General features: G+C 42.9%; 2 protein-coding genes across 6 annotated transcripts; one reads left to right on the top strand and one right to left on the bottom strand.

Annotated features, from left to right (window-relative positions):
* The first annotated feature begins 25542 nt into the window (after window positions 1–25542).
* Znf518a (zinc finger protein 518A) lies at window positions 25543–50137 on the top strand. 4 transcript variants are annotated; one of them, XM_041661939.1, is made up of 6 exons: window positions 25598–25645; window positions 26454–26580; window positions 27934–28014; window positions 40700–40830; window positions 43071–43153; window positions 43546–50137. In XM_041661939.1, exon 6 carries the CDS (start codon window positions 43666–43668, stop codon window positions 48121–48123), a length of 4458 nt encoding a protein of 1485 aa, XP_041517873.1. In that variant the 5' UTR covers window positions 25598–25645; window positions 26454–26580; window positions 27934–28014; window positions 40700–40830; window positions 43071–43153; window positions 43546–43665; the 3' UTR covers window positions 48124–50137. The 4 variants fall into 4 exon arrangements, with proteins under 4 accessions (XP_041517874.1, XP_041517871.1, XP_041517873.1 ...); XM_041661940.1 differs by lacking the exon at window positions 26454–26580 and having other exon boundaries at window positions 25543–25645; window positions 40727–40830; XM_041661937.1 differs by lacking the exon at window positions 26454–26580 and having other exon boundaries at window positions 25543–25645.
* A 9713-nt stretch (window positions 50138–59850) lies between these two features.
* Blnk (B cell linker) lies at window positions 59851–124321 on the bottom strand. 2 transcript variants are annotated; one of them, XM_041661243.1, is made up of 17 exons: window positions 124057–124321; window positions 103242–103307; window positions 99057–99106; window positions 92694–92734; window positions 91271–91427; window positions 88510–88673; window positions 83625–83706; window positions 82493–82564; window positions 77852–77921; window positions 75273–75300; window positions 74473–74515; window positions 71603–71687; window positions 70531–70562; window positions 68979–69055; window positions 67832–67915; window positions 65986–66141; window positions 59851–60207 (listed from the first exon to the last, which is right to left on the bottom strand). In XM_041661243.1, the coding sequence occupies exons 1-17, from the start codon at window positions 124101–124103 to the stop codon at window positions 60088–60090; spliced, it is 1374 nt and encodes a 457-aa protein (XP_041517177.1). In that variant the 5' UTR covers window positions 124104–124321; the 3' UTR covers window positions 59851–60087. The 2 variants fall into 2 exon arrangements, with proteins under 2 accessions (XP_041517177.1, XP_041517178.1); XM_041661244.1 differs by lacking the exons at window positions 103242–103307; window positions 124057–124321 and adding an exon at window positions 101044–101120.
* Window positions 124322–144179: the final 19858 nt, after the last annotated feature.

Raw genomic sequence — 144179 nt, 5'->3', positions numbered from 1 at the left:
CTCCTCTTGCCACCCACTGCATCGGGGCACAGTTCAGCTTCTCTAAATGTACTTATTCTTGTTTTATAAGAATACTTGTGTTTTTTTTTTTTAATAATTTTTTTTATTAAGAAAAGAAGAAAAAAAAACATAAACAAAAAACAAGTTTCCACCTCCTCCCAGCCTCCCATTTCCCTCCCCCTCCTCCCACCCTTCTCCCCCTCCTCCCACCCTTCTACCCCTCCCCCCACTCCTCTCCCCCTCCCTCTCCAGTCCACAGAGCAGTCCAGGTTCCCTGCCCTGTGGTAAGTCCTAGGTCCTCCCCCCTCCGTCCATATCTAGGAAGGTAAACATCCAAACTGGCTAGGCTTCCACAAAGCCAGCACATTAAGTAGGATCAAAAAAAAAAAAAAGAATACTTGTGTTTAAAATCACATCCTAGCATGATCATGATTCAACATGTGACTCTATTTATGAATTCTGAATTATAAAGCTTGTAGTATTTTGCTAATATTGGAGTTTTTTTGTTTGTTTTAGAACTCTGAAACCAATCACACTGAAATCAACACCCACCCTTGAAACTTTAAAGTTTCAGAATTTCCATCCTCTTTAGAAGTCTAGGGCAGGGCAGACTGGTTGAGTGTGGCTGGGTCAGCAAAGAAGTGCCCAACAGTGAGGACACTCTTGGCTGAAAAGACAAAGACCTGACCAGGACCCCATGGGGGGTGGAGGCGCCTGGTGGCACTGAGTGAGAGGCCGGTCCCTAGCGCCGCCGCAGAGTCCTCTTCCGCGCCCCCACCTCTTCCGCGTCCGGCACGTCTTTTCCTCCTCGTCGCCGCCGCGATGCCTGCCCAGCGCCTGGGCTGCGACGGGACCAAACGCTCGGCGCACAGAGACAGGCTTGAGACCGCCGCGCGGCCTCGCCCTGCCAAGGGGGGCAGCTTCTCTAGAAAAGCCTGACAAGTTGACAGCGCGGGGCGGGAGCGCAGCCTGGGAGCATCCTGCCTCGCGGAAGTCTCCTCTGCTGCCTCTAGATGGCAGGCTTCGAACTCCCGAACGTCAAACGCCTTTTGGGCAGCCCTTCGCTCGATGTCCACTGCGGGCGCTCGCAGACGGCAGCCATGACAGTTACATCCGGGTATGATCAGGAGCCACGTCCTGAGGCTCCCGGAAGTGACGCGACGCGGAAGGATATGCGTTGGGCCGAGGAAGACTGAGGTGAAGTGGTCTCCGGAAGTGGGTGCAATTGGTCGCTGCTGATGGGACAGTGCTGGAGGAGGAGCGTGGCCTTTAACACAAACCCCGTCATTGCCTGATTCGACCATCCGGGCGATAGCAGCTGTTATCATTTTTATTTGCTAGATATGGAGAAATTAAGTATGAGAGAGGGCAAGTCGTTTTTCTAAGACCATACCTGTAGTATTTAGCCTAAGCCTGATACTCTGTCCTCCGTGGTGATTCTCTCTTTGGAAAACTTAAATTCATATTTCTTGTCGTCATAGATTGTTGCCTCTGCAAGCATTTTTTAGCTCAGTAGCCCAAGGAGTGGTACTAAGCCACACTCCTGCTTTTAATCAAGGACCAGACTTTTAAATTCTGACTTCCTTGGGGGGTATAATGTTTTCCTGTGCTGGGAACAAACCTTGGGAAAACATAGTCTTAAGCAATTTGTTGCAGACTGGGCAAAATAAAACTTGATCTTCTGTCAACACACTGCTTTACTCTGTTATACTGACTGGTAGCATAGCCAGAAAGAACTGCTGTGATGAGATATTGGCAAAATCCAGGTTTCCAAAAGAGATTTCTTCATGTTAATCTGATTCTCCAGGCGTGGTGGGTGGGGGAAGTGAGAGTAAATGTGCAGAAAATGTGTAAAGGGAACTCCCATCACAGAAAAAGGAGGAGAATCAGTGGAGGCTCAAAGATCCATCCCCAAGTCTGAAACAGTTAAGGAGGGAAGGACAGAGGCCAGGGAGGTTGGTGAAAGTGTCCTAGACTGTTAACAGTCTAAGTAAGTTTCAACAAAATCAGTTGGGGATTCTCAATCTAAAATCAGCCATTAGAGAAGACCTCCCTGGAACCTGTCTGGCATAGCAGCTAAAGATTGGTTTCATGACTGTTGGAAACCTTACAAGCATCAATGCCTCTCTGCCCTATGGGGTCCTGTTGTTTAGTCCTGACTGACCTGGTATTCTGTAACCCACAGTGGCCTTGAACTTGCTACTATTCTTCTACCTCAGCGCCAAGTTTCAAGTCTTAAAAGAGGATTTTAGAGATGACAAGAGGAGTAGGTGTTTTTAGAGTGTTGCCACACTTTCCTGACACTGCTTCAAGTCCAGTGACACGAGACTCAATGGCATTACTCAGAGAAGTGCCGTTGTGCCACCAGGGCTTCTAGAGAGACTGTGGTATTTTGACATACGTGTGAGGAATTCCAAGGGTAGGAGCAATGGGCCAGCACTAAGTTTGGGCAGAGGTGAAGGAGAGTCACTGTTGATATTGCCTGTTTCTAGCACAGAGTGTCAAGGCAAATGATGCATCAGCTGTGGCTCACATGGGAGAGAGTTGAGTTAGAGCCTTTTGACATGCCTAAGAAGAGAGATGAGACCTTTGCAGAGAAAGTCTGTGTGGGTTGGATGAGTAGAAAATTCAACATAATGGATAGGTGGAGTATTAATGGATAGACTGAATGCTGCTTATCTAGGGGAATCTGCTTGTTCAAGTTTTCCAGTTGGTTCCTGCTTCTTTAGAGCTGAACATTCCAAGTCCCTCTTCCTAACACACAGCTTTTAATGGCCTTTCATGGTCTCATGTAACCATGTAGGATGGCCAGAATACAACAGTGACTTTCTGAATAAGCTGCCTCCAACTTTGGGAGTGCTAGGATTCCTTAGACTTTAATTTTTAACTAAATTTCTCTTTTACTTTCCTTTATGGATTCAATAAATGAACATGCATGTGTGCATGCATGCATGTGTGTGCATGCGTGTGTGTGCCTGCATGTGTGTGCATGTGTGTGTGTGTGTGTGTGTGTGTGTGTGTGTGTGAGAGAGAGAGAGAGAGAGAGAGAGAGAGAGCATGCATATGCCCATGAAGCCAAGCATCCTGTTCTCATTCTTAGCTTTACTCCACTGAGGTCTCTTGCTGAACCCAAGTTCACCTTTTTTTTGTGTGTGTGCAGAAATTTTCCTTTTCCCTCCCTCCAGTACTGGGGTCTGTGCCTGAGTTTTCAATGGATGTTCAGGATCCAAACTCAGGTCATCATGCTTGTGCAGAAAGATCTCTTACCCAGTGAACCATTTCCCTAACCTCAGCATTTTTGAGTATCAGCTTTGTGTCAATCACAGTATTTAAACCTTGAGGAACAGAATGGGGAACAAATACAATAATACCATAAGTAATAAAATATTAACAAAAAAATCAAGTGCTACAATACAGATATGTAGTAATAAAGGCGGCGGCGGGGCTGCGTACCCAACACCCCAGCCGCCTGCTCAGCTAGCTTATGCCCCGAAATAACAACACACAAACTGTATTCATTTAAACACTGCTTGGCCCATTCTCTTCTAGGCTAATTCTCACATATTAATTTAGCCCATTTCTAATCATCTGTGTATGGCACCCTAAGGTGCGCTTACCAGGAAGATTCTAGCCTATGTTCATCCTGGGTCGGAGCTTCATAGCGTGCGTCTGCCCAGGAGCCAGGAGCATGGCATCTCTCTCAGGCATCTGCTCCCGAGAGCAGAGCTGTGGTGTCTCTGACCTCACTTCCTCTTCCTCCCAGCGTTCTGTTCTGTTTACACCTCCCACCTATCTTCTAACCAATAAAATGGCCCAAGTCAGTTCCTTTATTAGCCAATGACCTTCCTCCATCACAGATACCTTATTTTTAGAAAGGATCTGACTTTGAGGAGGATAAATACCTCCCATTTTACTAATTAGATATGTGGAGCAATCCAGAAAACCAGCAACTCAGGTATGTTGTTTGGCTGGACATCTATGCCCAACCTGAACAATGGTCAAAGGAACTTAGGTTGATCAGGAAAGTAGGGATATCTGCTTGCTCTTGGGGTTGCTCTCCACCTTGCCAGGATGTTGTTTCTGTTTCAAGGGCCCTTCAATGGGATCTCTGGAAGGATACCCCAGGTAGGACCAGTGAAGGAAAGGGGAGGGAGTCTGGAAAGCAGAGAGCCCCAGAATCCTTTAAACCTGTACCCAGAACCCCATGGTGGACTCACAATTTTTGGGCTCCTTCGATGGTGATAGGGGCTGTTTTTCAGTTCTTACACAATTTGTCATTTTTCTTCTTCTTCCTCTGTGGCTGTTGTTTCCCTGTGTCCCCATGACTGTGGCCCTCTTCTTTCTGCCTGTCACTTTCACTGCATAGGCACCAGCCCCTTTCAGGTACATGACCCTGGTGCTCCCACTTGTCACTTTTGCTGTCTAAGCCCTGCGACTTTCTCGTTCTCTAAGTTTGTCTTCTCTCCCTGTTGTACAGTTACTTTGTTCCTGTCAGTAACTCTAGATGATCAGCCCTCCCTCTAAGACCCTCACAACACACCCTCTTCTTCTGGAAGCAAACAGCATCCCCTAGCAAGTTGCTTCCTTTCTTTTACCATGAAGACCTCACTGAAGACCAAAAAGGGCTCACAACTGTAAAGGCAAGTTCGTAGTTGATTTTTAGATGACCCTTAAGGACCATAAACTATGAAAAAAGGTAGCAAATGGGATTGACAATAAATCAATAACGTAGAAAATCCATGTCCCTAGCTTAAGGTCATAAACAGATTTAATATATAAGCAGGTGTAAGTTATTTTGTAAGTCAGTTATAGGTCTTGGAAATGGGAGATTTAACTGCTGAAAAGTGTAGTTGAAGATCAGTAAGGTTAAGACAGATCAAAGGGACCAAGCCATGTGGTAAGGGACACAGCATTATTAAATACTGTTTAAAACCTTAGTATTTTAGATCTTTATTGTAATCCTTAGGTCTTTAATTTTTTTTCCTCCTATGACTGAGCAAGAGTCAAGGATGGGCCATCTGGCCGCTTGCAGGAAAGCCTGGCTGCCCTAACCTTGGAGTTGCTAGTCATGTACTCATTTCCTTGGCAATAGCTGATCTTCCCAGGGAGTCCAGCCTTGTTGCACACCCCATGACATTCAGAGAACTCTATTCCAGCTGCAGGGACCACTGCAACTGTGCCTGCTGCTAGAGTCCAGCTGCTCTTTCAGGAGCACTTGCTCCAATCACAGCTCCAGGCCACTCATAGTGGAACTGGAAGACTCTAGTGTGGGCAAGGCAAGCTTCAGGAAACTCTAGATGATCCTGCCTACCCTGCAACTATTCTTATCCAGGATAGCAGGAGGAAGCACCTCCCCAAGAGCCTGTGATTGCTATGTAAGGGTTCTGGCTGATTCATAGATGAGGTGTCTGATAAGCATATATGTAAGCTATGGAGGTTAAATAGGAAGTTACTCACACATAAAGCTGTGTTTGATAGAATTGCATTCTTCTAATACTCCCAATCACCCATTTTTTGCAACACTTGGCCTTAGGAAAGGCTTCTCCCAAATGTGAGCCCTTCCCCCATAGGGATCTACCATGTAGCCCACATTAGCCTAACTCCATTTATCTCAGCCTCCAAGTTGCTGCAATTATGGGAATACAACACTGTACTTCTGAATTTTTTTTTTTTTTTTTTTTGGTTTTTCGAGACAGGGTTTGTCTGTGATTTTGGAGCCTGTCCTGGAACTAGCTCTTGTAGACCAGGCTGGTCTCGAACTCACAGAGATCCGCCTGCCTCTGCCTCCTGAGTGCTGGGATTAAAGGCGTGCGCCATCACCGCTCAGCCTGAATATTTTTTTTATTGATTACTTGCAATCTTTTTTACAGGTAGGGTAGGCTGCTGAGCTGGTTATACAAGGAAAACCAGAGCTCCTAGGGAGTTTAACCCCAAACCCACCGAGCAGCAGTGAGGAGGCTGCTGAGGAGTTCAGGGGTGCTGTGGGAAGTGAAACCTGCAAAGCTGGGAGCAAAGAGGGCAAAGAGGTTTTAGAAACTGCAGGCAAAAGCTTCCAGTCTTAGTCCCTGGAAGAATTCCTGAAAGCCAACAGTTAAGGGTCCCAGGGTCCCAATACCCACAGCTCAGGAGCTATCACGCTAGTTGCAGGGTGCTTGGCTGTTGCCTCTCAAAAGCTAGAACAACCAATAATCTCCTAAACTGAACTAGGACTGTAAGTCTTTGTCTTTCAAACCTAGCAACACTAAGCCTCTAGGTTCTCGGGGCTTAAAGCCACAGACTTTGGGTTTGAAAGCCCAGCCTGTAAGCTTCTGATGCTTGAGAGCTCAGGGATGCCAATGCTGAGGGATCTGCTCCTTGTCCATTCATGATTTCCATCTGAATGGAGCAAAGGGACCCTCGCTCAGTTATCTGTGATGGTAAATTGCTGTGTTAGCAACAGAAGGGGAGCAAGAGGAGAGATAAGAGTAACTGATGCCCGAACAGTGCTTACGATGCTAACGGTATCACTCTATGCGTATGCGTATAAAACTCATGGAATTCTCTGAGCAGGCCTGGCAGGAGTCTGCTGTCACTATTCCTTCTATTTTCCCCCTCCTCCCCTCCTCCCCATTTTTTGGGACTAGGTTTCTCTGTGTCCTCGCTGTCCTGGAATTTGCTCTGTAAACCAGGCAGGCTTTGAACCCACAGAGATCCAACTGCATCTGCCTCCAAATGCTGGGATTAAGGTATGTGACACCTTCACCCAGTTTATTCATGAGAGACTAGAAAGCAAAGAAAGAATCAACATACCAGCCAAATCCGAAATCCTATAGTCCACGAGCCTTTCAAGTCAAATGATGAAACAGTTTATTTTAAGTCATTTCAAATATTCAAAACTGTATCACTGACAGGAGGCCTCTGGAAAGGAAAAGAATGATATCTGAGCAACAGGATCGTGTGTTGTTTAAGGAAATACTGCTTATAAAAGATTTCTTCTAAATTTTTAATTTATTAAAATATTTCCACAGAATATATTTTGATCATATTTGCCCTTCTCCAGTTCCTCCCAGAAACTCCCCACCTTGCTACCCACTCAACTTCATCCTCTTTTTCTCTCTCAAAAAGAAAAGAAAGATAAAAAAAAGGACATCAAATCAAAAAAAAAATCCCAATAAGACAAAGCAAAAACAAAACACGCACAACAAAACTATGGAATCTTTGTGTTGGCCAACTCTTCCTGTGCATGGCCTGTCCTGGAGAGTGGTTGATACTCACAGTGGCACCACACTGACAAGAACTGATTTTTCCTTTTTCACCAGATACAAATCGCAAATGACTTCTTGATTCAAGGATAGAACTTTGTGATCACCCCCTCTTCTTTTTGACTTTTTGTTTGGTTTGAACTTGTGCAGGTCTTGTGAGTGCTGTCACAGGCTCTGTGAGTTCATATGTGTATCACTCCTTTTTTCTCTGGATGATGTTGTTTCTTTGGCATTACCACCACCTCTGGCTCTTACAGTGTTTCCTCTTCCTCTTCCACATAGATCCCTAACACTTCAGGGAGCAGTTTGATAAAGACATCCCATTTAGGGCTGAGTGCTCCAAAGTCCCTCATTCCGTACACATTGTCCAGTTGTAAGTCTTTGTGTTGATTGCCATCTACTGCAAGAAGCAGCTTCTCTGAAGAGAGCTGAGCAATGCTCCGATCTGAGTCCCAGTCCGAGGAAAGCAGCTGTTGACACCTGGCTTAAAGTAGCTCTGCGGATTAGCAGTCATTTCTTCCCTTTGGAGAGGGGGGTAGTTAATACCAGCTCTCTCATGACAAAGCGCACAGAAGTGGTGTCATGTGACTTCTGGGGGTTCCAAAATACTGCTTCTGTCTAACTCTTTCTCTTACTGGGAAGTTTATTCTGGGAACCAACCACCATGTTCTAAGGAAGCCCAAAATAATCTACAAACGGAAGTCACCTGGAGAGACCCTTAGGGAAAGAGAATGAATCTCCCAACCAATGTTCACCGCCAGATTTCTGAGTGATAGGATCTCAAATGAGTCCAAAATACAGGCTCTCAATCTTCCAAATAAGGATCCAAACACCACAGAGCAGAGATGAACTGTCTCTATGCTTTGTATGAATCTGACCCACACAGGATTCATAAGCATAGAATTTATTTTATAATATTGAGCTCAGTAGTAACTTTATTATAATCACAAAACCTGAAATATATTAATATGATAGATAAGTTGTACGAAGAAAATATTGGCGTACACAAGTGGACTAAATATCAATCACGAACAAGACTAGAGGAAAGAGTAAGTTTAGGAACTGCAGAGGTGACTCAGTTGATCACATGCTAGCCTCACAAATCTGAAGACCCTAGAACCCACATAAGGTTCTAGGTATGGTGACGTGTGCTTACTAACCCCAGAGATAGCAAAATGGGAAGCGAGACAACCAGTCCTGGAGCTCTTGGCCAGCTAGCCTAGCCTACTTGGCCAAGTCCCAGACCAGAGAGAGGCCTGTCTCCAGCAAAAGGAAGACACCTAAGATTGTCTTCTGACCTCCACACACACACACATGCGCACCCCACAGGCACACATACCCTCACACACACAAAAAAATATGGATAATTCTAATAATGTATCATACTCATTTAGGGATAAATATTAGGTGAAAAATTTCACATTCAGTTCTTAAAATTCACCTTTATTGTTTTTACGCTACAAGAGGTGAAGACTGAGAGACAGAATATTCCCGGAGGCCTAGTTTAGGAAAGGCACTATCGTACGGAATAGCTTCCTGGGAAATGACTAAGAGCAGCAAAAGAGGCAGTGTCGTAAAGCAATCCATCATCAAACCATGACCTTTGCTGCATGTCGCTTCATAGGCTCAGAGTACAAGTTTGTGCTCTATAGAAAAGAAAAGCTAATTGAGAAAGAACCAAGAGTATGTGTGGGTGGTGGAGACAGATGATGTGAATGAGTCTAATTAAGAGCTCTTTTATTTATCTGATATTTATCAGAATTGTGTAGACCGTGTGCTGTGCCCATTTCCACCTTGTGAAGCGAGGCATCCAGGGCAGTTCTCCTAGGCCTTCCCTACCCGGAACATACAGACAATGTATCCTGTTAGGCCACATGACTTCATATCAATAGGGACAATCCAAGGAGCTTTTTGTTTAATTTTTTTTTAATATGGGGTCTCCTATGTATCTTTGGCTATCTTGGAACTTACTCTGTAGACCAGGTTGACGTTGAACTCACAGAAATCCTCCTGCCTCTGCCTCCCAAGTGCTGGGATTGAAGGTGTGCTCCACGCTGCCTGGTCCCAGGTGCTTTCGTTACAGAGCTCACAACAAAGCCTCAGCTAGACCTGTAGTCAATTGTAGCCATCTCCTGTTAATTGAAACACTCCCTCCTGGTGTGAAGAGTCAGAAATAAATGAAATTTACAGGATTTACAAGGTCCCACCCTCGAGGTTATAAAAGCAGTAAACAGTTTCTGGGGAGAAGAGACCTTTCTGCCAGTCAAGCCATCTGCAAATTATGGGAGAACTCAGTGAGTTGTCACCACGCTGGGATAGGCTATGCGCCTGCTCTGAGTCCCCTGCACTCCTTTAAGTAACCTCTTTCCTCTGCTCCTGTGAACAATCATGGTAAATTCACTAGTTACTAATCACTTCTATGATCTGTCTTAGATGACCTCTCAGGGCACTCCCCAAGACAAGTCATAACTCATAGGTGTAAAATTGGGGGGGGGGGTTGTGCTCATACTGTGCTGATACATTTGAAAGTGACTGTATTTACCATACAAGAGGGACATGAATAATTGGGGAAGATGCACGTGGTAAAATATAGTAGGTAGCTACTGTCGTGGTGTCCAGTGATTTTTGTCATTTGATAGTAACAGACTCTGAACAGACTCTCCTATACCGAAACATTTGATCCCTGTGGCCAAAGCAACAAAGTAGGAAAGTGGGAGGACAACTAAGACAATGTAACAAAAGGCAGGTAACTTCTACCTTGTGGTCTCTCAGATGAGCTGCTATGATGGATGCCAGCTGCCGTGCCCAGGGTACATGCAGCAGCCTGGCGGAGCTATGGGCTGCTTCAGAGGAGTCACTTGCCAACAGCCTGCCAGGCATGGAAGACATCTGAAGGTGGTACTTCTAGTGAGCACACCGACTGTTATTATCTCTGTGACACAGTGCCTGAGACACTTTGCCATGATGCTTTAGGGGTCTTCAAACACAAGTTATAAAAAAAATAAATGTTTGGGTTTATTTGTGAAGCATGAGGCAATGTTAATGTAATTATAAATTTCTAACCCAGGAATTTCCCCCAAATATGAAGGTTTCTTTCCTTATAAAAACTATAACCAGAAAGTAGAAATGATGCAATGAGAACAGGAGAATTCTGGGAAGGGGGAAGTTGATTCCTCCCACTCCTGCCCAGACTACAGAAGCAGCAGGATGTGATCTGCCAGCTGAAAAAGGTACTGAGCCACATGGCTAACATAGATCAGAATAATGGGTTAATATAAGCTACAAGAGCTAATTTGTAGCCTGAGCTAATGGGCCAACCAGCTTTATAACTTAAAAAATAAAATAAAAACTATAACCACTATGCATATTTCAAAGCTGTGCTAGAAGTGAGATCAGGACCCATCCCTGGTGCTTTGCTGACTTTTGGGAACATGTTCCCCGTGCTGGATTACCTTGTCCAACCTTGACGCAAAGGGAGGGACTCTGTCCTGCTTCAACTTGATGTGCATGCTTTGCTCAAGCCTATGGGAGGTCTGGCCCTTTCTGAATGGAGACAGAGGAGTAGAACGGGAGGTGGGAGGTGGGAAGCTGGGGGGCAGACTGGGAGGAGAGGAGGGGGAGAAAACTGTGGTCAGTATGTAAAATAAATGAAAAAGCATTATTTAAAAAAGTCATGCTAGTAATGTAAGAGCAAAGCTGCTGGAAGAAAACAAGCAGAAAATTTTAAGAGCAAAACTCATGCTGGAGAGATGGCTCAGTGGTCAAGAGCACCTTCCTGTCTTCCAAAGGACCCAAGTTCAGTTCCCAGCACCCACACCAGTTACAACCACCTGTAACTCCAGTCCCAGGCATACCCTCACACAGACACATAAGTCAAAATAATAGTTAAAGAAGGCTTTGAAAGCAAAACTCAGTTAAAAAAATTATCATCAATGAAACAGAAGTTGGATAGATAGCCATGATTTCTAAATAGAGACAGTGGAAGCTAGAGATAATGGAAGTTACCTTCATTACTGTTCAAGAAAACAGCCTTAAACCTAGATTCCACAGCAACCAAAGATAAAGAAGCAAAGGTAAATCTTTAGACCAATAAACACTGAAAAAAAATCACTTGAAAACATATACTAAAAGATATGAGCAAGGGTATGTTTTACAAGAAAGAAAGAGACCTAGATAAAAGCTTGGAGTTATAAACCAGTATGAAGTCATATGGAAGTAAATCTGAAGTGATTATTTCTGTCTAAAATAGTAATAAATATGTTGGATTTTTAAAATACAGAGGAAATTAAAGTACATGAAAGATAGGATTAAATGAAATTACATGTTCTTTTTTTACATTGACCAAGAAAAGATTGAAACACTAATATATACCAGAAGCTAATAAGTCAAAGGTCAATTATGTATGCTAGAGATAAGGTTATTAAAGACAGGTATAGATCACTACCAAGCTGACAGAATAGACAGGAATAATAAAGCACTTTAAATCCAAAACGAGGGAGGGAAGGATGTATTTTTAGTTACATTAAATATAAATGATTGTATAGTCCAACTGGAGGTAACACTGTCCCTACCAGGAAGAAAGGCAATGCACTATTAAGAAGAGACGCATTTGAATGACATGCATGTCAACACCAACTTAAAGGCAGCTAGTGTAGATATATTATTACAGAAAAAGTATATTTTAAGGAAAGATGTATTACTACAAATAGCCTCATTTCATAAGGAAAACTCTGTTTACTTGACAGATGTAATAACAAATTTTATGTATATAATAACATTGCATCAAAATGTATAAAGTAAAAGGAAAGAACTATAAGGAAAAATGACATCTACATTCATAATGGAAATGTCATTAATTTTATCAGCATGTATTAGCTGTATACACAAGGGAAATTTGAGAGTATTTCTTTTTTAGCTTTTAAAAACTTTATTGGTTTTTACTGGTGTGTGTGTATGTATATATGATGTGTTTGAGGGGCAAACCATAGCACACATGTAACAGAGAATGATTTTGGGTAGTGGATTTTCTTCTTGCGGATTCTGAGAATTAAACTCAGGTAATCAAGTTTATGTGGTAAGTGCCTTTACTTGCTAAACCATCCTGCTAACCCCTACACACGCATGCCTAGTTAATAAGAGAATAGATTTTAAAAAATAGAGATCTAGATGAAAATAATTCAGATTGACGTAAAAGACATCTGTAGACCACTATACCCATTACCTTATATGCAGTTTAGTTTGAAGAGCACACAAAGTATTTATCAATGTTGACTATATTGAAGACTACAAAGCAATCTCAACAATTTAGGATGGTTTGATATTGTGAGAAATATCTTTCTCGATCACAATGAAATTGTGCTTGAAATCCATAATAAAAAACAGCAGAGAAAAAAATCAAAGAAACACCTGGGTTTAAATATTAAGTTTTGTATTTCAAAAGAGATCTTGAGGGTTAAAGGAAAACTCACAGTAGAAGTTAGAAACTGTTTTGAAACAGCTAAAGCAGTGTTTAGAGGGATATTTACAGGCTTATGTGCATGAAGAATGAGAAAATCAATCAGCTAGTTCAGGGAATTACTAAAGAAGTGACTAGAAGCAAAAACAAGAAGCTCAAATCATGAAAAGGGAGGAAATGATACGAACAGCAGAAATGGGCAAAATATTCATTGAAGAGGATCAGCAAACTTAAACCTTTGGGTACTTAAGATGGGGGGATCACAGTTTATACCAGCAATATATAAGGGGATATAAAAACATCTACACATAGGAAAAATGATAATATCATGACAATGAAATTAGCACTTAGGAAAAAATGACAAATTCTAGGAAAACATAAAAAGAATGAACACAAGAAGATTAAATGAATGTCTGGAAAATGTGACTAGGACGTGCATGTGATTCAATGACGTCACTATCAATATACTTTGTGTCTAAGATTGTACTTCTTTCTCCCTTGGATGTTGGGGATCTGACCTACAGCCCTGTGCAATGCTAGGCAAAATCTCTGCCACTGAGCCACCCCCTCCAGGTAAGACTGTACTTTCTGAAAAATCATCCAATATAACTTCATTTGATGTTTTCCATTTATTATTTTTCTTTTGAGACAGGGTTTTTCTCTATAGTCCCGGCTGTCCTGGAACTCACTCTGTAGACCAGGCTGGCCTTAAACTCAGAGTTCCACCTGCCTTTGCCTCTGGAGTGCTGGGATTAAAATCATGCACCACCACTGCCTGGCTATGCTTTTGTACTTTTAGTTAATGTTTTTAAAACTCTATTCAGATGACAAAAATATTTAATATTTATATTTGTACAAACACATGCTATTTATATGCTATTACTGTGTTTGAAATATTTAATGCCTAGGGTCCTCAATTTTAGAATTTGGTTAACATTTAAAAGGTTAAAGAAAGCTCCACTGTGGAATATGAGAGAGAACTATTTCTTTATTTGTCCTGATCTTGGAATAGTTTGCATGGTGTAAACTCTAGGAAGTGTGCTGAAGCTCTGTGTCTTCACACTTATCTCCAGAGCGATGAGACAGCTAATGAAATGGAATCAAATATTTGCTAAACTTTTCATCTGACAACCAAGCCCCATTCTATGTATTTTTAAATGGGCAAAGTTTTTGAGCAGAAACTTTCCCAAAGAAGAAATTCAAGTGGCCAGTAAATATACCAAAAAAAAAAAATGCTCAGTATCACTATCTGCAAGAGAAATGCAAATCAAAACCACGACGAACAATTCTGTCACCCTGGTTAGAATGGCTACTAAGAACAAGCAAACAACAAAACTGAGCTAGCAAATGTTAGCGACAGTATAGAGAAAGTGGAACTTTCAAACAGTCCTGTGGGGTCCAGCTGGATGGCTCAGCAGGTAAAATGCTTGCCCCACAAACTTGACCTCCTGAGCTTCATCTGAGAACACACATAAAGGTGGAGAGATGCACTCTCACCCCCCATATGCACACCTACTAAGAATAAAATTTTAAAGAATTAGAAAATCCAGTACTGAGGACTGGAGAGATGGCTCGGTGGTTAATAGCACTGGCTGCTCTTCCAGAGGACCTGAGTTCAATTCCCAGCACCCACATGGCAGCTCACAACTGTCTGTAACTCTAGGTCCAGGGGATCCAACACCCTTACACCATAAAAAAAAAAAAATCCAGTACTGAATGTAAGTCAGTACTGTTATTAAGGAGAACAGTGCAGAAGTTGCTTCCAAAAAGTGCAAGTAAGTTTGTTACATGTCTGATTACCCCACTGCAGGGTGGATATGTCCAAAGAAAGCAAAATCTGTGCACCAAACAGGTATCTGAATGTTTATTGCCTCACTATTCAGAGTAGGTTGAGCCAGGGAATTAACATAGCTGTTCATCAACAGGTGACCAAATAAAGAAAAGTGTGGGATGGGATGCACACACAGCAGAGTATCATTTGGCCGTTAGGGAAGGAGGGAATCCTGTATTCTGTATTAAAGTGGATGGAGCTGGACAAGATGTTGAGTGAAATAATCCAGACACAGAAAAGCAGTTGCTTTATATTTCTCTCCTATGTGGATGTTTTAAATAAAGTCGATCTGAATGTAGAATAGAGATTTTTAGAATCTGTGAGTGGGAGAGCATGAATGGAAGGAAGCTGAACGCTGTCGTGCACACTGCATGCATGTACTGACATTGCACAGAAACCCACTAACGCGCTCAAGAAATGCATCGCAATAGAAACAAAAACTGCATTTGGGCCGATGGGGTGGCTCACACTTGCACCTCCAGCACTGGAGAAGCAGAGGCAAAAGGTTAATTTTATCCTGCTTTCCTTCACTGTTTTCCTGTTATGTCTTTCTGACTTTTGCTTTCAAACTTGCTGTTTACTTTTATTTTAGGTTTTTCTCTTGCACACAGCTCAGAGGCAGCATTCACTTTTGGCATTCAGTCTCAGAATCTGTTTTTCACTGCCTAAGCTTAAATTTGTTATAATGGTTAATTGATACCTTTGGATTATTTTTATTGTAGTATGGTACCATTATTAGGTCTTGATGTTTTCCTTTTCTCATATTGGGTGGAGAACATGCTTTGCTCTTTAAATTTTCTCCTGTATTAAAAACTGTGGGATCTGTGTCTATTATTTTAGTAGTCATCCTTAATGCTTGATGTACATCTTATGTATATTTTTTTATCAGTGTCCATACTCAGTTTTCTTACCTTTATTCTGAAGATAGTAAGGTATTTGCCCACTAAATGCCAAGCCTAACTCCAACATCTTTTAACTGTCACATAGTTTCATCATCAAGTTTTTTTTTTTAAGATAACGTTCTCTCAAAGAATTAATTTTCTGAAGTATTTTGGATGATGGAGGAGGGTCATCTGTCTATGTGTTACTTTCATTGGTTAATAAAGAAACTGCCTCGGCACTTTGATAGGACAGAAAATTAGGTAGGCAGAGTAGACAGAACAGGATGCTGGGTAGAAGGCAGTAAGGCAGACGCGATGATTCTCCGACCCGAGATGGATGCAGGTTAGGATCTTTCCCCGGTAAGCCACCACTATATGGTGTTACACACATTAATAGAAATGGGTTAATCAAGATGTGAGAATTAGCCGATAAGAGGCTAGAACTAACGGTAGTGTTTAAAAGAATACATTTTATGTGTTGTTATTTCGGGTGTAATGCTAGCCGTGTGGGGAGCCAGTCAGGACGAAAAGCAGGCCTGCTCGCCTCCTCACTACAGTTGGAAGTTTCAGAAATCCACAATTTGTTAAATCTGCAATCTTCTCTCCAGGCTGACTTATTTTCTGGCCAAGTTTAACTTGTCTAGGAAGGTGATATTTAACTTAGTTTACTCTTCCCATATGGAATATCTTTATTCCACTCTCACCATACTATTATTTTAGCTAGCCGTGGGGTCCTTGGCTGATAGTAATGTCCTCTTTATACTTAACTAAGACATTGTCTTAGAGTATCTATGATGTCACTGGGGGGAGGGGCTTTTACCCTTGCATATGTTTGCATTTAATCTTTTTTCTTGGTAGAGACTTAAATTTTTTCTTTGCTTTTATGGTTTTACATCATCACTATAGTATACCCAGATGTTTTTATTACCCCACTTGGCATTCATTTTTTAATGGAGAATTATAATATATCTTCAATCAGAAGAATGTCAAGTCTGCATCATTTCAAATACTGTTTTTCCACACATAAGTGTATCTCTTGTTGGAAACTTTTAACCTAGTCTCCAAGCTCTTAACTGCCCTGTGTTTTATTATATTTCTCTCTCACACTTATTCCCTGCATTTCAAGGCAATTTCTTAGTACTATTCTCACACGTATCTTCTTTTCTATGGTAGCCACAACAGACATTCCCAATTTGTTCACTTAAAATATTTTTTTGAGACAGAATTTCTCTGAGTAACTTTGGTGTCATTTAAAATATTTTAATACTGTATTTTACTTCCAATATTTAAAGTGGTAATTCTTTTATTATTACTTTTTTGAGACAATGTCTCATACAGCCCCTGCTGGTTTCTAACTCAGGAACAGATTCATATCTCTAATTCTCCTGCCTTCTCCTGTCAAGTGTTGATATTATAGGAATGGGCCATTTATACATGGCATTTAGTTGCTGTTCTGATGGAGTATTCTTAATAATAATGGCGAAGTATTGATATTTTCCAGTATCAGCCCGTGCTTTATTTCTGACCACCTTGTGATTCATACCTAGTCTTTGCAGCATCATTTTGTCACTGACCCTTGGGAAGAAGTTCTGTTTCTTCTAGAGTAAATTTTTGATCCCAAACTGGATTTTACTGAGTTTTTCCTAGGTATGTTACTTAATAGGGGTTGGAGGTTCAGCTGGAGGGAAGTTTAGCTTATTTGCTTTCTCATGCTTGCTGTGGTTCACTCTTCCCTAATTGTTTTGAAACTGTCTCTCTCAATGCGCTTGGCCACTGGTCTAGAGTAAACTGAGGCCATCTCAACTCTCTGCAGGGCTAGTGGCTTATTTTTGTGTTGTCCTTGGAACCTCCTTTTAATGTCACTCTGAGATTTTCTTGTACTTCATCTTGGGTTCTATCTGTTATTTTCTAATTTCGGATTTGATCTTTCTTGTTTTAACTTTGGGGAACCATTAACCATCTTGGAAAGATTGTTAGGTCAAGTTCAGATAATTTCTTTTTCTGAAAATATCCTAATTCTATACTCATATTTAATTAACCATGTATTCCAGCACAAAGATGAACCAGAAAGCCTCCAGCCCTTTAAAAAGTGGAAAACCACTTTTATAACCAGAAAGGCAAGAAATAACTTACAGCGATTATCTATTTTATATGGTTCAACATTGTTTTATCTGGGCATAATTTGATAGCCTTCAGTCTGGGGTTGCTTAAGGGGCTAGCTTCTGGGATTGGCTGAATTATGTTGCCTGTTAGTAATCTGTATTCCCAGATTAAGCTTCAGCCTCATTATGCATCAAGCTACGTCATACTTCACTACATCAAGAAGTTTCTTTGGGTCAATTCCTGTGGGTGATGGTTTGGTCTATTTCATTAGGGTCAACCACATTTTGAAGATAATTGCTTGAAAGTCTTTTTCAAGGTTCTGGTCTTTTTCGGTGGCAGGTTCTGGCTTGTTTGTTTGTTTGTGTGATTGGTTGGTTGGTGTTTTGTTTGTGTGATTGGTTGGTTGGTGTTTTCTTCCCCTTTGAATGGTTCACACTCCACTATTTTTTGTGTGCCTTGTGACAGTTGTTTTAAAAACTGGACATTTGTGTTGATTGATGTGATAACACTGATCATGAGATTACCTAGAACTAAGCAGCAGCCTGCCCCAGAGCAAAATTGAGGCTTCCCTCAACTCTTCCCAGGCTTGCTGCTTTCTCACATTTTTTAAAAAATCATTGTGGCCATGCCAAGGGTGAGCCTGAGGAACATACAATGTTAAATGTCCACACAGGTATTTCTGAGCTTTTGCCTTTCTCTAGGAACATGCAACAAGATTCTAATTTCCTCCGGATGTGTAGTTGCTTTTTGTACAACTCCTCAAAGTCTTCCTCCCCAAATGGGGGAAACAGAAACACGAAAGGAAGGGAAAAGATGTGGGCCCTTTAAATGCCTGGCTATTGCTTCAGCTTGCGGAGAAGGGTATTGCAACCCTGGCCTGCAGCAAGTTTGTGTGACCATTGTGCAACAGTGCCACTTCCCCTTTCTGTCACTATCTCTGTGATTAGTATAATGATCCGTAATCACAATACAGAGCCCAGGGTGGGCTACAGCCTTGGTCTTGCATGTGAACCACTGTGTTCCCATCCACCACTGTCACAAAACATAACAAAATGGAAGGAAGGAGGGAAGAGAGAGAGAAAAGGAAGAAGAGGGAAATAGAGGGGGTTTGGTATGTACAGAACCAACTCTTGTTTCTTATTGCATATCCTGACTTTTCCTCCAGGAACAAGAATCTTGGTGTTTTCCTAAAGGGACTGCAGAAGTGGGCATGAGCTATGAGCTGAAATGAACTAAAATTACTTGCAATCAGTCTAGACGAGACTTCCTCTGGAAGTTGTAAGCCTTAAGTGGACTTGAGAATTTCAAAATAGTTACATCAGACAAACCACTCATGATTAAATGTCATGTTAGACACCTGGCATTTAGTTTATTGCCATCTTCCCAGAATCAATTCTAGATTCCTCTCTTCCCATAAGTCTTCTTTTGGACAAAGGTGAAATTTATATCCACAGAATGAAGTGTATTTATTTTAAGTGGTTAATTTATAATTAATCTTTTTGGGCCAATACTTATCTAGGTAAAAAGTCTTCTAAAAGCATGATTTTTCAGATAAAACTGTTACACTTCGAGCTGAGAGAAGGATGCTGACAGCATGTATGTTTTCTAGCTACTTAGATGCTTTGGGATTTGGAGAAGGTAGCAGAGGTAATCTCAGACTCCAAAGAACATTTTTTACTTAAATCTGTTGCCTTGCGATAGAGCACCTTCGATGAAGCTGGTCCCTTGTCTCTGAGGAGTGAGGGTTGTTACTGACTTGGCCAGTTAAAGTGAGGACTGTGGTGCTACAGGCATTTTTTTTACTCTCAGTTGACGTATTATGTAATAGTGCTTTACTAGATAATCTATTCCTTTTCTTCCTTTGAAAAATTTTTATTTATTTTATGTGTATGAGTATATACATATATATACATATATATATATACATATATATACATATATACATATATATATATATATATATATAATACACTTGTGTGTAAGCCTAAAAGAGCATTTGATTTTCTAGAACTGAAATTGCAGATGATTGTGAGCTTTTGTGCAGGTGCTGGCAATAGAACCCAAGTCCTCTGAACCTGTGCTTTTAACTACCGAACCATCTCCCCAAACCCTATCACTTTTCTGCTACAGTCTAGTTTTTCCTTCCTTTTAGGAAATCAGTGAAATACAAAATGACCTGGCCATAAGTCATTCAGTTTCTCTCTTTCCTTCTATGTCAAATGCTAAAATAAAAAAGAATTAGTCTTTTCTGTTTCATTCTTTTATTTTTTAATTTATTTAACTTTATTTTATGTGCATTGGTGTGAAAGTGTCAGATCCCCTGGAATTGGAGTTACAAACAGTTGTAAGCTGCCATGTGGGTCCTGGGAATTGAACCCAGGTCCTCTGGAAAAGTGCTCCTAACCACTGAGCCATCTCTCCAGCCCCTTCTGTCTCATTCTTTAGGGTCAAAAATTACCAGTTCAAAACCAATCATTTCACCTTTCACACACACATATTCTTTCTTATATGCCTTCCTTCCCTCTACTTGTGAAATAAGTTTCTTATAAACTATCACCTTATCTGCTAAAATGCAATATGTTTCTAGTAACATACTTTTTTCTTTTTATTACTTTATAAATAATACCAATCAAAATTTTCACTTCCTCCCCTCCTCCCACTTCCCCCCTGTTCCCCTTCCCCCTCCAGTCCTAAGAGAGGGCAGGGTACCCTGCCCTGTGGGAAGTCCAAAGCCCTCCCCCCTCCATCCTGGCTTAGGTAGGAAGGTGTGCATCCAAACAGAATTGGATCCCAAAAATCCGGTACAGGCAGTAGAAACAAATCCCAGTGCTATTATCATTGGCTTCTCAGTCTGCCCCTAAATAACATACTTTTAAAAACCTAAAAATAAATATCTAATATTATACTTAATTGTTGAAAATTCTCACTATCAAATATCTTGTCTTCAAGCTTTCAGTTGTCTGTTACCCATGTTTGTTTGTTTGCTTGAATCAGGATCAGAGTAACATCCATACTTCCAACTCTTTTATAAAATCTCTCTCTCTCCGTGTGTGTGTGTGTGTGTGCATGTGTGTGGTGTGCATGAGTATGTGTGTAGGTATGGGTATGAGGCTGATTTTGGATGTCTTTCTTCCATTGCTCTCACCTTTACTTTTGAGACAGGGTCTGTCACTGAACATGAAAGAAACTCAAGGATTCTACTAGGCTGGTTGGCCAGCAAGCGTTAGGGAGCTGCCTGTCTTTTCAGAAAGGATGTGCTTCTTAGTTTGATAACTTTCTGTTCTACTTGTTAAATCTTCAGAAGTTTTGCTCCTTCTTTAGATCAGGTTGAAAATGCAAGTCCTTTTTAGGTTGTGCTTGATTGTCTGAGTTAAGAAGAGAGAAATGAAAGAAACTCAGAGCTGAGAGACAGACCTTACAAAAAAACAAACAAAAAAAAAATACTGCAGATTCCTGCTCCCATGTCTATCCATTGTCACTTTAAAGAATGATCTCCTATTTGATTAGCCTCAAGTTCATGGTAATAATTCTTGCTCATGCCTGTTCTTCTTCCTTTCCCTAGGCCATAAGTTAAGTGGACCAAACATTTGAGATTACTTATTATCACTTAATGAAAATTTCAGTAGTTTTCTTTTATTATTCTAGTGCTCATACAATTATCACTTAAGTGTGAACTCTTGTATAGAGTGAACTAGGGATAACGGGAACAAATCAGGACTTCCATAGACAACGGAGTCTTGTGGTCCCTTGATTTACTGTTGATTTAACTTTATATTACAAGAGCAGAAGTAATGTCATGGAGAAGAAAGATCTTTGCATATTCCGGCACACATTTTTTTTTAAAAAATCTGGGTTACTCTTGTAATTTATAGGATAATAGCACCATCTATTCTCCACTTTACTGATCTTTTCTGAAGTGTATTTATATTATCAATCCCAGCTGTCTTTGTATGGTTTAATATAATACACATATTCATCTCTGTAGCACATAAATTGGTGTTCAAGAGAATTTCTTCTGAAAAGATATCAAACAATAAACTTTGAAAATAACATTGGGAGCGTTGGAAACTCTTTGCTAAGACAGCCACATCTTTTCATCCCTGGGGCACAATAGGAAAGGTTGAAGTGAACAGATTGACCACATTGGGTGCCTGGTTACTAGGGCTGCCATCAACTCTGACAAAGTGGAGATTGTTGCCTTCAATGACTCCTTCATTGATCTCAACTACATGGTCTACATGCTCTATCATGGTATGTATGACTCTATCATGGCAAGTTCCACAGCACAGTCAAGGCTGAAAATGGGAAACTTATCATTAACAGGAAGGGTAATTCCACCTTCCAGGAATGAGAGACCCCACTGACATCAAATGGGGTGATGCTGGTGCCAAGTATGTTGTGAGGGCTACTGGTGTCTTCACCAACATGGATCCACTTGAATGGTGAAGCCAAAAGGGTATTCATCGCTGCCCCTTCTGCTGACACCCCCCATGCTAGTGATGGGTGTGAACCAGAAGAAGTATGACAACTCATTCAAGATTGTCAGCAATGCCTCCTGTACCACCAATTGTTTAGCACCCCTCACCCCTGGCCAAGGTCATCCATGACAACTTTGGCATAGTGGAAGGACTCAAGACCACAGTCCATGACATCGCTGCCACCCAGAAGTCTGTGGATGACACCTCTGAAAGCTGTAGTGTGATGATTATAGGGCTAACCAGAACATCATCCCTGCACCTACTGGTGTTGCCAAGGCTGTGAGCAAGGCCATCCCAAAACTGAATGACAAGCTCACTGGCATGACCTTCCATGCTTCTAAACTTAGTGTGTCTTTTCTGGATCTGACCTGTGCCCAGAGAAAGCTGCCAAGTCTGATGACACCAAGAAGCAGGAATTGGAGGGCCTACTAAATGACATCTTGGGCTATACTAAGGATCAAATTGTCTCCTATGACTTGAATAGGGATGCCCACTTTTGCGCCTTTGGTGCTGGGGCTGGCATTGTTCTCAGTGACAATTTTGTGATGCTCATGCCTGGTATGACAATGAAAACAGCTACAGCAACAGGGTGGTTGATTTGATTTCAGGGCCTACATGGCTGCCAATGAGTAAGCAGCGCTGGACCACCCGCCCCAACAAGAACATGAGAGGATGAGAGAAGTCCTTGCTGCTAAAGAGTCCCTGTCACAACTCAGCCCCTAACACTGAGTATCTCCCTTCACAGTTTCCAACCCAGACCCCAGAAGAGGGAGGGTTTTAGGGATCCCTGCTCTCTAAATACTGCCAGTAAAGTTCACTGCTCACACACACAAAGAATGAAAGAAAGAAGGAAAGAAAGAAGAAAAGAAAAGAAAAGAACATTGAGAAAGATACCACTTGAGGCTCAGCTACTATTTTACAGATTATCATTAGTGACCAATCCATAATACCCTTGATCAAGGGGTATGTCCACTTTCTGTTAGATCACCCAGGTTCTTTATGTCTTCTTTGTCCAAATCCAGATGCACTGGATTATATTTTGAGGGCCAGGAGCATGGGCTTGAGTTGAAAGAGGAACAAAAAGGGATTCACTTTTAGGAGACTCTTGCTTTTAAAAGTAAACATCTTGCAGGAAGTACTTGTGAGGTACTAGCACTTGCAAAGCATAGGCAGGTGGATCTTAGAGTTCAAGGCCAGCCTGGTCTACAGATCAAGTTCCAAGATAGCCAGGACTACTCACAGAAATCTGTCTCAAAAAAAAATATTAAACATCTCACCTTTTCATTTTGATTGCAGTGTTTATGGTGCAATGCTTACTTTTCTGCAAATGTATATGTAGCTTGTGGCCTTTATTATGAAATGATGTCACACAATTCAGAGGACAAAATGCCCAAAGTGAAATGCATTATAGCCATTTCTTTCTAGGAGAAAATATAATTGTCTTATGTTAACCTGTTTTATGGCACAATGTTCATGAATTAATAATACATTAACAAAATATTTATAAGCAAGAAGGGATCTTTGTGATGGTCACCACCAGATTTACTATGAAAAGCTCAGAATTATTACCCCATGTCATTTTATAACATGTTGGTCTTCAGAGCAGCCAACCCCTGAAAGCATTACTATGGATATCCTACTCCCATTAATTATCCTTCTTAAGTGTACACCATTATAGAACACAGCTTTACATTCTGACTACCTCCTTGTCTTTTCACTTTTGTTAGCTTCAGTGTTCAGAACTTTTAAAGAGCATAAAATGAGAGCTGTTTCTTTTTTAAAAAAAGAGAGCTGTTTGATAGAAATAAAAAAATGGGCAAGAGGAAGAGCTCAACAATGTTGTAGCTTATTTAGCATGTTCACTTTGAGTCTTCTAGTATAAATGCAGGCTTTCAAGACTTTACATACATACATGTATATATACATACACACACGGGCATGCACATACATGCATGTGCACACACACACACATGGAATGAGCACAGTGAAGCATTTTCTTGATAGTCAACTCTACCAATATTACCAACTTTTTTTTTTGCTATTAAGAATAAAAAGTTAGGTGGTGGTGGACCAAACTTAAACCCAGCACTTGGGAGGCAGAGGCAGGCAGATCTATATGAGTTCCAGGCCAGCCTGACCTATAGAGAATGTTCCAGAACAGTCAGAACTACACAGATAAACTGTCTTGGAAAATTAAAAAAGAAAGAACGAAAAGAAAGAAAGAAAGAAAGAAAGAAAGAAATTTTTTTTTAGCCAGGCGTGGTAGCACTCGGGAGGCAGGCAGGCAGTTCTTTATGAGTTCGAGGCCATCCTGGTCTACAGTGAGAATTCCAGGACAGCCAAAGCTACACAGAGAAATATGGTCATGAAAAACCCTAAAACCAAACAAGATATTTCACCCTTCTTTCCTCGGGGATATGCATTCTCTTTCTGTTGTTAGAGAAAACAGTCCTCATTATATACTGCCCTTTGGTATTAATAAATTTCTCCTCTGGCTTTCTATTTGTACTACTCATGTGAATTTCAGCGTGCCTTTTCTCTGATGACTACTGTCCACCAACATACGTACCACCTAAAAATGAGGGGCTCTTTGCGTGGTTTTTAATTAAAGGGTGGAGAAAAACTTTTGTGGCGACAGGTCATCGTGTTCAAAAGCATATTCTATGCGATTGGAAAACACTTAAAAGTTTTCAAGCTGTTTTTAAAGAAAAACCAGTAAGCGCCAAGCAAACCTTAAAAAAAAAAAACTACGGCGCACAGTCGAAGCCAAAGTTCTCAGAGTTTCGCGGTTTTAATATTTTTATATATCCTTCCGCCTAGTGTTTTTGAAGACAGCAATTGCCACGTGCTTCGGACGTATTTTTTGTAAGTTAGGTGCTTATTCACCATGCGAGGCGAGTAAGCTTCTGAAATGGGTTGAAAGAGAGGAGCCATGTATGAAGACTGTACAACTCGTGCGTGACGTAGGGGGCGGATTCTTTTGTCAGGGGCAAGGATTCCACTTTTGAGACTGTTGTGCGTGCGTGGGCCGGAGATTCTTTCGCTGAGAGGACTTCCTAGTTCAGACGACATCTCCCCGCCTTGGGATGAGGTCGCTTGGCGCGTCGTGAGGAGACCATCCCTCAGGGTGGCCTGTGACCCCGCTTTTGAGCTCAGCGTGGGCTCCCCGTGGGCTGCAGCTTCTTCCATCGACCAAGACTTCAAGGGATACCAAGACTTGCACGATCCGAGTGAGTAGTGGGAAGACGGCATTTGCTAAGACGGGGCTGGCTAAACCCTCTGGGTGGAAGCCATTTCCTGTCAGCCAAGGCTTGCCAAGCGCACCCAGCTTCTGGTGGGTACAGAGTGGCCGTCTCCCGCTCTTCCAGGGACAGTTGGCTCCCCGCCGCGGGTGAGCGCAGGGACAGTGGTGAGGGGGGAGCCAGGGAGGCTGCTCATGGCGGGGGCAGCCGTGGACTCCCGCCATGGCCTGCTCTCGTGAGGCTGAGGCGCGGACCCTTCCGGCCGCCGTTCTCTTCCGCTCGCCTCAGGTGCAGCGCGGATCCCTCCGCCGCAGCGTGCGCTGCCGGCAGCGCGGCGCTCGGCTTTCCGGAAATACCCGGATGGACGGGTAATGGCCGCCATCTGGGACTCGCAGGCAATGGGGACCACGACAGGTATTCCCCGTAGTGCGGAGCCGCCAAGACCAGTTAGCATGGCGGGGCGCACAGAAAGACAGCAGGGGGCAAGGGGCGAGTCCGCGGGTTATCAGGGTCCCCCCAAAGGTCTAGGGATCCGCCTCTTGTGATAGGAAGCCCATGTTAAATAGTCCCGTCCATTCAGCGCTTCCGCCCAACTTGCGGCAAAGTTTTTCTAGAGAAGTCAGTGGTTTTTAAGCCAGGGCTCTTGGCAGCGGCTCGAGCCGGCCGCTCTCGTCTCCGCTCGGGCTTGCAGTAAGTTTGTCTGTGGGAGCTCTGCAGGCTCCCCGCCCGGGACCGGGACCGGGACGAGCGCGGCGACGGTGTTCTTCCGCGCGCCCGAGGGGCAGCGGAACTCCGGGGAAAGGGGCGGATCGGGCGCGGGGTTCGGGGGCGACACGGGGCGCTCGGCGCGCGAAGCCATCACTCGTCGGCCTCCGCGGCCGGTGCGGACGGGATGGACAGCCCTCAGCCCGCACCCCTCGAGCTGTAGGTCCGCCGGCCCGCCTCGACGGCATCCCTACTGCGGGCCCAGCCTAGGGCTCTTGGGGGCTGTTCCCTCGCACAGACTCCCCGCTCCCTGGCGCACGCACTCCGCGCCCTCTTCAGAGTTGGGCAAAAAAGTGCTCATCTTGGCAGACTCCCCACCCCCACTCCAACCACACCCAGTGGCAGATGGATGTCTTTGTAGCTGGCTTTTTTTTTTTTTTTTTTTTTTTTTTTTTTTTTTTTTTTACTTGTAGGGTCCATCTTGAATCTCTTCTAACATGGTGTCCTCTTTGTTAAGTCTCTGAGTAGACGGCTTGGGTGATGCCAAGGATACGGGCTGAATGCATATATCGTGATGTGTTTTAACTCTTATCTAGACCAGTGGAACAGATGGAGCTTCGAAGTTTAGAAAACAAAAGTTAAGGGTTAGTTTTATCTTTAGGTTTAAATTTGGGGCATTTAGTGTTTGTGAATTTTTTTTTTTAAGTCTTGAAAATAGAAAAAAAAAGTCACATTTTAATTGATGAGAATGTTGAGCTGCCTGTGATTATCTCAGGGATGCAAAGTGATAACAACTCACATTGTGGTAGGATCGTCATTAATTTGAAAGTCTGTTTTCTAGGCACTCTTGATTAATTCTAATTGAATTGCTCTTTTTCCAGCAGAACGCTCTGATTAGAGTGTGCTCTAGTATATATGGTCAGAGTGGATAGACAACATTTTAAAGGACTCGCTAAAATACCCTAACATTTTTAAAGTTATATCTGCAACTCTGTGCAGATGCGTTTATTATCCTTCAGCAAAGCTGTGTTTTTTTTGAGAAATTCATAAAAGGCAGCTCAATGAACACTTTTGGGGTATTGACATTTTTGTGGGATAGGTAATCACATAGACCTTACTGGGTTTTTGTTTTGTTTTCTTTTGCAAAATGATAATTACCAATTCAAAACATGTGTCTAGTGTTTGAAAGATAAAAGGGCAGCAATTACAGTGCATATCTACTGTGTGAGCTCATAGTATATAAACTTCTAACCCGAGAGTTTTATTGCACACTCTGGTTTCAAAAGATGCTGTATTTTGAAATAGGAATGGGAAATTTTTTAACTGAATACAGTTTGATTTTAAAAAATACTTACAATGCCCCTTTAATGGACTTTCACTGCTACTCTTTGCGTTTGTCTGGGGTTGTTCTCATTGAAGCAGGTGCCCTGGAGAGCACTTAATATGACAGTCTTTCTACTTTCCTATTATTTCTTAAATGCAAGTTTGAATCTTGCATTTCTTGAGGTATTCTATTAAAACATTTTTTGCAATAAGTGGAAGAAAACGATTTTTACAAAGTTTTGGACTCTTGGTTGTTTACTCTCATGTCTGGACTATGAATATTCATACTGGCTCGCATGGTGAACGGTTTTCCATGGGATCTCGGATACCAGCACTGAGCATCCTCAAGATGCTTTTGTAGTGGTCACACAAGTGGTTCAGAATTGGATGCAGTACTGGCTCTGCTTTTGTGATTTGGGTGGGACAAGACCAGCTTTTGTTTTATTGTATTAAGTGATGCTAATGTATTAGGTAGATTTTTATACTTTGAGTTGTGACGTTTGTATTATACAAGTTATGACATGTTATCACTGGGTATCAATGATATGCTTATGCCTTAGTACAAAAGATCTTAAAAACAAACTTATATGCCGAAGTTAAGTATGAAGTGTAATTGACAAAGGACATTTTACAGTCAAAAATTTTAAAATCTTGTTTTTTTTTTTTATTTCCAGATATTATCTCTTTTTAATCACTGTTCCTGATTATGGCATTGTCCAAGCATTAAGTTGTGTGCCTTTGTTCCTGAAAGAAAGGTATGATAAGGATTGGCGTGCTGGAGTAGATAATCTATTAAGTAGTAAGTTCCTATGTTTTAATAGTGGATTAAATAAACTGAGTGGTTACATGTATGTGCATTTTCTAAGTTACCTTAGTATTTTATTTTTGGCCAAAATAGAAGGGACTTCTATAGGTAGAAGTTTTTATTTTAATGCAAGCAAAAAGTAATTTTGGGTTTTATAGTTTATTTAATGTTTTATAATATGTCACGAAATAGGTAGATTAAGGGCTTCTGGATAATGACCAATAAAGGTCAATATGGTAGAAACATGTTTCAAAGCTCTATAAATGGCCAGAGTCTATGCTTTAACTTAGCAAGTGCTACTCAATACACCTAAAGAAAAACAGTAATATATATTTACATATATATAATATATATTAGTTACATATATAACTAATGATATCTACCTTGTTAGAAAAGATACTGGAGGTTGACTAAATAATTATGATGGTTCCCTGGAATAAATATCAGAATATCTTGATGTAGACAAGAATGGCAGAAACTGCCCACAAATTATAAGTAGAGCTATAAAGATGTAGTGGAAAATGCTGTGCTTTTGTACAAAACATGGTTTAATCTGCCCTCAGCCCAGAGATACGTGCCTCTCGTCTGTGTCAGTTAGGGCCTGTGGGTGCCACGATATCTCCACTCTCCTCTCAAATGCACTAATTATATACATAAAATACCCAGGATTGATTATACTATTTTATATTACTTGGTAATCATAATGTTCTTTCATGAACTTTATCAGTAGATTGTGTTCTTTTTAGGGCCTTTTTTTCACAAAGGCATAAATTTTTGTTTATTTAGAAATTAATGTCTGACGGCTATATTGAGTAGAACAAATATAAAAAAGCTGATTTGAGACACCAAGTCATCATTTATGTTCCTTACTTGAGTAACCTCTTTTTATATAATGTGTTTGACGCCTTGCCAGATTTGCATGGTACTTCGTTTGTTAGTAAAATAATGATGAATGTAGAGAATTTTCAAAACTGTGTTAGATATGTATTGTGTAGAAAAAGTGACATCATGAATAGTGAAAGTATTGCATGAAGTGAGGAAGAAATTGCAGCATGATTACATACTAAAATTACTTAGATTATTACATGTTGCAAAATCGATGCTGGGATTGATACTGCTACGTGAGTATCAGAAAAATAGAGTGTATTTAAGTTTGAAAGCTTCATAGGGGTCTTATTTCAAGAAGTAATAATAGATAAAAATAAGTATTAGCTCTGTCGACAATTATTAATGCCATTTTGTTGATGTTAAATATGAAGTATACCTAAATGGTATGAAATTATCCATTGTGGTAAAAGCCTCTTTGTGTGTATCTTGAGAATATAAAGAAAGGGGGGGGGGGTCATTTGGCTAGGGCTATAGCTTTGTAGTAGAGTGTTTGCTTTGGCTCTACATTCAATTTACAGACCCCCAGTAAACAAATGGTCATAATTAACGTGGAATGCTATTCTGTTTCTTAAATTTAACTGATTTTTTTTGAGAGATCCCTTAATAACAGACCAAAACTATACTTCTTTTAAAGATAAAGTCAATGAAAGTGATATGGCAGTAGACAAAACAGTTTGATCAGGATGAATGAAATTTAAATAATATTTGATTATTCATAGAATTCATCTCCTAAAGGGCATGCTGGGACACGCCTATAATCCCAACACTCAGAAGGCAGAGTTTGGAGATTGTGAGTTCTGAGCCAGCCTGGTCTACATAGTGTGTTCCATGTAGCCAGGGCTACACAGTGAGCACCTGTCTCACTCAAAAGTTAATATGTCGCCGGCTGTGGTGGCGCACGCCTTTAATCCCAGCACTCGGGAGGCAGAGACAGGCGGATCTCTGTGAGTTCGAGACACCAGCCTGGTCTATAAGAGCTAGTTCCAGGACAGGCTCCAAAAAAAAAAAAAAAAAAAAAAACCACAGAGAAACCCTGTCTCGAAAAACCAAAAAAAAAAAAATTAATATGTCGCTTGCTTTTTAGATGCTGGTGTTGTCTAGGATCATGTCTTCTTTTCTATAGCCAGATATAGACCTTCAAACCTAAAGATTGTTAATGGCTTAAGTATACCTGCGTTTGCAAACTCTTATAATCAAACAATAAATGTCTGGACTTTGGGGGGCCATATGACTTCTGGTACTACTATCAGCTGTCATTGTAATATGAAGTAGTCATAGGTGACAATTTGTAGCTTATGTTTCAGTGAAGTTTGTGAAACAGGCTGTTGACCCGGTTTGGCCCATAGTTTGTAGGTTGCTAGTTTTGTGAAACAAGATGTCTCAAGGTCTGCTAGATGTGTCCACCTGCTAGTGTCTGTGCCTTCCTTCCAGTTACTAGGGAGGAGTTGTCTTGTTTTCTAAGTATGCTTCCAATTTACTCTAAGCTCCATCCCTTCTGATCTGCTGAGGGCATTGCTGCTACATTTTTCTTCTATCCTCAGCTTAAAAAAGTTCTATCATATCATTTTAATTGATATTCATTCATACTACAGTTTTGTCTATTAAAAAAGCACAAACACACACCAAACACTTGAGTCCTACTACCTGTGTGTCTTTTGTGGTAAACTTCCTGAAAGAGTTGTCTGGAGGGCAGCTTTGTTCCCATTTTTCTCTTAAATCTGTACTGTTCTGCCTTCTCTACTAATTAACTCCTCCAAAACTATACTAATCATTGTTCCTGCTGATCATGACCTTAAAACCAGTGGTAATTTCTGTGTTAGCTTACTTAACGAAATTGATTAATTCCATTTTCTTCACCTTGCTTTTAGACTACCACATTCTCATTTAGCTTTAGTATCAGTGGATGTTCCTTTTCTGCCTCACTTTTCTTCATTTTTTCTTCCTAAATACTGTCATTTATTTATTTTTTTAAAAATATTTTTTATGGTTTATTTAACTTTATGTGCATTGGTGTGAAGGTGTCAGATCCCCTGCAATTGGATCTTCAGACAGTTGTGAGCTGCCATGTGGGTGCTGGGAATTGAACCCGGATCCTCTGGAAGAGCAGTCAATACTCTTAACCACTGAGCCATCTCTTCAGCCCCCTGTCATTTATTTTTTTTCCCTTTCTTTACTTTTTTTTTTTTTTTTTTCTCGAGACAGGGTTTCTCTGTGTAGCCCTGGCTATCCTGGAACCTGCTCTGTAGATGGGGCTGGCCTCAAACTCATAGAAATCTGTCTGCCTCTACTGGCATAAAAGGCATGTGCCACCACTGCTCAGCTATATTGTTATATCTTGAGGCCTTATGCTTTAAACATTTTATTTACTTATGCTTTGATGATTTTAAATTGTGTTTCAAATACATAAATACAAACACAATTATATCATGGTGACAACTGAAATTTTATCTTATAGCTAGAACTCCATATGTTTCATGCAGTACTAATTATATACAATTCCACTTTAATATCAGAGAGATCCTGAATTGTGCATGGGTATAGTTGACCTTTTAAAAATACTTTCCTATTATTTCTACATTTTTTTTAAATCTTAGTAAATATTTGACATACATTTTAATTATATTAGAATACTTAATGGCTTATAGTACAACATAGTTCTTTCAGTTATTGGATTTGGAAATTTTAATTGCTTTTCAAAGATTTCTTTATATCAGAGGTCATAGGTCAATAAATCTTGTAGGTGCTTTCTTCAAAATCAGTTCAGAACTCTACCATTCCTTCTAGATTCATCTCATACAAAGTAATTATAATAACTTTTAAACTGGTCCCCTAATAACTTAATAACTAATAAATTAATAATTCCCAAATCTTCTATTTTTTATATAATAACCCAGATGATCTCTTTTAAAAGTAGTTCAGGGGCTGGGCAATGTAGGTTAGTTGGAATATACTTGACTAGCATGTCCAAGACACTTTCAAGGAAGAAACAAAAATAATTCAGCTCATATCTTATATCTGAAGTAGCTTCTGTCTCATTCAGAATAAAACCAAATTGCTTATACCTTCAGGCCCTATTTCTTTCCCCATGTTATACCTTTGATTTTACATTACGTTGCCTTTCAATCCTTCTGATCCAGTAATACTGATATATCCAGATATATTAGGCATGCTGTACACTTAGGATCTCGGCACGTAATATTCCTTTACTTAGAATGCTAGCTCTCTCAACTTCTCCTTTTTTAGTTTATATTAATTTGTTTACTGTGTGTCACTGGCTGGCCAAAAACTAACCTGGCCTCATATTCACAGAGATCCACCTGTCTCTGCTTCCTAAGTTGGGGGAACTAAAAGCAAGTGCTACGCCTGTGTCCCAGTCCCTCCTTTTAACTTAAGACTCTCTTCTTTCTTTTGGCAGTGCTGAGGATAGAACTCAAAGCTTTGTAGAGAATGCTAGACTAGTAAATATCACTGACCCAGGACCCCATAAGAACTTTTGAAGTGAGATTTTTCTTATAACACTTTGGTTCGTCCTTTCCCCATTGTTTGATCTGTTTTTGCTTCCTTTGAATAGATTAACAGTGTACTTTATTCTCTAAACCGTAGACTATTTTCTCCACAAGGGGAGGGATTTTTTTGTACACCCCCTTTTCCCTATTGTACTTCTGATACTTTGAGCAAAAGAGTGGCACTGATTTGGTGCTAACTACAAGCCCAGGACTATGTTATAGAGCAGCAAAGAACATTATAGATAGAGTCCTTATATAGTTAAAACCCTAGTGTAGATAGTGTAAATTGGAAGATAGGTAAAATGTTGCCAACACATTGTAAAAGTCTAATAAAAGGCATAAAATAGTTTTTATTTCTTACTGAGGAGGGTGATTTATAGGTGCTTTGCTGAATGGGATACATTTGAGCTCAGCCAGAAGATGAGTGGATGTAGCCCTTTGAGACAGAACAGTTCAAGCAAGGAGTAACAAATGGAGAGGCAAAGTTAAGAAAGGAGTATCTGAGGAGTTAGGAGACCGTGGGGGTTGCTAGATTGTATTTGCGGATGGCAAATGAAGTATGAGACGAGAGTAAAGAGAGAAGACAAGGATAAGGTGTTGTTTCATTTTTTAATAATTACAAATCAAGATTTGTTATTTAATACTTTCAAGTTATGTGTAGGTGTGTATGTGTCTGCATGTGAGTATGTACACTTGAGTGCTGGCACCCATTCTGGTGGACTTAAGGTGGTTGTTGGGAACCAAACTCAGGTCCTCTGGAAGAGCAGCAAGTACTCTCAACTACTTAACCATTTTTCAGCCTCAGGTATTAGTTTTTGTCAGGCTCTTGCAAAAAGAATAAAATTTAAGGCTATGGTGCTATAGATTGAATAATCTTAATTATTACTAAGAAACTATCAAGCCATTAGGGATTGATTAGATTATGAAGACAAATTCTTCATGAATGAAATTAATGTCCTTAGTAAAGAGACCCTAGAGAATTCCTTTCTATTTCTCTTCCATCTATGAACTAGGAAGATAACAGTGCCTTGATCCTGGTCTTCCCAGACTCTGGAACTATGAGAAATGATTTCTACTGTTTATGGGCCACTCAGTGTTTAGTATCCCTTTATTTTATTTGTTTGTTTGGAGACAGGGTTTCTCTTTGTAATTCTGGCTGTCCTAGAACTAGCTGTGTAGATCAGGCTGGCCTTGAACTCACAGAGAGAGTAGCCTGCCTTTGCCTCCCAAGTGCTGGGATTAAAGGCATGCACCACCACTGCCTAACTATATAGTATTCTATTAGATCAGCCCAGTGGACTTAAGGTTTAAGTTAGGGAACATTATGAGTTATATTGATATATTATTTGACTCCTGCTTAGAGAATACATTTTATTTTATTGAATTTTTCAATAGTGTATTATTTTATTTGTAAGGTGTTTTGCCTATATGTGTATCTTTGCACCACTTGTGTGCAGTGTCTGTGGTAGACAGAAAAGGATGTCAAATCCCCTGGGGCTAAAATTACAGATCTTTGTGACCTGCTATGTGAGTGCTAAGAATTGAAACCTGGTCCTCTGGAAGAGCAGCTATTGCTCCTATCTGCTGAACCATCCCTCCAGCCCTAAAGAATTGTTTATGTGGTAGGCAGGAGGGAAGCATGGATGCCACTTAGGAAGACTGTTATTTTGCTTCAAGTTAGAGCTGACAGTGACTGGACTAAGGTGATGACATTGACTATCAAGAGAAGGGGAGTGAGGATACAAGATATTTTGAAAATAGTAGATTAAGATTACTTATGGGTTATGTGGTTGTGGTGGTTTGAATAAGAATGGCTCCCAAAGCTCATATATTTGAGTGTTTACTCATCAGACAGTGGCGCTACTTGAGAACAAGTAGAAGGATTAGGAGGTATTCTTGTTGGAGGAGATATATCACTGGATGTGGGCTTTGAAGTTCCAGAAGCCCAGGTGCATCTGCACACTCTCTTTCTCTCTGTCTGCCTGTGGATCAGGATATTGTCAGCTAGGCTCCAGCACCAAGTGTGTCTCCACGCTCCCATTGTGATGATAATGACCTAAATCTCTGAAACTGTAAGCAAGCCCCCAATTACATATGAAATGCTTTCTTTTCTAAGAGTTGCCGTGGTCTTGGTGTCTCTTCACAGCACCAAAACAGTGACTAAGACAATATTTAATAAGAGAAAGGATAATTCCTTGCTTTATGGGTTGAGGAATAGGGTAGATTTTGTTACTGTGTACTGAGATGGAGAAAGAATTTTTGGGAGTTGAAGTTGTAACCATGGAAAAGGTCCTTTGTATATGAAGAAAACAGTTTCTATTATTGGAGGAAGCTGACAGGGATGAATTACATGTTCTTACGTGTTTTCACGTCAAATAGCAATCTGTCTTTGAGTCCTTTCCTTGGCCTCATACATTTCAAAACCTTTTTTTCTCATAGATATTTTTTAAATTTCATTTTACATTCCATTCACAGTTCTCCCCCACCCCACATTTCAAAATCTTAATATCTGCCTATTCTCATCACAGTTGTAATGTCCAGAAGAAAGACAACCAAGATTAGTATTTCTTCATTACATATTGTGAGTTCTAATTTGTTTCATTTTTACACCATTAATTTAATGAGTATTACATTTTAAGATTACATTTCTGATTTTTTAATATTTCAAACTAAACTCAAGATTATTGTAGAGCAAGTTAACATGCTCTCTAAAGTTTCTTATAAAATGATTTCATCTGAAATTCAAGGGAATCAGATACAGGATTGAATTTTGGCATTTCTAGACCTATATTTTATTATGTCTGCTTTATGCATATGAAGATAAATAATTTGTTAGTGCTATATTTTCTGCATTTAAATTGCATATCAGGTCACATTGATTGGAAATGATCATGCTTGAGTTGTTTTTTATATATGTGTGTGTGTGCATATATATGGGTGTCTGTGATATGTGTGTATGTATGTTTGTATTACAAAACCTTCTCTTGCTTTAGTATAATAGTTTGAGTTCCTTAGGTAGACATTTAAAATTTTTTAAATGCCTAATGAGAAAAAAAGAAAAAGAAAAAAAAGCTTCAGATGCTTTTTTCCAAATCATGAAAAGACAGTATTTTGAGGATATTCCTGTAGGATCTGCTTTTAAAGAAATAAAAAAGGTTTTTTGTTGTTTTGCTTTTGTTTTTGTTTTTCTAGATTCTTGGGCAGAATAATCAGTATTTTTTTCTGCCTCATACTGCTTTAATTCCCTCCCCCTCTGATTACTTGTGTTCATATGTCTGTCTGCACTAAGTTATCACTACAGAAAAAGGATTGCGTTATTGCCAAGGAATGCAGTAGTTATAAAGAAAAAGCTCATGACAATTACTAGCTTTCCAATCTGTACTGTGGTGTTACAGAGCTGTAGGCTTAGTCACAAGCACTAAGATTAAAACAATTGGGCTTTTTTTTTGTTGTTGTTGTTATTAACTAGAACCTAGTGAATAAACCACGATTTTTCCTTCTTAGGCTCTGCAGAGTCTCTGTGCTCTGCACGTGAAGCAAGACAAACTCTAGGACTGGACCTTTGTGACTCTGTTGGGATCTCCTCATCATGGGCACTTTGCTGTGAAGTTTCTCAAGTCTTTTACTCACTGTTTGATTTCTAACCTGTGTCAACATTGATTTTTTTTCTGGTTCCTTTTTTAAAAATTATTATTACTTATTTTTTGAGATAGGGTCTTGCTGTGTAATGGCTAGCCATAAAATCTTAATCCTCTTGCCTCTGCCTCCTAAGTGCTGGAATTGCAGGTGTGCACCACTGTAACCCAATCTTATTTTGTCCCTTTGATCTTACGATTTTTTCCCTCTATTTTTACGCCTCTTCAGTTTATCTTGTTTTCTAGTGCTATCTTATTACTATTTTGGAAGTGCTGCTCTTATGTTTTCTCCTTATCGACCACCTTTCATATAAATTCACAGTGTCATCTATAGTTCTTGCTTAGCTTTCTGTAAGGCATTCTCTTTGAGCTAGATCATGCAGCACCTTTGGAGAAAAAAATGCTTCTCATGTTTCTTGTTCTTTGACCTAGATTGCCTGTTCAATCTTTCTTATACATTCACGCCCTATTGTCTTTCAAAGGCTTTCACAAAGCATACTTTTTTTGTGAAACAAGTACAGTTAGCATTGGTTCGCCTACTATGTGTCCCTAAGTATGAACTTTTGGCTACATTTAATGGAAGCAGTATGAGCTATAAAGCAAAAAAAGGGACTTACTTTAAAGAGTGAGGATTTCCAGAATTTAATCAAGGATAGGACTACACACGCAGGTGTCCCTAAAGGCTTCTGGTAGTCACGTTGTTCCTTGTTGCCATCCACATACTTAGGAGGGCTGAAGAATCTGTTGATTGGGTAACATAGTTTGATTGTACAGAACATGCTATCTTTCAATGGTTTGGAGAGTGTTTTTCTATAGATTTATTTGCCTTTTAGGTTCTTTTCCTATCATACAAATGATGACCTTTCCTCCTAACTTGAAAATACATTGGATGCTTTAATGTACATCTTTCTTTTTTAAATTAAAAATGTTATACAAACTGTCTTTCCCAATTCAATCATACATCTTTCTGTATAATGTTTTCTTGTGGATATTTTATAATTTACTTCATATTCTTTTTTTCTTCTTCTTGGTTTTTCAAGACAGGCTTTCTCTGTGTAGCCCTCGCTGTCCTGGAACTCGTTCTTTCGATGAGGTTGGCCTCAAACTCAGAGGTCCACCTGCCTCTGCCTCCCAAGTGCTGAGTTAAAGATGTGTGCCACCACTACCTGGCTATCATAGTCTTATTAACGTATGTTTGGATGATATTGATGCATACTCATTTCATAAGGTATATTCTTTTAAAAATATTTATTTTTATGTGTATGAGTGATTTGCTTGTGTGTGTGTATGTGCACCATATATAGTCAGTGCCCATGGGGCCAGAAGAGGGCACAGAATATATCAGTTTAAGGAAAACATGGTTAGTTAGCTAGTACAGAGACTATAACATGGTAGACATTATAGGTCATTGTTCAAATTCTCTGTAATATCAAAGTCTACACTGTTAAAGATTGCATTAAAAACTCTAAAAACTTTATCAGATCAAATCCAGCACTTTCTTAAAGAATACATTGAGATGTGTTTGTAGCCCACACATACTTAACTAGAGCACTTACCTAGCATGTATAAGTCCCTGGGCTTGAATTACATCATTGCCCTTTCCTTCCTATCCCACTCCTTAAAAAAAACAAAACAGTATTCTGCTGGTTGTGGTGGTGCACACCTGTAATTTCAGAATTGGGGAGGCAGAGGCATGTGGATCTCTATTAATTCGAGGTCAGCCTGGTTTGTGCAGTCGGTTCTAGGACAGTCAGGGTTGTGTAGAGAGACTCTACTTCAAAACAATCAGATAAACAAACAAAAATTAATATTCTATCTAGTACAGGCTTCTTAAGATTTTTCTACTCATAGCCCTTTTGCCCAAAAAAGTTTTATGTAACTGTGGGTAAATAGGCTTAGAAAATCAGTAGACAAATTAAGTATTTACTGATAATGAATCATAATAACTTGTTTTAAAACAATTATCTGGTACACATATAATTTTATAATTAGCAAAGGCTAAAGCAAATTTGCATACTAATACGGTGGATGTGCTTGTTCGTTTTTATATTTTTTTTAAATTGCAGGGGTTTTTTTGTCTCCAAATTTCACTTTATTTTAGCTTTCCTACCTGCTTGGTGCTATAATTCCTAGGTTTTCTGAAAATTCAGAGTGTAAAGTGATCAGTTCTTAGCTTTACCAACTGTTGGCCAGAGATTATAAGTGCTCTTGGTCATTACTGCCTATTTGCTTTCCAGCATCTAACATTTTCTTTCTATAATCTCTGCAGTGGGAAATCACTTAATTTTTCCATAAATACTGCTTATGTATTTGTTGTATATGTTCCTTTTCTCCAATCTTTTCTGTTTCCCTAATTATACTAGTAATGCTGTTTATATTTACTTCTGTGTTGTAGAGTTTATTATATAGTCTTTGGATCTTAGAGACTATATCATTTCTTCTCATTTCTTCTCACTTTAGAGTAAATGTAGAATGAACTCTTGGGTTTCTTCTCCTCTGAAAACTCCATAAATGCCTGCTCCATATCCATATCTCATAGCATTTACAGCCGGCTAACTAGTATTGGTGCTGGGTATAGTACCTAACTAGTTGATGAAGTTAATGAAAACTTTAACTCTATTTAAGGTAACTTTTTACCATATTTGGTTATAAGTTTATTTTGTTTTTTAAACTAAAATCTTTTACTAGATAAGTTGTAGGTGTTGTTTTATATTCTCCTCTTACTAATAATATGCCTAGAATTTGGAGAAACTTTGATTTTAAAAATGCAAATCTTTTTTAAGAAAAATTACTATATTTTTTCATCTCACTTCAAAATTACTTTTTCTCTCTTAAAGAACATTAGCTGTCTTCTTATATATATAATCTCAAATCTCATTGTGATTGCCTACTGTTGCGGGAGGTCCTCCCACTCCTCCAGCCTATCACCGCTGAGGTACCAGCCCATTGGGGCGTGGTTTCTCTCCCTTTAAAAAAGCAGCCACTTCCCTCTCCTCTCTCTCTTCACTTCCTGCTCCGCTGGCGACTAGACTCCTTTCCTGGTTGCGTAGAGGGCTGTTGCCTGGGACAGTGATCTGTAAGTTTTTTCCCCTTTAAATAAATACCACCCTACTAATCATAACCCCGAATTGGTGTGGCATTGTTTGTGACTTACGCCTTCAGCCTACTGTAGAATTTTCCCATTTTTAACCAATAGTGATAGTCTGAAAATGGTGACTAGGTGGTGGTGGCGGCGGCTCAGGCCTTTAATCCCAGCACTCAGGAGGCAGAGGCAGGTGGATCACTGAGTTCAAGGCCAGCCTGGTATACAAAGTGAGTTCCAGGACAACCAGGACTACACAGAGAAATCCTGTCTTAAAATACCAAAAAAAAAAAAAAAAGGAGGAGGAGAGGGGGAGAAGAAAGAAAGAAAGAAAGTCCAGAAGTAATGAGTTCATGGGGGGGGGGGTTGTTGTTGTTGTTGTTGTTTTGGATTTTTCGAGACAGGGTTTCTCTGTAGCTTTTTGGTTCCTGTCCTGGAATTAGCTCTTGTAGACCAGGCTGGCCTCGAATTCACAGAGATCCGCCTGCCTCTGCCTCCCGAGTGCTGGGATTAAAGGCGTGCGCCACCACAGCCAGGCTCTATAAGTTCATGTTTTAATTGCATGCTACTCTGAGAGGTGTGCTGTAGTCTATTTCTGTATATCCTTGTGTGAATTATTTATTTGTCTAGCCTGCCCACGCTGTGTATTGGTACCTGCCTTCTAGTCACTTGGGAGGTATCTTAGTTGTCAACTTGATGTTCATGACATCATATTTTCCAGTGTAGTAGCTCAATGCTATTCTACAATATCTCTATTATTTACCTTGCTTTGAGAACATTGTATCATCAGACTTCATACCAGAAAATGGTGAATATAGTACAGTTACATTCTTTTTTATTATACATATTATTCTATTTTATTATTCATCTTTTATTGTGTCTGTATTATAGGTTAAATTTATCATAGATATATGTAAGAAGATAAGTGTATATACAGTATTTAGGTACTTCTGGTTTTAGGCATCTCCCTGCCCCTGAGTGAGGTCAGGGGATATGGAGGAGCTGTGTATTACTTGATTTTTAAAAGAAATTTTCTTTGTCTCTCTCTTTTTTTTTTAATCAATGGCAATAACTCATTAGTCACTCTGAATAAGACAAAGAGAAAAAGAAGTTTTTCTGAATACTTAAATTGTTCCCTCCCTCCTTCCCACCCATCACTTTATCCAGTTATTTGTGCTTATCCTTTTACTTGGTTGTTTTTCTTTTTTTCTTTGCTCCTACTGTGTGTCTCTGACCAGCTGGAACTCACTATATGCCCAGACTGGCCTCAAATTCACAGAGATCCTTCTGCCTCCCAGTGCTGGGATTAAAGGCATGCACCACAATGTCAAGCTCCTGCTTAATTTTTCTAGTGATATCAACAATTGAGATGCGGTAAAACAAGATTTTCTCAGTTTTTTAATTGGAAGGTGACCTAAGCATATCTTAAGAAAAGACAGTACTAGGCAGAGGGAGATATCTGTTAGTATAGGAAGGTTCATTTGCCTTTAGTAATAATTTTCCTTTTATATCTCTCTTTAACAGTTGATAATAGCAATTCCCTATTTCTAGCTTCTGAACTCAGCTGGAAACTCTGGATTCCTCTCTTTCCTGAGCCTTCTGTCACCCAGAGAGCTCCAATTTGATCTTCCATTCAAGTCTCCATCTCTCCCAAGGTATGTTTAGTGGATAAAGGAGGCAAAATTTTGTCACTTTCTTACTTACTGATATTTATTAAATATTGATTGAATGAGTGTCTCCTAATGGGCTTCTTCCTCTTTGAAATGGTGGCTCGTGTTTGAATATGATGCATGTCCTGGTAGTTCCACTGCTCACTAGCAGAGGTGCGAAAGTGGCTTGAGCCCCAGAATTTGAGTCCAGTTTGGACAAAAAAACTTTTTCTCCACTAAGTCTTTTTGTTATTTCAATGGTCAAAGCCTATAGTTTTTGTTGGTCATCATGGTGTAAGAAATTGCAGATTATTTTAATACTTTTACAAAAGTGTCTAATTTCAGTGATTTAGGATGTTGGTAAACTTATAAGTTAATAAAAACCACAGTTTAAATAACCAGCAATCTTTGTTGGTGGAGATGAAAATTGGACTGTAATTAAAAACTAGCTTAATAGGTAGGAGTGAAAATTATGATAAAATTCCTGTCTTGTATTACCTGAGGTATTTATAACATAGTTTGTTTCCTTCCTTCCTTCCTTCCTTCCTTCCTTCCTTCCTTCCTTCCTTCCTATTCATCTGTCTTTCAGCCAAAGGGGGCAACTCTAGAATAAGTTGTTCTTTAGTGACTTTACTTACACACTTACAGGGTAAACATGCTTCAAGATCAGATAGATTCTCCAGGTAAAGTTGAAATTTGAGATACAAGCCCTCAACTACCTGAAATATTTGAGCTCTTCCAAGAGTGTATTGACATTCTGCATTAATTGAAAGTTATCAAATTTAAGTAAAAGCTAAGGGTATTTATTTGTAAATTAAGCATTTCTCTAGCTAGTCATTACTGAATCAACTTTAAGTTCCATCTGGATGAAGGAACATTCATTTAGACATCCTTATATACTGACTTTCTAACAGTTCTAGTTACTTTCAGTAGTTTTCTTCTTTTAGGTCCCCCATGCCCTTCATATGACCTTTACTGTTAAATACCCCACCACCACCATTAGTAGTAGTAGTTATAATAGTAGTAGTAGTAATACTAAAGTTTTAAAGATACCATTCTAGGTTTCAAATATTTTAGAGTCAGTAACTTAGTTTACTCTCTTTTTTTTTTAATATTTATTTATTTATTTATTTATTTATTTATTTATTTATTATGTATACAATATTCTGTCTGTATGTCTGAAGGCCAGAAGAGGGCGCCAGACCTCTTTACAGATGGTTGTGAGCCACCATGTGGTTGCTGGGAATTGAACTCAGAACCTTTGGAAGAGCAGGCAATGCTCTTAACCACTGAGCCATCTCTCCAGCCCCCTTAGTTTACTCTCTTAATGGGCTTATCAGATCAAATAGTTACTTTGATGACAATTATCCTTGTTGATAACCATCGTTGAAAATTTTGCTTTGAAATTTGTTAATATAATAAAATAGTTGATTGAAAGTTTGCATCTATAGTTTTTACTTCTTTATGTTTTTTAGTATATTGCAGTTTTCAACCAATAGCCATTTCAATTTAAATCCCTTTTAATACATGAGGAAACGATAAATACACATTTACCTCTTATGTTACTCATGAACACTTTGTCTTTCTGATCAGAGAGGAGCACAAAAATAAATACAAGTTATATATTAGAAAAATTAAGTATAATTCTTTTATAATATGTCTTCTGTCGGTTTTTAACTTTGTTGGATATAAGAAATTTTTAGAACTGCAGAATTGCACATTGGGTGGAAGGAAATGTAAATCTAGATATCTTTCAGAAATATTATATGTATAAATGTGACATGGAATGATAGTTTCTATAGCTGTCTTTGTTTTTTGTTTGTTTTTAGCTTTAAAAAAATTTTTTAATATGTACATTACAAGAAAGAAAATACAAGAACAAAGTCATCCAGTCATGAGCAGCTCAGCTTAATGTGTCCTTCTAGATCTTGTTCTCTGGTCAGAGCCTGTAGCAGCCTTTGGGATAGCAAAAGAGTAGGAATTAAGTTCCACCAGCAGTAAGAAGTAGTCCATAGCATATCTACTCTGAGATATTCTGAAGTCATTGGAAGGGGAAACTAGATCTGTTTGCATTGGTGTTCTTTGAAAGAAGTATATACAAAAGTAAAGAAGGTTAAGATGTTAAAGTCTTTTAAGTAATATTCTAATTATGCAAGACAAACAGCAAACTTCATATGTGTATGTTCCTTTTTTGCATTTATCTTGTCTGTTCATATCATCTGGTAATAATGCTGATTTTCTTCTAGGGAAGCATCCTGTAGTCCCTAATGTCAGTTCATGCTTGATGGTGTTTTATGCCTCTGACTCCCATGAGTGGCCTGTAAATCAGGTATGGTCATTCATAGAAATTTGCCTTATTGTAGGGAATAACAGTTAAGAAAACTTGGGCCAAGACTGTGTCGTGCTTTTGGAGGAGTGATAGGTTTTTTAATGAAGTTTGTACCTTGAAGGCTGCTAACTGAACTTGAACAGTCATCTTGGCATCACCTAGTGCCTAACCATGAAGCTAAGGGAAGGAGAAACAGTAGAAGCTAATAATATTGTTTCTATTGCTAGATGACGCTTCCTCTAAACCTGGGTGTTCTTAACAGATCAGGTCTTTGTGTCTTTAGTATGTGTGTTTGATTAGCATTTTTGCTTTGTTGAGTCAGAATGAACTTAGAAATAAGAAATTTACTTTGAATTTTGTGATGAAAATTTCAATTCTTTGTTTAATTTTAGGTGAATTGATTCCTCGTAATTTTGAAGATGTTGCAGCTCAGTATTGTTTTGTGTTTAAGTCACAAATAACTTCATAAATTTTCAGAACAAAAGAAACTGAATTTATTTAAAAATTAAATCATGCCATTTGAACAGACACAGCTGTTTTGTGATGAAAAACAAACTACTTCGAGAAAATGTGATGCAGGAAATAAGACAGCAGGCACTATTGGATCAATACCTACACCAAAACTTCCAGAAACTAGTTTTCATTACGAGCTAAAAAATGTGAACATCAGTTTGCCCAAGATAAATATTCCAAATGAAGTGTTAATGAAACATGAAGTTGAAAAATACAGACTATTATTTCAGAGTAAACCACAGACTGCAAGGAAATCTTTCAGTGTAAAGACTGTAAGCTGTGCTGAGGAGTGTGTACTGCCTTGTAAATCTGAGCGAACTGAAGAAGAGAGTGTAAACATGTCTGCAAAAATACTCAACTTCAGTTGTTTAAAATGCCAAGACAGTACTCAGTATAGTCCAAACGATTTGCAGAAACACTTTGAAATGTGGCATCATGGTGAGTTGCCTTCGTTTCCTTGTGAAATGTGTAGTTTTTCAGCAAATGACTTCCAGATATTTAAACAACACCGAAAAACCCATAGGAGCACTTTTGTAAAATGTGACATTTGTAACAGTGAGCGTTCATATACCTTATTGGAGTTGACAAAACACTTCACGTCTAAACATTGTGTTAATGGTAATTTTCAGTGTGAAGAGTGTAGATTCTTTACCCAGGATGTTGGCACATTTGTTCAGCACATTCACAGACATAAAGAAATGCATTATAAATGTGGAAAATGCCGTCACCTCTGTGTTACCAAGGGAGAGCTTCAGAAGCACCTTTGTGTCCACTCTGGTACTCTTCCCTTCACTTGTCACTACTGTAGCTACGGTGCCATTCATAAAGACCAACTTGTCAGACATGTTATAACTTTGCATAAAGAACACTTATATGCTAAAGAAAAACTGGAAAAAGACCAATATGATACAAGAGTGGCAACAACTACGACAGGACTTAAACTAATACTTAAGAGATACAAAATAGGTCCAACAAAGACGTTTTGGAAACGTAAGACAGTTACCAATGGGAATGATGAAAGTATTGGAAAAACTGCTCACACGTTTAATATAGTGAACAAAACACACACTAAATCTGAAGACCAGAGTCAAGAGCAATTAAATGAAGAAAAGGGTGAAAGACTGCACTGTGAGAATGATGATAAGCCCACAGAATCAGAAAAGTCAACTTTGCTGTCCCCTGGGCAATATAATAAAGCTGACGAGGGAGCAAATGCTACTTCAAGTTCCTTGAAGAGTAGTGTACAAGGGCCTACAGTGTTACTGGTGAGAAATAATAAGATAACAATTCCTGCTAACTACAGTGCTAAGTTTATGGGCTTCAAGGTGGTTGATGGGAGACAGCATATTGTAATAAAATTGTTGCCTATCAGTAAACCGAATTTACCTGCACCAGCCTTACAACCAGACACAGAAAAGGATAGTACAGCTAATTTGCCACCCCTAGCTTTGGACAGCGCTGGATTTGCAACTGGAGTAACAACTGAGGTGAATGACACAGATTTTGTCAAAGCAGCTCCACTTTCATCTTCGTCTCCTGTGCTTTCCAGGAAAGAAATTTCTGAAAAAGAAATGGCTTTCTCATCTGAAAAGACTAATATGCTTCAGACGGTAGATAACAGTAAAAGTTTATCTTTGCCAACAACATCAGAATCAGTTGGTGCATCAGTGAGTTTGACTACAAAAGTTGAAGCAAGAGATAATGTTGACTCGTGGGAAAATCATACCACTCAGAGTCATCTAGATGCATTAGGTACCACCACCATTGAAAGTCCAGATAAAATCAACCTTACCACTAAGCCAAATGCATACAGTTGTGGAGATATGCATAACTATTGCATCAATTATGTTAGCTCTGAGTTACCTGACGAATCCTCCAGCTCTTTTGAGTCCTCCAACCAAGGATCATTACCTTTTCATAATTACTCAAAGGTGAATTACAAGCATCGTAGGTTTTCAAGAACAGGAGGGTTTGAAAACCTTCCGAGGGACTCTTCCAGTGAAACAACTGAGGACTCAGCTAGTGATAGTGATTCACCTTCACCACTAATAAAAAAGGAGAGCTCCAACTCAGGTAGCCCATTAACATCTGTCAGCCCGTTAAATGATAAAGACGGAACTTTCAAAACAAAAGCTGAAATTGAAGAACCATGTAATTTAGAAGAAAGACAAAACTTTGATAAGCAAAGCCTCTTCACTGATGAAAACCAAAATTTATTGAGTGTTACTGAAGAAACTAAATGGAATGACATTCCCAGTCCTGGCTCCCCTATGATGCCTAGAATCACATCTGTTTTCTCTCTCCAAAGCCAGCAGGCTTCAGAATTTTTACCACCAGAAGTAAACCAGTTACTTCAAGATATATTAAAACCAAAGTCTGATACAAAGGAAAATTCTGATAACATTCCCAGTAAAAACCTTCCACTCAATTGTGACCAAACATTTAAAAAGGTTGAGGAAGAAGAAATGGTAGTAGAATCTTCTAAAGACTTCCAGGCACAAGACATCTTCCCAGTTCCATCTCCCAGAGTAGGTGTTAGTGTGCCTACAAATGATTTGAATTTAAAATGTAATGGACAAGAAAAACAAGCGGTGACAGTATTAAAAGAAGTGAGAAATTCAGAGGTGGCCGCTAAAATTCCAAGTATTGTCACACTACTTAAGACTCAGTCAGATGCAATAATAACACAACAACTTGTAAAAGACAAACTCCGAACCACAACACAAAATTCAGGTCCTGTATATATTCAGAATCCATTTCTAACCTCAGAACAGAGAAATCCTGTATTTGTTCAAACTCCAAAAGGTTTTCTTATACCACTGCATGTTGCTAACAAACCTGGATTCCACGTTTTCTCTGGAAGACCACTCCCTTTGGTTAATAAGCAGAGTGCACCTGCTTCTCTCCTTGTGAACAAGAAACCTGGAGTGCTTTTGACACTTAATAAAGGGAAACCTGAAGGTGTTCACACTGTCAAAACTGAGAATGTTCCCAGCTATGGAACTGTAACTACAGAACTTTGCAAAACACCTTTTCTTAAGGTAGAAGCAAACAATAACTTTCTTACCCCTACACTTGGCTCCGGTGGTGGCAGTTGTGTCAGCATGAAAAGTTGCTCAGCAAATGTGTCACCATTGAAGGGTCCTTACATTATTAAAACATCAGTGGCTTCTTCAGTGCGAGCTGTTCATTTTCCTAACATTCTACCTGAGCAGCAGGGCCCTAAGATGAATATCTTGGATACAGGAAAGCTACAGAGTGAAACCTTGCCCAAAGCATCTCTGTACACCCTCATGCCTGATGGGAAACAAGCTGTGTTTTTAAAGTGTATGATGCCAAATAACATTGAACCGCTTAAGCCTAAGTTAGTCAGAAATGGTCCTTACCAACATATTCAGCCAAAGAGACCTGAAGGAGCGCCACAGAAAATATTGGTAAAAATTTTTAATCCTGTTTTAAATGTCAGTGCTGCTAATAATCTTTCAGTTAGTAACTCTGAACCCTCATTCCAGAAAGAGAATGTACCATCTAAACTACCAGGACTTGGAGAACAGAAAGAGCCAGAGTCTTCTAGAGATGCCTTACCAGTCTTAGTAAATGATTTGATGCCAGCAAATGAAGTTGTTCATGCTTCTACTGCAGCATGCGCAGAATCTTCTGAGGAACCAGCATGTATCAGTGAGCATTCAGAGACTAGAGCATTAAGGTATAAAGCCAATTGTATAAATGAGAGAAATTTCAATAAAAGGAAGACTTGTAAAAATAAATTTGCAAAAATTAAGACTCGTATAAGTCAAGATTCTGAAAGCACCATTGTATCTAGAAACAGAAGCTGTAAACGAAAGTATATTGATAATTACCAAGAACCTCCAAGAAAAAAGTCCACATTACATAGAAAGTGTAGAGAAAAGGCTAATTCTGACGATGTCCAGGAAACATTGGCATTTAGCAGACCGAGGCTTTCAAAGGATTCAGGTAGAACTTTGAGACTTTTTCCTTTTAATTCCAAACAACTGGTGAAATGTCCTAGGAGAAACCAACCAGTTGTGGTTTTGAACCATCCTGATGCAGATGCCCCAGAAGTAGAACGTGTGATGAAAACTATTGCGAAGTTTAATGGACGTGTACTGAAGGTTTCATTGTCACAAACAACTATTAATGCTTTACTGAAGCCAGTTTATTATAACACTTCAGAAACAACTTACAATGACTTTTCCAAGAGACACAAAATGCTTAAACCTGCTAATTCTGTGAAAGAAAGATTTGTGCTAAAACTAACACTCAAAAAGACAAGCAAAAATAATTACCAGATTGTAAAATCTACCTCTGAAAATGTCTTGAAAACTAAGTTTAACTGCTGGTTCTGTGGTCGAGTTTTTGACAATCAGGATATGTGGGCTGGCCATGGGCAGAGACATTTAGTGGAAGCTACTCGGGATTGGAATGTGTTAGAATAACTTACTGTGATTACAAAGGAAAGAGACTTTAGAAGGAAAGTATGGGCTAAGTTACCATAATTCAGGCATTTTTCTACATCAATATAGTTTTTGAACATTTTAAGAGTTGGTTATATTTCTGTGGAAGAAGAAAAGCTTTATGTGTGGTACTTGAAAATGCCACAGTTCACATGTTTTGAAAGAAAGTAATTAGCACAGATGAGCCTTGTTTTAGTTGTTTAAAGATGCATCTGTGGGAAGGTAGGGCTAAGGAAATTTTTGATAAGAGTTTTTCCAGTTGAGGTTAGAGACTTGAGCAGAGGGTAATGGTGGACAGCCCCATTCGCTTTCTTCTCCAACCAGCCTTATAGATTGACAAACGAGTTTTCTCTGGAGATGAAGAACCGTCTCACACATGAGTTTCTTACCACTTGTGAAGATGGCCTAAGCTTGATAAGGTTACTTTCTGTCTGTTACAGTTCATTTGAAAGGTATTATGTTCCTTCGAAGCTACATCTTACTGGACTATAGTTAAAATAATGCTTGAAGTGTTTTGGGCAAGTAAGTCCTGTTGCCGTTACTCTGCCCTGTGTCAGATTGGAATACTCTCAAGATGATTCTCTTACTCTGTGACTGTCTGAATCACTTCAGTAAATGAGGCAGTCTCCAGAGGAGAAAGAAATTTTCTCTAAAATCCACTTGAAAATCAACGTTTTCCTGAATTTGGTTCTGTTCTCCAGTGGTTCCCTTGCACAGAATTGTGTTTATCTGATTAGAAGTGACCATAGCCAAATAGTTTTTTTTCCTCCATTGGTTGGCATCCTTTCACAATGAACAGAAAACATAGAAACACCTCAAAGGGAATGGCTTTTCTTGAAAATTCAAACAACTTATTTTTACAGATACAATATTTTAAAGCAAGGTTAGCAAAGCAGATCATATTTTTGCTTGTGTTTAATTACTATTTTTACCAAAACATGTCCACATTAGGACATATCATTTTCATTAGTAATATTTCAGGATGACCAACAACCCAAAATAGTATTAATAGTTGGCATTTGAAAATAGAGAAACAAGCATTAATGACGGACTCTGTAGCAATTCATAAATCTTTAAGAACAATTCGTAAGAGACATGCCCAACAATGGATATTTTATAACAACCCATTGATTTAACTTTACCATAAACATTTGTATCAATTTTTTGCCTCATTGAAAAATGAAGTTCTATTAAAAAATGATGTACAGCATCATTTTTTGCTTTGTTGTTACTATACATATTAATGACATTTTCATTGATTGGATCAAAACTTCAGGGCTTCTTTTTTGTATATAACAAAATGTACATATTTTTGTACTTGATTATGTAAATTTGCACAGAAGGTTTATGACACAAAAAATTATTTTCTTTCATTTCTGTGCATGCATTAATAAAAGTGGGTGATTTAAAAAGAAGATTGTACCCATGTTATTTTCTTGTTTTTTATTTCTTTTTTTTTTATTTGGTTGGGGGCATATGTTTTATTTTTTTCAGGGATTAAACACTATTGTTAGCAAGTGCCTAAAAATGATGTGAACAGTTTACATATGTCAACTGTAACAGTAGGTCCTAAGTGGGCCCATTCCCCTTATAGTTTTGATTTAAAACAAAGCCATAAATAGATGCTTCAAGCTATATTGCTATGCACATTATACTTGTACTGTTTTTGTGCAGTTTACCTACTTTCTTAGTGAAGTATTTTTTGTATAAAACCTGTTATAATTGTGTTTCTTGAATTGAGCCTGAGTGGAATTGATTGGAAATACACAGTATATATTAATAATGTACATGATGTTTAAAGAATGGTAAGCATTATTAAAATTTCCTTATTTGTTGTTAATGAAGGTTTTGAAGGTTTTCTTCAATTAAACTTAAGCTTGTGTTTACATGAGAGTTCTTTGTTTTTAACTGAGCTAAAAACCTAATAGAAATTCTAATAGGAAATGCCTCCCCTTCTTTCTGTCTGTGAAGACTACAGAATAAGTATGGGACTTTCCTTTTTTCTTCCAAAATTATAGATGAACTTTGAGAAAGGTCACATTTATGGCAATTTGTCCTTGGCTCTGTTGGGAAACACTTTTAGCTGAACTTCGCTCTTATGGATAGGCCCATACATAACATGTATTACTTCCTGGGAATAGGAGAGAAGAGGCTACCCTGACAGTCTGTAACACTCAAAATACATTTCAGGGGCTTGAGAGGCTCAGTGGTTAAGAGAAGAACACTTGTTGCTCTCATAGAGGGCCCAGCTTCAGGGCCTAGCACCCACGTGTTGGCCCACAAATCCATTGTAACCCCAGTTTCATGAATTCTAACTGCCTCTTCTAGCCTTCAAGGACACTGCATGCATGTGAATAGACGTTCATGCAGGCACAATGTCCATACATGTGAGATGTTTTCTTATTAAGAAATAGAACAAATAATGAAAATATTAAAAGAAGAGCAAAATATTAATGACATGATTGGCTTTCATATCTTGAAAATGTTAAGATGTACACTGAGAACTGGATTTCTAAACAAAATAATAGTAAGGAAACTGATTTATAGAAAAGGGCACAAGGTAATCTGCATGACTCATCTAAAGAAAAACCTCGTCTATGGAATACAGTATTTCTCAGTGGCCTAAACTTCTCTGTACTAAACTTTGCTGACTGCATTTTTCTCAGCATTGCTCTGCCAATAACTCCTTCCCCAATCTCTAGCTCCATAAGCAAAAATTCTGTTCAGAAAAGAGCTAGAGTGAGCTTCAAAGTCTAGCATATTGCCTATTTCAGGGAGTCTCTATTAGGTTCCTTAGAGGTAGAACTAACACAAGATAGCAGCATACATGTTGACTTCTGTTGGAGGGACTGGCTTCTGCAGTTAGGGAGTCTGAGAAGCCCTCTAAATAGTCTGCAGACTAGAGGCTCAAAGGTGCTGGTAATGTGACTAATTCTTCAGTCCAAGATCAAAAGCCTGAGAGCTAGGGTGTAGCAAGATTAATAAAACTCAGAGACATATATTGGGATTCAACCTTAAGGTAAGAAAAACGAAACAGCCAGACACTGGCTTTTACCTCTACCTTAGTCTGAAATGGTGATACTGCCTCCAGAAATCTCAGAATGAAGCTCTATGTCTGAAAACTGTCTCCTCCCTTATATTACTCTAGTGCTAGGATTAAAGGTGTGCACCACTACCACCCGGTTTCTATGGCAGACTAGTGTGGCTACTGGGATTAAACGCGTGTGTCACCACAGCCTGGTGTGTAAGCCTGACCGGTGGGACTGTTTTACTCTCTGATCTTCAGGCAAGCTTTATGTATTAAAATACAAATGAGCCGGGCGGTGGTGGCGCACGCCTTTAATCCCAGCACTCGGGAGGCAAAGGCAGGCGGATCTCTGTGAGTTCGAGACCAGCCTGGTCTACAGAGCTAGTTCCAGGACAGGCTCCAAAGCCACAGAGAAACCCTGTCTCGAAAAAACAAAAAAACAAAACAAAATACAAATGAAATATTACACTAGGGGACTTTAGTTCTGTCATCAAAGGACAGAAGTCCACCTATTCAACTGTCTTTGGAAAAAGCCCGTACACGTTAAAACAAAACAAAACAAAAAACACTTAACAGTTTTCAGGGTATTCTTTAATCCAGTCAGAATGATACCTTAAGCCCACCATAGTTATATTCAAAACAAACAGTTCCTACCTCAGTATTGCTAAAAAGAGCAATCAGCAAGAGTTTAGGGAAGAGCAACAGCTGCGGGTCATACCAGAGGTACCACCAAGGAATTTCAGGACAGGGTCAGTGAAAGTGGGACCTGGGGAAAAGCAATACCCTTCTAACTGCACACATGCTGCAAGCTGTAACCTCAGAAAAGTGACCAAAGGAATTCTGAATTTCAAGTTCCTGGCTGAACACTGGCAAATCTGTAAAGTCCCTCAGCAGTGAAAGCTGTTTGTCTTTAAGACACAAGGGTCTTGTAACAAAGGGCGTACACACTTCACAGATGGAGAGGGCTGACCACTAAACATGCAGACCTAAGAGTAACTTCTGGGAAAGGGAGTCTTAAAACATCAGACAACGGGTACTTGAATAATAACATCTAAGGCAGAACTAGGCTTCTGATTTAGCCCAGTCAGGTCACTACAAAGTAAAGTATCTGAGGGGTTTGTGTGTGTGTGAGAGAGAGGGAGGGAAGGAAAGAAGGAGGGAGGGAGGGAGAGAGAGAGAGAGATGACAGGAAGAAGGGTGGAAAACATTACATAAAATGTCCAGTTTTAATACAAAATTATAAAATAATTAAAATTGTGATCAGGGAGAAATTAGAAACCTTTGAGAGGTGTACCAGTTAAGTGATGAGCGATATTGTTCAAAACTAAAGGAAGCTGATTCAAAGGACTGAGGAAAGCTTAATAATTCCTCAACCATTAGGGATAGTAAATAATCTTTATTAAAACCCAAGGAAAATTTTAGGCTCAAAGCCAAATACTAGCAGCTTAATAGAAGGTTTGAGCTAGTAGAAGAATCAACAAACTTGAGGCTTTGCAACCTGAAGCACAGTTGAGGGAATAAAGGGCAAAATCTGTCACTATCTATACAATTCTAGATTTAAATGTAAGCAAGAAATGTAAAACAAAGAAAATAGCGGTAAATAGCTGTGGTTTTCAGGCAAATGCCTCTTATAAATATGACACCCACAGAACCTTATTCCTCATGTTTGCATACCCACCTGCCCCTAGTCTGCCCATAAAAATCTATTTCTCCTTCCCGGGGAGATCCACATATCCCCCGTGAGCCCTCCTTGTTACCTAGCCTCTCTGGGTCTGTGGATTGTAGCATGGTTGTCCTTTACTTATACAGCTAATACCCACTGATGAGTATATACCATGCTGTCTTTCTGAGTCTGGGTTACCTCATTCAAGATGATTTTTTTCTAGTTCCATCCATTTGCCAGCAAATTTCATGATGTCATTTCCAAAGTAATTGTGCATTGCACTCCCACTAGCAATGGAGGAGTGTTCCCCTTGCTCCACATCCTCTCCAGCATGAACGGTCACTTGTGTTTTTGATCTTAGCCATTCTGACGGGTTTAAGATGAAATCTCAGAGTCATTTTGATTTGCATTTCCCAGATGGCTAAGGATGTTGAACATTTCTTTAAGTGTTTCTCAACCATTTGAGATTTTCCTGTTGAGAATTCTCTGTTTAGATCTGTACCCTGTTTTTAAATTGGGTTATTTGGGTTTTTGCTTGTTTGTTTTTGTTTTGTATTTTGATGTCTAGTTTCTTGAGTTCTATATGTATTTTGAAATCAAGCCTCTGTCAGATGTAGGATTGACAGAGATCTTTTCCCATTCTGTAGTCTGCTATTTTGTCTTATTGATGGTATCCTTTGCCTTACAAAAACTTTTTAGTTTCATGAGGTCCCATTTATTAATTGTCAATCTTAGTACCCATGTTATTTGTGTTCCATTCAGGAAGTTGTCTCCTGTGCCAATGTGTTCAAAGTTATTTCTCTTTCTCATCTATCTGGTTCAATGTATCTGGATTTATGTTGAGGACTTTGATCTACTTGGACTTGAGATTGGTGCATGGGGATAGATATGGCTCTATTTGCATTCTTCTACATATTGACATCCAGTTAGACCAGCACCTCTTGTTGAAGATGCTATTTTCCATTGTATAATTTTGTCTTCTTTATCAAAAATCAGGTGTTCACAGGTGTGTAAATTTATGTCTGGGCTTTCAATTCAATTCCATTGATCCACCTGTCTGTTTTATGACAATACCATATAGTTCTGTTGTAGAGTTTGAGATCAGGCATGGTGATGCCTCCTGAAGTTCCTTTATTGTACAGGATTGTTTTGGTATCCAGGGTTTTTTTGTTTTTACATATAAAGTTGATTATTGTTCTTTCAAGGTCTGTAAAGAATTGTGTTGGGGCTTTAATGGGGATTGTGTTGAATCTGTAGATTACTTTTGGTAAGATGGCCATTTTTACTATGTTAATCCTACTAATCCATGAGTATGAGTGATCTTTCCATCTTCTAATATCTTCTCCAATTTCTTTCTTCACAGGTCTCTCACTTGCTTAGTTACATCAAGATATTTTGTATTATTTGTGTCTGTTGTGAATGAAGGGTATTGTTTTCCTGATTTCTTTTCAGCTCATTTATTGCTTATACATAGGAAAGCTGCTGATTTTTTGAGCTAATCTTATATTCAGTCACTTCATTAAAAGTATTCTTTAATCCATGGCGATCGGATAGGATGCAGGGGGTTATTTCAAATTTTCTTGTATCTGTTGAGATTTGTTATGTGACTGAGTATGTATGTGGTCAAATTTGGATAACATTCCATGAGGTGCTGAGAAGAAAGTGTATTATTTTGTTTTTGAGTGAAATGTTCTGTGGATATCTTAAGGTTCATTTGGGTCATAACATCTGTTTGCTCTAGTATTTCTCTGTTTAGTTTTTATGTGGACGATCTGTCCGTCGTTGAGAGTGGTGTAGTGAAGTCTCCCAATATTAATGTGTGAAGTTCAATGTATGTTTGCTTATCTAGATTTTTCCCCTTACAGAATTCCCTCAATTTTTGTTTTCCTTATTTCTTCTATTTCCATTTCCAGGCCTTGAACAGTTTTATTCATTTTTGTCAACTGTTTTTTCTCGTTTTTCTGACATTCTGTAAGAGATATATTGATTTCCTCCAATTTTTTAATTGCCATTTCCTTAATTTCTTTAAGGGATTTATTCATTTTCTCTTTAAGGACTTCTATCATCACCATAAAGTTGGTTTTAAGGTCGTTTTCTTGTGCTTCAGATGTGTTGGAATATTCAGGGTTTGCTATAGTGGGATGGCTGTGTTCTGGTAGTGATATATTGCCCTAGCTGTCCTTGTGTTTTTGTTTTGTTTCTTTTGATTTTTCAAGAAAGAGTTTCTCTCCTAGAACTTGCTCTGCATGCCAGGTTAGCCTCAAACTCACAAAGATCCACCTGCCTCTGCCTTCTGAGTGCTGGGATTAAAGGTGTGTGCTGTCACATACCCCCGAGACATCTGGATTTGGAGTAATTATAGGTCTGGGTTCCAATTTCTGGATTTGTCTTTGTTAGACAGGTGTTTTCTTCCTTGGTTTCTGTTTCTTCTCTGGTCTTCTTACTGCCATGGCCTGTAGTTGAATAGAGGGTTTTCCACATTGGGGGCTGGTTTTCTGATGGCCTGGTTGACCTCTGGTCCAGCAGGTGTTTGCTGCCCAAGTTTGGGGCTGGAGTTCTGGCTGTGTGTGTAGTCTCTGATATGGCCAGGGGTCTTCTGGTTTTCAGGATCCTGGCATGGCTTCTGGTGGGGTAGGAGGCTTCTGTCAGGCTTTCAGGGAGTTGGCCTGGCCTTTGGGGTTCAGGATGCTGGCCTGGTCTCTGATGGAAGAGGAAGCTTCTGGAAGAGATGTGTGTAGGCCTGGATAAGGTAATAAGGAGAGGAGGTCACTTGGGGTTAAACTGAGTGGCTGCAAGCAGGGCAGAGGGTGGGGCAATCTTACCTGGGGTTCAGAATGCTGGCCTGGCCTCTGGTGGAAGATGTGGCGTCTCCCGGTGGTGTGGGCCAGGATAAGGTGACTGAAGACGTCCTTTTAAATATTGTCATTCCTGGATTAAAAATTCTGCTTGATGCTTTTATCAAGTGAGAACTCTAGATTGAAGTATTTGGTAAATGATTTATTTCCACACTTCATGTACCAGACATATATACTGACTGGCACAACGGGCTTGGTGACTGTGGGCTGGTTACAGCAATGATAACTCACACTCCTGAATTTTCACAATTTTAATACTTTCTTTGAACAATCTTGGAAGATAAAGTGCATGGTCATCTCCATGCATGGGCAAGCCAAGTTCACACCATCTGTGGACACAGAAGTTGGGGATGCATTAGAAGCATCACTCCAGAGGCCCTTGTACTAATGTACTAACTCCAACAGTGCCTGCTTCAAACTCGCTGAAGAAATTACATTAGCCTCGTTCTGGCCTTTAGTGTAGAATGTTTCACCCATTTTTTTTTATAATAAAGTTTACAAAGGGAGTGAGTCATAGGCCTAAAGTCTTGGGTCTTTGGGTGTTTGGTCCATGGAGAAACCCTAGTGGTGCAGGAAACTGGAGAAAATCTGTAGGTTGTGTATGTATCTAAATCTACTTTTCTTCTTGGGCAAAGACCACTAACAGCTTTCATGAGATTCAAAGAACATTGTAGCTACTGAAAATAAAATTAAAACCCACAGATACAGAGAAAAAGCGTAGGCGTCTTTCTGATATGTAATGAAAATAAATGTTCACGAGCAGTTTTAAGCAGATACATTTGAGGGCTGGTTCATAAATCAATTTCTCTGCAAAGGAGATTTCAGCTCGGGGACTGAGAGTTAATATTGAATAAGCATAACTAAGTTGTAAGTATATTAAAATGTAGCTTTGCTCACTCTGGATCATTGCTAAAAAGAAGTTGTTTCCCAGATGTAAAAGCTGACGTTAACAGGGTAAAAAGCACACTTGATAACAGAAAGCCAATACTGTCTCACCTTGTGCTTAGATGGAGGTACAGCCAGGGACATTCTTGCGACTAAACTTCAGAGAGCAGACGTTTAAATTCTTTCTATGCATCTTCACCTATAAGTAGAGGTTGCACACCAGCTTAACGTCATTTTGAGTTTTGTCCATCTCTAAAATCCTGCATTACATATGGCTAGTTTGCTTCCCATGGATGCGTTCTACTCTTAGGCAAACCTGTCGCCATTACTATACAGTGGCTTTGCTCCCAGGGTTCAGAGTATGAAACTCCTGCTATGGTTGGCTCATTTCAGCGCAGGGCAGGCTTCTGATGGTCACAGGCCTAGCTTCTCCATCTTTCCTGCCTATTGGCACAAACTTGCAGCCTTTCTGTCTTTGCAGTTGCAATCTGCTTTGCAACATTCTGGAAACAGAAAACAGGAACTGGGATGTTCCTTCAGCCGCCATACCACTCCCATCCCATCAGCTAGTTTGCCCGAGAATTTCTCCGTGAAAAATGATTTGCTTATTAAGCATTGAAAATCAAAGAAAACCAGCCCACAAATCACAATCCCAAAGAACTTAGACAACAACAAGGGCACTAAGAGACATATATAAATCTAATCTACATGGGAAGTAGAAAAAGACAAGATCTCCTGAGTAAATTGAGAGCACGGGGACTTTGGGGGAGGTTTGAAAGGGAGGGGAGAGGCAGGGAGGGGAACAGAGAAAAATGTAGAGCTCAATAAAAACCAATAAAAGAAAATCATAGACGAAACTGATGGGATCTATTGGAGGCTTTCCTAGCTTCATTGAGAGTTCCACCTGCAGAGAATGGCTTTTAGAAGCAGGCAGGGTTACCTGCACTCTAATGGACTCTTTCAGGGAGGTTGGCAGGGGGGAGCTGGCATGTTAGGTAGGATATTTCTCCCAACACTGGGTGGGGGGGAGGATACCTCTGCAGAGACTGGTTCCCAGCGTTTGCTCCAAGAAACCCACCATAGCAGTGCTAAATATTAAATTAATATGGATTTGCACATATAATTTTTTTTAAACCAGCTATGCTTCTTTAGCTTGTTGGAACGTGCCACCTAGAAGAGGACGGTTGGGGACAGAGCAAAAGAGACTGTCTTGCGAGCAGGGCAGTAACCGAAGGAAGGAATGAAGACTTACTGACAGTAAAAAGTATTTCCATGGAGCACTCAGCAAAACTGAGAGGGAGCCTGCACGTCCTGTCATTAGAGGTGCTCTTTGTAAAAGATTACCTCAGTCTTCTTTATTGTGAATTGTTCTTTCTAGTACATTCTAAGCAATTCCACTGTTAAAATGTAAAAGGGAAAACTCTATCCAAAATCCCCAAACTTCTGTGTAAAAACTGTCTGTGAATTGTATTCATTTCACAGGGCTGTTCTAACAAACCACTACAATCCAAATGGCTTAAAGAAAGAGACTCGGGACTGAAGAGATGGCTCAGAGGTTAAGAGCACTGCCTGCTCTTCCAAAGGTCCTGAGTTCAATTTCCAGCAACCACACGGTGGCTAGCAACCATGAATAATGAGATCTTCTGCCCTCTTCTGGCCTGCAGTCATACATGCAGACAGAACTCTGAATACATAATAAATAAATTTAAAAAAAGAAAAAGAAAGAAAGAGACTCATTGACCCCCAGTTCTAGATGGGAGAAGTCTGAAGTCGAGGTGTAAACAGACCCATGTTTCCTAAGAACCTGGAGGGAATCTGTCCTTGCCCTTCCTTGGCTTCTGCTGGTTTGGCAGTCATTTTTAGCAGCGCTTAGTTCATGAGTGCACAGTTCTAGTTCCTGGTCTTCACATGGTGTTCTTTTCTGATGCCTCTTCACAGCCTTCTGGCTATACAATGCTCTTCATAAGGAACAGGTCTCCTGGTGGCACCTACCTTACTTATCCCATCTTAACTTGACTCTGTCTGTAAAGGCCTTGGATACCATTCAACCCATAATTTAGTAGTCATGAAACTGACACATAAAAACATGCCACACTGTTTATAAGAGAGTCTGTGAATTGCTCTGACCTATGGGCATCACCATCTGGCTTTTAAAAATACTGTTGAGGCTACTATCTTATCCAGTGATCAAGCGTGTCTCATCTGATTATTAGACTTAATTAGCTGCCTGTCTTTAGCACCACCTAGATTACATTTCTGAACTGACCTAAGACCTTGTGAAGGCTGTTCACTCTACCATCCCCTTTATCTTTGCTGTGGTTTAAATGAGAAATGTCCCCTATAGTCTTGAGCATCAAAACACTTGGTCCTCAGTTGGTAGCTCTGTTTCAGGAGGTTTTAGTAGTATGTCATGGTGGTTGGGGGAAGGGAGTGGCTTTGCCAGAGGGAAAGCCTCACCTGTTTTCCATTTGAGCTCTCTGCTACAGCTCATGGTTGAGATGCTAGCTCTCAACAACCTGCTGCAGCTGCCATGCCTGCTGCTTGATGCCATGATGGACCATAAGAACTCAAAACTCCTTCCTCTGTAAGTTGCCTTGGTCATGGTGTTTTATTACATCGACAGACAAGAAAATAATGGAATCCTTATATTCATTAACACCGGCTTACCTGTTTGTGCTTTCTGGGGTATTTTCCTAGCACCTGCCTTTCCGTTTACTTTTTCTATCATCTCATTTTCAAACTCATATGAAGTTTAGGCTGTGTCTAACAGATGCTCAGATCAAAGAGGGAACGATGATTTTTTAAAAGCACAGCTAATAACACAATCTAGCAGAAGAGTGAGAAAGTTTGTTCCTGTATACCTCTGCCATGGTTGGAAGGCACACATAAAAAGATCTGTCCCACCCCTACCCCTTTGTCTGCCACTCATTACCTTTAACACTTTACACATTGTCAATTTAACTAAAGCTGGGCAGGTGGCACACACTCTAATCCCAGCACTTGAAAGTCAGAGTCAGGTGGATTTCTGTGAGTTCAAGCCAGCCTGGTCTACAGAGAGTTCCAGGATAGCCAGAGCTACATAGTGAGACCCTGTCTAAAAAAGTTTAACAAGATATCTGTCAAGCATCAGCAGTGAACAGTCTGACGACATTCAGGTACAGTGGTTGCTGTAAGGGCCTAAGTTCCCAGAAGCTTTGTATCCAAGACTATAATTTTCTTAGTTTAAAAATACACTGTTGTTTTCTTACATGACTGAAAATGCATTACACCTGTCACTTTTAAATACATTTATTTGGAGAATATTAGTAGCATAATAACTGAACCTCCCCAACTATTACTTCATCGGGTCAGGCACTAGAAAAGCTCATGTGAGCATCTTATGAAGGAGTGGAATTTACTGCCTCGGTGGCTTCGTTCATCTCTCTTATTGCTGGCTTTTCATATCCAGAAGATGAAGTTTTCTCAAAAGAAGAAACGGAGCAATGTCTGGAACAGCAGTATTGATGTCTGCGTCTTTAGGAAACCTTCACGGGATATTTCAGTCTTGTGGAATCCTTTGTGTTATTCTGACTGTCAATCAGAACCAGGGGGTTGTGCTGATGGTTCTTGATGATGTCCACCACACTTCCAAAGTACTGGGGAAGGAGAACATGGGATAATTAGCAGGGAAGGAAACCACGGGTGAACCAGCGTCTGTTTATGCTATGTCCATGCTCTGTGCCTCTCATCTCGCGTTCCCAAGCTGTTCACAGTGACTGGGTCTCAACTGATATCCTGCCCATAAGTGTCCATCTAGTTTAACAAAGGCTGGACCCTGCAGAATGGTAGGCTCTGGACATTCCTGTGTTTAGTAAGACCAATGCCACGTGGACAGCTTCAGTTAGAATACCTACTTAGACAAGTTACCTCACCGATTAGGACGCAATGTTTTTAAAATGTTTTGCTCAATTATTTAAAATATTTGCTTCAGAGTTGGGTGTGGTCATGTGCCTTTGATCCTAGCACTCTGGAGGCAGAGACAGGATGATCCCTGAGTTCAGACTAGCCTGGTGTGCAGAGAGGATTCCAGAACAATCATGAAGAAACTCTGTCTCGAAATTAATTAATTAAAAACAACTTCTTATTGTCAAACTTGGAACTGCCATGCGATAGACTCCTTTACATCCCTCACAAAACACAAACTATCTTTAATGTTGCACAAGTCTTGACAAAAACCCATGACCCAGGGCAGTGCTTCTCAACCTTCCTAATGCTGCGACCCTTTAATACAGTTCCTCATGTTGTACTGACCCCCAACCATAAAATTATTTTTATTGATACTTCATAACTGTAATTTTCAAACTACTGTGATTTGTAATATCAAAATCTGATATACAGGGTATCTGATATGCAACCCCTGTGAAAGGGTCATTCACCCCCCAAAGGGTTGCGATCCACTGGTTGAGAACTACTGTGCTAAGGGCAAGGTTCCCACAGGGCCAGCATTGTTAAATTAGTGGGGCCTTTAAGAAGCAGACCTCATTGGAAACCTTTGCTTCATTTTGGATGTGCCCTCGAGAGCATTGTGGGACATGGTGCTTCCTCCCTTCCTGTGAATGGTTTCACTCTGCCATGATGTACTGACTCACCTTGGGGTCCAAAACAGCAAGGCCAATCTACTATGGACTAATACCTTTGAAACTGAGCCAATACAAACTTTTTAATCTTTATAGGTTATGACAGGTACTTTTTTTTTTTTTCGGTTTTTCGAGACAGGGTTTCTCTGTGGCTTTAGAGCCTGTCCTGGAACTAGCTCTGTAGACCAGGCTGGTCTCGAACTCACAGAGATCCGCCTGCCTCTGCCTCCCGAGTGCTGGGATTAAAGGCGTGCGCCACCAGCGCCCGGCCTGATGACAGGTACTTTTAATACAGTGATGGAAGCCAACTGAAAGACAATTGATATAGTAAGTTGCTCTTAGGATTTAGTACCAGGAAAACTGATGTCTTAGATACATTGACATTTTTGTTTTCTTTTCTGAACAAGAAAGGGAAGCTTTATGACCCTCTTGTTTCTATCTATACTTGGCTGCTTGTGATGTAGAGCTAACTTGATGACAAATCAATAATGAAATTTCATGCTATACTCTCAACATACACATTAATCTTGCTATATTATAATCTTCCATGTTTATAAGTCTTGATTTAAGGATGTCAAAAAGTTTGTTTTGAAAAACAATCCAAGTTTTAAATGAAAGAATAAAGAAATATAACACAGACCATAAAATAAAATGTGTTAAGTACACCAAAGTTCATAGTCATCAAGTAAGCGCACCTAGCATTTTAAAAGTAATTGGTCTGCAACAGTGCCGCGGCTTAAATAATTAGTGTCCCTTGACTTTATTGTGTTCCCTAAACTCTTTAGTACAGATAGCCATCGGGAACAAAGCAATTTAAAAGTTTTATTGGTTGTTTAGATGACTTCCAAGATCTACATATTGAATAAAAATAAATTCATAATACTGGACAACTTTCCAAATGAAATACAGTTGTGTTTCGATATCTGGCCATCTAAATGTTAGACTATGGGGGAGAGGCAAGTGATAAAGACGTTCAAATGCTCTCACTTCTGTGCCCTCCTTCTCTGTAGTCACTGACAGTTTTGTAATTGCCAGTGGGATTCCTCTGTGAAAAAATGCCATGATACATTCATTTGGGGCAGGAAGGGGGGGGGGGGTTACACAGAATGTTGTCAAGCCAAATACAGTCAGAGCTTTGAAAAGGAAAGGGCTAGAAGATGAGCAAACAAGTTCTTTGATGCTGGATTCCAAGTTTTAAAAAAATGTGTTCTGAACTTAAGAAACCCAGAGAGGGCTGGAGAGATGGCTTGGCAGTTAAGAGCACTGGCTGATCTTCCAGAGGATCTAGGTTCAATTCCTAGCATTCTCATGGCATCTCACAACTGTCTGTAACTTCAGCTTCAGGGGACCTGACACCAATGGCAAAACAACAAGGCAGATAAAATAATAAATAATTAAAAAAAAGAAAGCCAGGCCATGGTGGCACATGCCTTTAATCCCAGCACTTGGGAGGCAGAAGCATGAGAATTGCTTTGAGTTCAAGGCCAGCCTGGCCTACAAAGTGAGTTCCAGGACAGCCAGGGCTACACAGAGAAACTTGAAAAACCAAAAAAAAAAAAAAAGAAAAAAAGAAAAAAGAAAATAAACACAGAAGACCGAAGAGGATTTGAGTTGAGTTGGAATTGAGATATAAAGTGGAGTTGAAGCACATTTGTGGTTAAATAAATATGAATTGGCAATCATTTAGTTGTTGCTTTCCCTCAGTTCTCTTTATTTATGTTCATATTAATTCAGTGTATTTGAGATGTCTACATATGTACAGAAAATAATTGGTACAGTAACTCAACATCTCATCAACAATAGAGTAGACATTAAAGTTATGAGATTATTGTACTGCATAAGCCAAAACAACTACATGAAAAGCTAAACAATAAATTAACTAGCTATTTATTGACTCTCTATAATATATTGTACACAAACAGAAGTAGAGAAATGGGGAAGGGGCTGGGAGGAGTGGAAAAAGGGAAAACTATGGTTGAGATGTAATATATGAGAGAAGTAAAAAAACTGAGAAACAATCTTTAAAAATATGTGCATAGTTGATATTAAAGAGCACAAATTTTCATTTTACCATTTTGAGTTCAGTGTACTGAAAACATAATTTTTTTCTTACAAATAATTTAAAGGAGTTTTTTTAGTTGATTTTTAGCATTGCCAGACACCATTATCACACTACTACACATTTTAGTCAAGGGGATGGTTATTCTGAGACAGGAGCAAAAGTTCTGACCTGTAAGGACAAGAGGATCTGAAGAATTCTTGTAAGCTAGTGTGACTTATTTTTCTAAAACTCTCAGCTTCTCTGAGAGTTCAAATTTCAGGACCAGTGATTAGGACAGCTCCCAGCTCCCCATTTCCAGGCCACACTTACAGAAATGAAACTACTCCTGCACTGTCCTGCCAGCATGGCCGCCATCTCTAACACTCATTATGATGAAAGAACATTTCCAAAGAGGCTTTTAAGATAGAGTTCCCAGCAGGAGGGAAACAGGCAGAGACCTGTAAATAATGTTATCTTGACTCCTTCAACCATCCAACCCCCTTTCATTGCCAGTGAAACTCTTGTGACAAATGCCACAATACATTCAGTCTGTCTGTTTGGCACAGGGTGCTGTGAAGTCGGGTGCAATCGGAAACTAAAGTGCTAGGAAATTAAATAGAACAGTTATTTAACTTTGTTAAATGACAATGCAAGTCTGTTCTCAGATTCAAGAGTCTGCGTTTTCTAATTATTTGAGACTTCATTTAAAAACACAAACTATAAAAACAAAACAAGACAAACAAAAACTAAAATAAAACACATAAGGAAAACGTTGAATTGGATTTGGTAATGAATTTCCTGGATGTGACATGAAGAACACAGGTCCCAAAACTAAGATGCATCCATGAGACCATATCAGAGAACAAGACTAACAGTTAAAAGGGAACCCAAGTAAGGAGGCGAATGTTTTCATACATTCCCAAGCTCAGAGCTGGGCAGTGGTGGCACACATTTTTAATCCCAGCATTTGGGAGGCAGAGTCAAGAGGATCTTTGTGTTCACGGCCAGCCTGGTCAACAAAGTGGATTCCAGGACAGTCAGGGATACATAGAGAAACCCTGTCTCAAAAAATCAAAACCAAAACAAAATCAAAATCCCCAAACTCAAAAAACAGCAAAGACTGGAATATTTGATTAGAAAGTGTACAAAGAACCCGAATAAACAGTTCTGCATGGATGATATAAAAGTGGCCAACAAACATGTGAAAAGATGCTGAGCAACGCTAGCCACCAGAGGAATGTGAATGAGGTACCATGAAGCATCCATTAAGGTGGCTCCTATAACAAACAACCCAGAAAATAGCAAGTTACAGGTGTTGGTGGGATGTGAAGTTGAATGCTGTGTACCATTGGTGGGGTTGCCACAGGGAGCTGTATGTCAAGCTGCACACCTAAACATGATCGAGATGGCCTATGATAGTGTTCTGATATGTGTGTCTTAGCTGCATTTTTTTAGAAAACAAAATAAAAAGTATGTAAAGGCTATTTGATTTGTTTCGCAAATGCCATTATTTTGCCTATAACCATTCAACCAACAATTGAATTTATTCATTTAGTGTCCACTAAAATAAGACAGTTTAATCCAGTTCTGTAAAAGTGAATAAGACATAGTCACGGCTTCATCATTGGAGAAGACAGAAGCATAAGTAATTATGATTTAAAACAAACAGGACAGTTCGTGGACCACTGTTAGTGGAATCAGTATTTATCCCTAGTGCATAAACTGGCTTATTTGGAGCCCATTCCCTATGGAGGGATACCTTGCTCTGAGTAGATACACTGGGGAGGGCCTTGGTCCTGCCTCAAGTGATGAGACAGACTTTGATGACTCCCCATGGGAGGCCTTATCCTCTCTGAGGAATGAGTGGAGGGTGGAGGGGGAAAGTGGTGGAAGACAGAGGGGAGGAGAAAGAGAGAACTGAGATTAGTATGTAAAATAAAAAAGATTGTTTTTAAAAAATAAAACAATGCTGAGTTTGTAAAGGGTGTGGCTCTTTCTGAAAGTATCTTCAAAGAATGTTTGTTTTCTTTCTTCCTTCTTTTTTCCTGCCTCCCTTCTTCTATTTTAAAAATTGAGGTAGAGCCTCACTTTATAGCCCAAGCTGGACTTGAACTCATAATCTTCTAGCCTCAACCTTCCAAGTGTTGGCATGACTGGTAGGTGCCACCACACTCACTCTTAAATGTCTCTTCACTAGAGCCTTGCTTGGGCTATTTTCTCTGCTTAAACTGTCCTTTCCACCTTTTCTTCCTTAGGTGTGGTAGCTTGAATAAGACTGACACCCACAAGTCCACACATTTGAATACTTAGTTATAAGGGAATGGCATTATTTGAGAAGGATTAGGAGGTGGGAACTTGTTGGAGGAGCTGTGTCACTGGCTTTAGGGATTCAAAAGCCCACACTAGACTCAGTGTTGCTCTCTTTGCCTGCAGACCAGGATATAGTTCTAGATGCCTCTCCAGTGCCACGCTGTCACCATGCTCCCCACCACTTTTGTATCCTTTTCCTTTGCCTCTGCATCTAACAGAGCCTGGTGCCACTGTGTTCAAAACGGATGTAGAGCTCAGTTAAAAAGAAATTACCAGCCAGTCATGGTGGTACCTTCCTCAGGATCCCATACTTAGAAGTTTTATGAATTCAAGCCCAGCCTTGGCAGGAAGTTTTAAGTCCACCCAGACTACATATTACAACTCAAAATAAATGTCTCAAAATAAATGTAAGTAAATAAATAAATACAGAAAGAATAATTACTAACCTCTTCACCATTTTTCTTCTTTCCCAAAGCATATTGTTTGGTTGCTTCAATAAACCGTACAGGAATATTATATACTCGTTTATTAAAGAATGCGACTAGTGTATATGGCTGCTTAGAATCATGGCCAGAGCTCTTCCGAATAAGAAATGATCCGTCCTGTTTAAAGAAAGTAAAGCATAGTGATAATATTAGTTATATTTCTGTAAGCTAGAGACAAGTCTGTGAAGTATATATGTTTTCAAATATTGATAATTTAGTTCCATGTTCTTACTACTGATTAGAATTTGTTTTATTATTTCTCAAGAATACTGTTCATAAAATGATGTATGCAGACAAACTTGAGTGAAGTCAATGCCAGCGTTTAATGTGTTCCCTGAGGGATTATGCTTGTTGGGGTTTAGGAATATGTAAAAGAAAAAATGAGATCAAAACTAGGGTATTTTGAGTGAGGGCCCATGTTTGCCAGTTCCCTTGAGTAAAAGTCTAACATACTCTGTGTGAAAAAACTGTAAGAAGCAAGTAGAAGCTGAGAATTCAAGTTTTTAGCTGAAGAAAATGATCACCTCAACAGACTTATGTTAAAGTTGAAAACTGTAACAGAATATTCCAATTTGTATTAAGTATTTTATTAGAATAGTTTAGAATAATAAATTATAAAAAGGTATGAGCAAAACCTGGCCAAAAAGACAGATAGAAGAAATGCGATAAACGGTGATCAGCTTTAGGAAAGAATTTGGAGAAAAAGAAAAAACATATCTATCTTAGAAACAAAGGAAGAAAATTTACAAGATTTCTGGGGACCAAGTGAACTCCAATAGAGACTTCATGTGTGACCCAAAGGAAGCCATGGGGACCACCATGACATTTAAAATGGAGTGCTACAGTCAGCCAGACAGTGACGACCACTGAAGAGAGACAGGAGGTTTTGACAGGACTCTGAAAAGATCACAGCTGACTGTCCTGGGTCCGGAGGGTGTGGAGTCGGGGCTCCCTGAAACAGCTGCAGTGATGGCAAGACTCACTCGACTCTAGATGGCCCTGCAACCAGTTCCACCGTGGCCAAGGATTAGCCCTTCCCCTAGTAGACTAGCTAAGGAGGTATAGTGATTGGTTCAAAATATAAGCCTCAGTGCTGTGATTGCTATCAAGGCAAAGCTGTGATTGGCCCATACAAACAGGTTGTAACTGGTTCAAAACACACCTCTCCCCCACCCTGTCTCTCCAGTATCACACTCTCTGGTGGACAGCATTGTGCCCCCCCCCCTTGGCAAAATGGTGGTCATTTTTTCCCCATAAGTAGTGTAGGCTGGACAGGAAAGAAGCAAAAACTGAGGAAAACCTCAGCTTGTTGGACACGGCCCTAGAAAGCCTGGGCTACCCACAATTTCCCTCTAGGCAGAGCAAAGGAACCCTCGCCAGCTCACTGATAACATTTTGACAGGGATTCGGGCTTTAAAAACCGGGAGAGCAGAGGAAGTGACAAGGGAGCTTTAATCTTGCATTGTCGCATCTGTCCCCAATGTTGAGTTCTCAAAAATAAACACTTGGGTCCCATGAGTTGGTTCAAAATAGCCTGTCACCCTCACTCCAAGGTGGGGCTCCTGCAGCAGGCTCCTCCAGGTCTTCCCCCAAACCTCCCCTGCCTCCCACTTCTCTCCATTGTTTGAGGGGCAGTGGACCCCACAGAGCCTTGAGATTAAAGGTAAAAAGGCAGAAGATGGAAGAATAAGGTGGGTGATCCCGAGAGAGGAGAAAGTGCAGGGACTGGACCTGGGCTTACACCCCTGCAATGACTTAGTTGGATTTATGATGAGTTCCACAGTGTAGGATCTCTAGATGCACAAACCTTGTTGGATCTGTGCAGGGCCTCTTCAGCAGACTTGCGGTCACAGGCGCCAGCATACCAGGGCTTACCGTGAAGTTCCGCCTCCTGTGAGACAGGCATTGTGGAACATGAGTTGGTCCTCAAGGTATTTAGGTGAGGTGCTTAAATGACTGGTTTTGCAAAAAACAAATCAGGAACAATAATCTGTGTTTCCTTTGGTCAACCGCAAGGTTTATATGGACTCACTAGGCCCTTGGACCACTTTTCCTCCTGAATGAATTACATACACTTTTCTCATTGTTTTCTTATTCTTGATGCTTTATAGAGGGCTTCATAATGTCAGTGTGTGTGTTCATATGCTCATATGACTTGCATGCACACACACACATGCAAGCAGGGGTGCACGTGTGCCAGACATCACCATTTGGTGTTGCTCCCCCAGGAGCTGTCCACTTTGTTTTGGAGTTAGCATCTCACACTGGACACAGAGATGAAGCTGGGCTAGCTGGCCAGCCCACCCCAGGTTCTACTGTTTCTGTCACAAACACACAGCATCACATCCCTTTTTCATTTCGTCTTCTTTTGTTCTGTTTGTTGGTTCTGGGGATGGATTTCAAATCCTCACACTTGTACAGCAAGCTCTTTACCAACCGAACTGTTTCCCCAGCTCCCAATGGCGGGAGTTTCAGGTTACATTATCTTGCTTGATTATGATGAATAAGGATATTTATTCGCTTATCACCTTCACATTTTGCATAAGCTCAGAGAGACTTATTGAAGGACACACAGGGCCCTTTCTATGTTTTTTTTTTCATGTTGTTCTGCTTGATAAAGGCATTAACATCATAAGACTCCACAGGTCTATTCTGAGGAAATTATAAAGCTTAAATTAAAACTATGTGAGAGGAATAACAACAAAAACAACACATTCTCTCACTAGTTTAAAGAGGCACGAATTGTTTTTCAGGGTACCCGGAATAGACATGAGAAAAAATGGAACAAGGTTTTTCTTCACCACTGAAAAAAACAGAATATTCTATAGCCATCAGAGCAACTCGGTTGAAAGCCAGACTCCACCCTGAGCCTTACTCCACTCATCTTCTCAGAAGACAAGCCCTTTCCCAAGGTTAACTTGGAACAGTCCGATGACATCATGATCATGGCATACCTGGTCTGCAAAAGTGGAATTAGATGGAAAGCTAGGTAATGGTCCATCTACAGCTGGGCTTCCCATTTCTGGAAACCCTAAAAGAGATTTGAGAATTTCATGAGTCTTTCCTATCTCCCACACAGTTAGTTGGAGTGCCCATGCCTCATTGCTGAGCTAGCACTGTGGACCATACACAGAGCTGAAAAGTCCTTAGACAATGCTGCTCGGAGGCGGCCTTAGGACCCCTCGAAATCCCCAAGATCATTCCAGATGTTTAAGAGGTCTTTACTTTTTGGCAAATACCTATCTTTGAAAAATCCAGGTTTTCTTCTTGTCTTTCAAGAAGGAAAGTATAGCGACTGACTGTTGGCTCTAGACATTTATAAGTTCTGTCAGGTTGGACCTGGTAATGCAGGCTGTAATGCCAGCTACTATGAAACTGAGGCAGGAGAATCACAAGTTTAAGGCCAGCCTGGGCTACACAGTAGGACCCTCTCTCAGAAGTAAGTCAGACTATAAAACACATGAAATAGAGAAAACACTCTGTTGCTTCCTTCCTCCCCCTCTCTTCCTTCGTTCCTTCCTTCTTTCCGTCCTTTCTCCCCCCTCCCTCCCTCCCTCCCTTCCTTCCTTCCTTCCTTCCCTCCTTCCTTTCTTTCTTTCTTCCTTCCTTCCTTCCTTTCTCTCATTCCTGTGTGCCAGATATGGATCTAGGCATTTATTTAAAATAAACCAAAAGTGTAACTAAGAACTAAAAAAAAAAAACTTGTGTAGCAAAAATGCAAATGTATATTTGTAAATGACAATTATTCTGTTTGAGTGGTCAATCTGGATTAATTTGAAATATGTTCCAAATTTCACATAGCATTTTCCTTTTTTGTTTCACCCCCTGTATTGAGTTGAAAGAAAATGAACGGTGGGGTAGTTTCCTTCTGAGAGCCTGACTTACCTGACTCATAGGTGTGTATATTAAATACTGAATTTTTCACTGTGCATGTGTGTATATGGTAGGGGCTGGGAGAGGATGTTGGTCCATGGAACTAGAGGTACAGGCTTTGTGGGTGCTGGAAACTGAACCCAACCTCTCACCCACCTCTCCAGATCTGATCGTCTGACTGCTCTATAAGGTGAAGTTTACCTTGGAAAAATTACCCAGATAATTATCATTCTCATTGTAGGGTACATTTTACAGATATTTGTGAGGTCCACTAAAGCATATTTCAGATTTAAATGAAATACCTATCATTTACTGAGAACGTTCTTGGTGCCAAGCACTGTTCTAGGTATTTCCCATGTTTTGTTTTACTTAATTTGATTTTGCAAATAGATGTATTATAATTTTTTAAGTGATGATGGCTGATAAGTAAATGTTCAACCAATACTAAATATTAGAAATATTTACCTTTCAAAATAACCCTACAAAGTCAGTATCTTTGGCCCCATTTTACAGCTAGGGAGATGAATGAGAGAAGACACGGGGGCTGCATGGTGGAGGTGACAGGACCATTGGCTCCCAAGCCCGCCCCTGACCTCCACCCGGGGTTGGCCATCATGATTTCATTGCACTTACTTGGCAGAGGAACAGGCTTTTGATGGACAGGTCTGAAAAGAAGACATGCAGGGTAAGTAAAAGGCAGAGGAAGGTAAGAGGAGGTTTCTCTTCTGCCCGCCAGTTCCCGAATAATCACTCTGAGGCTTAATATTAATTACAAACTGCTTGGCCTATTAGCTCCGGCTTATTATTAATTAGATCTTACAATTTAAATTAACCCATTTCTATCAATCTCTATTTGGGGCTTGTTACCACACAGTTTGCTTCCTCAGTGGCTTCTAGCATCTACCTGACTCCACCTTCTTTCCCCTTCTATCTCTGCTTGAATTGCTTGCCTGGGTATATTCTGCCTGACTATTGGCCAAACCAGCTTTATCAACCAATGGTAATAAAACATATTCATGGCATACAAAGGGGCATCATCAGAACACAATGCAAAATCTGAAGAATCTACACCAAAGGTTAACAAGATCTAAAGATGGGAGGGCAACAAAACCTTTGGAAAAGCAAGATTTTTTCCCCCTTAACTTTGAAAAGGGGGGAGCCTTAACTGAAATGTTATATTTTAGATGAAACAAATAACTTGAAGAATGGGTCTCTGAAATTCTTAGTTTCTTAAGTTGCTAACGCCTTTCCAGATTTAATTAAGAAGTTCTGTGTGACCTTGTAATGCAATGAATTTCCATAGCAACAAGAAGAAACTTGTTTTTAAAGGGGAAGAGCTAGCTCATGATCTATTATTCCTGCACTCTGGAGGCTGAGGCAGGAGTTAAAGGGCATCCTGGCTACATATATAAGGAAGGCAATGCATACATAGCCAGGCAAGCTAGGGTTACAGACTGAGACCCTGTCTTTAAAATATATATAGAATAAAGGGTTAGGAGAAGTGGGTGTGTCCTGTTGTTTTAGAAAACCTGGGTTCAGCTTCCAGTGTCTGCAATGGACAGTTCATAACCATGTAACTCCAGCTCCAGGGGATCTGATGCCCTTTTCACACACAGGCAACATATACTCACAGATAGACATAAAAACAAAATCAAAATGAAAAATATTCTTAAAAGAAAGAATGAATAAGTGGAAGGATTCTTACTTCTGCGTGGGAGGAAACACTGGTGACTGTACAGCGTCTTGTCTGTGACTAGACCCTCGGTGGCGTTCAGCAGGGACAGGCTTTTCTAGATTAAAAGAGGTCTCATATTAGTATTATAGTGAAATATCTGTCCCCATCCCCAAATCCAGCCACATCAGCTGTGTAGGACCCTCTTTGACCAGATGTTTTGGAATACCCTGTCTTCTAAGGTGTTCTCAGTCTGTGTAGTCGCCACTCTCTTGGTGTGTGTACTCTTAGGACCGTGACTTCCTGTTGGCAGTGTTACTATGCCAGTACCTCTGCACTCCTTCTGTACCTGAAGACAGAAGCCCTGGGTACTGGACTGTAAGTGTCTGAGCAGGTGGGTGTCAGGAGATGAACAGCTTAACATTCCTCTGCATCTCCCTTTCTCTGCTTTCTGTGTAACCTTATCCCTTCCGGTGTTAGCACACATTTGTGTGTCTTGCTTGGCCGTGAGAGGCAGGATAAGTGACTTATTGCTGATGAGAGGTAAAACCTCAGAATTTATAATGATCTACTTCTTTTGAAAAATCAACTGAATCAAAGTGCAGGTTACCCGTGAATGTTGATTCCACTTGGATCTCAACATGTTCAGGGGGGGAGGGTAGGAAATAGGCTTAACCACAGAGTCTAAGAAATTTCTGTTGAAGCCCACAGGGAACTTTCCTACTGAGACATTAAAAAAAGACAAAAGCATGGCTGGGCGGTGGTGGCGCACGCCTTTGATCCCAGCACTTGGGAGGCAGAGGCAGGCGGATCTCTTTGAGTTCGAGACCAGCCTGGTTTATAAGAACTAGTTCCAGGACAGGCTCCAAAATCACAGAGAAACCCTGTCTCGAAAAAGCAAAAAAAAAAAAAAAGACAAAAGCATCTAATCTACATGAGAAGTAGAAAAAGACAAGATCTCCAGATCTCCTGAGTACCCTGGGAACGGGGAGGAAGGGAGGGGAGCAGAGAAAAATATATAGCTCACTAAAAACAACGACAAAAAAGGAAAGACAGAAGCTGCAGAGATTTCAAAGGAACAGAAGCAGTGACTGGTGTGCTGGAAGTGGTCAGCCCTTGGGTCCTGACATCAGCCTGCCTTGAACTCTAAAGGTATTTCAAATGTGTGGCGGGTTACTTTGAGCTGTCATGCTAACTTTGTGCACAGTTCTTTAAAACTCAGAAATTCCCAAAGGAGCGCAATGTCTCCATTAGGTTCCAGCAGCCTTAAGCGCTGGCCACGCTGTGTTGTCTCCAGACTCTGTCAGCCAGGGCCTTAAGCGTTGACCAGGCTGTGTTGTCTCTAGACTCTGTTAGCCAGGGCCTTGCCGTTTTGTAAAAGCCTCTTCCATTTTAGTGGAGCTGTGACAGGCAGCTCCCATAATTACAGTAATTTGGTTTCCAGAACTGTTAGGTCTCTTGGGCTGTCCAAATATCCAGAAATGAACTCACGCTGGACTACAGGGTTTCTGGCTGTTAGATAAAAGCCAGGATTCCTCAGGAACTTGGGAAACTGGTCCCTGTCTGAAAAGGATCATTTCCCTTACCTCAGGCAGAAGGGACATATGGTTACCTGTGGCGGCTATCGGGATACCAAAGTCCATGCTGGCCCTTGGGCTCCCTCAGTAGCACAAGGACCTGTGACACATTTCAGAGTCAACTGGTTCCCTCCCCCAGCTGCTCGTCCACCTTACAACCTGGCTATTGTCACTGTGAGCTCACCTACTCTCTGGAGCTAAACTCTCTTCTCTCCTTATCTCAGTATCTCCACTAGTCCCTCCTGTTTTCCTAGTCCTGGCTATGTTCAGTCTCTCTCTCTCTCTCTCTCTCTCTCTCTCTCTCTCTCTCTCTCTCTCCCTCTCTAGACTCTTCCAGATGGCTCTGGCTGTTTTCTCTCCTATCTACAATAAAAACCTTAACCACATCATAGATCAGTCACGTCAGCCGTTTCTTTCCTGCACCCACTCACACACCAGAACTCAAGCAGATTGTTTCTCTGGATTCCTGTCTTCCTACCCTAGGGCCCCCAGTCATGAGAGATGTCTATCCATCATCTGATTCTTTAAATGACTACTCACTGGTCCTTCCAGCAATGGCCAAACAGCAGAAATAGAATGGCAGGGGGGGACCTAATGGTGCCACAAAAGCAGAGATAAGAGCTGTATGCATGTGTGCTCACTGTCCCATTACCCGGACACCAGCATGCTCGGTGCAGACGCTGACTTAGGACACGGTGAAAGGACACGCACTGTGATGAAGCGCAGGGTGCCTTCATGTGTGGAGATGGACGGGTGCAGGACTTCAGGGTGTCTACGCTCTAAGTGTTGACGTCATGAATGAGTCATACTTTCTCTTTCCTGTCCCCAGTCATGTTTTTCAAATACAAACTTTTTAAATGGGGTCATTATTTTAAAAAGCATGTTGTGTTGAGATATAGTGAAATAAAGGCAGGGAAGTGTTTGGAGATGTACTGAGACTAAGGGCACTTGAACTTCGAAACCTTTCCAGCAGAACTTCTTTAAATAAAGAGAGTTTTAAAAATTCATTACTTTGTCTGAGCTGTTCTCTAAGGTCATGCATAGTACCACCATGCTGCTTTCTAGCTGACTGTGCCTTCTGCGATAGACAAGTGGTAGGCAGGCTGTAGCCTTCTCCGTAGACCCTGCCGGCTAAGCTCAGGCTTCTGAGCTAACTTTGTGACTTACTACTACAGTGCAAAGCACTAATCATTCAGAATTGGCTTCATATTAACAATTGGCTCATAAACAATGAAAGAAATCCAGAATTAAGGATTAATATGCATATTGTTCATTAAAAAATTACTTTTAGAGTGCACGTGCAGCCTTCAGAATAAATGTACTTACCTTCACAAACTTTTGATGCATTCTGTGAAGAGGCAAGTGGAGTCTATGATAAGGAGAAAAGACAAAGACCTTCAACACAGCAGAACGTGGAGATCAAAGTCAGAGCAATATTAAATACGCTGGGAGAGACCTGATGTAGTTGCTGTAAATCGTGGCAACATAGCTATAGTGGTTTCCATTCACTGAAAACTGGATGGGTGTGTCTCATGGAGGGGCAGCACATTTCACTGTGGGGACATCATAATCTGTCAACAGTGTTGATGGACACTATGACCCCCGCAGCTGCCGGGCAGCAATGCTTGTGCAGTGGGCATCGGGCGTCACATGGTCCCACCTTCTATGTATCTTAAGTGACAGTCACTGTCATGTTCTAGAGCAAGCTCGGGTCCATCTGGGCTGCATGGCATCATGGACTTGCCCAGGGTCTCCCCATTCTGGCCAGAAGCTGAGTTTTGCCTGTGGCAATTGATCTGATACACAGTGGTCTGCTAGTTGCTCTGGGATCCGCAAGGCAGGAAGTGGACAGAGGCTTCCTGCAGTGACCGAGGTGTGGATAATATCGTCTGTTATCTGCTGCACACATTCAGGAAGGCTAACAGAATCCAGCAAGGACCAGCTCGCCAGGGGTAGCACCTTCCCAGCTCTCTGAGCCTTAGAAGTTCCTCAAGTTGTCTGCAGTAGCTCCAGGTGCTAAGCCTGCTGTGTTAAGCACAGCTGGATGCCCTGCTTACTTTAAGTAGGAGGCTCACAATAGATACTGCAGGAAATGGGACACACTTTCAAGTGCAGAACCAACTTACTGTCTTCAGGGGTGTAGCTGTCTTCTTCCTGGGGAATAAAAGATCAGCCTTGTTAAACACAGGGAAGACGAAGCAGAGCTACCACCTTCTTAGACCTAAACCCTGACAGGGAAAACAGTGGGTAGGAGACTGCTCTTAAAGGACAGGCGGAAGGCTGGAGGATTTGTGATGGTCCTGCCAGCAGATGGAGAAGGGTTAACTGTCTTAGCCAGTGCTCTATTGGTGTGAAGAGAAACCATGACCAAGGCAATTCTTACAAAGGAAAGCATTTAATTGAGGGCTTGCTTACAGTTTCAGGGGTTCAATCTGTTATCAGTATGATAGGGAGCATGGCGGCATGGCGGCAGGTGCTGAGAGCTTTAATAGAGCCTGGACATACTTTCCTCGGGCTTTATGCTCCTTGTTGGAGTTTAGTTTTTTTTTTTATATAATTTTTTTTATTAAGAAAAGAAGAAAAAAAAACATAAACAAAAAACAAGTTTCCACCTCCTCCCAGCCTCCCATTTCCCTCCCCCTCCTCCCACCCTTCTCCCCCTCCTCCCACCCTTCTCCCCCTCCCCCCACTCCTCTCCCCCTCCCTCTCCAGTCCACAGAGCAGTCCGGGTTCCCTGCCCTGTGGTAAGTCCTAGGTCCTCCCCCCTCCGTCCATATCTAGGAAGGTGAACATCCAAACTGGCTAGGCTTCCACAAAGCCAGCACATTAAGTAGGAGGGCTGATGAGACGCCAAGGACAATGGAGTTTAGTTTTAATTCTTTTCCCTTTCTTTGATTCAGTCCCCCACTCTCTTCTCTCTTCCTCCCTGCTACACCCCCTCATGTTTTGTCTAGAGTTGAAGTACAGGGGAAGAGTACTAATAATCTAGTGTCTGCCGGAGTCTGGAGCAAGGTTAAAGTCCTCACAGATCACTTCAACCATCTAAATGACCCCTCCAAGTGTGTATTATGTAGGGTAACCCTGTCTCAGACAAAACTGAAAACCCACAAGAAGCTGTGTGTGGTAGCATGTGGGAGGCAGAGGCAGGCAGCCAGCCAGACCTACTGAGCACATTCCAGACCAGCCAGGGATACATAGGGAGACCCTATCTCAATTTTTTTCCTATTATTGTCACATTTTTTGATATCAGAAAATGGGTGCAGAAAGACTAAGGATCTGCTCAAAGTGAAGCCAAGAGAGGAGGGCAGATTCGGTTAATAACCCATCGAACTAAGACTTATTTGGTGTGCACTGGGGTAGAATCAGGATGGAAACCATGCAGGTCTGTTTTATACATAAATAACTGTGCTTTTAAAAAAGATCTATTTTATTAAAATTTCTGTGTATGTGCATGTGTGTGTGTTGTGTGTGTGTGTGTGATGTGTGTAAGTGAGTGAGTGCATGTGTGTGTGAGTGTGGTGTCTGTGAGTGCATGTGAATATAAGGTGTGTGTGTGTGTGTGTGTGTGTGTGTGTGTGTGTGGTGTTTGGATAGGTGCCGTGTGGGTCAGATTTGTCTGACTCCCTGGAGCTGGAGTCACAGGCTGTTGTAAGCCTCTGGCATTCATTCTGGGAACCAGACTCAGTTCTCTGAAAGAGTGTTGCCTGCTCTTAACCACTGAGCCAACTTCCCAGCTCCTAAGCAAACTTCTTTAACGACCTGCTGAGCCAAGGTAATTGTATGGAGTATATGGTGATTTGAATAAGATTGTCCGCACAGGCTTATATATCTGACTGCTTGATTCTCAGAATGTGGAACTGTTTAAGAGGGTTAGGAGATGTGGCCTCGTTAGAGAAGGTGTGTCACTGGGGGCAGGCTTTGAGGTACTTCCAGCACTCGGGAGGCAGAGGCAAGATCTCTGAGTTTGAGGCTAGCCTGATCTGCAGAGCAAGTTTCAGGACAGCCAGGGTTACACAGAAAAACAGTGTCTCAAAACTGACACCCCCCCCCAAAGACTCCAACAATAACTACAAAAACCTTGTGCCATTTCCAGTCTCTCTCTCCTCTCTGCCATGATCATGGTTGTGGATCGAGACATAAGTTCTCAGCCATTCCTTCACTGTGCCATCATGGCCCCAAACCATGTGAGCCTAAGCCCAGATTAAACACTTTCTTCTACAAGCTGCCTTGGTCCTGATGTCCTATCACAGCAATAGAAAAGTAATTAAATCGATGGTGCCATAATACTCACACAGCAGTTTCCAAAACCACCTTAAATCCCATAGGCTTTGTCCCAGAAAACACTAACGCATTTGTTCAGGCGTACGAGTGCCTAATTCATGTTCTAAGGCCAGGCCCACTTTTATAGACCATGAACTACTTGCAAATGAAATTAGGGACCAGAAAGTAAAGGTTGAACTTGGTTGGAGATCTCGGAGCTTTCGGGTGCTGAAAGCTGGGATACCCTGCAAATCACAGTGAGCCAATGAACTCACATTTTAGCTAAAACTGACTCTGTGTGAGGCAAGACTCCTCACTTCCGATTTTAGTGGCGGTTCCTCTGGTCCACAGGTATGGAGAACTAACAGGAGTGCTCAGGGCAGCAGGGTCCCGCCATCCCGCACACAGAGATCTCATTCAACCACTATCCTCAGTCAGTACTCACCCAGCTCGTGGAAGTGGGGATGGCGCAGCAGGCAGGGATGACTTGGAGTCCCAGACCCCACTGTTTCGACCTGCACAAAACATACTTGTGTCGGTCACTGGGCCTACCTTCAGGAATGGCTGGATTAGGGAGGCTAGCGTTCCTGAGACACACACGCTTTGTGTCACTTTAAGTGGAGGGCCTGTATCCAGTGACACTGAAGCCGGGGATGGGGAGGGAAGAGCAAAGGAATGGGCATAGATGATGAGATATTTGAGACCCCGGCACTGGGCGGGGATAATTCAGTAGTGAAGCACTTGCCACACAAATGTGAAGACAAGAGTCAGATCCCCAGAGCTCATGTAAATGCCAAGTGGGCGTGGCCCCTTGCTTGTAATGCCAGAGATGGAAAACTCAGAAATCTAGGAGCAAGATTAACCAACTGATGAACTCTAAGTTGGATTGAGAGACCCTGCCTCAGTGAACAAGGTGAAAGAGTGAGAGAGGATGATTACCAATGTCAGTCTTGGGCCTCCACACGCACACGCATCACACACATACACACATCATACATAGACATACATCACACACACATACCACACATCACACATAGACATACATCACACACATACACACATCATACATAGACATACATCACACACACATACACACATCACACATAGACATACATCACACACACATACACACATCACACATAGACATACATCACACACACATACCACACATCACACATAGACATACATCACACACACATACCACACATCACACATAGACATACATCACACACACATACCACACATCACACATACCACATGTCACACACACATCACACATACACATACATCAGACACATACATCACAACACACCACACATCACACACATTACACATATACATACATCACACACATCACACATACACATAAATCACACACATACCGAAAATGCACACACATACACATCACACATACACAAATATCACACATCACACATACACACACACTGACACACACTCACAAACACATACACATCACACTCACACACATACATACACTCACACACATACATACACATCATACAAACACACACATATACACATACTCATACACATACCACATACACAGACACATCACACACACAAGAAGAAAGAAAAAACGCCAGCATATAAGCTCACACAGGCTGTAGGTCAGAATGCCACTCTAATGCTTCTGGAAGACCCATTCCTTAGACTCAAGGGCAAGTTCAGGGACCCTGGTTCTGAGAGCCCAGTGAAAACACACTTTGAAAACAAAGTGCCTTTGAGAGGGAGGCAAGACAATACCACTTGCCCCGAGCACACTGTACAGGTATGCTCAGCAAAGGTGTCTAGAGACGTGTGGGCTCAGCCCACCCCTCCTGGTGTGCCCGATCCTGCCGGTTCATACACAGCACACTTCAGCACCGTGTCTGCTCCTCACATACATCAGAGAATGTCTACTCAGTCACTACCAAGTGAGAGCCTACCACACATTGTATCTCCTGAAGTCATAGAAGGGACCCAGCAGCCCGGACCTTGAATTCGTGCCAGTGTGGGTGACAAATCTTTACAGTGTGCAAGAGCATTATCCCACAGCGTTCTCTTGTTCTTCACGCTCCTGAAGGCTGTGCTCTACTCTCTTCTGCTGTCTCCACTATTCTCTCCCGCTTGCCCCGTTTCCCCGCCCCTGCTCTGGACTCTTCCTGGTGTCTCTGGGTATTTTCTCTCTTTTACTCGCAGTATAACCCTTCCCCCTAAGAACAGAGCGGTCATGTCGGCAGTTTCGCCCCTGTGCCCCCTCACAGATAGTAAGCTGTACTGTGAAAATAAAGAGAAATGTCATCCGACCATGGTGTGCAAGTCCCACTGTGATCACCCAACTGCTATTAAAACTGAACGTTGAGGTTGATACTGTGCAGATAGGCTAGCCACTCACATCAGATAGAAGGACTCAGGGCAGAGGAGGCAACCATGTCTGAAAAAATAGGAGGCAGAGCCCACCCCGACACCAACCTTGTTAGACCCACTGCCTGGTTTCTCTGCTGAGCTGTCCTTTCTTCCATGTCCCCAGCCAGCACACCAACATCTCCCCTTCTCTTTCCTCTCCATAGCTTTTAGCCACCAGGCAGGAGGGCCTTCCAGCTGTGCTCTGAGCTACCAGGGCATGGTGCTGGTGCAAACCTGTGTGCTCTTAGGCCAGGGAGCGGGCTCAACAGATACAAGTTCTGGCCACCAAGGCTGAGGACCCAAGTTCAATCCCCAAAACCTACATAGTGTAAGAAGAGAACCGAATTTACAAAGTTGTCCTCAGACCTCCTTGTGTATACCAAGATAGGAACGTGCCCTGTCCCCTGACAAATACATTAAAAAAAAAAATTCACCATAGTCTTGCATTAGGAAGAATGCATTCTAGTTATTTTTCTGTTATCAAATTAGCTGGGAGACCTCTTAAAAAACACTGTCTTGGGTGCTCTTTGAAATGGGGACACTCTCATCTTATCAAATTCACTTTTTATGGTCAGAAAACAGGATAAATATGATATTTTAAAGAATCAGCCAAACACATCCAGAATGTGGGAAAGGAGCAAAAGTTTCTGATAGCTAAAAATTTTAAACTGTGGGAAGAGAGCCAGATGTTCAGAAGCCAGATGTTCAGGGCCGCCTAGTGAGTGATCCTGTCTCTATGAAATGTCAGCAAAAGCAGGTTTACAGCAAGGGATGAAGACAAGTGGTTGCCTGGAGCCGGGAGTGGGAATAGCACTGACTATATAAAAACGGACATAAGGGATCTTGGCTGGGTGGGTGTGGAATCTAAAAGTGAGCTGGGGCAATGATTGCATAATGTATCACTCTAAACATCACGATTCATAGACATCAGTATTTTTATACTAAGATGGGTGAATGTTATATATAATATTCATAGCTCATAAATGATGTGGGATTTCCCTCTGTATGCTGTGAATACCATTAATGAATAAAGAAACTGCTTTGAACCTCTAGCAGGGCAGAAGTTAGGTAGGCAGGGAAAACTAAACTGAATGCTGGGAGAAAGAAGGGTGGACCAAGAGAGATGCCATGTAGCCCCCTCCCAGAGACAGACGCCAGAACTTTAGTCAGTAAGCCACAGCCACATGGAGATACACAGATTAATAGAAATGGGTTAAATTAATATGTAAGAGTTAAACAATAAGAAGCTAGAGCTAATGGGCCAAGCAGCGATTTAATTAATATAGTATCTGTGTGATTATTTCAGGGCTAAGTGACCAGAAACCTTATTAGTGTCCTGTGATGAATACCCAGTGTCTCTGGGTATTGGCGGAGTGCTAGACATTGCAAAGGTGTTACCTACACCTCACGAACACCAAGTGAAACAGAGACTCTGAGAGGGCAAGAGGCAAGACCACGTGAGCGGTGGACTCAGACAGCACTTCTCTCCGGTCAGATGTTTGTTCGTTCTTTGGAGGCTTGCTGTGCAGGTCAGAGTCATGGGTGCCTCTCTCAGAAGGAGAGTATTTCTGTGACCATGGAGGGAGGGAGAATGGAGACAGACCCCTCTATTCACCAGCTGGACCCTTCTGCTCCCTCAGAGTGCAGCCAGACCAAGATGCACATCAGTGGGCCTACCGCGGCAGTGGGACGACCTGGCAGTGGGATGACCCCAGCAGTGGTATTCCAGGCACCCACCTTGCTTTCTGAGCATGTCCAGTTCTTGGTTAGGAAACTCTAAGGGAGAAGTGTGATGGGTGATGTACCCAAAGCATAACAGTAAAATGGGAAAATCAGCTTCCGTCTCTATCTGCCCTGAGCAGAAATTTAGAAGTGTTTGTTTTAAAGGTGCAGCTTGGGTTTCAATTGCTGCTTACTTTCTCAGCTAAGACATTCCTCAGTGTGTCCTGTTCCTGTGTGTTTCCTACATAACTCTACTTCAGCTTTATATCCAACATTTGTTCCGTTAACACCACCCTACCCCCACATGGGCCGTGTAAGCCCCAGAGCTCCGTCTCTTTGCAGGCGTTCTTGGAGACTGCTATTTTCTGCTGTTATCAGACTATGCAGCATCCCATACTCTGACGCATGCACACAAAAGACTCCACCCAGCCATTCCGCAATAATATAGGCTGCACTCGTGTGAAATTCAGCTTGCACATTTATGGAGATTTATAAATTTCAAGGTTTTTTTTTTCCTGGGGCAGGGTGCAGAATTGTAAATGAAACCAACTTAGAAAAAGCTCAGAAATACAGATTCTATCTATCCTTTCTTGATAAAAGCTACAGACCAGCCAGCCATTTTACTCTCTCCAAATGTTCACTGGGAGGCAAGTCCCTATGGACTGAGTCGTTGTCCTATAAACTGGTGGTTCTCATGTGGCTAGAAGTTGATCCCAACTCAGAGATAGTTGCCACCACCGGGGGTTACTTTTGCCCATCATGCGTAGGGAGATGGTTTTGGAATCTAGTCGGTAGAGGTCAGGGCAGTGGCAGAAAGCCTGTGGGCATGGACAGGACAAAGACTTGGTTCCCCATTATCAGGGAACTTAGGGATACAGGTGATTGGTCACGTGTGCTCCTAGTTGTATATCTCTTTTGGAGCAGTTGTAAAACCAAACCAACTGTGCATATACTTTACCTGTGACGTTCCCTGGAAGTGACATTGGCTTTGATGAGCTGTTCGGCTTGGTTGATCTATTCACCATGGGAGCTGAAACACACGAATATGCACACATGGAATAATTACAGCCATGCTTTACTGAGGAAAGTTCTCATAGGGGGAAAGAAGATCAGTCAAATCAGAGGATCTGCAAAGATTCCGTGACCCTTATTAATCCCAGAAACCATCCAAAGGGGAAGCTCTGGGTTGGATATATTAGCGATTAAAGGAATGAAATAAAACAATGTGCTGAAGTACCACAGATCAGAATGTCACCCGTCTGGTAGGGTGGGAGACAAAAGAGAGTTTGGCTCTGTTTTGTTTTAATCAAAAAAATATTAAAGCTAAACACGGTGGTGCCAAATTAATCACTTGTCCTTCCCTTCTGCACACAAATTCACTTGGCTTTTGAGCAGAGGAGGGACATGTAGGTATTGTTTTGTGCACTGGGTGGCTTGGTCTTAAAGCGGTTGCCTATGCTTTGGTAGTACAGCAGAGTGCTGCTAGTAAAAACAAACAAACAAAAACCCAGCATTCTTGAGGACAGTCCTCTCTGGTCCAGTTTATTAGACAGGAAGTGTCATCCAAAGAGGCTCCGTCTCCTGTCTGGAACTGTATTTCCCAAAATCACTATTTCTGGAGGGTGCCGTTTCCATGTCTGATCTGAGACACGTGTTTATGACAGCATTTCTTATCCCTGGCAAGATTTACAGACAAAGTGTCCCATAGGCCTGAGACATGTGGAACGAAAGAGCCAGGATGCGGAGTACACGGCTCTCATTTTATCCTTCCGCCACAGACTTGTTCGTGGTGCACTGTTTCCAAGTCCACCCTGGGGCTTGCAATCCTGTGAGGGTTAGCTTTTGATGACCATTCTGCGTGAAAAAGGCAGCCGAAGATAGTAGCTCCAGGGCTTTCATAACCAGAATCTAAAACCTTGACCATGGAGGGAAGAGAAAAGGCTCTGATGGAGCCAAGGGTGGGGGGGGGGGGGGTTACAGAGGAGGAGCTCCTGTCAGTTCTGATTTCCTCCGTGCTTACCGCTGAACAACCTGGTGTGGGCTCAGTGCTAGAAGCTTCCAGGCTCTCCAAACTTCGAACACTTGCTTACCTTTCTCAGTAGGCAGCGGGCTGCCTTCTCGGGGATGGATATAGTTTTCATCGTTATCCTCCACAGGGACCACATAATCAGCCTAAAAGTAACACAGCAATGAGTGGAGAGAATGCTTGCTGTAAGCGCATCGTTAACTGTGGGAGAAAGAGGTTTTCGTTTCTATGAAAGCTTTTATGGGCTGTAACTCACATACTATAAAATTGCACTGGGTGAAGTTTACCATGGGGTGCCTTTGGGCATTTAGCCACCTGTTGGGTCTACAGGGACTTTTCTACCAGACTCTGTTCCGTGAATGCTAAGTCCACGGCCGCTGAAGCCCCTTACGTGAAATAGATCATAGCAGTTGTATTTTCTGTGATGAACCATCAGGAGCAGATGCAGCTTATAGAAGGAAGAGTTGATTGGGCTCAGGGTTCCAGAGAGATAAGCATCCATGAGGACGGGGAGGCACCATAGCAAACAGAAGGCATAGCAGCTGAGAGCCCACATCTTTAACCACAGATGTGAAACCGAGCCTGAACTGGATGTGGGGTGAGATTATAGAAACACAAAAGCCATCCCAGTGACATCCTTTCTCCAGCAAGGCCACACCTCCCGAACCTCACCAAACAGTGCTACCAACTGGGGACCAAGTACTCAAATACTGGAGACCGTGGGGCTCTTTCTCATTTACACCACGACATCAGCGTTCTTTAATCTCTAGGCTTCTCAAATACCGAATATAACTTTAGGTGTGTCTTGTCGTCTGGATCTATCTTCCTTTGATGCTACAGCTTAGGCCCACTACCCATATGCATATTTTTGCTATCAATATCCTTTCCAACTTTTAGTTGGGCTGTTTACCTTCCTATTGCTATGGTATATTAGCTCCTTGTATGTCCTAGATAAAAGTCCTCTATAAGATGCATGGCTTGCATTTTTCTCCAATTTTGAGCCTCACTATGTGCATAGACTAGCACTGAACTGACGTTCTCTTGCTTCTGCTCCCAGTGTTGGTATTGCAGGCAGGTGTAATGGGCCTTGATCATGCTTTCTTGATGCGTCACTTCTGGCACAAAGATCTAAATTTAAAGTCCCCTTTGTGTATCTTTTTTCTCTGTTGTTTGTGTCTTGGTATCACTAAAAAATAAACATTGACTAACTCAAGGTCATAAAGATTTCTACTTATGCTTTCTTCCTTCTAATAGCCCAATGGTTTCCTAGCTTACATTTAGGTCTATGGTCTGCTTCTGGTTAATATTGTGTATGACATGAGATAGGGTTCAACCCCCTCATTTTACATGTGGATATAAAGTTTTCCTAGCCCTGTTACTTTTTAAAAATCAGTTACTTCTTTACTGTATTTTCTTGGTCTTTGTCAACAACCAGTTGACCAGAAATGGGGGTTGAGAGACAGAGATAGATAGATAGATAGATAGATAGATAGATAGATAGATAGAGATTTTATACAGATAAAACACAAATGAGCTACCCAGGTCTTAAAAATGATTTTTCTAATCTGGCCTGATAGATTGACAAGAAAGGTACCCATAGAAGAAAAAAACAAAACAACTCCCTCCAAAACAAAACAAAACAACAAAACCCCATCCCATCACTCAGCCATCTTAACAATCTTTGTCAGGTGGATACTCCCTCCAACTCCGAGGTACAGAGAAAACACACAGCTTGCACAAGGCAGTAGAGGCAGGATTTGATCCCCATCTGAGTGCCGAGAACTTCAAGTACCCAAAAGCCACCTGTGTGCCTCCTGCAACCCACCCTGCCACCCTCTCCATCCTCCCTTAGGGCTCTTCTCTCTTTCTAGATAGCTGTTGTTTCTCGTCTCTTCTTCACCTTCAGTAGGAGCCGTCCTGTCTATACTGTCTAGAATCCAATCTATTTAGAGTAATGCTATTTCCGGAATTTATGGAACCAAGTCAGTTTTATTACAAAAGAGCAACGACAGAAAAGACTCGATCCAATCCCAACAAATTGCATTTGTTCAAACGTGCAATGTGCATTTCCAGCTCTGCAGTTCCATGGTTAGAAGTGGCTACCTGCCAAAACAAGTGTATGATGAAGACCCATACAATCTGTACCTTAAAGAGACCACCAGAATCACTGCGATGTTTTCATAGAAACTCCATTATTTCATACACAATCTATAAAACCATACTGTGGTGTCAGCCTGCTCTACATAGTGAGTTCTAGGACAGCCAGTGCTGCATAGAGAGACCTTGTCTCAGCAAAACAAGACAAAAACCCAATAAAAACAACAACAACAACAACAACAAAAAAAACCCAAAGCAACAACAATCAAAACAAAATAAAAACAAAAAAGTTTTGGAGATGCATAAGGTTCTAAATACTAGAAAAAGAAAAAGTTGGTATGTGTGTGTGTGTGTACATATTGATTTTGTCTTTTCTTTTCCTTTTTTGTGGAATCTTTTTTTTTTCTCCTGAGACAGGGTCACATGTAGCCTAGCCTGGTCCTGAATTCATTCTCCAGGCAAGGATGACCTTGACCCCTGACCCTCCTGAATGCTGAGACTTCTAGTCTCTGTCACCACTCCTGATATACGTGGTGCTGGAAATGGAGACAAGAGATTTGTTCATGCCAGAAAACCACTCTACCGACTGAGCCACATCCTCAGTCCTGAGTGTGCACAGGTACAGGAGTTCACATGTGCAGAGGTGCAGGAGAACACGTGTGTGTGCAGGTCCAAGGACACATGTTAAAGGTGTAGTGGCACACGTGTGTGCAGGTCCAGGTGAGGGGCACACGTGTGTACGGGTACAGGGGAACTCATGTGTGTACAGGTCCAGGGACACATGTGTGTCCAGGTGAGAGGCACACGTGTGTGTAGGCACAAGACCACAGAGGAAAACCTCAGACATCATTCTTTCAGTGCTGATCACTTTGTGGGCTTCATTTGTTTGATTTTTTTAAAAGATTTATTTATTTATTATGTATACAGTGGTCTGCCTGCATGTATACCTGCTGGCCAGAAGAGGGCACCAGATCTCATTACAGATGGTTGTGAGCCACCATGTGGTTACTGGGAATTGAACTCGTGACCTCTGAAAGAGCAGTCAGTGCTCTTAACCTCTGAGCCATCTCTCCAGCCCGTTTGATTTTTTTAAATTTAATTTTATTTGCTTTTTTTTTTGTTTTTGTTTTTTCAGACTGGGTTTCTTTGTTTGACGGGGTCTCATTGGTCTGGGACTCATTTGCTAATTAAGTTAGTCTGGCCAGCCAGTCAGCCCGAGGGATCAGCTGATTCACCAGTGTTGGGATTACAGGTGAGCCTCATTACCCATGGCTTTTTAATGTGGGTTCTGTGGGAACTGAACTTTGGTCTTTCTCCTTGCAATGCAAAAGCTTCACCAACTGAACTATCACCTAGTCCCTGGCTTTGGCTGTAACCTTTTGAAAATCTCATCCTCCCATCTGCTCCTTGGAGAACACAGCCTCCTCTACACTTCTCTCCCACTGGTGCAGGCTGCCCTGAGCCACCTCTGCAGGACTCTGTGTGCAGAACTCTGCCTCTCTGCCCTTAGTTCCCTCCCACCTCATCACAGAAATGGAGACCCTGTCACAGCCCATGGCATCCCTTTGCTTCTGTGTCTAAATTCACAGAGAGTCTTCCTGGTTGGTTCCTCACCCTCTTCTACTCTGCTCTCCTGCTCCCTGTCACCTCTGCCCTCCTTAAAGAGACAGGATCACCTCTCTGACTGACAGACTGTGGATTGAGAGACCACCCCCCCGCCCCCCAAGTCTGCTACTCTCTGCTAGGGGCACTGAGTGTGTAGAGGTGACAGGGTTGAGGAGCCTTTCAGGACGAAGTGTGTATATGCTGTAGGAGTGCTGAGTCCATGGCAAAGGAAAAAGGGACCAGGATTCATTCACCGCTGAGCCCAGCTACCATGAGGCTCAGCAGCTCTACTCAGTGCTGGCTACTGCCACCTCCAGTCCTCAGGAGAGACTAGGAAACTGGCTTTGTAAAAAGCCTAGAATATGATAGGAACACTGTGTGTCTGTGTGTGTGTGTGTGTGTGTGTGTGTGTTAGAAATACATTTATATCTCTATTTATCTATATACTTATTAAATAAATATAAAGATAATAAGGGAGGAAAAACCACAGTCTCAGAGATGTTGGGCAGCTAGCCCAAAATCATAAAGCTGACAGGATCAGAAGGGACTTAAACCTAGAAGCTGTCTCAACTGTGCCTTAAAAGCCTCTCTTTTCTGTCTCCTGATGGGAAATTATATTAGGATGCAGATAAAGGCCATTCCTCAACAGGTTCCCCAAGCCACAGCTTCTATCACCGGCAGGCATCTCAAAACAAGTGATTTCTTAGAGCAGCTTCAGTAAGATTCTGGTGGCTCAGAGTTGTCTTTAGGGTCCTCCTGTAGGAGTATCTTAATGGCTGTGCCCTGCCTGAGGGCCGTCTTTCTCTTTAAAATGCAAAGGCCCTGGGAGCCAGGGCCACTAGGTGCAGGCAGCTATCGTTACACAGGCTGGCTAGTTCACTGGGTCACTTTCAAAAGGTAACAATCCCAAGAGGAGAAAGACTCTCAAGAAGCAGGCATTGAAGCTGATGAGGTGAGTCCCCGGATTCCCCGAGGGGAGGGGCAGTGGGGGAGCAAGAGCTCTGAGAGGCATGGTGGGGGCTGTAGGAGGGGCACAGATGCAGGACAACATCACGCTTCTTGGAAAGCTGTGATGATTAAAATGGGTCATATTGCCAATTTGAGAGAACGCAAGTGTCGCCTTGAGGGATTGGATGGACAGAGAGACAGTAGGGCTTGGAGGAAGGGAGGCTGCTTCAGGCCTACTCTTCTGGCCCCTCCAGCTCCCCCCCGCCCCCCGGGCGCCCCTTTGAGCAGGCTTACTTTACCTCATCCTCAAGGAGGTCTTTGGGCTTGGGGGGGATCTGAGGCTTCTGGAGGGCGGTGGGAGAGGGCAGAGTGGAGGTCAGCCTCGTTTTCGTTGGAGGCCAGCTAGGCTTGCTGGGGAGTGACTTGCTGAAAGGTGGAGAGTGCCGCTGGCTGGATCGATTGTCTTGAACAAACATAAAAGAACACAAAAGAGGCTTTAGGTCATTCGTCGTATGGATACCGTGAGGTTCTAGGAAACACACAGCCAAAGGCATGTCTGTGACTACAGTGTGGTGGTGTCCTTAAAGAAACCAAGTGAACAGGACAGGTAGACTGAAGCTCCCACCGTCTGTCCATCTATCTGTTTACCTAGATGCTAACTAGCAGAAGGTCCTTAAGACCACATTCCCGGGGGAGTGATAAAAGCCTACATGCTCTGGAGAACTGAGAGTTCCACATTCTGCTAAGCCCAGTGGGTGGAAGCAGCAAGAGGAAGCAAGGAACGTGGTTCTCACTTGTATTTACATACTAGAACACCTTCAGGACTTTAAAAGTGGCTCCATTATGGACCTAACTCTGGACTTCTGGATAAAGTCTATTATGATGGGTTTTTTAAGTTCCTTGGGATTCCCAAGGGATCCCCAAGTTATTTGGAGGAATTCCTTTCCTCACTCCTAGAGAAGCCAGGTGACCCTGCTTTGTCCAGAATTGTCCCTTTCAGCAGGTATTTGAGATCCCAGGCTCTGAAGCCAGACAGATCTGGGTTCCTTCTGCTCTGCCATCGACTAACTGTGCCTGTTTGGACCAGTTACAGTTTCTCTGGCACTTCCTTGCTCCTTTTAGAGTAGAAGATCACACTATGAACAGAAGATCATGCTATCCACCTTTGAGCTATCCTAGAAATAAGGAAAACAGCTGTGAGCTGAGTTCTTATTGGATTGGATTGACATAGTTCCAGAAGTTCGTAGCGTTGGGATGCCCTGGCATCCTTCAATACACTGGCTTACAGCAGGCTGCTGGGTTTCCTGCTTCCTCCTGGGACATTACCTTGCCTGTCATGCCCTGACACTGTGGCCCATTCTTGCTTTCAGCATGCATCAGAAGTAAGTGGCCAAGGTCATGTTTACTGTGCTCATACACCAGGGCATCAGCTTTGTGGAGCCTGTCATTGCCAGTTTTATTTGTAGCTCTTGGAGTTTTTATAGAATTCTGAATGTGATGCTTAAAACCCACAAGAAGTAGCAAAACACAGAAGGCAGGCTTTGAAGAACTGAGTTGTGGCTTCTGGCTTGCCCTGTGCACCTTCTACATCCTCTTCCCTCTTGGGATCATCACAGTGAGTGAACAAAGTCACTTGCCACATCCATCCGGCAGTGAGTGGGGCAGGGCTTGGGGCATGCCAGTGTGGAAGCTGAGAGGTCCAGCTCACATCCAAGCTCTGCCACTTATATAACCGTGACACAGTTAGCTCGCTCCCTGTGTCTCTCCTTCCTCAACACAGTGAAGCTTTATCCTTCTTCCTCAAGACTGGCAGGGCTAAGAAGCCATGGCTCTAAAGCATTGCCCTGTAACCTATAGAACATAGCAAGGGTATGCTGCCTTGCTCACTGCTAAATGCTCGGGACTGAGCATGGTCTGAGGCTTCAGGAAGGGCCTAACAGCTTCACCGTGGAATGCAGCTCCAGCAGCACCTGCAGCCTCTGGGGAGGCTGCTGACGACTGTAGAGATGATCTTGCTGCATACTTGCATCTCCGTGCTCCTTGTGGACACACTCGATCCCCCCCACCCCCAGAAACCTAGTCATCTGCTGTGGTGAGAACAGGAGTGATTTTCCTATTCCCCCTGATGCCTTCCTTACACAAGCTACCAAAGAACGCTACCACCAACCCACACCACCAGCCAGCTTTTTGCTGTTGTTGTTTTATTTATGTTTGTTTTTAAACTATTTTAAAATTTGAGACAGGGTCTTGCTATGTTGCCCAACATGGAAACTTGGACTCCTTCCTCATCCCTACCCCCAAGCTAGGATTGTGGGCCTGTGCTCCCACACCAGGTTTCCTGAATCACAAGAGGCATGCCTCAAAGCCAGACTTGTGCTGTGTCCACCGGACCTAAGAGAAAGAGTCCAGGCCCAGGGCTCACTGGCACCCCCATCCCCCTTCAGATATCCACAGTCTAAATGGCCTGTGTATAAAGCCGTCTGGCACCAGAGTAGAGGGGACATTAGTGGACACTCAGGTTGTTGAAGCACATTGTTATTCTGTTTGGGCTTCTCAGAAGTTTCAGAGCCTTGGATGAAGGAGTTCCCCGGAGAAAGAAGATTAATGCCCGGGTTGATTTTCCATGAAGCTACAAAAGCAAGGGAGGGTGGCTTTTAGGGTACACTTTTTTTTTTTTTTTTTTTTTGGTTTTTGGAGACAGGATTTCCTTGTGTAACAGTCCTAGCTGTCCTGGAACTAGCTCTTGTAGACCAGGCTGGCCTCAAACTCACAGGGATTCACCTGCCTCTGTCTCCCAAATTCTGGGATTAAAGGTGTGCACCGCCACCGCCCGGCCAGGGTACACTTCTTTATCAGTACAGGGAACCTGTTTAGTGCTCCCAATCTGGGGGGAAAAACGCTCCCCATAAAATGAAAAGGCCATAACATTGTTCCCCTACACCTACCAGCTCCCGGGCTGCCACTTGGAAGTGAGAGTAGAGAATGCCAGGGGACCCTCAGGCAGCAGCTAGATTTGCCCACCTCCTCTCCCTGTGGTCCCAGCCTCCACATTGGCCTCACCTACGTATTCGCCCCTGGTGAAGGGCAGGGCTGGATGAACCACCCTTGTCTGCTGCTCAGCAGGTGGTGGCTCATAGGAATCGTCGCCCGTCTCCTCCGCGGGCATCACGTACATCTCAGAGTCCGAATGTTCGTCTGGATTTTCATAGTCGCTGTCCTGCAAAGGTAAGCACCATGCTTGGTATCCCTGCAGATGCCACCAGGTGTCCAGTTCCTGCCTTAGGAGGCAGGAGCAGTTCCTGAGGCGGAAGATAGGAAGCGGAGGCCGGGGGAGACTGTTCGCATCCGCCTGCTCCACACAACTCCGCCACTACTACACAGGAGCCGCACAGGACTCTCCAGGGCAAAGACGGGACCCTTGTCTCCTTTCCCCTCTGATGTTCTAACGGGGTTCCTTTGCCTGATCTAAGGGCTCTAGGAACAGCTTGCATTTCATACTATCTGAAGTGGAGACCTACTGAAGTAAAAATAACGGCCAGGGGCATTTGCCCAATCTTTATTCATCTTGGCTGTTTGACTTTGGGGTGCTTCCAAAGTCTGGTTTTCTTTTCTCTTTTCTTTTTTTGTTTTTGTTTTGTGCCCTACGCTCTCCTTTTAAAAATTACTTCTTATAATTACACTATTTTCCCTTCCCCTTTCCTCCCTCCAAACCCTCACATATATCCATCCTCGCTCTTTCAAATTCTTAGTACAGCCAGCTGTCTTTCTTTGCCCTCCTTTACAGCAGATGTGATCTTGCGCTGTCGCCAGCAGGGGGCGCAGCCTTGACACTGTTTTCTGCTACACTGGGTTCTCGGAGGAACTTTATGCCCAAGTGATTCACAGTGAGGTCACTCTTCCCCTTATTTTTCTTTTCTTTTTCTGCGGTTAAAGGAGGAGGAACTGCTGTCGTCAAAGACCACATCCACTCCAGGTGGTGAACACAGATTTGATTCTGGGCACTGGCCTGGATATCTGCATCGTGGGTCCTCATCCCCTCGAGGGACAGTAGCTGAGCCAACTCTGTCCTTGAGACCTCTGTTTCCTTATGTGTGAGGTGGAGGTGTGGCCTATGTAGGATCCCTTACACATCAGATCAGAGCGTGCTAACAGTGGAAGGACACAAGGGTGCTGAAGAAAACTTTAGTATACCTAGTCGGCAAGACTCAGCTCCCAACAGGTGCGGACTGCGGAGCCACTGGGAGAAGATTGACAGTTCATTCTGATGTAGCACTGGCCAGTGTCGCTAGGGCTAGCTTCCTGTTTTTTCGTTAGGCTGATTTTTTTTTTTTTTTGGTCAAGTCAGCCTTTGGTGTCCCTCTCCCTGTGATGTTTAGCTAGCCATCAGCATTTGGAAACAAAGCACTTGGGAGGTCTCCCCAGGAAGTTGGCACCCCCCCCCCACACACACACACACAGCCAGATCACGGGAGCAGATACTTACAAAGTCATCTGACCACCGCTCCTCTCCGTCTGTAGGGCTATCTGTAACAGACGAGGGACAGAGAGCAAAAAGCATGCATTCAGCTGGGCATCTCTAGCTGATCCCCCCCCCCCCCCCAGCACCGATGCTGCCTGTCTCCCGTGAGTCTTCTGGCCTTGAACCGTAATTGTAGTCATATCGTCATTTGCTTTTGATCTCCTCAGAAAGCTTAAATCCCAAGGCATAAAGAGAATCTCGCAGTAGCAGAGCAACAGGTCACCTTTACCTAGGCCTGCCCGCCTTTGTCAAGGGACGTTACCGGAATATTATACTTGCCTTTTTTTAAATAAACTCCATGACTATCAGGTCTAAGGGGTAGTCCCCCCATTCTCCTCCAAAAGGGCAGGCCCACTAACTCAGTTCAAACTTGAGTCTAGGCCCAGCTCAAACTAAACAATAGGAGGATTTCTGATGGTTACAAGCCGGCATTCCTCAAGAACTTGTGAAACTGGCTCCCATTTGCTAAAAGGGGTCATTTCCCTTACCTTTGAATCTCCAAGGACACGCACTTTGTGGCTGTGTTCCAGGCTCCTACAATCCCTACTCACAAGTACTTGTTATACATTTCAAAGCCCCTATCCTGGCCCCTCTCACCTCAGATCTCCACTCTCTTTGCTCCCCCCCCCCCCACCTTATTCTCTCTCTCTCTCTACCTACAGTAGCCTTATCCTCCTACATCAATCAAGCAATCAAAACAATGACCCCCAGACACGCTCATAGTCCAATGTGATGGAGCTAATTCCTCAATACAGGCTCCTTCTTCCCAGTAATTCTAGCTTCTGTCAAGCTGACAAAAAACTCCAGAGAGCAGCGCTGGAAACTGGCAGGGTCAGGATTTAGTGTGGGACCTGAGGAAGGGGCTGGGGAAAGCTGGCACCGAGAGGGGCTTTTAGTCTCATCACTGAATGCCTCAAGAGCTCCCTCTGCCGTCTATGCATTCACCCCTCCACAGGGTTGTCATGGGGCCCATATCGAGGCTCGGTCATGGCCTTGCTGTATAACTTTGGACAGTCTTTTGCCTTTCTGGCTCTACTTATCTTGGAAGCTTAGACTGAACGGTCTTCCAGTACTTTCCAAGTTTTGAAAACACCGTGAGCCCAAGTCGTGTCTCTCTATTCTTGGTTCCGTGCGGACCCCCAGACACCGACTACAGTGCCCTCTCTACGGCAGTTCTGCCCATTCCACCAGGGTGAAGGCAAGCAGAGACATGGAGCAGCAAGGGATGCTGGCTCCACTCAGGACAGCGGGACAGTGCACAGGAGTGTCAGAGCTCATTTCTCCAGGACCAAGGGTGGCTGTGTAGACTCTGGGCTTCTGTGGCAGGGTGGACCCGAGAGCCTTTCTCTCCATGGTCCTCTCCTTCATTCCTTTTAAACATATAATATTATTTAATCGCTGCCTATTAGGGTATGTATGCCTATGTACACATGTGGATGCCAGAGGCAGCCATCAGGTCTTCATCTTCACCCTGCTTGTTAAGACAGGGTCTTTCAGTGGACCTGGTGCTCACTGCTTCAGTAGGCAGGCTGGTCAGGCGCACACAGCTATACGCAGCCTTTAGGTGAATATCCAGGATTCGAATTCAGGTTCTTTTGTTTTTCACAGCGAGCACTTGTATCTACTGGGCCATCTCGCTAGCCCTAGATGAATTATCTTTTTAAATAAAAGTTATTTTAATTGATATATAAAAACATAAAAGTATCCAGCTCAATAGATTAATGTGTGGTCTTTCAATATTTCAATACGCAAATCCATTGTATCCTGTTTAAGGCAGGGTAAACACCCCCGTCTCTTCACATGGGACTTTCGGCATCTCTCTTTAGTTATTGGAATTAGTAGTACATTGTTCTCTATAGTCACCTGTGAGGTAGCACCCCAGAATTTCATGCTCCCACTGGACCCATTACCCAGCCTCCCCCACCACACCCTTATCAGCTTCAGGTAACCACTACCCTGGTGGTCGGTGTCTTGGGTCAGTTCGGTTCTGGGAGAGCTGCCGTGAGAGCTTTCACAGGCAGCATGAGAATGTGCTGGACTTGTCTTTCTGAGTCTGGCTTACTTCACTTGGCATAGTGACCTTCCAACTCCACCCGGGCTACAAATGACAGGATTCCATTCTCATAACGACTGAATAGTATTGCATTCTCTGTGGGCACCACGTGTTCCTTATCCACTCATGAGCATGGAGTCAGGCTGTCTCCCTGCCTTGGCTCAGAAGTGAACACAGGAGCGCAGATGTTGTTAGTGAACACAGGAGCGCAGATGTTCCTTTGGTATATGATTGCCTTCTCTTTGGCCATTCATCCTGTGGTCTGGTTGCTGGATCACAGGGAAACACTAGTTTCATTCTTTTAGGGAACTTCTACTTTTTCACAATTGGTCAGTCCCCTCTCTGCATGACATCAGTGGGGACAGGGTTTTACTAGGCAAACCTCTGTGGGTAGGTGGCGGTGTCTCCTGAGAGTCCCTGAAGATGAGGGGTAGAGGCTGCAAGTACAGAAGCCTCGTTCAGATCTGATCCCTCGGGGGTTTGTGGAGTGACCTGAGGATTTCCGCAGTGACCCCTAAAACCCGAGGCCCTTCCCTTGGAGGTGTTCTTTATCTGCAGAACTAAGACAAATCCCCCCACCCACCATGTCTGTCTACGTGTCTGTCTGTCTGCCTGTCTCTGTCTCTTTATGTAACCTTTGAGTTCCTTGGACACTCCCTGCATTGAGAGCTTCGGGGCTAATTTCTGAGTCAGTGCAGGCAGTTGTGTGGGAACCCCAAGACACAGGGGAGCAGCTGGAAATGTCCCTGGGACAGGAGCAGCTAGGGGTGGGGGAGGGCAGGACAAGAAAGGACACTGCAAGTGTTGATGTTAGTTTTGCCCAAAGGACAGCTTCCAAGGAGTGAGAGGAAGAGCAGGGGTGGGAGCAGGCCCTGTTTGCTGGCCAAGTGCACAGGACTGATTTCTAAGATCAGGAACTAGGACGGATCGGGTTTAAAGCAGGGTTGTTTCGCTTTCATATGTGGGAATTCGTGCTAATTCTGACTCAGCAGCTGTGTGGCAAGGCTGAGGTTATGTATGTCTAACAAGCTCCCAGCTGACTGCTGTCACTCTACTAGGGATCAGACCACGGAGCAAGCCACACTCCTGTGTTCCAAGAGATGCTGCTTTACTGCTATCAAGGCTACATGGAGGGGAGGGGCTAGGGCTGTAGTTTGGTGGTTGAGTACTTGCCTACAATATATGAGGTCCCTGACTTTGAGCCCCAACACTGTATAAGAAAAGACTAAATAGAGCGTTTCAGGAAGAGGTCAGGTGTTTGAGGTCAGAGAAGATTTTTGGAGGTCCACTAGATGGAAGACACGCATTCCTAAAACCAGGGAATGTCAGAGTGGCTTGCTGCAGCATCAAGACCCCGGGTCCAAAATCTCGCTGATCTCCATTCCTCCAATGACAAGATGAAATGAAGGGCGATGTTCATAGTTACATGGCCAGTTAGGGCTAGATGTGAGAGGACCTTGTCACTGGACCCCGTGACCTGTGACTGCACTCTGAGCCATCACGAATCTAGTGGGGCCGTGAGATAGAGAGCTGTGTTAGGGTTCACTTCTCTGAGGGAGGATGAGAGTTAGGAATGGAATGAGACGTTGAGGGCCACTTAGAAGCTCTGTCCAAGGACAAGAGATGATGAAGGGGCTGAGCTGTATCCATGGCAACAGGCAGGAAAGATACTTGAAGGCTGGAATCAGTGGGATTTAGAGGAAGATTCATTCCTCCTGCAGAGGACAAGGAAGAGCAGGAACTGACAATGAACCCCATGGCATGCAACTTAGGCAAAGGGATGAGAATATGGCAGGTGTTCTCCGCCTTTCACCAAAGAAGAAAACAGAGAAGGGGAAGGCCATGGGGAAGGAGTGAGCAAGCCGCAGTGAGGAGAGAGTCCCTCCTGTAGTTGGTTAGCCTTCTGAGACCTGACTCCGAGGTACAGCATCTAAGTCTGTCATTTCCAATGCTGCTAGTTCATCCCCAGGGGACAGATAAGCTTGCACGTCTGTCCCCTAGCACTTGAATCAGATGTCACCTTCTCAGAGGGACTTTCTCAGTCTACCTAAGTTGTCCCCCACCTGCCGTGATTCTTTGCTACTGCACCCTGCCAGTTTCTTCCTATTTTTTTTATAGCAGCCATCATGTTTGGGAAAGTATTTTTAAAATGTGTGTTTTCATGTGCATGAATGCAGACGTGTGTAAGGGCAATCTTGGATGTCATTCTTGGCCTTGCCTTGTTTGAGACGCGGTCTCTTGATCATTTCTGTGTATGCTAAGCTAGTTGGCCCACAGACTTCTGGGAATTCTCCTGATTCTGTCTTCCATCCTGCCACAGGAGCTGGGATTTCAGCTGCTAAGCAGGCACTCAGCCTGATGTAGTTTCTGGGGATCTAAACTCAGGTCCTCACGTTTGTATGACAGGCCTTTTACCCAGTGCCACACAGGACAAACTTGTGGCATATTTGTTGAGTGGGTTAAAGCCGAGGCACCTGGAGATGTTTGTTTTATAGAATAAACAGTCAAAGTGACATCATTTCTGCATTGTCTGCTTTGATGTCTTTGCAATGGCAAAATTTGTACAGAGTGGCCATTAGGAGGCAGAGCAGAGCCCTACATCCAGTCAGGGCTGCCCGTCCCTTGGGAATCAGATGGGCTTTGGAAACCATCATGGGAGGTGGCCTCATTTGTGAAGGAACTACTGGTGGGGGTGGAGGGAAGTCCAGATTCGATGTTGGACTGAATCACCTCTAGAACTCCTCTTAAGCAAAAGGATTCAATCTTCCTGTGATTTTCCTGTCATCCCTGTTTGGATACTGAAAAGGTCAGAGCTGTTCCCTTTATCCATCTTTGGAGAGAAGGACGATTTGTTCACACTTCGATGCTTGGGAACAGGTTTCCTCGACTTATGAATTAGGTAGATTTTTAAATTCCTGGACAAAAATCCCCATTTCTTAGATCCATGTTGCACAGGAATCCATGGCTCTCTGTCTGAACTTTGCTGAATGCTTGACAGTGTGGGGTTCTGTCTATTCTAGACAAAGATGTTGGATATTTGTTTTTGATTACCATTGCTATAAGTCTACCAATCTCAAGATTAATCTTTTTGTGGCCTAAGTTTATTCTCGTTGAAATGGAGCTGTGTATGTGCGGGTATATGTGGAGCTCAGAGACTGATCTTGATCTTCATTTCTCAGGATCCCTCCCCCTCTTTTGACAGAGTCTCTCACTGGGAATGGTTACCCAGCAAGACCTAGGGATTGGCCAGTCTCCATCTCCCCACCACTGGGACCTCAAGTGAATGTTACCATGCACAGGTATTTTGTTTTGTTCTCAAAACAACAGGGTTTCTCTGTATAGCCTTGGCTGTCCTAGAACTCACTCTGTAGACCAGGCTGGCTTTGAGCTTACAGAGAGACCCACCTGGCTCTGCCTCCCGAGTGCTAGGATTAAAGGCATGTGCCACCATGGCCTGGCTCATGGCCAGTTTTTTGTATAGTTTTTGGGGGTCAAATTTAGGTTTTCATGCTTGCATATCAAGCACTTTGTTGACTGAGCCATCTCTCTGGTTCCTTAAAAAGCTTTTATGCAGGATAGATTAGTCCCCGCTGCCATGTGCTGCACAGGACTTTGCTTTCCTACTACATGAAATTGTAGATCTTTCTAACATCAGCTGTCCTCCCTTTGCGGCTATCAATTTCGCAGCAGCGTAAACTATATTTCACTTGTAAGTATAGCACTTCTACTTAATATCTTGTATGTGCCAGGCACTTGGGATGTGTGTGACAAATGGGTGGGTAGGTAGATGGATAGATGGGTGGATGGGTAGGTAGATGGATAGGTGAATGGGTGGGTAGGTAGATGGATAGATAGGTAGATGGGTAGGTAGATAAATAGGATGGGTGGGTAGGTGGATGGATAGGTGGATGGGTGGGTAGGTAGATGGATAAGTGAATGGGTGGATGGATGAGAGATAGATGGATAGATGTATGGATGGGTAGATAGATGGATAGGTGGATGGGTGTGTATGTAGATGGATAGATGAGTGGATGGGGTAAGTGGATGGGTGGGTGGATGGGGTAGGTGGATGGGTGGGTGAATGGGGTAGGTGGATGGGTGGGTGGAGTACATTTTCACTGAGCACAGCAGTCAAAGGCCTCACTGATATGGTCATTCTTAAAATCAGGCTGAGCATCCTTTGTTTTCAAGTAAGTACAACTTATTTTCTTCTCCAAGGAATAAATAGGAGCATTAGACAAAAGCCAGCTAACGTATTTCAGAAATACTCTTACCTAATGCATAGTCCCTTCGAGGAACACTGGGAGGTCCTTTGACTTTTAGCCTGTAGACGAGAACCAATAGAACAAGGGTCAGTGGGCAGGACAACTGATGTCAAAGCTCACAGCCCAAGCCAACACAGAAATAAGAGATAGATAGCTACCAGAATATCTTCTGGGCCCCTCACAGTGTATTGTAATCTAACAAAGCCAGTGTTCTCCACAGTGCACCAGGAGCTTATGACTTGGCCCCAAGCCAGGCTGAGCCATAGAAGAGCTCTGTGAAACCCAAAGACCAGTCAACACGGCACTCAATGATTGGAGGAAGGGCAATGCTCATTGGCTGTTGGGAAAGTAAGAGAAGATGACCTGTATTTTAATGGTTCACAAATACTCTTTTTTTTCTTGATACAGGGTTTCACTGTTTAACTCTGGCTGTCCTAGAACTCACTTTGTAGAATCAGGCTGGCCTTGAACTCACAAAGGTCCTTCTGCCTCTGCCTCCTGAGTGCTGGGATTAAAGGTATGTGCTACCACTGCCCAGTGCACACATGCTTTTTTTTTTAAAAAAAATGGGGGGGGGGGCAGAATCATCAATATCAAGTACTTTGCTCATAGCTTGAACAAAAATTATTTTGTACCACTTAAAAACATGACATACAAGACCTAGGCTATGGCTTCGGGTTAGAGCACTGTCCGTGCAGGTGTAAGGTCCTAGGTTCAATCCCCAGAATTAGGGGGAAAAAACATAACAATTAGGTAAGCATCATCTCAAGGTGAAAGGTTTAAAGTAAATTACTAATTAATAATAATTGCCCATTTTACTTAAGAGTGATATCCTTATTAAATTAATGAAATTTAAATACATATAGATAAAACTTATATCCAGTAGCCTTTAATAACTAAAATATTATTTCCTTTTATAGAATCAGTATATATAATTATATATATTTATTTATTTTAAAACCAACATAAGAATTTATATTTTATTTTAGAAATACACAAACCCCTTACAAACCAAAATTGTAGAGATATATAACAATAACAACAACATATATGTAATACAAAATAGCAATATTTGGTTTTGTATAGAAATCCTACCCTTTCCATCATAAGCTCTCCTATTTATATTTGCATCCCGTTCTCATCATAAGCTAACAATTCTCATCAAAATAAACTTATGGTGAAGTATAGAAAGAGATTGTTAAAGGGACTGCATGGGAGAGCAACAGAACAAAAGGGGGCCTGGTGTCCAGGGACAGCATTTCAAGACACCCAGGCCAACTCCTACCCACTGTCATCCTCTACTCACAAGAGCAAACGTTTAAACGCTCAGCTCATCTCAGAACAGAGGACAAACTCCAGGGTGGCTCTGCAACACGGGGGAGTAGTCAGTAAGTGCTGGCTGCTCAAATGTGAGGACCCGAGTTTGGGTCCCCAGACACACCCACAAAACAGCTGGGCATGGCGGAGCCTGCCTATGAATCCAGTAGTGGGGGCCAGACACAGGAGGATCCGGGGAGTTGGCTGGCAATCGGTCCAGCTGAGCTGGTGAGCTGCGGTACAGTGAGAGATCCAGGCTCAGAAAGCCAAGGTGGACCACAGTAAAGGAATGTGGGACTCCAGCAGTCTCCACACAGACATGCATATGTGTGCTCACCCACAAAGATATGTACATGCAATACAGGGAGAGAGAGGCGCTGACCACAAGCCAGGAATAAAAGGTGAATTCTCAAAGTAATAAGTATCTGTCAACTACACACCAACTACACACCAAACCCAGTATTCACAGGCCTCTGCACATGCGGCCCATGGCCCATGAGAACTCCATTCAGTCTTTGTGGTAGAGAACCCAGTGTGCTCGACCGTGCTTCCTCCTCTCAAGGGAGAAACTGTTACTTTCCAGACTAAGAAGCATGGCTTGTCAAGACAAACACTCTGGGACCAGAAAGATGCCGGGGGCGGGTAAACGTGAGAGGCTGAATTCGAATCCGTCACCTACAGGAGAAGCCAGCATGGCTGTGCATCTCTCCAACCACAGCACTCGGGAACAGAGATAGGCATATCTTGAGTGCTTTCTGGTCAGCCAGCCTCGCAGAAGCGGTCGGTGAGTTTTCAGTTCAGTGACACACCTTATCAAGAAAATAACATGGAGAATAATACAAGTGGACACCCAACATCCGGGTCTGGCTTCTGTGTGCATGTAACACACACACACACACACACACACACACACACACACACGGAGAAGTGCTCTAGGGTCAGCAGGCAGAATGTCTGAAATAGAAACTGTCGGGAACATCTCTGCTCTGTGGCTGCTGGCGTATGTCTGAACATGGGAGATAAACCTCACTCCATCGAGAACAATGGAGTTGAAAACCTGGCAAATCTGGGGCAACCCACAGTTGCTAGTGACTCTGACAGCGACTAGTAGAAAAGATAAACAGAAATGAACTCACACTTCTGCCAGCCCCTGGACAAAGCCTGAAGGTAGACTGTCCTCCTCTACGAGAGGACCCCTACCCCTCATGGAGGGCCATGGTCACTACCCGCCAATCCCCGTGTGTGCCGAGGATTCTAGAAACCCCACCCAAAATGAACAAAAATGAATACTTTGTTCTATAGACACAGGGAAACGGACTGCCTCATGCTGCTGTTGGCACAAAATTGGAGGAGGGGGATTTAATAATGGTGATAAAACTTTAACTTCCACTGAGAAATTTTACTTTGGGAATTTGGATTAATGGAGCACGTGAAGTCTGAAAGCAGCCTCACTGGAGTAACAGCTACATGGAAAGGAATAGCTGGAGAATTTTGACTGATATGAAACCATCCCTCCAAAGAATCATTACCAGTTAGAACTAACATCCTCCCCTTTAACACACCCACCAGTATATAGTCAGTTTCTTTAATTATATTTTTATTACAATAGACTACTAGCCAACCCTTCCCAAAAAATATGGTTTATTTTTACATACTAATAAAGAGGTCCGTGGTAAAACCAGTACCACAAGCAGGGAAAATGGTATATGAAGCATGGTGCTACTCAAGGTGAAAACTGTGGGGGGCACAGGTAGTACTGGGGTACGCACGCCTGTGAAAGCACACACAGGCGTACATGCATGGCGACTCACCCAGGACGATGCCTGTTCTGGGAGAATGGGTTAGAGGGGGAGAATATGAGGAAGTGAGGATTCCTGATAAGTTTCAAATTCTTTGACTTTTTTCCCATGGTGAATCTGTATTACATTAATAAAAAAGTAAATTTAAAGACTAAACACAAAGCATATAGTGATAGTGTATGCCTTTAATCCTAGCCCTCACTAAGGAGGCAAAACCAGGTATCTCTCTGTGAGTTCGAGGCCAGCTGTGTCTATATAGCAAATCAAAGTCACCCAGGGCTACACGGTGAAACCCTATCTCAAAAGACAAAACAAAATGCTATTTCTCTTTTCATCTTGACTTAGATTTTAAGTGGTAAATGTAAGAAGCATGTACAATTTCTGTGGTGTGTGTGTGTGTGTGTGTGTGTGTGTGTGTGTGTGTGGTGGGGGTGGTGTGTGTTTGTAGATTGAATCCGGGGTCTTACGCATGCTAGGGCCCTGTAAGCTCTTTAAGATTGATTTAAATTCTCCAACCGTTGAGATTTCAGTTGTGTGCCAGGGCACCCAGCATAACTTCTGTTGTCTTTTCTTTATTTAATTAATGTAAGGGATTTTGATGCACATGAAAACCAGGATTCTGGCTCCGCTTTGTCCAGAGTTCACTGAAATGTGATTTTAAGGTAACAATTTAAAAAGCAGAAATCAGGGATCAGAATGTATCCCAGCTATATGATGTCACAAAAAAGCAAGGCCTGCTTGCCTCGGCAGCACCTAGACAAGGCTGAACAAGAGAAGCCAGTTGTGTCTCCTTGAGTTCTTGCTGGCTTCTCCAGGATCATCCGTGGTTGTCCAAGTAGTTTTCCTGCTGGGTGCCTTGGGCGGGCCCAGCACACCTCTTCACAGAGTTGGAAAATTCTAGATCCCCGAGCCCTAGTTCACTTATTTTCCTGTTTCCAGGATGTGGACTAACCACCATGGCTTCCTGGCCCTAGTAAAAAGGTGACAGGCGACATGGTCCTCACTCAATGACAGAGAGCTTTGTTCTTCATTCAGCACAGACTGACTTCTTTCATATAAATAATAGAGACCAACTTACTTTTTTATTTTGTCCATTATTCCACCTTCATTGTTCTTAATATCATGGACCATCTTTTGAAGCTGTCTATAAAAAAAAGACCACAAACAAAATATTAACATCAAGGCTGATTTTTGCAATACAATTTTACCTTCATTAACAAAAGGCACTGGTCCTATTTGGAGTTTAATCCACCCCCAGGGCAGCTTTGCTTTCCTAGTAGGTATTCTAGAGGTCACTAGCAGAAATAGTGATGTTGGGCACTGTGACTTGAATGACTGAAGCTGAAGATGCCATTTGGTGGTAGGGCTTTGGATATACAATGTTACATACCTGTCACTGGATAAAGAATTCCAGGTGTGGGAATGTAACTCAATAGCAGAGTACTTGCCTGGTGAGCCAAATAGCTTTAGGACACGAAGCAAGCTAGAGTCATCTGGGAAAAGGGAACCTCAGAAAATGTCCCCACCATGTTGGTCTGTGGGCAAGCCTGTGAGGGTGAAAGACCCTACAGACCCCCTCCTCAAAACCCGCAGCTAGCATGCTCCCGGGGGAACGTCCTGTTTGCTTTAAAAAAAAAAAAACTCTCCGGATCAGCAGCCAGCCTGCTCCCATAAGAACATCCCATGTGCCTGAGAGAGCAGGAGATAGAGATAGGAAGACTGCAAGGCAAGATGTCAATAAGATAGGATATCAACAAAGCAGGTTAGCTATAAGATAGGAACAGGATGACTGTTGCCAGGCATCCATGCTGAGAGAGGAAACCATTCATGCCCCCGCCTCATTCCGGTCAACCGATAACCATGCTTTTGCTTCTGTAAACTTGCTTTTTGCTCTTCCCTATAAAAAGACCTCCCCCCAGTCTGCAGGCGCACAAGTCCTCCGAAAGACTTGCTGACCGCAGGTACCTGTGTTTACTCAATAAACCTCTTGCTAATTGCATCCTGTGGCCTGGTCTCAGAGTGTCCTGGTTCTGGGGTCTTCATCAGAGAGGAAAGGTCCTCTCTGAGGGTCTTTCATTGGTATTTTCTGGATTGATAATTGTTGTGGGAGGCCCAAATCACTGTGGTAAATAGTCCTGGGTACTATAAGAAAGCAGGGTAAGCAAGCCATGAGGAGCAAGCCACTAAGAATGAATCCTCCATGACTTCTGATTTAGTTCCTGCTCCTGTGCTCCTTTTTTGAGTTCCTGCCCTGACTTCGTGATGGAGTGTGGCCTCTGATTATTTTAAATTAAAACATACAACAAGTGAAGAGGCCAATGAAGAAAGTTTGTGTGCTATCTGATTCTAGCTGTACACATAGCATTGTGGGAAAGGGAAAGTTGTGGAGGCAGTAGAAGATCAGCGGCATCTATAGGCTTGGAGGCTGGAAAAGGGGAGCAAGTAAGAAGCATCTCATCTGTGCAGTTCTGTAAGAGCAGATCCGTGTAGTCCATGTGTCTGTATGAATGGTGCTGTGGAAGGTCCTATGGGAACAATTCTAAGCATGGCCCCTCTTAATCCCAATCTCTGCTAGTAACATTCCATTGAGGCTTTCATAGCTAATGCACAGAAGCGTCAGTTTGTAAAACTGAGGCCAGCCGTGACCTTATATTTACTCTTAATATATCTTTGTATATAGATGGTGGCCTATAAACATGTTCAATTTTTGCATCAGTTGTATTTTTATTTCAATTGACACATAAGGTTGGACATATTTATGGGGTCCATGTAGCATTTCAACACATACACACATTGTGCAGGGCTCACATTAGAACGAGTGTTACAGATCTCAAACAGCTGTCACTAGGCAAGAAACAGAATTTCCTTTCTCCTAGAATATCAGAACTTACTGGTGCTATCAGACTGTAATTAACCACACCACAGGGCTGACCCCATGCCCAGCAGTAGATGGCCGACATAAAATTTGTCTGGGCATTTTTGAACCTTAAAGATCTTTTGCTTTTTTATTACGGTTTCTGATTTTGTGTTTTATGGGATTTCTGTGTGTGTAAATGTGTGTGACATCCTGCCTGTATATGTTTCTTCTTCTGCTTTTTCTTTGGTTCTTTCTTTTTTCTATTTGCTTGTTTTGCCTATCTTGACTTTTATTTATTTTATTTCTTCTTCCTTTTTCTTAGATGCCTGTTTCCCGCAAGAGACAGGGAAGGGTATATGCAGCTGGCCATGTCAGAGGAGCAGCAGATGGCCCTTGACTTCAGGGGGACGGCCCCCTAGGAGGCCAATCCCTGCTGGGTGAATCCCCGCTCATCGAGGCCCTGAGATCTCAGTCTCCAGAATGTCTCTTGCTTCTGCTGTGCCTTCACCTGTGTGCGCCGTCATCTTTCTCTGGGATCTGGTATGGTGGGAATGTGAGGTAGAATGTTTATCCCACGAAACATCCTGTTTTACTGGGCATTCTTACCTGTGGATCATTATGAAAATGATTTCTTCCTAAACTGTGCTGTCTAATTGGTAATAATAATGTTAGTTCAAATAGAGTGTTGATGATTAAAAATAAAACAAGGAAGTGTCACACAGCTAGAACACATGAGTTTCTTTGAGGAGTCACATAGACTGTGGCTTAGGTTAATGATTAGGGAAAATAACTGAGTCCTAGTAACCCAGCTAGCTTAAATTCTTTTAATCTTAATGTTGGGAGATGTGTTCACAGGTTTTGGAGTGCATCATAGCTGAAACAAAGCTCTGAAAATAACTTGAAGTTAGACTAAGATGTTTTGTCAAATAGCTTTGAGGTGAAAAAACCCAAGAAGACAACCTAAAGTTTTATAGAAAGGCACACAGTTGAGTGGGGAACCCTTTCAGGTCAGGGAATAAGAACAAAGCAGCCCAGTTGTCATTAGCTGACATGCCTTTCTTGCTTGGATTAATTGATGCTCAAAGGCGATGATTAATTCCTTGTACCCATGTCTGCCCTCAATCTCCTGACATAAGAAACTATTGATGAGTGGGTCGGCACCCTAAAGATTTAAAGTAGAGCTGACTGATTCTTTCTCATGTGTGAAAGTCTAGGTTTGTGGGCCCTTTAAGATTCTTTATAAGATTACCTTTTGAGATAAGTAATAAAGTGAGTGATTCTTCCTTTGTAATTTCAGTATGCAGCCCGCCATAGAAGGCTGCAGAGAAAAGTACCCCTACTTGCTCTCATTCTGTTAATCTGTAACAGGCTACCTAGATGCAAACAGATGTGGGTTCTTGGAATGACTTTGTTTTAATCATGTAAGAGAGATGAAAATATGCTTTTACCTGTACTCATTATAATCATTCGCTTGAAAAATAAAATGCAACCATAGTGTAATTCCTAGATTGCCTGGAAGACTTTTTTGGGGGTATATAAGCTGTAGAGAAGAGAATACAGCAAAAGAATAAGAGAAGGAAGTCATCAAAAGAGTGTGTGGTGTCTTTTCCCCTACCCCGTCAGATAAAAAGTCACAGGACACTCTGTGGATTTCCCTTTGACACCTGTGCTGCTGGAGCCTGGTTCCCCAGGCAACAAAAGGTGTGGATTTGGGTGGGTGGGGAAGACCTGGGAGGAGTTGTGGGTGGGGAGATTATAATAGAATATATTGTAGAAGAAAAAAATCTATTTTCAATAAAAAGGGGGGGGGATAAAAAACCCTGCAAATCTTTCTCATCCCTATTTCCCCACCTCCTTGCCCATCTCATTATGTTTTTAGTGACGGAGTAATATCTCACCATTTATGTGTATTCATGTTTTGTTTTTCTATTCATTGGCTGTTTTCATTTCTTTGCTCCTGTGGCTGGTGCTGCAGTAACCATGGGAATATAGCCGTCTCTTTGAGTAACCGACTCCATTTCCTTCCACACCTCAAGTAGTGGGATCATCATATAGCAGTTCTATTTCTTTAGTTTTAGGGGATGTCCCTACTGCTTTCTATAACACTAACTACTAAAGTATATTCCCACCGTGCGTGTGTAAGAGCTCCCATTCCTCCACACCCTTGAAATCCTATGTCATTTGATAGTGGCCATTCTAACTGGAGTAAAGTGATATCACCCAACAAACAAAGTGCCCAGCGTCTGTTTCTGTTGGTGGCCTGCCTTCTTCCTTTACCTCCACTCAACAAGTACACCAGCAGGGATGGTTCCCACCTGCTGGGTGTCCCTGCACCTGGGCTCAGCACAGCACACAAGCAGAGATGGTTCCCACCTGCTGGGTGTCCCTCCTTGTACCTGGGCTCAGCACAGCACACCAGCAGAGATGATAGTTCACACCTGCTAGGTAGCACAGCAGCAATGCCAACCCCACAAACCACAGACGCATCACTACCCCACATCATCTTGTCTTCCCCAATGAGCATGTGGGCAATCCATCTCATTACAACTTCTCCTCAGAAGACAGGCTACGCTAAAGAAGTGGCCTGGAGGTAGAATCACCCAGAGGTTGTTTTTTTCCTAGGCCTCACTCCAGACCACAGAACCCAGAGTCATCAGCCCTCAAGTGTTTCCAGTGTGTGTCTGAGGCTGAGAACCTCAGACAGCATTAGCAGGGTGGGAGAGCTTTGTGTTCCCCAATCCCTCCAGCCCTGGAGATCTGGTCTGTGAGAATACACCAGGGAGGGCCACAGCTGATCTTCAGAACATCCCTGGGTATTCGAGGGTGGGACAAATTCTGGAAGGATGGTTCATGGAGCACCAAGGTGAGGGGTCTTGGGGAAAGCAGCCATACTGTGGTGTGGCCAGCCTCTAAGCAGGAGTCTAAGACTGCTCACATTTGACAAGATTCATGCCCCGTTGTGTTTTATTAAATACAGAAGATGGTTCGAAAATGGTTGTACTTGCCACAACGTATTTTCAAAAGCCTAGCCAAAAAAAAATTAACGGTGTGTATGTGTGTGTTTGCGTGTGTGTGTTTGTGCATATGTTTGTGTGTGTTTGAGCGTGTTTGTTGTGCATGTTTATGTGTGTATGTGTGTTTGTGTGTATGTGTGTGTGTAATGTGTGAAATATCTTGGTTTTTCTTTCAGCTCCCTCTGCACTCACTGGGCTGTGAAAAAGGGACATAGCATCTTGGCATTTCCCCAACTTCTCTTCCCAGAAAAGACCAAATGCAAAGCAACCAGATCAGAGAAAATCCCTTTGTGGGCTGGTCTTTGGATTAGCAGAGTCTCAGAGGAAAGCAAACTCTGTGAAGAGCTGATATATTCTCCCCTTTCAGCAGTCTCAGCCTTGGATCCAGTTCTTGCATTTCATGCTTCAGGAGCTGTAAGTTTAGCCTTGCCTCCTGAGCCGATCTGGGTCCAAGCCTGCCGCTCCCGCTTCCTACCTGGAAAAGGCTGTACCAGGCTGGGAGGCCCTCCACTCTGTGCTGTGACAGCCTTCAGTGCTCCTGTTTCTGAGTCTCAAACTTCAACTTGCTATTCCCTTCCTTATGGGCTTACAGTAGTTCCCTGGTTTTCACTGAACCTCGCTCGACATTTTCATCTTGGCTGATCACTGTTGGAGCTCACTCTGACTTCTAGTAGAAGCCTGTCATCTCAGGCACCTCGAGGACCTCTCTGCTCACACAAATGGGTGGCCTGGTGTCTCCAGCTACTTGTTTCTAAGATTAGTTTGGAATAATATTTTCTCTGTTATCCTCATTGCCCCCACTCTCTCTTTCTCTGTCTCTCTGTCTCTGTCTCTGTCTCTCTCTGTGTGTGTGTCTAAAGAATACACTTAATCTCTTTACTGCTTCTTACTACAAATGTATCTTTAAAACTGCTTCTATTTTAAACTTATATTTTAAATTAGAATTATTTTAATGACCGTCCATAGGTCTATTTGATTTTTGATGTGTCTGTTCTTTCCTTCCACCTTTTGGGTCCCAGGAACAGGCTTGATAGCAAGTAAATTTACCTGCTGAACCATGTTTCTGCCCTTGGTTTCAGTGTTTTGAAACAGCCCCCTCCAACCCCTTTGGAGAGTTTCCGTGGTTTAATACTTTTGACTCCAGATTTCTTAAAGAGGACTTCCATTTTTCAATGCCAGGGATTGAACTCAGGGCCTCACACATGCCAGGTGTGTGCTTGGCTAACGGAGCTATAGCCGAAGCCCACTTTTTTACCTTCTTAATTAAATTGTAGTATGTATTTAACTTAGAAAAAACTAAACTTCCAGGAAACCATAGGAAAGGAGGAAAATGGAGCTTGAAATCTGGTTTCCTTGGATCTTCAGGCTTGAAGCTTCTGAGTTCTCTGTGTCACCATCGCCCGTTATGTGAACAGATTGGGAAATGCCAGGCGCGGGAGAGGAACAGGAAGTACAAAGGCTCAGAAGTAGGATCATCTGGGACCTTTGGGGCTTGGTGAGAAGCTCGGCGTAGCAAGGGACAAGGCTACTGTGTGAGGTTTGCTGTCAAAAGTGAGGCCCGCCAGCGCCTTAGTAGTTCCAGACAGCACGAAGTACTCAGGGTCCTGTTCTGGGGTGTGCCGAGATTAAGTGGGGAGAATGGAGACAGTGTGGGTGGAAGACACTGGTGGCCGGGAGCTCAGTGAGACCATCTCTGCTGAGTCTGCTTCCGGAATGGTGAACAAACCGAAGACGCAGGAATGACGTGAGCGTCCCCTCTGGAAATTCAGGCTGACAGCTTTTATATTGGACATTGCTGCGCACCCAGCGTGGCATTGCAGTTACTAACCCCAACCCCAGGGAGACTGAGGCAGGAGGATCACAGTTCTGGGTCGGTCTGGGACATATAGTGAGACAATGTCTCAGAAAATCAAAGACCGGGGAGGCAACTCCGTGGTAGAGCATAGGAAACACAAGGCCACAGGTTTTAGTTCTGTCACGGCAAAAAAAAAAACAAAAAAAAAAAAACAAACCAAGCCTCTGGCATAAAGCTTTGCTTAGTGTGCCTTAGTGTGCCATCTTGGAGGTTGAGACAAAAAAAAAAAAAAATTAACAATAACACTGTCCTGTCTTCATTTAAAATTTCTTTCTCCCCGCCCCTCCCAGGATGCATGTGTGTGATTCATGTGCACATGTGTGCTGGTGCATGTGGAAGGAGTCGTCCTCCATCTCTCTTCCACTCGGCTCACTGAGAAGAGTTCCTCACATGCACTGCTCATCCACATGGCTGCTTTGGCTAGTTAATTTGCTCTGGGGATACTGTTGCTGCTCGAAGTCTGGAACCGCAGGTGAGTCTCGATGCCCACTGGCAATTTACATGGTTTCTGGAGATTTGAACTCTGGTCCTTACCCTTGCATACACATGTTTTACCTGACGGATCATCTCCTAGCCCCACATTTAAATTTCCAATATTTAGTTCTTCATATTCTTTTTTGTATTTAGTTCAAAAAAAATTTTTTTTACCTTGATTTACTTATTTTTCCAGACTACTCCTTAAAGTGTGATGTCATGATTTGCTGTTTGGGCCTTATTTATTCCACAGTTCAAGGAGCCAGCCACGCTTGAGCACCCGAGTTAAACTGAAGACAAAGACTGTCCTCTAGAAGGCAGGACAGGAATCCCTCCCCTCTTCATGGCTTGACCAACTCCTCTGGTCTCAGAGTAAAGAAAGAAGCCAAGCATGCTCTAAGTCCTACACATCTTCCTCTTGGATAATTTGTCTTAAACGTGACATCATTGGCTCCTGACCCAGCGTTCTGAAACAGATGCTACTGATTGTTCCGTTATTTGCCACAGACATCCTCCAAAGGCCTCTTTCCTTGCTCTCCCCTTGATGTCTAGCTTCTTTCCCCTCAGATGGCTAGCCTCCTTCCTCTGTACCCTTTGTCTGGCCTCAACTTCCCCATGTCCACCTCCTCCAGCTTGGCCTTCCTGTGGCATCATTGGCGTTATATTTAGGTCTGCGAATTCAGCACCCACAGTTGCTTCCTTCTGAACAATGTCATGTAATTGTCAAGATATTTTGACAGTTCCTTCCAGGGCCGGGTAGCCAGAGTAACCTCCTTGGGTTGAGTGAACGGCCCCATCCTGTTTTATAGATGCAAACAGTGAGACCCAGATAAAGTGCTGCTTCAACTGTCTCGCTTTGATAACCAGGCTCTCCTCATTTTGTCTGTGAAGTCATAGAAATTTAGATGTGATAGAGACCTTGGGTATAATCTGGGCCAGCCTCATCTTGCTCCAAGGGAGAGAATTAAGTTCTAGGGAGATACGGTAACAGCCCCAGGGTTAGCTTAGTGGACAACTGCTTTGCTTCTTTTGACCAAACCTTCTCCCTGATCTTTCCCACCCGGCTCAGGTCTTCGGCTGGGATATACACCATCCTATAGGAACAAGGCGCCTCTTCCTTCCAGGGCCACAGCCCAGAACACTGACTGAAGCACAGACCCAGCAAGACAGTCCTGAAAGACCAGCCTACCCCAGGCCAGCGGAGAGCCTTGGAGAAAGAACCAGAATGGAAGTAAGCCTCGGCATTTGCTGTGGACGATGCATGCACCAGGTATTGCATGTGTCACAACCACACCTGGGGTAGCATCTGTTACTAACTCACCTTCTTTAGTGACAAAAACATTCTTAACCATTCTTATGCCTGCAGTGGTGTAAAGAGTATTTATAATATTGTGGTTCCCCATTTATAGAGATTAGAACATTTGGTCTGAGAAGTTGAGGAAGTCATATAGTCTTGTCACTGGTAGGGGTGACACACAAAATGAATTGTGATTCCAAGGTACATGAACTTTGCCCTGTCTGAATGACACAGTGATTTATTTCAACTTGGGCCCTCTTCTAGGAAGATGACCACCTTTACCAAGGGCCTCTATGGCCAGCTTCCCTTCTATCCTTGGAGATGGCACCCAGTCCCCCTACCTGCCCAGCAGTCATACTGGGGACACTATGTCCCCATCCCTGCCCTGTTATTGGCTTCCAAGGTCAAACATTTTGCTGGTAGGAAGCGTGAGTATTTAGGGCATCTCGGGCTTTGCTTAGGGGCAGAAAGAAAAGAGGAAGGGACCCATGTCAGTGAGAGGGAAGGAGACAGGGTGGTGTTGGTTTGATAGTAGAAGGGACCATCACAGGGCTCTGCAGGCCCGGGACGTGTTGGTGGTGCCTGAGCAGGCTGGAAGAAGAGCAGCACCATTATTCCATGGCCTAGGCAGAAAGGCCCTGCAGAGTCTGGAGCAAAGAGCCCCTATACACCCGACACAACAGCTAACTCACGCTCCCAGCTAACAGCCACTAACCATGGGAAGCCGATCACAGGTGTTCCCAGTACCCTGCCCTGTCTCTATTTTCCTGCAGACATCTGCAAACATTCTCTGCTGGCGGATGGCATGCTTGTGCTGCTGAGCTGGGTTAGAAACAGAAGTTGGGCTGGATTTGGCACAACCAAGAACAGGGATGATTCTACAAATATCCACTATCTTACTTAAAATCCTGGTTCCATTTCCAATGTCAGACACAGATTGACTGAGGACTCTCCACGTCGAGACAGATGGGCTGACCAAAAGCCTGTGCTATCCTGACTTCAAAATGTTCTTGGAAGATTTGTCACTTGACATGACCACAGTAATTGCCATGGTCCTTCCTCTTCCTGATTTCAGTGACTAGGAGCCCTTGGTGCCTAGAAGGCTACAGTTTTTTTCTGTCCTCTGAGCATGCAGGGACCCTGCTGCCCTTGGCTCTCACCACTTGTTCTGCATGGAGCAGGTAAAGAGGAAAGTCTCTAGGAGTCTGTAAAAAGGCAGGTTATGAAAACCAAACAATTATAAGAGATGCCTGTGGCCACAGAGAGGTAGGCCCCCAGGTGAGCCACACATATTACAGAATTCTCACATACTCACCTTTCTACAGGTGTCTAATGAAGTTTGGTATGCCCAGCCTCTCCATGACCAGCAAAAACCACCACGTCAAAGCAAACACACAAACAACAACAACAGGGCTTCTAAAGGAAAGTAGTTAGGAACTTTTTGTAAAAGCAAGTAGCCAAGAAGTCTTTCAAAACTGCCTTCAGAAAAGTTCTGGAAATGTTTTTTTAGGCAGTGAACATGTTTCAAGAATTTGAGTGTGTCTTTTTAAAAAAAAAAAACAACCCAACTATATGATCAAGGTACATTAGCTAAATCTGTGAACACCTCAGCACGTACTCTATTATTTTATATAATTATTATATGTTAGCAAAAATATTTATGGTAACTTACGATCAAAATAAATTACATATTATGTGTGCATGTGTGAAAAATCTCATAATGAAAGCCATTGTTGTACATAGGTAATGCATGCTAACATAAACACATTTAATTGACTTAGCTGGAGAAAAAGGGTATTGCCTGTGACCACACGGTACTACACAGTCTGGCCACCTGCTTGACTAGGCCCCATTCCTGCAGCTGAACCCCAAAATATTGTGAAAAATAAAGAGCAATTTTAGAGAATAGTTTTTCCTATGTCCTGTAAACATTTGACGCAGTTAGATTTTTCTTTCTGGGCTCTGAGTTAAAAACAAAGACACACGGGAACATCTTAAATGTTTTGGGGTGGGTGGGGGGAGTAGAGGATTGAAAAGGAACCTTGCAATTCTTTTAAAAAAAGCATCTAGAAATGTGTATGAAGAATACCTTCAGGGTTACTTAAAAGGTTCACTCCTTAAAGTTATTGCTGTACAAACAAGCACAAGGGCCTGAGTGTGTTCTCCCAGCACCTGTGGGTGTGCCTGCAACCCCAGCACTGGGGAGCGGAGACAGGAGGATCCCAGAGTTTGTGAGCCAGCCAGTCTAGCTGAACCTTCAAGTTCCAGGGTGAGTGAGAAACCTGTCTTACAAAATAAAGTCGAGTGCAACTGAAGAAGACACTACGTGTGGGCTTCTGTCTCTAGCATCCACACACCTGTGCACACACACACACACACACACACACAAATACTCACATACTCAGTCACACACACTTAAACAGGGCCACACAGCACAACACAAAAGGATACATTTAAAGAAAAACCTTGAAGTAGTATCTCATGGATCAAAGAAAACTATGATCATGGCCCCTTAAATAGTCTATATTATCAATTTTTTAAATTGCATTCATTTGTTTGTTTATGTGCATGCACATACCTCCATGGTACCCTGTGGAGATCAAAATACAACTTTGGGAATCAGGCCTCTCCTTCCATGCTGTTCCGGGAATGGACCTCAGCTTGGCAGGCTCGTTCACTCACTAACGGTCTCGCTGGCCCAAACAAGCTTTCGATTGTAGCGAAACACACACACAGTCCAAATGTCACCATTTATATAGCAACATTTAGTAAACTCACAAGATCATACAACCACTACCACCATCCAGACGCAGAGTAGTCAGTAACAGTTTTAAAACACATTATTTTCTTCAATACTTTTGAAGTTTTAAATGAATAGCTTTTGTTTTAGTGTGTATGTGCGTGCACGCGCGTGTGTGTGAGAAATTGTGTGTGATTGTGTTAGGAGGAATCTACTACAGGGCCTTATATTGCTGGACAGGCTCTCCCACTGAGCTCACCCGCAGTAGTGCTACCATCATTTTATAAGCAACAACATTCACCCTAAAATACATCACTCAGCACATAGGCCCAGCCATTTGGGGTTGGCATGGCAACTGAGATCTTTGAATGTGGATGTGCTGTGAAGCCAGAAGTCCCCTCGTTACTTTGTACAGAGAATGTACAAATGGAGAATAAAAGCCTTAGGGAGGGGAAACTGTGATCAGGCTGGAGAAAAATTAATTAATTAATAAAAAGTAGTAAAACCTTACAAATCACACACATATATATAGAAATTAGCTTTCTCAGAATTTAGGATTCTGCTTCCCATTTTCTTCTCTGTATTTTGGTTGCTCTGTTTTGTTTTGTTGAGACGAGACATCATATAGCCCAGGCTGGCCTGTAATTGACTGTGTAAGGTCATGATGACCTTGAACTCTCTACCTGCCTCATCTTGTCTGGCCTCGGAGTTACAGGTGTGTGGCGCCATGCTTGGCTTTCCATTTCTTTTTTGAAAATGTATTTACCAGGGCTGGAGAGATGATTCCATGATTAAGAGCACTGGCTGTTCTACAGGACCCAGGTTCGATTTCCAGCACCTCCATGGATGCTTATAAATATCTGTAGCTCCAGTTCCAAAGAACCTGACACCCTCTTCTGGTCTCCTTGGGCACTAGGCATGCACACAGTTGCACGCTATGCACAGAGATACATGGAGGGAAAACACATCCAAAAATGATTTTAAAAAGAAAATATATTTCTCATGTTTGAGTCTATCACCAAAAAAAAATGTGTTTCTTGTCTCCTGATTTGTCTAGTGACATATATCCACATATCCATATCTATATCTATATATGTCCTTAAAAAGCTTATTCCTCCTGCTATATATCTTTACACCTGAACCAAGTACAGTTTTTGTTTTTATTCTTGTTTTCAGTAGTGGGGATGGAGTCCAGGGCCTCTTTCATGCTAGGTAAGTACTCTATCACTAAACTATTTCTCCAGTCCTTCCCTTTACTTTTTATTTTGAAACAGGATGTTTCTAAATTGCCCAGGATGGCCTTGAACCTGTGACTTTTCTGCCTCAGACTCTTGAGTACATAGGATTAAAGGTTGGCACTAACAGGATTAGTTTAAAGCAGTGGTTTTCAACCTTCCTATGCTGTGACCCTTTAATACAGTTCTTTATGTTGTGGTGACCCCTAAACAAGCAAACATTGCTGATGTTACTTCATGACCATACTTTTGCTACTGTCATGGATTGCAGTGTAAATATCCGTGCTTTCCGACTGGTTTAGGTGATATCCGTGAAAGGGTTGTTCAACACCCTAAGTGGTCTCGACCTAGAGGTGGAGAACCGTTGGTTTAAAGCATGCGAGGGGATGCAGGAAAACACTGTGTCTAAGCATGTGTTCTTCGTCTTCTGCTCTGACACCTGGGCATAGCCTCCCACCTGGGGACCCCGGTTCATGTGGGCTCATGTGGGCTCAGGTGGACTCACGTGGGCGTGCCTCCACCTCCTACCTCTGCGTCCAGAACAGTGTTCCATTCATTCAACTTAGTGATCTCTGTGCTGGAGGCAGGAGGATCGCGTCCACTTCTGGGACCAAGCTTGCTGTTAGAGTAGTGACTCCTAACCGGTGCTGGTGTCAGGGAACAGCCAGCTCCCTTAGTGATGTGATTCTGAACCAGAACCCCAAGACACTTCATCCTGTGTGGAGCTCTCTAAGGACACAACCTGGGGTATCCGGGAAGTAAGAACCAGGGTGTTTTTAGGGGAAAAGGATATTCCCGCTGTTGATTTCACATAGTCACTGTTACAAAGCCCCTAGTATATGTGTATATTATTAGTATATAGTATTATTTCTGTTTTCCAGATGACAGAGCCAAGGTAAAATGGATTCAATGCCCTCCTCCCAGACTAAGCTAGTTAGTGCTGAGAGGGCACCCAGACACAGGTCCGCCTATTCCAATCAACGTGAATTCTCTGTCTCATGCAGCAGACGCTTCCCAGGCTGCCTCCTAAATTATATCACATTGGTGATGGATGCTTGGCCTGCAGGGAAGGCCAGCTATGCTCTTTGTAATTATAACTTACCCTCAGACAATGGGAACCACTGTAGGCCCGGTCACTGTAAAACACACCAGTGTGGCATCGCTCACACGTGAGTCAGTGAATTCAAGTTGGGGCTTGAAAATACGCAACCACCCGAGTCACACCTGAGTCTACAGAGCTTTGTGGAGGTGTCTGACAGTGAGTGGGCTCCCTTTTAACTTTTTATTGTTTTATTTTTATTTTTATTGTTTTCTGTGTATGAGGGTTTTGCCTGTGTATCTGTCTGCATGTCTGAGGACTACATGCATCCCTGGTGCTCAAGGAGGTGATGAGGCCTTATATGGGTCCTAGGAATAGAAACCTGATCTTAACCACTAGCCAACACTCCATCCCATCCCTTTTAGCTTTTTAAAATAGTTATCGAGGATATGTATGGAACACTGACTAGACTAAGAAGTTTATTGGCCAATAAATACCTCAGGGAGGGAGATGGAGCAAAGGGATGATGTGTGGCCTTCTTTGCCTCCATCCACAGGCAACATGGAGGTGTGAGGGTTATCATTGGCTTTATTGGCACTAGCTTGCACAGGTGACTTTGCCTTTCTGGTCTCAATTGTCCTACTCGAGACATAAAGAGGCTTGAGAAATGTCTCTTATGTCCTGGGAAGGTGGGCCTCAGTGCTTCTCTGCAGACACTATGTCTCAACATAGACAAGCAGGCACGCTGCAGCATGGACATCTTGACCAACACTGGCTCTATAATTCTCAGTATCCAGTGTAAAACAACAACACAGCCGGTGATAGCAGTGTTCAACTACATGTGGGCTCTTCGGTGTGTGTGGCTTTATGTCCAAGGAAGCCCAGAAGCCCAGATGCATGTACCCTGTCTGCCCTGTGTGAAGGAGTGAAGTCTAAAGATCTGGGGACCCCAGATAAGCATCATGGAGGCAGAGTTGCTCCTGTGTTACTAAGGTCCCTTCATCAGGCAAGTGATCAGCAGAGAAGTGTAGCCCAGTAAGGGGACACCCAGAGTTCTTAAGCTGGCTCCTTTGCATTTGAACTGGGCTTTGATTGTTCGGGTCCAAGGGAAATGACATTTTCAAGGCCTAGTCCGTAGTCATGGGAGAGTTGTGAAAATACCAGAATGAACTCAAAGGCTGCAGGAGTATCTGCCAGTGTACTGTTTTGGCAAGGAGGTAAAGCAAAGTCAGGGATTGGCCAGATGGTGAGGGAGGGGCTTGGAGAAGGGCGTCTTTGGGAAGTAAATGCCTCTCAGCTGTGAAATAAGAGTTGGGAAGGGAGTAAGGGAGAAAGAAAGACAAGCCTAGTCCCATTATCATGCTTTCTGTGTTCGATGTCTTGGAAGACTGTGGAACTTTGGGGACCATGGACTAATATGGAGAAGTGGGTATCTCTGGGCAGATCTGGAAGATCATATCCATTTTTGTTTCTATCCCAAACTTTCTCCTTCCTGGTTTTCCAAGATATAACCAAGCCACATAATGCTGGTTCCCAATGCTGTTGACCAACCATGCCCTCCTGACCATGATTAGATTGTGAACAAAATGAAACCCCTCCTCATTTAGGTTGTTCTGTGAGGTATTTCTGTCACAATGATGAGAGAAGTGGCTAACACACTGGTGAATAGAGACCCAGGGACAGAAAATGCGCCAGTAATAAAGACGCTCAACACACGGTCAAGAGATGACATGATGTGCCCCAAAAGAAGTTTTTGTGGTGGCCAGACATCCCTAAGACCCCACATCAGTTAGCACAGAGGCTGCTGCTTCACAATGGCACTGGCGAGCTTAGAGGGTGTGGGACCTAGAAGACAGCGTCTACCGTCACGTTTCAGATGTCTCCACTCTTCGAGGGACCTTTGAGAGGAGCGCTGGAATTCCAAACCCTTTGGACTACATTTCTGGAGTGACAGATGTCATTCTCTTGCCCCCTATCAGCAGTATAGTTGGTCCCTAGGGTCCTGAGTCCCTGGGGACCTAGGAAACCCAGCAAGGCTATGGAATGAGAAGATTAAGCCCATTCCTGAAACTTTGAGCATCAACATCCGATACAGCAAATAGAAATAAGCTAAGCCGCCCCTAAAGGAGTGTAGTGCCACCTCCCTACAAATGACCGTTAAACTAAGTGAAGTAAGCAGGCACAAATAGACAAATACAGCGTGCTTCCAGTTATTTGAGGTTCCTAGAGGAGACACAGAGAAGACTGACTTCTGGGGGATGGGAGGGTAGTGGGACTTACTGTTTAATGAGCACCGAGTTCCAGTTTTGCAATAAGAGTCTTGGGCATGAATGGTGATGGCCGTTACACAAGGCTATGAATGCATCCAATGCTACTGAACTGTACGCACAAAAATGGTTCAGATGGCAGACTTTATGTTATATGGATTGTGTCAGAATAAAAAGGGAGGAAAACACAAAAATCGGGAGGAGTCCCGGAGGTAGAGTCATAATTCCAGAGTCACAGGTGTCTGAGAGAGGCATTGTGACGTCTGTGACATTTGTGGAACAGGTATACAGGCTCCATTGATGAGGCTCTGTCTGCAGAGGGCAGGAGCCTGGAAGTTCCCTGAGTTCAGAGGCAGGATCTAAGATCAGCCACCAGCCTTGAACACCCGACTTAATAAGCAGAAAGCCTGGGTCCTCCACATAAAATCAGATAAACCATTTCCTGAGACCTTGATAAGACCAAAGACAAAGAGTCGTTTTATAGTCATGGAGGATGGAAAATACAGAACTGATTTATAATAGTGCCAGGTAAAACTCCTAAAAGAAAAAAGATTCTACTCTCAAAATCTACTCGTCAGGGATGGCCTGGTGGGTGCTTCTGAGGAAGATAGCCTCAGGGATGCCACCCTGGCTAAGGGAGGATCACCTCAAATCTGTGTCTCATAAACACTGCAGGAGATTCACTTATGAGACAAAGAAGATTTTAAAGAACGGTGACAAGTGTGTGTGTTATCAGCCCTGCATCTCCTTAGCTTTTGTATTTATCCCTGGGACACACCTCACCTCTCCGGGAGCCAAAGATGGTCATTGACAGTTGGAACCAGCCTTCTGGAGTCAGCTCTGTCACCCTTCTGAATACATTAGAAGTATGCCTTGAGAGCCAGAGAAGAACACAGTGCTTAGAGAAAGACAAAGACGCATGTCACAATCGGCCTCCCATGCTCACAGGGTCACAAAGTTCAGGGCTAAGAAGGACTTCGGGAGTTAGTTGACAAATGTAGGAAACGTGGGAAGGTGAGGACCTACCTCGGATGGTGTGGAAGAAGAGGACACATATAGAAAAGAAATGGAGGAAGGCTAGAGGGTGTGGCCGGTGAGTAGGCAGGAGTGAAGGGCAGGGAGGATGAGTCAGAATTAGAGCAGATCATGAAAGCATTGACAGAAACAGGGAGGGGCTGAGAGGAGGGAGGGAGGGCGGAAGAGTGAAAGAAAGCTGAATTGATTAGAAAGAAGTTAATGTGAAAAGTTCAGGAACGGGAAACTCCGATGGAAAATTTCAGGAGATGAGGAGAGAGGTGTGTCCCGGGGTCTGTCAGAGAAAATCCCAGGGTGAGTCCCTAGCCAGCAAGGCCTGGGCACCCATGACAGAGCCTTCTGTCCCGAACAGTTTTACTGGCCACTTAGGTGAGGCCTGAGAGACATGTAGGTCATGTCTACAATCCATGCAAAGTTAAATGCCACAGATGTCAGGCTCGGTAGAGAAAACGGCCAAAATAGAAAGAAGAAATGAAACTAGCAGGAAACACACCAGGGGTCACTGTAAAGTCCTCTGTTTATGTCCACAAAATCAATTGCAAACTATGGAATTAATATGAATGACCATGATAGCAACATTAATAACTATTATCTTTTGAAGTTAGTAGTTATGATATACTGTCATGATGTCAGTTGCTTCATGGGACAATTCATCTAATTCCCACAATAGCCCGATGGTATTGGTACTATTATTATAAACCTTGCTTTACAGGTTAAAAAAACTGGGGCCAGGAAAACTAAGTAAACTTAGCCTAATATCACAAAAACCTTGGTTTGTCTGATTAAAACCAACACGATATCCTTTAACCAACAAGATAAAGATTGAGGAAGCATGATTTGACCAGTCTTATGTCAAAGACTTCTACTTAGACAAATCAGTATGTGTTCTGTGTGTTGCGGGGCGGGGGATACACAAACACAGATCTGGGGAAGCTGTTAAAATGCAAAACTTCATTTTCAGGTCAGTTATGGTACCCTGAAAAGAGCGGCTGCTAAAGCTCTCTGGGATTGTAGATTCCCAATGCTCACCCAGTGACATGGTGCTCGTGCGGTCCTAGGGATCTTTGCTGTTGAAGAACTGAGAACCCAGGGCTCAGTCAAGTTTGTGATGATGGCACTACCTTATAAAACTCAAAGGGCAATCAGGGCTAAGAACCAAGTATGAGATACTGCAAGTCTGGGGACTTCTATTAACAAAGAGACACATACATAGATCTGTTCACACACGCCTGGCCACCTCACCTGTCCCAGTTCTGGTACACAAATCTCTCAGTGAGTGTCACCCCCCAGTGGGGCCTTAGGAGCCTTTCGTCCTTCATGCTGTGGATCCTTCCCCCAGCCCCAGCTCCCAATTCTGTCCTCATTTCCTTGGTCCACTCTAGTTTTATTCTTTTCCTAGTCATCCCTTCTCTTGGATCCCAGTCATCCCGCTGAACCCCCATCCCTGGATCCCGGTCATCCCGCTGAACCCCCATCCCTGGATCCCGGTCATCCCGCTGAACCCCCATCCCTGGATCCCGGTCATCCCGCTGAACCCTCATCCCTGGATCCCGGTCATCCCGCTGAACCCCCATCCCTGGATCCCGGTCATCCCGCTGAATCCCCATCCCTGGATCCCGGTCATCCCGCTGAACCCCCATCCCTGGATCCCGGTCATCCCGCTGAACCCCCATCCCTGGATCCCGGTCATCCCACAAACACTCACTGTGTGGTCTTGTCATGTCTTTGCTGTTTACTCTGCTTTACCCTGAGCAAACCCCTTTATAAGTTTGAAAGGCCTGCAGAACTCTGGACATTGCTCTCCATTTACATTGCTACCTGGTGCCAAAGAACTGGCTAGGCAACTTTCTGAGCTGCTGTTGGCCAGTCAGGGGCGGGCCCGCGAAGCAGAGGGAGCAAGCATTTCACCTGCCCATTCCCACCATGGCACGCATTTACAGAAAACAGTTGAAGTGGTGTTTTGAGCTGCTTTGTTTACAGTCTCCTTTCTTTGCGAGTTTCCACACGTGGAGCTTCCACGTCCATGTAAAAACAGACTGATTCTGTGCGGACAATTTAGTAACCAAGTGGAGAAAATGCTGTTTTGCTTTAAGAAGATGAACGTAGCATGTGATTACCTGCAGTATAATTTTGGTCTTCAGGCCTATAATATAACGTCATGCCCATCACCCACTCCGTGATTAGACCGGACTTCGTCCCAGGGTCAACGGGTCATAAAGTGATTAAAGTTCTATTGCTCGCTTATTTCAGTTTCCATCCTGGTTCCCTGAAGCAAGCTCTGAGGCTTTGGACGGCTTTAGATTAGGGACCTTTGGGACCTCTGTTCAGAGCAGCCCTGAGGCCTTGTCTGCTCTCTGCCACATTTGATCTCTCCCTGCTTTCCCCCCTGCTCACTGCTGGGCCTGGGTTCCTTCTGTTCCCAGCAGGCTAGTCTCTGTGCCCCCAGCTGCTTCCATCCAAGCCATCCTGCTTGGATCTGATAACACAAACCACTACCCAACTCTGCATGGTTAGACCCCACCCCCACCCGGCTCTCACTTTCCCGCTGGGTCCCACCAGAGAGGACAGAGGTCCCAGGGCCCTCTCACCCTATACGTTCCACTCCACAGCCTCCGCTGGACAGAACACTCCTCTCCAGCGTTTGAGATCTCCTCACATCAGCCTCTGTATCCACCTCAGCGTGATGAAACTGTGTTACCTGAGCTACCTCTCAAGAGCCTGGTTCTTGAAACAACTTCATGAAAATGTCTCCGCTACTGCAATCCTCTTTTCCACTTTGTGGCCCCTTCTTACCTCCACTGCTCCCCCTCCTCCTGTGAGATGCATAAGAAAAGACCCAGGGTGCCTGTGGGACCTTCTGACGTCCATCCATGCTAACGGCCTTTGGCTCTCCTGGGCATGCTCTGGAAATGGCTGACCAGCTGGGGCTGACCGCTGTCCTAGGTCGCTTAGTGCACCTCAGTCTGCTTCTTATCACACTCCTCAGGGTTAGAGGGTCCACAGGCTAACTGTGAAAGGCTGCCCCTCCCCCAACACTAGATTTATTATTCTTCAACTTTGTCTCAAAATCTCCAGTTCTCCAACTCCTAAGTATGACCCCATGAAAGTCCAAAGTTCCAATCTACAGCGGGAATATAGCACACTCCTGAACATTCCAAAGTTCCAGTCTCTAAAAGCCATTGGCACCGCTACAGGGAGGCAAAAGGATCTTCACACTCAAAATTTGGGAAGTATTTTCATGGACCCTTGACTTATGGCTTGGTCCACTGCATGCATGATATATATATATATATATACATATATATATTCATATATATGCTAAAGCTGTTTTTTCGAATTATTATTGTTATAATAATAATAATAATTATTATTATTATTATTATATTATATTATTTGTGTGTGTGGTACCTGTGTGGGCATAATGTGTCAGGGCATACATGTGCCATGCAGTGAGTATGAAGTCATAGGATAGCTTTGTGGAGTTGCTTCTCTCTCTCTCCTTTTGTCTAGGTTGTGGGAATGGAACTCAGGTCCCAGGTTGCTAGGCTCACACAGCAAGCACTTTACCCCGTGAGCCACTCAACTGACTCTTCAGCAGTTTTCAAAAGAGATGATTATTTTACTGTCATAAAAGCATTGGAAAGACATATAGTCCCCCCACCCCACCCCCCACGCTCGGCGTGCGCCATAAACTTAAGATAAACACTCACAAAATAAGCCAGAGACGATAACCAGCATTGCCCACAAATGTTCACCGTGCGACGGGTGCAGACTGTTTAGACAAGCCCTTCCTCAGCAGTGTGACCTATTCAGACTCACAGAGCTGGCCATTGGTAGCATGTGGGCCAGAGAACTTTCTATCTTCTTGCCTTTCCAGGGCTTCACCCTTCACCCTATCACTGGCAAAACCCAGCCAGGGCAGGTCCACTCATTCCTACACATTTCTTTAAAAACCCGGTCTGCTTCCGCTTAGCCATTGCCAGTCACTTCCTTGGAACTGGCGAAGAATTCTAGGGTATTGGCGCCAGTAGGAACACCGGTGAGGAAGGAACAGGGGTAAGGATCCGAAGGGAAACTTACCTCAGCTTCTGGCTGGCAGGGACAGTAATCTTATTCAGCTTGTCCATTTTCCCCTAGAGGAGACGTGGATCGCTGTCCGGTGGATGTCAGTAGCTCCCAGCCTTCCCAGGGAGCAACATGGTAGGGCTCCGGGCTCAAGGGCTAAAGCCACTGGAACTGACTTCTGAGAGTAACCGCAGGCTGCTGGCAAACACCCCTGCACAGGGGAAGTAAAACTCGCTGGAGCGCATCGTCAAGTTTCATGTTTCTACGAGATCATGTGATCCAGGGAGTCAGCCAGCTTGGCTGATTACTGCGCGTTGTGTAAACTCCGGTAGCGAAACCTTATTGGGCATGCAAATCCCTTTCCAGCACCTCTCTTTTATGACCAGGTGTGCTGCCAGGTTGGAATAAGCTTCCGGCTGGACAAGACTTCCTGTCTGTCCCAAATCTTAGGTAGTCCCTTTTTTCAGCAGATAGCCAGTGTCACCTGCAACTTCCCAGGTACAAGGAAAAGCTGAACAGTCAAGTAGATCTGGAATACTCTTGGGGGCCTTCTGCTGGTTTGCATGAAGCCATGGATTAGCCTCTTCTGCTCAGAGAGCTAAGACACGAAGTGGGCTATTCATGGTGCTCCTTCCTCATACAGCTGGGTGGCAAAGTCATGACAGTGGTCATTTACTCAGAGACGTGGGGTCTCTCCTTCTCAAGCTGTGCAAGGTCAGTGTCCCTTAGGGGTAGAGACAGGTGACTCCAGGAAGGACAAATTAATTTCCATTCTGCACTGTGTGGAGTCAGGGGTTGCCTTGCTGAGAGTTCAATGATTTCAAATAAAATCAGAATGCACCCCAAATCAGCTGAGGACAAGCCCAGCGATTTCCCATCACACGACACCAGGCACATGCTTCCTAACTCCCCTCCGTGTGACTTCAGACACTGGTCCTCTCATCAGACCCAAGCGGTATGTCAGATGAGGGGTATCCTAAGGACAGTGAGCTCCCTCACCTGTGGCTGTTGACCCCATCCAGACAGCTCTGCTGCCCTCCTCAGGACTCTCCAGTTAAGCCCCCCACTTCCTCTGCCTACTCTGCAAGCTTCTGGTTCATCTGTGAGTTAACAAGCAGAACGCAATCTAGGGTCAAGGATGAGAAAATGAGCTGGAGCGCGCTTTCTTCCTGTTGTACCTGGGCGCCCCACCCATGCTCCTGCCACCTGCTAAGTCCTGGTCACCTGTGTGAGGGAGGCAATGTGCCTCACATAATCCCATCAGCCTGGGTCTAAAACATGCGCACGGGGACATAGTGGAGGACTTTCAGTTATCTCTCCTGTTACAGCCCCAAGGTCTGACTGAAGAGAGACAGGGAAGGAGGACCAGACAGAGGAGGGAGAGCAGAGATGGAGAGCAGGAATGGATTTCTTTGTTCAAACCTAAGTTCTTCTGTCCCCTGGGTCCCTTTCCTCTTCACATTCAAGCCTTCTCTCTAAATTTCCCATTCCTTGGGATGTTCAGGAGCTGACGCTTCAGAGCTGATAAAGGGTGGGGTCCTTCTGCCCGAGAATAGATCATCATGAGAAAAACGCCAGAGCTCACTTCCTGTAGCTGTTGGCTTGCCCTAACCATGTTGCTCAGTTGTCTTGCAGTATATCCTGAAGGGAGAGGATCTAGTTCCCTGCTCCTCCCCTCCCCAGTGCTTAGTGGAAAGAAGCAGGAGGAAAACATGAATGATGTCATCAGGGGGCAGGAGGGTCTGGCCAGTGGCATGGCAACAGCCTCTGGTTCCTTCTGAATTATTGTAAAATGTTCCCCCTTGGCCCCCCAACTTTCCTCTCCACCAACTCTGCTCAGCACCTGGTCTGGCCGCTTCTTATTTCCCCAGAGAAAGAGATGGGGGCAAGGGTTCCACTTCTGCTTTTTCTTTTTACGGCCGCTTGTCTTTCTTCTTTTTACTGTATGGAGTCTGACATGATGAAAACGAGAATCTGCTTTTCCAGGTTGGACGTTTTGTCCCATGTGGTGTGCTGCGTGTGTGGTGTCAGAGCCCGACGTCCCAAGCCTGCCACCATGGCTTCACAGCCGTCACTGCTTACCCAGAAGGGCTGTGCAAGAGCGGAAACCGATGACTCCAAATCTTAGCAGTGGGCTCGTTAATGGTGCAGAAGCCCAGGGCACAGGCCATGATGGGCGTTTGGGCCCAGATATGACAGCAGGCATGGAGAGCGTGACAAATTCCAGGGACAGCCCTTTTAAAATGTGTGATTCATGTGCGGAGAGAAGTAGAAGCAGAATCGCTTTGGAAACAGTTTGGTATTATCTAGTAAGTTTGGTGGTGGGACCTACTTGTGACAGCGTAGGCCATGGGTCTGTAAGACGTTTCTAAGTGGTGTACCAAGCTCCCATACACAAATGTCCAGTGAAGTGCTACTGCTCCCCTTCTGCAGAGCCGTGGGCATGCCGTGCGAGGGCTGAGCCGCTGGCAGCGGTGTTCTAACAGGAAAAGCAAAAGCCAGCTCTGGAAAGGGCCCAGTTGTTCAACAGGAGAATAAGGAATGAATTATATCATACCCACATAAATGAATACTATCTAATGGTGGAAATTAGTAAACTCCAGTTGTATCACTATGGATAAATAGCAAAAATAATATTTTTCTCTTTAAAAGTATTTTATTATTATTTTATGTCCATTAGTGCTTTGCCTACATGTATGTCTACACATCTAACCTGAATACTTTGTGCCTGATGGGGGCAGAAAGCCCTGGATTCCCTGGAACTGCAGTTACAGACATTTGTGAGGCTCCATGTGGGTGTCAGGAATCAAATCCAGGTCCTCTGGAAGAGCAGCCAGTTCTCTCAGGGACTGAGCCATCTCCCCGGCCCTAGTAACAACAACAACAATAATAATAACAATAATAATAATAATAATAAATGAAATAAAGAGACACTGAAGAAATGGGTGAATAGGCCTACAGGATGGCTCAGTGGGTAAAGGCCCTCACCGCGAGACTGACTCCTGAATTTAGTCTCCGGTGCCCACGTGGCAGAGAGAATGAACCAACGCCTGTGCCTGCGAGTAGCTTCTGACCTCCACATGCAGGCAGTAGAGCGTGTGAGCACACATATAAGTAAAAGTTGACTTTGAAAAAGAAGCTGATATCTCCTAGAAATGGCTGTCTGAATAAGACCATATGGTGTGAATGTCAATAGACATTCTAAATGCAGCAGCAGAAACTCCCACAGAGTCCCTCCCCCAGACAAAGGTCTGTAGGCAACTAATTAATGACTTCTGAGACAGGGAAAATTAACCTCGTCTAGGGGTGAGCCCCCTAACTGAGCCTCCAATATGAAGCCGTCAGTTCTGAAATCATTTACACACAACACAACGACACAATACATACAAACAACAGAAACGGACTCAGCAAGTTGTACTTATGTAATTGTGCATATATATATATATATATATATATATATATATACATTTACATATATGGAAGCGATAATCAAAGAAAAAGGAGCCATAAATTTGAGAGGAAGACAGGAGGAAAATGGGAGGGGTGGGGGGGAAGGAGAAAATGATACAACTATATATGCGTGTATGATAAAATCAATGAAGGGAATACAGAAAATTCAGGTGAGTGATTTCCAGGGAATGAAAATTGGGGTGAAAGGGCTCACAGGGCTTCCAGGCAGGAGTAGCATCCTCTTTCTTTTGTGTGTGTTTGGTGCTGGAGGGTTAGTGTGTGTGTGGAGACCAAGGGAACACTAGGTCTTGTTCCTCAGGTGCTGTCCGCCTAGTTTCCTGAGACAAGGTCCCTCACTGTGACATGGAGCTCAGTGATTAGGCTTGACTGGCTGACCATCAAGTCCCAGAATTCCTTCTGCCTGTCTGTTTTCCCAGAGCTAGGATGGTAAGTGCATACCACCAGAACTCAGGCCTCCACAGCAAGCATTTCACCAGCTGAGCTATTCTTCCAGTCCCCATGTCCTGTATCTTAAGTGGAGTGACGGATGTTAGTATTTTATTGTTATTATTCAAATCTCACTCATGGGCATTGAGTATTTAGCAGGAATAATAGAGGTCTAGATTTATTGAGGAAAGACAGCGTGCCTAAGCCCGAATCAGCTCTGTGGGAGACTGAAGTTCGAGAATGAGAAGACAGACGTAAGGGAGCTTGGAGTGAGGCCCGCACAGCTCTGGTCGGTCTTGGATGCTTGCTCTTGCAGGCAATAACAACACAACAACGTGTCTATTGGGCGCTTTCTGTGTGTCCTGCGCTCCAGTCACATGTGTTTTTCATACGAAGAGCTGATTTTCAGGCTAAACAGCAGGTTCACAGTGGTGTCCTTCCTCCACAGAGGAGCTAGGACTCCGTCCAAGGCTGTTTACAGTCTAAACTGCCCATCAGAAGGGCTTTCCAATGAGAGAGATCTGTGCTGCAGATAGAAGGCTCTGTCCCAGCATCAACCACAGACTTGGGAGTGTCACTTAGTCTCCCTGACTCCATCTGCTCTCAGAGGGCAGGAGAAGGGATTCAAGGAGAGCCCAGACTTGTGTGGCGCCATCTCAACAGTGGTGAGGCGTCTAAAAACGGTTTGCACCTGCGGGACTTCACTGTAGTTTCCAGGGGAGAGGCCTCAGGTTCTCCTTTTTTCAGTCATCTTCTCGAAGAGAGGCTAGGTGGGAGCCCAAGTCCTCAGGGGGCCCGGCGTGGCAGCTCTAGTTCAGTCAGTCTGCTCGGGCACTTGTCCTCAGACTGTATTTCCTTCCTGCGGCCAGTTCAGGCAAACAGGCGATGTGTGGTGTTGGTACCGTGCAGTCTGGTTCTAGGCAGATCCGTGACCCCATTAAGGTCATTGTCCTTTCCCTTTAGTGATGTGAAAATCAGGAAGGAATGGTTACTCCATCTGTCCTGGTGCCCGAGTTCCTGCCCTTAGCCCCCAAACCGTACACTCACTTTTCCTTTCCAGTCAGCCCTGTTTGGGAGCAGAAATAGAAGGTTCACCCCACAGCAACAGCAGCCCTGCCTACGTTCTGACACACACAGGTTCCTGTGGCAGCAACGGGCCCCTGGTCAGCCATGTCTGGCCTTCTCAGCATCCCAGCCAAAGGCATAGTAGCTGAGGAGGGCGAGGGAGGCAGCTAAGGAGCCTGGGCAAGGCAGTGGAAGCAAATATTGGAAAGGACGGGGAGGAAAAAGACAGAAAGGGAGGGGTGGCTGCTGCTGGCAGCTGCGGACCTGTTTGTTCTCTTCTGCTGTGGTGGGAAAGGAAAGAAGGAAGAAGGAAGAAGGGGACAATGGGTGTGGCTTGAGCCGAAGATTAAGGTCCCTTGAAGCTTAAGCTTCACTTCCTATAGTCCAATAGGCCCTCTATTTTATCTGTTCAGAAAACTCAACATTTTTCCTCTCAGACAGACCTAGGGTGCAACATCTAATTAGTTAAGAGAAAGGCCCATATGGAAGTAGCCTTTATTCATTGCATCGGTTCAAGATCATGTTGGAAAAAACATTCTAGCAGCCTGACACTGGGCTGGAGCACTTTCAGATTCTGTGTCATCTTTATTTCCTCCCTTGTCTTCAGCCCTCAGCCACTCTGTCTCGAGTCTCCGGTGACAGTCCTGCCTTGGCCGGCTTTCCCTCCATCCTGAGCGTTCACAGGACTATAAACCAACTGCTTGCCGCTTCCCGTAGCCACCTTCACCCTCACACCCCGGCTTCCAGCAGCAGACCCGTCTTTAGGCCTTCACAGGCAGGAGTTTCTGTTCTACTGGAACCAAGTGCAAGTGCCTTTGCCACCCCTCAATGATGCTCCCCTTGACGACCCATGTTATGCCTCACTATTGGCCAGTGAGTGACCACCCCTGATCAAAATGCCCATCAGATACCACACTCCTAGATCCTCACTACTCGTGTGGTTCGGCCACTACCCCAAACTAGCAAACTAGAAACAAGAGTGGGGTGCAGATACTTTGGAAAACCAGACAAGCCAGGTGGATCCCAGGAGTCAGTCCGTCAGATAGCAGGCAACGGTGGATAGGCAGAGTTCTCTGGCAAGACGGGTGTGTGAAAGCCGTGGGGAGCTGAGGTAAGGCTAGTGGCCTCTACACACTGAGGTTCTGAGGCTCTACCTGCCAAGAAGGCGTCAGCGGCAGAGGCTGCCGTTGTTGATTAACATCCTGGATTCAAAAGGCCTCCAAATAAGCAGGACATGTTTGTGTGAGAGTCTGTAACGCCAGCATACGAGAGGTGGGTGCAGAAGAATCACAACTTTGGGGTTAGCTCTGGTTGCATAGCAAGACAGGGTCTCAAAAGAGAAAAAGGCAAAAAGAAATTTCCAAGTACATGCCTGTTAGCAAACAAGGAAGTCTTCATGTCATGGCTCCATGTGGAGGATAGGGTGAGTCAGCACCATTAAGATGTCCTAATCTCTAATTTCAACTCTGTGTGTGTGCATGCACGTGTGTGTGTATACTGGCCAAGTGTTGTGACTTTTGAAGGGAAAATTTTAATATATTGCATAGACTTGGTAGAAATTAATATTCATAGTGTAAGAATGAAAAATAAAATCAAAGAACATTAAAACTTGATGCTAAATTTAATAAAGAAGATCAGCCTGCACAGAGCACTAAAAGGCTATGAGGGCAATGTTGTTCCAGATATCAAACACATGAACAAAACGTCTCAATTGCATCACACCGAGAAGGCAGACTGCCCATTAAAAAGAGGTGGGGTCCTGCTGAAGCAAAGGCTGACTTCAGACCAGGGTAAGGATGAGGACGATACCCTTGCCATCTTGTCTTTGCCTCTCCTCCCTCACTGAGTCACCCAGTGAGGACAGACACTGCAAGGAGGGTCCAGTAGATACCTTTGGGACAATCTGAATGTCAAAAAGAGTAAGTGACTACTTTACTTTAGACCATCAATCAATAAAAATATCCCCTCATTCAAAATAGTAAAAGCTTTAGAAAAGAATTTACTAACATTGTAGGCAATTATTTCATTCGTTCTAATAGCTAGAAATTTATAAAGCTAGATTGTTTGGAATTTTGAAAAGAATAAAGCCTCTTTTCCAGCATTTTAAGAAGTCCCTAAAAATTCTTCCCCAAATTTTATAGAAAAAAAGTTAATTAATCAATACAGAATAAATGGCAGAATAAGAAAATCACAGAGGAGCTTGACGGTACAGACCTGCAATCTTGGTAGGGTGAGGCAAGAGGATGGCAAGCTTAAGACCTACCCGAGCCATAGAATTCAGACTCAGCCTGGGCAAGTCAGTGAAATGTTGTATCAAAACAGAAAGTACAAACAGGGTCAGTGTGCCCTGCTTGGTGGTGCATGTCTTCAATCTGAGCACTCAGAATGCAGAGGCAGGTGGGTCTCTGTGAGTTTAAGGTCACCGTGTCCTACAGAGCAATTTCAAGACAAGCCGGGTTTATATGGTGAGAATTTGTTTTAAAAGAAAGAAAGAAGTGGGCTGGAGAGAAGGCTCAGTGGTTAAGAGCACTTGTTGCTCTGTAGAGGACCCAGATGGATCACTCACACATGACTCACCGTTCATAGTTCCAGTTCCAGGGGATGTGATGTCCTCTTTAACCTCCGAGGGCAATGTATACATGTGGCATACATACATACACACAAGCAAAACACTCATATAAACAAAACAAATAAATCTTTAAAAGAATTTTAAAATGAGAAGGAAAAGAAAAGGAAAAAAGGAAAAAGGGTGGAGGGGACCAGGGATAAGACTCAGTAGTAGCATGCATGTCCAGGGTACACAAAGGACTTGAATTCCCTTCCCAGTAAAACCACCATTGCACAATCTCAAATGAAAAACAGATTAAGCTAAAGACCATCAACTAATACCAAGGCAGGTATGGGAAATATTTTTGAGGACACCATATCCTGATGATAACACAACATACCAAAGTCCATCCCAGAGACTACCGGCCAATTACAGAGCTGAGGTGTCCAGAGCTGAGATCTGAGGGTTAGTACCTTCGTCATATAATCAAGTCTAGCCTACCCACAATGCTTCCTGATGTGAGACAAAGCTAAGTGCCCTATCTCACTTAGGAAGGACTCTGAAGCCAATGCTCACTTTCAGACTGGTTCGCTTTCAGACCTAGCTTTCCAGTTTACATGGAGTGAGTCATAGTTAATCCAAATGAGGACATCTGGCGACTGGAAGGGTCACAAGTAGCCTAGGAACACAGTGCGTAAGCAAAATATCAGGCAAGCTGAGAAAGAGATTCTTATGGAATAAAGAGTCTAGAAAAAGTTGTAACACTAAAAGGAAGAAATGAGGGTGGGGTTTCATTTGGGGGAGGCTGTTGTTATTGGTTTTGTTTTTTTAACCCAGATGTAGAAATTCTACAAGGCAACCACTTGGTCTTGAAAGTAAGAAGGAGTGAAGGAAGAAGGAAAGAGAAAAAAAATAAGAGGAACTGTTCAAAGTTAAACCAGACTCAAGAGTCATAACAATCAAGTGCAATCACTGCGTGACCCTGATTTGAATGTTGATTTAAGGAAATTAGCTACAGAGAGTGCTCCAGTCAACAGCTGAGATTTTATTGTGATCCGGATATAAATGGTATTGACAATCAGCAACTTAGGAATTGTTCACTGTTTGAGTGGTGGTGTAGATTCTTCTTAGACCATGTTTGGATGGTAAGTGCTGGTGGACTTAGAGTGTAAGGGTCGTGATTCCTACAGCTTATTTACAAATGGCCGTTAAACATGCTAGCGGTGACTGAACAGGATGGTGGGGTACAGGTTCTATTGTGCCAGTCTTCAGCTCGTTCATGAGTTTGAAATGTTCAAGTTTAAAACTACTGCAGTATTCTAAACGATGGTCACTGTCAGCCCTCTCTGCAGAAGCACCAGGGTGTTGGGGCTGCCCAGTGTCCCAGGCCTGGTTAAAGCTGCCTCCAGAGAAAGAGTACTGCTTCGGAGACCCCTGGTGTTTCTTGGGTATCCCCCTATTCTTTTTCCCTTTTTCTAATGTCTTATGGTCTGCCCAAATCCCATCCACCTCCAATAACCACTTTTGTTTTCCAGAAGCTTGTCAAATTTCATACAGCAGAAAATCTTCTCTGATTTGTTCTGTCTCTTGGTACTTGAGCTTCATTTTGAGCGTTTGCCAATATTGTTTACATTCTGAAAATATAATTCTGTTACCTTGAAGAAATAATTTATGTCTGTATATTCACATGGAAGGACTCTGTTCTGTTTCATTGGCCTTTCTTTTCCTATCATGTTCTCTGAGGTAGGGTCTCAATACGCAGCACAGAAGGCCTAGAACTCTCCATCCTGCTGCCTGGGCCTCTGAAGTGTGGGATCATTACCGCACCTGGCTGTGATCCTTCTTCATAGTGAACATCATAAAGCTTGAATGTTGTTAAGCTGGAACTTCCCCTGTTACATCTGGTCTGCAGTGACGGAATGTAAAGGTAAGAAACGAAGACAGCTGTGAGACCCAACCAGGGTTCTAACTCAGGCAGTGAACTGAGTTGATAGTGATTGAAATCCTAATCACTTGCACCAATGGGAACTCGATGGCTAGGAAAACCAAACCAAGTCTGCGCATAGAGTGAGCTGTCCTAAAAATGAGTTCAGGAAGTCACTGCTAGTCTAACTGGCCTGGCAGAGACACTTTTATCTTTCATCTGACTATCAGACTATTGAAACAATGGACTCCAGGAAGCTGGAATTCCTTCAAGAATCTCATGCTGAGAGAGGAAAAGACCTAAACCTAGGCCAACAGGAAAGATTTCCAATTCCTCACTGCACCTTCCAGAAAGGTCAGAGGTATCACACCTTGACTGATTTCACCTGCACGTCTTCTTTACCTTCTAACTATGTCTCTAGGCCCCTATAGGCCCAGATCCATCAATGCGGATCTCACCAGCATTTCCTTCATCTTGATTCCAGAATGTTCTCCTCTGGTAGACTCTCCATACTTGAAACCGCAACTACTCTTCAGAGGAGTCCAGTTTTCTTGTTCTTGTATTCAATCAGATTTAGAGGATAAACGTAAGGGATGGTCAGTTCAATTTTAGATAAACAAGTGGATACATTTTTAGTAAAAAGCCTGTCCCAAATACTGCATAACATCCTGTATTTTTAACTTACGATTCTAAGATCAGGAAACCAAGACCCGGAGAATGAACTGTCTGTCTGTCGTCTGTCTGTCTATCTATCCATCCATCCATCCATCTTTTAAGCGTATGAGTGTTTTGCCTACATGCATGTATGTGCACCACCTGCATTCCTGGTGCCCTCAGATGCCAGAGGCTGTTGGTTCTCCTGGTACTGGTGTTATAGCTGCCATGTGGGTGCTGGTAGCTAGACGTGTGAAGTAATAAGGGAGGCGGCGGGGCTGCGTCCCCAACACCCCAGCCGCCTGCCCAGCTAGCTTATGCCCTGAAATAATTACACGGACACTGTATTCTTTTAAACACTGCTTGGCCCATTCTCTTCTAGGCTAATTCCCACATATTAATTTAGCCCATTTCTAATCATCTGTGTGTAGCACCCCAAGGTGTGCTTACCGGGAAGATTCTAGCCTATGTCCATCCTGGGTCGGAGCTTCATCCCAGGAGCGGGGCATGGTGTCTCTCTCAGGCGTCTTCTCCTGAGAGGAGAGCTGTCTGAGACTCTGACCTCACTTCCTCTTCCTCCCAGCATTCTGTCCTGTTTTCTCCTCCCACCTATCTTCTAACCAATAAAATAGGCCAAGGCAGTTCCTTTATTAGCCAGTGACCTTCCTCCATCAGACGTGGGTCCTCAGGAAGAGAAATCAGTGCTCTTGACAGCTAAGTTATCCCTCCAGCCCCTGAAAAAGTCTAAAATAGACGAAGATTCAAACTAGAACAAAACAAAAAAGAACTAGGACTGACTCAATCCCCACCTAGAGAGTGTTCTTTTTTTTTTTTTTTACAAAGACAGCAGTGTCTTTGGTCAGAACAAGGAAGCTGATTGTTTATGAAAAGAATTGTGTATGTGCCTTAATGTTACTTAACTATCAATGTAGTCCCTTAGGGTGAGTTGTCTTACGAAAGCTGTTCTATCCCAGCCTCACACCATCCGAGGGAAAAAATAAAATTTCCTCTTGCAATAACCGATTGAGGATTGACAGACTAGGAATGTTAGCAGCTTTGAAGTTGGAATGGGAAAAACCAAATGCATCAATGTCGTTCTTACAGACCTTCCTGTTTGCTTCTTCATAAACAGGCAGACCCTATACCTACGAAGTAACAGGTATCTATGCAAGGGTGCTTTACAGAAATAGACCTTTAACGATGCCTGTGCTATAATGCATACAGAGATTCTCCAAATTCGGAAATAGCAAATGGAAAACAAGATTATATAAACAAGCATGTAATCTTACCGAACCAAGAAATTCAAATTCAAGGAGATACCAACTCTTAAGTTTTCTAAATAATTTTAAGGAATAATCCTTTTCAGGTTTGTCAAAGGGCTTGCTTTTGTTGATAAAGCGTGTTTAATAGCAGGTCTTAGGATTCTTAAAATGCCTCTCTACTTAAAGAAAAATGAAAAATCCAGAAATTATCCCTAAGCTTAGGGTTTGCTTATACAAGGGCAAATGTAGAGTGTACCTTGAAACTTTAAGTTCTTTAATGTTTTAATTCCCAATATGTAAAACCTGCATTTAACTTAGCGATTTTTCAAATACAAATGACAGTCAATTCACAAATGGCCTGGCAGTCCTGTGCTGGGCAGGCTGCAGAGCTCAGGGCCCAGCATCGTGCTCGACCACTTGCTCAGTTACTTCCTCCGAGAGAGATGACCAGATGCAACTGCTCGATGAGTTGCTGGCTCTCACTCATACCTACTATTCAGAGACAACTGTCAGAGAATTTTGTGAGCCTGTATTTAACAATGCTGTTATTTGAAAAAAAAAATGATACATATATGAGATTAAAATTAAAATTGTTGAAAAATAAATGTAACAAATCCACTTAAATCATCTCTTCCTAGTGAAATTTCTACCATGGATGATTTGGAGGCCAGTCACATCTTCTATATTTATCTCCGTGTGAGGGACACGATGATGGAGCTTCTAATCAATTGCGGCAGGATGATTTTCATCCCAGGAAGAGAGCAATGCTATAAACCAGGGACCCTCTCCCTAGAGCCAGATGTTGAATATTTCCCAGCCCACTTCCACAGCCTTCCAGCTCCTCAGATTCAGTTCAACAGGATGGAGATAACATCCTCAGATGTAGGAAAATTTGGCCTGATCATCTACTGTATAAACCAATGACATGAGGGCTCCAGGGCATGGTGAAGGACAAGATTTTTATTACAGTTGTTAGGGAGAGGACATCCAGAGGCATCTGGTCAAGTCCAGAGCAGAGAGAGAGAGAGAGAGTAGTAAGCAGAACATGGTCAGCAGACTGGGCCTGGCCAGGAGAAACAGTAGCAGAGGGCAGGGCAGGGGCGTGAGAGGAGGAGACAAAGAGAGGACCAAGAGAGGGCATAGTCAAAATAGCAGGGTAATAAGGAGAGTGAGAAGCTGGAAGTTTGCTGTGGAGGGAGGTGAGAAGAGCTGGGGACTTGCGATCCTGAGGGAGCCCGCAGACCAGAGAGCACTTTGGGATGTTAATAGGCACCACATTTGTTCCTTCTGTCAGAGGGGAGGGAAGGGCTCCTTTGCTGGAGGAGAACTGACTTTTGTCCAGCAACCAGAATTGGGGGAAGCGGAATTTCGTTTGGACTGGACACAAACTGAGGTCACATCTCCATCTCTGAACTAAGCATGAAGACTGAGGGAAAGCCATGCTGTCCTCCACTGTGGAAGCAGGTCAGAGGCCCACCTAGAATCCCATATGAACACGGATTGTCCATAGGAAGGGGTGCGTGGAGTCTGGGGGAACCTCACAGTAGAGCCAACCATCACTTGTAAAGCAGCAGTTTGTCTCCTCCCTAGTCTCCATCTTTCCTCTAGGAGGGGTAATGTCTTCATTCTTTCTCTCCTCCAGGCCTCGTGTTTGCTCATAGCTTGGTGCCAACTTAGACAAATGAAACATACGTTCAGTGTTAGGTAGGTCCCTAAAAATGAATTTAAATACTTTCTTCTTTTGAGGCAAGTGAAGGGAATATGTGTAACAAACAACTAGGAAATGGCATGAGTTTCCCAGTGATTCTGCACTGTGAGCTGGCCCAGGAGCCGGGAAAATGGGCCAGCTCCCCAGGGAGGAGGCTGTGTAAGCTTCAGGAACCCACAAGGAGGAGGAGCATGGGGGACAACTGGTTTTCCCAAGGCAGGCTGAGTGACAGCCCTGGAGACCACCCAGTGTTTCTCCCTCTCTACTTTCTGAGCTCCGTGGGCATCTCAGAAAGGCTTTCCTTCCTCTCTCGCCTTCTTCTCTGTGCTCAGCCAGAAGGATAAAATGGAACATAACATCACAAAAACTCCACTTGGTGCTCTTGAAGTACACACAGGCTTTCAACTAAGCCTTCAAAGGAGCAGGGCCATTTGGATCCTCAGTGGAGCTGGACTGGAATTCATGCTGCTGGAGTGTTCAAAGCCAACAGGTTGACACTGTGAGCTTTCTTTCTCTCCCCCATTCCTATGTCACCAAATGCTTTGTTTTCTGTTTTCATTGCAAGGGCAAAACACTTCTGCAACAGTCTTTTGAGCCTGGGGACCAAAGCATCTTTTATAGCTTTGCTTCCGTGGGAACAAAGTATTTTCAAGTGCCTAACAAGCAAACTACAAGTAAATGATTGAACTCGGCTGCAATGAGCTTCCTGTAATGTTTTACACACTCCAGTGCAACAGAAGTATATGTGTGTTTAAAATTTCTAAATATGAACTCTGGGTGCCGCATTTTCAGAGAAACTGATTGTGACTATACTCTCATTAGAACAACAGAGTCACATATATATTAATTTAATTAATATTTAAATTAAATATATATTTAAATAATAAATATGTATATTAAAAGTCCTCTTGACAGAAGAAATTACTAGGATGGGAAATTAACTAACAATGCTGACATTTTAAGGGGAAGTATTTCTATTAGCACAGTATAAGAAAAAGAGGTTTTTAATTTTGTTTTGTTTTTTAATATTATCATTAGAAATCAGGGCAATCTGCCATGCACCCTGAGAAACTGGAGATCAAAGGCATGGGTTTTACCTTGAGTTCAGCCTCCCAAGGGAGGGCTGTGATGAGGTTTCTAGTTTGGTTCAAAACAAGCCCAGACCAGAAAACATTTAAACTCAGATAATGGGGCCTCAGCATTAAAGGCACTTGCTGCCAACCCTGATGACCTGAACTCAATCCCTGGAACCCAGGCAGTAGGAGAGGACTGACCCCAGCAAATGGTCCTCTGTATGTGTACTGGGGCAAATGCACATGGGCATGAATGTATCTGCACGCACGCGCACACACACATACACAGAGAGACAGAGAGAGACAGAGAGAGAAACTGAAAAATAAGGAGAAGCCACACAATGAAGATAGCATATATATTGTCTCACTGATAAATCCATATCCACAGATCATGTGTGTATCAGAAATAACCAATTCTTTTTTTCATCAAAGGAAGACAGTTGGGCATGGTGCTAAGTTCAGCTCACCCTCCCACTCTTCATTTCTCTCCTACCACCTTTGACCGATCTCTCCTCAATTTCTCTCTCTCTCTCTCTCTCTCTCTCTCTCTCTCTCTCTTCCTCTAACTAGGCAGTCAGTGTAACATAGTGAGACTTAATGTTCCCAAACCAACCAATAATAACTATGATTATTTTTTCCATTCAAAACTACCTATTCACTGCTATTTATTTGAAATACATACTTGGTGTGTATACATTATTAGCACGATAAAGCTATTTTCATTTGTAAATATTTATATTTATTTTCCTGATTTTTACTTTTATATTGATTCTTTAAGTTGTGTGTGTGTGTGTGTGTGTGTGTGTGTGTGTGTGTGTGTGTGTACACGTGAATGCAAGTACCTGGAGAGGGTTGAAGAGGCCGTCAGATTCCCTGGAACTCGAGTTAAGGGAGCTGCCTGATTTGAGTACTGGAAACACTGTAAGAACAGTATGTGCTCTTAACCACTGAGCCATATCTCCAGACCCTCTTTTCTTGTTTCTTAAGCCATACTTAATTTTAATTGTTGAGACACAGCAGCCATGGCTGGCATAGAACTTGTGGTGATCTGCCCACAACCTCCTGAGTGCTGGGGTTATATGAATGTGTCACCAGGCCTGCTTATAAGGTTTTTTTTTCCCTTCCTTTCATCCTTCCTTCCTTCCTTCCTTCCTTCCTTTCTTTGACACTATTTTACTATATAGCCCTGACCTAAAACTCTCCTAAGGAGACCAGGCTGCCCTTGAGTTTATGGAGATCTGCCTTTCCCTCCTGAATGCTGGGATTAAAGATAGACCCCACCATACCTGGCTTGTCTGTGCTTTCGAGCATTATCGATTATCTAGTGAGCAGGACTGACTACTTTGTAGGGCTTAGTGCTAAATAAACACATAAGGCCCTGTATTCATCAGAGCATGGATCCAAGTGTGAGCCTCCTGAGTGTGGAGCACTGGGTGACTGCGTAAGTTACCTCCCCACCCCAGGGCTAACAAGAGCACACAAGTGTACATTTCTCTAGCTCTAGACTGGAATAGAATTAAAGAAAACTTTGAATTGAAAATGAAACAATGACCAGGCCGTGGTGGTGCATGCCTTTAATCCCAGAACTTGGGAAGCAGAGACAGGTGGATCTCTGTGAGTTCGAGGCCAGCCTGATCTACAGAGTGAGTTCCAGGACAGGCTCTAAAGCTACAGAGAGAAGCCTTGTGTCAAAAGAAAAAAAAAAAGAAAAAGAAAGAAAGAAAATGAAACAATATGGACCATCCTCAAAAAAAAAAAAGTGTAAACCCCTAGGGTGGTTTCTATTCACTCCCCAAGGGTTCACTTATTGTTGATAACTGGCCCAGAGAAAATGTCGTTTGTCACAGCACCTGGACCAACCGCTGGAGTGTTTGGGGAGACCAGTTTTCAAAGGTTTGGAACTTAATAAAATACACTAAAATGTGCTAACCACAGAAGAATGCTGATGTCACTTTCCCCTGGGGCTGGAGGGGTTCTGTGCTTTTGGAGCCTTGATGAACATTAGCCACCAAGTAGCTAACTGGTGGTTGTCTTGCTGGAAAGACCAATAAAGCCCGTTCCCAGCTAAGGGAACATTGTTGGTCATCAGCTGCCTGCACTTTTCCCTATGTCCTGCTCCTAAGAACCCCTTCTTTAAGCCCTCAGCCAGAGTGCTCACATTGTATCCAGTGCACTCTCTGCATTGTGTCCTCTGGGACACTGTGCCTTCCCCTTGGGGTAACAGAGTGACTGTACCATGTCTTCTCTGGCTAAGTTGATTTGATCTTAGTAGAATTTTCCTGTTGATTTGTGGGGTGGGAAAGAGCAATGTCCCATTTTGACTGCAGGTCTCCTACAGGATGGACTACAGGCATGGTGTGAGCCATCAGGAACCCCTGTGAAGACTAGCATGAGCACAGGGATGCTATCTTCACGATGTCTGGGGTGAAGTGAGGCAAAGTGAGTACCTGTAGGAGGAGAGAATGTGACCAGACCGTCACACTGCCTGGTTCTCGCCACCGCTCTGCATTGCCAGCAAACTGCTATGAATCATAGCAGGGAGGATTTTAAAAAAAAAAAAATCCTAGAAGCTGGGCGGTAGTGGCACACACTTTTAATCCCAGCACTTGGGAGGCAGAGGTAGACAGATCACTGTGAGTTCAAGGCCAGCCTGGTCTACAGAGTAAGTTCCAGAACAGCCAGAGCTACACAGAGAAATCCTGTCTCGAAAAACAAACAAAAAGAATCCTAGAAGACTATCAAACAAGGCCACAAACTTCACTCTTTCTTACCCCTCCACCAAGCGGATGATGCTGTATTTCCCTGTCGCTCCTTCTCTTTTTATACCTCCCTGACCAGACACTGTCTAAATGGATAAAGCTGAGAAATCACAGACCGAGGGTTCTTACCAGGAAGGTAACAGAGCAGACCAGCGCTAAAGAAACCGTAAAGATCGAACATTTAAACATTCAGAAACCTGGGTTGTGTCACCTACACTACCTAGCAGTTCTGGGCCAGTCTCGCAAAAACTCAAACAGCCAGGCCAATTCCCGTCCCCACCCCACCACACATACATGGTTTATAACGCTCTTCCACAGTCGCTAAACACTAGAGTCCCAGACCACATTCTGACACAGTGGTTAGTTCTTCTCTGAGCAGAAGAAAACCGGGGCCCAGGGCAGTTGTGTGTCTTGCTCACGATTAGTGGGCAGGAGAGGCAAGGGGAGGGCTTCTGATTTGGGGCTGTGTTCTTTCCACTCTCCCACACAGCTATTTACTGAAGAATGGCTTCAGCTCAATGCACATTTATTTTTTCTTTTTCCAAGTGACGAGAGGCACCATGGGGGCTATAGGTCTAGGCTGAAGTTCTGTACCTCAAAGAGTTTTCTGCTGCCAAATTTAGAAGTCATTGGCCTATACTGATTCTCTCATCATCTAAGGAGGTTTCTGACCGGGGAGATGGGGGATATGGATTATTTAATGAAAGAGTCTAGGACAGCTGAGAAGCTTTTGAGAGGAAGAGGAACTTGGGTCTAATATCATACTTGGTTTGCAAAAATAGATTCCAGGGTTGACAATTTAAATACGAAAATAAAAGCATAAGAAAAAAATAAGAAGAGAATATAAGATTCCCCCTCTTATCTATAATCTCTGAATGGGAAGAGTCTCTGTGTAATACAAAGCCTAGACACCATAAAATGTCCACAGAGTACCACTGTTAACCAAGTTAAAAATCAGAAAAGGGCTGGGGAGATGGCCCATTGGGTTAAGATGCTTTACCATTCAAGCATGAAAGCCTGGGATTAGATCCCTGGAACTGACCAAAAACAAAACAAAACAAAAACAAAACAAAACAAAAAAAAACCCTAACCAAGTGTAGGGATGTGTTCACCTGTAGCCCCAGCACCGGTTGTAGGAGGTGAGGTGTAGATGGGGGTGGTGGGTGTTAAGGGCTTGCTGTCCAGACAGTCTAGCTGAAACATCAATCTCCAGGCTCAGAGAGAGACCCATCTCAAAAAAAAATACAATGTAAAGAAATAGAGGAAGACATTTGATGTGTATGTGTGTGCATATGTGTGTGTGCACGCCGACACTGAGTCACAGAGGTGTGTGCACCCCCTACACACACACACACTCATATATACCACACACACTTTTTTTTTGAGGCAGAGAACACATTGAAGCAAATGTTAGCAACCAAAACATAGGAAGAAAGCTAAGTTTGTTATTGCCAGGTCCAAAGGAAACTCTTAATTCCCCAAACTTCAAAACGCATCCCAAATATCCAGAAATGAGCTGGACTACAGGAGGATTTCTGGCACTTAGATAAAAGCCAGGATTCCTCATGAGCTTTTGAAACCAAGTCATGTCCCTAATCCCTGGCAGAAGGGACACATGGCTACCTAAGGTGCCTATTAACATCTCCAAGCTGGTGCTGGCCTCCAGGCTCCCTTGGTGTCCCAAGTTCCTGTTCCACATCTCAAAGTCCATGCTAGCATTCTAGCCCTGCTCACCTCCTCCCTCCCCTAAAACCCCTGCAGCTCCCCTGTTTCCCTCCCTGTCTATCATGTCCGTAGGACCCTGCTTTTCTCACTATGTTCTCTCCCGCTGCTCCTCTCACTGTCTCTGTCCCCTGCTGCTCTCTCATTTCTGCAGATAGCGCTGACCATGTCCAGTCTGCTGACCATGTCCAGTCTGCTGGCCGTGTCCAGTCTACTTTTCTCTATCTCTGCTCTGGATTCTTCCAGCTGCCTCTGGCTGTCCTTTCCCTGTATGAAGGAGTGGTCATGTTGTCAGTTTATACACTTATCTCTAAATAAGTCCCACGAAACCAGAAAGACAGAGCTTATCCAACAGAGAAATATTCTTAACAAACACAAGAAGTAAAGTGATCCCTACACACACACACACACATACGCACGCACGCACGCGCACACACACACACGGAAAGTAAGCAAAGACTCCACTAGGATGTCTTTTTCTATGTGTCACAATATGCAAAATCCCCAACATTTGTTAACTGTGGAAGGAAACGGAACCTGTTACCTCTCTGGTGTATAATCTGAGTTTCAACTGATATTTTCTCAAAGAGCAGTTTGCAGATCGACAATGTTTTTACAAATTAAATGGGCACCTGGAAAAGATTTAAGGAAATTTCCTGTCACCAAAATGTCAGGAAAATGATGGAGCCTGAACTTGCCTTTAATCTCATGCTATCTGTACAGCCTAGAGATGGAGGATCAGGAAGTCAGAGGAGCCTCTACCTAAATGTATTCAAGCCTCCAATCAGGGTTTGTGGTACAAGTAACATCATTAACATTTTAAGTGGAAAAACTAAGGAGCAGTTCCAGTATTTATAGCAAACAAAGGGGAGGTAAGGAGATATCATACATACACCAAGACACACAGCCTCTCTCGTCACCCACAGCCCCCATCAAAGCAGTATAATTGCTAAATGGGTGAACCTGCAGAGACCTAAGCAGGGTCCACTCAGGAGCATTAGGGTCCATTCTAATTTGAGTTGCACAGATTTGAACAAATATTTAATGACCATTCTGCTTATTTTATTACTTAACACCTTTACTTTTTAAAACTGAATGAATGGTACAAACCTGGTGCCAGCGTTTGCAAATAAAATGGATGCTTAGTGCACACAAGAAAACACAGAAAGAGCTTGAAGCAGGGAAGAGGGAGAGAGAGAGAGAGAGAGAGAGAGAGAGAGAGAGAGAGAGAGAGAATATGCTGGAACGCCCTAAAGTCATTTAGTTGCTATATAATTCACTGTATTTTTCCTTCAGGGACTTTGCTCACAAACTGCAAGCCTTCTAAGATGGAAATACTGACCCCAAGTGGTAACAAAGAGAACTTCCCTGCCAAAGAAATGGAAAATGAGACCAGTTTAGGAAGCTGCTCCACTACTTTGCAGGTAAAAGCCTTCTGTTGGCATCACTGGTGAGTTCACTTTGCAACATTTCTCGTGGGTATAAGTCTGAGTTGCTCCCAGAAAACTCCAATTCCTGCTCTGTCT

Source organism: Microtus oregoni, unplaced genomic scaffold (genome assembly GCF_018167655.1).
Source record: "Microtus oregoni isolate MIOR12 unplaced genomic scaffold, Mior012 000012F_ref0000307, whole genome shotgun sequence".
NCBI lineage: Eukaryota > Metazoa > Chordata > Mammalia > Rodentia > Cricetidae > Microtus > Microtus oregoni.
Note: the sequence above shows the minus strand (reverse complement) of the source record. Positions and strands in the feature narration are given on the sequence as shown.

Excerpts from the sequence above, each read along its gene's own strand:
- Blnk (XM_041661243.1), bottom strand. The coding sequence starts at position 124,103 with ATGGACAAGCTGAATAAGATTACTGTCCCTGCCAGCCAGAAGCTGAG. Across the intron at positions 67,916-68,978 it reads ATTCCACTTTTGCAGACCAG|GAGGCGGAACTTCACGGTAA; the intron begins GTATGCCATGAT and ends CCTGTCTCACAG. Across the intron at positions 66,142-67,831 it reads CCCTGCACAGATCCAACAAG|GACGGATCATTTCTTATTCG; the intron begins GTTTGTGCATCT and ends TTCTTTAAACAG.
- Znf518a (XM_041661940.1), top strand. The coding sequence starts at position 43,666 with ATGCCATTTGAACAGACACAGCTGTTTTGTGATGAAAAACAAACTACT.